The sequence below is a fragment of the Cynocephalus volans genome, chromosome 2 (assembly GCF_027409185.1).
Source record: "Cynocephalus volans isolate mCynVol1 chromosome 2, mCynVol1.pri, whole genome shotgun sequence".
Lineage (NCBI taxonomy): Eukaryota > Metazoa > Chordata > Mammalia > Dermoptera > Cynocephalidae > Cynocephalus > Cynocephalus volans.
The window spans coordinates 194,259-337,472 of record NC_084461.1 but is presented as its reverse complement, the minus strand read 5'-3'; the positions used below and the strand labels follow the sequence as shown (position 1 = coordinate 337,472).

Sequence of the window (143,214 nt, the reverse complement as noted above, 5' to 3'; positions counted from 1 at the left end):
AAAAAACATAAAATACCTAGGAACAGATCTGATAAAAGATGTGTAACACCTGTATGTTAAAAACTATGAAACACTGCTGAGAGAAGACCTGAATAAATTAAGAAATACACAGTGTTGCTGGTCAAAAGACTCTGTATAGAGTGTCCAGTCTCCCTAAATTCATCTATAAATATGAGTATAATGCAATCCCAATCATAACAACATTTTTTTTTCTTTTTGTAGAATAAGACAAGCTAATTGTAAAAATTTATATGGAGGGCTGGCCAGTCAGCTCAGTTGGTGAGAGAATGGTTTTATAACACCAAGGTCAATGGTTTGGATCCCCATACAGGCCAGCCACCAAAAAACATTAATTAATTAATTTAATTAATTCATTATTTTAAAAGATAACAAAAAATAAAAATTTATATGGAGATGCAAAGGACTAGCCTTGCTAAGGAAGTCTCATTAAAGAAGAACAAAATTATAGAACTTATACTAATTTCATGATTTGCTATAAAGCTATGGTAACCACGACAGTGTGGTGTTGGTGTAAGGACAGACAGACTGACCTTCAGTCAGAGACTAGGTTAATCCAATGGAGAAAGAAAAGTGTTAAGTGTGGCTGGGACAGCTGGTTACCTGTATGGAAAAACCGAACCCAGACTCCTGTCTCATTCCACACACACATTAATTCGGGATATAAAACAGACCTCAACGTAAAACCCAGAGCTGCAAAACTTCTACAAGAAAACATAGGAACATATCTTCATGAGTTTGGGGGAGGCATATTTGGATAGCATACAAAAACACTAAACCTTAAAGAAAAAACCTGATAAATTGTGTTTTATTAAAAGACACCAGTAGAAAAGGAAAAGACAAGTGACAGACTAAGAAAAAGTATTCACAGCACATTGACAAAGTACTTTATCCAGAATATATGAAGAACTTCTACAAATCAGCAATAAAGAGAGAAACAACCCAATTTGTTTAAATGGGCAAAACTCAATTGTTAAAAATAAGCAAAACATTTGAACAGACACGTTACAAAAGGAAATAGAGCAACGTCCAGTATGCACATGAAAATGCACTAAACATCATTAGTCATAGGGGACATGCACATTAAAACCACATGAAGACACCATTTCACACACACACTAGGATGGTCACAGTCAAAAGACTGGCCACACTGAACGCCAGGGAGAACGCAGCACAACTGGCAGGGACACGGAGTGCTGTGGCCATTCGGAAGCCTCAGCAGCTCCTCATACAAGTGAACACTCATTTGCCCCGTGATCCAGAAATCCCCTCTCAGTATTTACCCAAGTGAAATGGACGTGTTCACAAACACACATGCACCAGGATGTTCACAGCGACCTCATTCATAATAGTCAAAAGCTGGCTCACTTGGTGCTGACAACACCAAGTCAAGGGTTAAGATCCCCTTACCGGTCATCTTTAAAAAAAAAAAAAGCTGGAAGTAACCCAGACACACATCAGTTGGAGAACAGACGGACAAACCGCAGAGTGATCATGTCCGGAATACTAGGATCACACAGTTAAAACAACCAATACTACAAATCATGCAAAAAATGGATGGACACTATCTGTTTGTAGATCGCATCACAGTATATCAGGGAAACCCTGGAGAATCAATGATAAAATAACTCAAAACTTCAGTAAGAAATTAATGTAGTTACCAACAACCTTTATATACTAGAAAAATAAGCAAATTAGAATACATAATGGTAGGTAAACCCCCATTTACAAAAACATCAAAGAAGCTAAAGCCCTTACAAATAACCCTAAGAACCCACACGGAAACACACCCCTTTATCCTGGACAAGATGACTCAGCATCATAAAGATGCCCACTTTTCCTGAGCAAATTTATCAGAATATTGTAATACTAATAAATACAGCATCAAACTTTTTATGGAGCTACAAAGTTTACACTAAATATGGAAAATAAATATGTAATTGTAGCTACAAAAACAGCAAAAAAAAAAAACCTAGAAAAGGGGATTGTCTTATTCAATATCAGAGCATACAATCAAGCCTCTACAATTAAAAGCTTGGTACTGGTGCATAAACAAACATAAATCAATGGACTAGAATAGGAAGTCCAGAAATAGATCCACGTACAAATGGAAATTTGGTACATGAAAAGGTGTCATCCAAATCACTGGGACAAAAGAGGGCTTTTCAATAAATGGTGCTACATTCAGAGATTTTGTTATTATTGCTTTTTGCTAGTCTGTTTAACCAGAACTGGATAATGTTCCACGAGATGCTTTTTTCCTCCTTCAGGACACTGGGTTGGTAAGTTAATTGGACGGCCATTTCCTGACGCTGGAGAATCACCTTATTCCTGGGCTACCTGTGGCTACTGCGTTTCCTGTGCTCTGGAATGCCTTAAGTAGTTCCCGTGTTTTCCATTTCTTAAAGTTTCCCTAAAATTTGCTTGTAAAAACAGTGGACCTGATACCTGCTCCCCTCCTTTTTGAGACGACTCCCCACATTTCCTCACCAGCACATGACGATTTGGTTGCGAGTAACAGCATGCTTACTTAAAAACATCTCCACACACCCACCTGGGACAATCTGGCCAGAGGCCAGGGCTCAGGAACGCTCTCCTTCCCGATACGGGGGACACCCTGGCCTGCGTCCCTTCACGTTCCCACACAAAATGCAGATAAGAGGCCGCACGTGAAGCAACTGGCTGGCAGAACAGTGGGGCTGGCAGGGCCCCGCACCGGTCCTGAGCCGCCAGCCCTGCAGAACTGGCCCCCGCTGCAAAGTGCTTCTGCCAGGCAATGGCTTGTCTTTTCTGTTTTCTCCCTACTTTTTTTTTTTTTCCCACTTAATTTTGTTGCAGATTTTCTGCCTTCCTCAGTTGGACGTAGAATGCCACTTTTGTGTTCAGACATGTGTGTTTTTCTTACCGGTTGTGGGAAAGGTAGATCTGACCAGGGTTCAGCTCAAACCCGAGGTGTGAATTCTTCCTGAAGATGACACTACACCATGCCTGACTCAGGAGGGACAACCACACACACAAGGATGCAGGCTTGCAGCCTCCAACATACAACCTGCCCCGTCGCGAAGCCATATGTTTTCAGCCATTAAAATATAATTCAAAAAGGAAAAGTCACAGCACTCAGGAAAATATGAAAGAACACTTGTTTCTTTCAAAGATCTAATTCGACTCACCAGCTGATGAGGGAAGCAGTCAGATGTTAAAACCGATGTGAAGAGCCCAGGAGAAGCCAGCTGTCTGCAGGCACTGGGGTAAGATTGCAGGTCAGATGCTACACTCTACCTCCCCAGGTGACCCTTGAGTAGCCTTGCTCCCTCCCACATGACCTTTCTGCCTTGCCTTTTGGATAACTTCTATGACACAGACGTGCAAACACAGTGATGACATCGCAATGGGATTTTAATTTTGTTTGGAGTTGTCTGAGCAAGAAATCCAAGTCTCACAAAGCACCTCCAGCTCGGCTGAGGGGAGGGACCACTGTCCTAAAGCAGTGGACAACACCCATGGCTGGTCTCATGGATGACAAGTGAGGCCGCTTCTCTAAATGGTCTGGAAATGGCCCCATCTAACGGCAAAGCCCATCACCAAACACTCAGCCCTGAGCTCCAGCAAGTTTAGAGAATGGGCATTGACCCATGCAACATCCGCGCCCATCAGGACGTGTCGAGGACTGACCCAACTGTGCTATGTGCACCCCGAACTGCTGTGCGGTTCCAGGAAGAGCGCGGGTGCCACACACACATCTCTGAGCGGAGAACGGGAAGTCTAGTGTGTCTGCCAGGACCTCACCCGAGGCCGACCGCGAGTTTGTGGACTCGCCTGGATCTGCCCCGAGGGCTATTCTTGGATGTACAGTATTTCTTGTGGGAAAACAACTATGGGACATTTGGGATTTGTTTGTTTAGGTCATTGAACAAAAGACCTAATTCACTTCATATGATGATCCACAGACAGGAAATGGCTCTTTTCCTCCCAGTGGCTGGATTAATCACGAGGACCTGAGAGAGATCCGCACGGAGGGTGTGAAAACCTCACCACGGTCTTTCCCAAACGGATTCCTCTCTTCTCAGGCCCCAAAGAGGAACAGCACAGGCAGATCGGCGAGTGCGCAAAATAACCTCTCACCACCTCCTGCGCCACTTCAGGGACGCTTTACCTAAAGATATAAGAACTTCTCACCCAACCTCCACGTCCTGGAGAAATTTTTCTTGGAGGATTTTTCCAAAGTGTCCTTAGTTTCAGCACTTGTGGGACCCTCTGAGGCCCAAAGTCTGTGTCCCTCGTATTACAAAATGATAGTTTATTTTTGACTTTTAAAAGAGTTTATAAAATTGTGATACATAATATAAAATTCCCCATCTTAACCATTTTATATTGCATAATTTGGTGGTATGAAAGCTATCCATCTCCAGAACTCCATTCACAAGGCCAAACTGAAACTGTCCCCATTGAACCCGAACCCCCCACTGCCTCCCCCACCCCCGCCCCCACCCCCGGCACCCACAATTCGACTTTCTGTCTCTGTGACTGGCCTTCTCGAGGAACCGCACATGAGCTGGACCACGCAGCACTTGTCCTTTTGTGTCCAGCTTATTTCACTTGGCATAATGTCCTCAAGGTTCATCCATGTTGTGGCAGGTGGCAGGATTTCCTTCCTTCCTTGCTTTTTTGTCCCTCTCCCCCTCCTCCGTCCCCCGGTGACCACCATTCTGCCCTCCACTTCTGGCTCTTGCAGTAGATCCCACGTACAGGTGAGGGCGTGCAGCACGTCCTTCTGTGTCGGTCTTAGTTCACTCAGCAAAGTGTCTTCCAGACCCATCCATGTTGTCACAGGTGACAGGAGTCCCTTTTTTACGGCCGAGCAGCTTTCCACTATGCACGCACACCACATTTTCTTTATCTGGTCGTCTGCTGGTGCGCACAGCTTGTTTCCACACTTTGGCTGTTGTGAATAATGCTGCAGTAAGATATCTCTTTGAGATTCTTATTTCATTTCCTTTGATATATGCCCAGAAGTGAGATTGCTGGATCATATGGTAGTTCCAGTCTGAATTTTCTGAGGAACTCCGTACTGCTTTCCACGTCTGCGCTAATTTACGTTCCCAGCAGCAGTGTACAAGTCCCCCCGCACTTCTCTCACACCTTTTCGACAGCAGCCAGTCTAACAGGGGCGAGGTGTTATCTCAGTGTGGTTTCGGCTTGCACTTCCCTGATGATTACTGATGTGGAGCACTTCTTCATGTACGTGTTGGCCATTTGTATGTCTCCTTTTGAGAAATGTCTGTTCAGGTCCTTTGCCCATTTTTCTGTCAGGTTGTTTGTTTCCTTGCTATTGAGTTGAGTTGCTCATAGATTTTGAATATTCACCCATTATCAGATGGGTGGTTTGCAGAGACTTTCTCCCATTCTGCAGGTTGTCTCTTCACTGCTGTGCCCTCTGCTGTGCAGAAGCTTTCTAGTCTGATGTAGACCCCTTTGTCTATTTTGCTTTTGTTATTCCTTCCTTTGTAAGGCTGAATGGTGTCCCATGGTGCATGGACCCCACACTTCACCTATCCGTTCATGTGATAGCACACATTTGGGATGCTCTCTTGCATTGGCTTGGTGAATGATGCTGCTATGGACTGGGTGTGCAGGTAAGACAGGCCATCTCCAAGAAGGAGGGTCTCTAAGATAAAGATAAAAATTCATTTTAAGGACACTTTGCTCTTGCCTGAAATCCCTGCCCTGGATGGAAGAAGATTCAGAGCTTACTATGTGCACTCTGCTGCCTCGCAGACCCGGCAGTCTTTTGAGAAGGAAAGACGGTACACAGCTCTCAACCAGCATTTCCTAGCCACTGCCACGTGTGCTGGCTTCAAGTGCTTCACCTCGGAAATCCCTGAGTTCTTGCCCTGCCTGGTTTGATCCAGGTGTGGAATATCCGGGAGTTTGAAAGTATGCTTGTATCCCTGTGTGCCCTGTGCCCATCAGGGTCTGGGCGTGGCGGGGGCAGGTGAGGCCCTAGGCCGGCAACAATGGAAGGTCAGGGGCTTGGGGGCCAAGGCAGGGAGAACAGGCTAATTCCACCCACTTCCCATGTCGTGGCAGCACAGCCGGGAAATCCAGCCCAGCACCTGGCACCCACAGCACACGATGGGCAGGACCACAACCCCCATGGCAGCTCACACCTCAGTCAGGAGCTGGCGGCCCTGTCCCAGAACAGGGAGACCCAAACCCCAGTGCCCTACAGGCTGGCACAAGTTAGCAATTCCTTCAGGCCTCAGCAGCCTCTCTCCCCTGGGATTTAGGCAGATGGAGGGTGATGCTGGGGTACACACCAACAGGCTCTTAGAAAATGAGGCGTCAACCCTGCAGAGACTGCTGCTCCATGCAGCCACAGCAAATTATCATATGAGAACTCAAGGCAATCGGGCCGTGTGGTGCAGGTAAAGCTCCAAGGAGCTGCAGTCAGGCTCCAATCGCCCACGTGTGCGGGGCAGCGGTGGCAGTGAGGGGTCTCGCTTCCATCCCGAGGGCGCGCTGAAGGGCTACAGCCGCTGGTCCTCGCCACCGTGCCCTTCCCGGCGGCTGTGCCTGCAGCTTCCAGCCACAGCTTTTCCCAGTTCCACGGATGCTGCATGCTGATCGTGTCCTACTAAGAATAGCTCAGAGACGAAAGAAATTTTCAAGTCTTGACTGTATAAAAAGTCTTCTTAGAAAAGATTTTATGAGATTAGTCACAACCCAAAACAACCTTAATTTTAACTCATAAGGCAGAAATTAAAAAAAAAAAAACACATGCCATAAAATGCTGTTTGCCGAGTCATATGGATTCAATATCAGACTGACTTTCTGGTCCAGAATCGTCACGCCAAATACTTTTACACACGTGGGACCATCTTTCAAATATGCATCACAAATGTTTGTTTGTTTTCTCCTACTCTCTTTTTAATCCTACAAGAGTTTGGGGTTTTTTTAAACATGGTACATGGAAAATGAGATCACTTTTCCAAGTGGAAAAAATAATTTGGCTCTAAAGTTAAGGCTACATTTTAGGGGAGAAAAAAATCACATCTATGTTCAATTACTGCGAGTCACGAAATGCTGCACCTGCCACTTGAGGGAGAACAACGGCGCCCACGCGGGCAGGGTCCCCGCCGGGCACTACCCACCCGCGGCCCTCTGGCAAACTACTTAAATGTCTTGATCTCCTCCAGTCCCATGGCAGAAAAAAACAGCCGGCAAGTACTTCAAAGATTATTTTTGTCAAGGTCAGGCCAGAAGGGAAAAAAAAAGAGGGAGAGAGGAACAGCCCTAAGCAGCCCTCTCAGGGCTGCTCCCTGGAATAAAGGGAAGTCGGAGCGTTCCGCTCCCCTGAGAGCCGTTGCCGCGGTGACAGGGCAACAGCACGGAGCCAGTCACGCGAGCGAGCGGGCACCGGGCAGGCGTGGGGCCGCTGGCGGGGCCTGCTGGAGCCGGATCAGTGGGCCGGGCCGCGCCATGGGGTTTGCGTGCGTGCAGGCGCGTTCCTGCCTGGGGAGCTGTTTATAGATCCCACAAACAGCACACTCGGCCTTCAGCTGCTTCCACGAAGCAGCCACAGCACTTGAAGCAGTTCTTGAAAGAGGCAGGCGGTTGACTGTGGATGGCCACAGGGGCGGGGGCAGAGGCGGCCTGGCCCCGGGAGAGCCGGCGCCGCCCCGCGCTGCTGTCAGGCCGGTGCCCCCCGCTTCCCTGGCTCACGGAGCACAGCCCAGGAAGGAGCCCACCTCGGGTCTTTCTTTTCCAGGTGGGCGAACCGCACAGCAGCCCCCGAAGCCCTCCCAGCCTCCGCGTGGCTGGCAGGAGTGAGCCCAGAACTGGACAGGGAACGTGAGCACAGGGGCCCGTCAGACACGTGCTGTCCTCCCCTCTGGAACGCCACCCTTTCCCAAACACTGGTGGCATTCAACACCCTCATCACACAGCACTTAAACTTTAGCCAGAAAGCTTCAACTGAGTGCTCACTTTACAGCTGTGTGACCTTGGGCAAGTTCATTACCCTCTCTGGGCCTCGGTTTCCTCATCTGAAAAATGGGCAGGCAGCAGTGACCGCCTTAAGGATTATCCGAGCTGAGGCACCAAGCACCGTCCCACAGAGCAAGTGCAGGATCAACACCCGTCATTAGTATCATTAGAACACAAGCTTCCATGCTCAACACACGATTTAGTATCAGAAGTGCCAAAATTACTTTTTTAGAGAACAAAGCTTAATTTTCAAAAACCGAGATCTACTTTCTGAACGCAAACTCCTCTTTGTGTGAAGCTTATCCATGAAAAGTCCAGTCACAGACAATCAATAAGCAAATGCTGATGTTGCAGGACACACTGGATCTCTGTTTGGAAGAACCAGGCCACCCTGCCGGGGGTCATGGTAGCTGGGGGGCTGCACCCCACGAATCCCTGAAATGCTGGGCTCTGCTATCCTGGACTGGCTGACCCAGCAGCCTCAGCGTCGACAGTCTTCCAGGTCAGGAGGTACTTGGACAAGCTTCTGGGCCTTTCCTCTGCACGTGGCGGCTCTGCACCCAGGACAGCCCAGGGAGGATCCACTTTTTTCCAGCTGCCTCAGAATGGGAGCCCCTGACAGAACATCATGACCACCTGAGAGGAAGCGACAGAGAGGCCGAGCATGGAAGCCTAGTGGCTGCTGGGGTGGCCAACCCAAGCACCGACTAGCGCTGGCGTCCCCACGTGTGAGGGGAGTCTGCGATAGAACAACTGAGGGTCCCACCTCCACTGAGGCTCCCTGAGGGTTGTCTACCTGCTCTCCGGGAATCCAGCACCACCCACGGTGGCCACAGAAGGTCCTCACAGGCGCGAGCTCTTCCCTAACTCACTGAATCATGCTGTGTTTCCCAATGTTCTGCAGGTTTAAAAAGTAAATGAGTGAACGAGATTTGACTTCCCACACGTGGGGCTGAGGCATGGCCCACATGCACGGGCTCCCTCCACGGGGTCCTCCCTCCAGGTGCAGGGCTGGGCCCCTCGCCCCTGCAGAACTTGCCTACCGGGGCCCCCGAGTGATCTCAAGCTCTTTAAGGGCAGGGCCTGGGACACACAAGTCCAAGCTGGCAGAGACCAGAGCAGACCAGGGGCCAAGTGACCACCACTGAGCACCGAGGGTGGAAGATCAGGGGCTAAAGGTGGACAGTCAGTTGGGGCTAGCAGTGGACAGTCAGGGGCCAAGGGTGGACGGCCAAGGGCTAGTGGTGGATGGTCAGGGGCCAAGGATGGATGGCCAAGGGCTAGCGGTGGACAGTCAGGGGCCAAGGGTGGACGGCCAAGCGCTAGCGGTGGACAGTCAGGGGCCAAGGGTGGACGGCCAAGGGCTAGCGGTGGACAGTCAGGGGCCAAGGGTGGACGGCCAAGGGCTAGCGGTGGATGGCCAGGGGGTTAATGGAGGACAGTCCTGGGGGTCTAAAAGCCAGAGAGGGCTGGCCTGGCCCTAAACACCTGAACCGCCCTCTCGGGGGGGTGGGCAGGGGCTGCGAAGCCATGCGCTCTGACTCAGCACGCAGGCTGCTGGACAGCAAAACGGTACAACCTCCCTGGTATGGCGGGATGATGGCCAGGCTGGCCCAGGCTGGGGGACCCTGCTGTAGGTGGGCCTGGGAAGCCCTATGTATTGTCGGGGATCACCCGCCTTTCTGAGCTTGCAGGGTGTGTGGGCCGGTCGAGAGGTGGGGTGGGGGTACATGGGGGAGAGTGAGGCAGGCCTGGGGGGCTGGGGAGCCAGGCCATGTTCACTCACAGGCCAGCCCAGTGCCAGCAATGCCCCTCCCTGGTGAAATCTTTACTTACACATTTATTTATATCTGTTGAACCCCTGAAAGAAAAGCCACTTCAAAGGAGTTTTGGAACAATAGACCCAGCAGTCACAACCAGTGGTGATCGAATGTGGATTTCTCTGAGCAGAAAGGCTGAGAAGCAGCAGGAAACACCGGGCCGGGTGGAGAAGCCTAGTGGATTTCACAGCCTGCTCCTCGGAGAGCCCTGGGTATGGCCAGGCACAGGCTCGGGACGTCAGCGAGCCCTCCAGGACAGCCGGGTGGGTGCCGGGGAGGGTCCCCCCAAAACACAGACCCCAGCCATGCCCGGGAGCCTGCCCTGGGATTCCAGCCTGCAGGGCTTCATCATCCACCCCCATCACCTCAAAAGTCAGACAGAAGAGCCTGTGGGATGTTCCCCCAGCCTGCCATCCCCTACTCTGCCAACCCCGCCAGCCCCCGTGCTGTCACTGAGCCCAAGGGAGCCAAGTCCAGAGTGGATGGCATGAGGGGCCTGGCCAAAAGGACAAGCCCTCGTCCCAGCGCCCAGGGCTCTGTGTCCAGGTCCGCTCCCGCCCTGATGGCTCTGCTCTGCCCTCCCGGGCCACTTGTGCTGTTGCCTTTTCTGCACCTGGACAACCCCGAGTTTTGGTCCCGAGTTCTCTGGGGTCTTATGTCTACTCCTCCTGGCCTCAGTTTCCAGGGGATCCGTGGCCTCCTAATCCATGCACCAAGGACCATTTAGGGACTTTTGGCCCCATCCCAAACTGCTCAGTCCTCTTCCAAAGGTCACACGACATCCCTCAACAGACCTTGGCCACAACGGCCAACCCGTGGGCTTGAGAGGCTGCCGGTGACTTTTTGTCATGTGAAGCCCCAACTGGGAAGGTGCATTTCTGGGTCTTTCTGTAGAAGAGCAACAGCCTAAAGGTGGAGAAAGTCTCCCCACCTGTTCCATTTCAAGTGCTGGACACTTTGGGTCCAGGAACGTCTCGGGAATTTGTGGTGGCTTTTCCAGAAGCCACTCCAGAACTGTCTGCTGAGTAGCTCGGGGCTCCCAGGCGTGCGAGGCTGTCCCACAGCTGTTTCTGTGAGGCCCTGTGGGTGCCACGCAGCACGGGGCAGAGTGGGACCAGGCAGCCCCACGGCTGGTGCCAGCTGGAGTCAGGACCGCCGCCCGGTCCAGCCCCCGAGTTGGGGCACATCCGTTTCAGAGAACTGGTGAAATTCCCCTCATCTGGGCCAGTGAGTCAGCAAATCTTCCTGTTTGTGACCTGCCACCCCCATCCCTCCGCCCCCAGAGGATTTTTATGACCTTAATCTGAGGACCCTGCTGCAGCCTGTGCTCCACAGACTGAATCCCACCAGCAGAGCCTGCACCTCCCCGGGCTGCTTTTATCTTCATTCAGCACCAGCTTCGTTTTTTCAATTAAGTATGGACACAGGGGATCTGATGCAAGGTCCCAAGAAAGGCCGTGGGGACCCTGAGGCCGTCTGGGGTTGGGGCATGGAGGAGTTTGGAGGCTGCAGCCCCAGCAGCAATCAGAGGACGCAGAAGGAATCATTTCAGTGTGCTGCTCCTGCCCCTTCCCTGGTAGTCAAGGGATCCTGAGGGACGTCCCTGCCTGGTGGGAGACAGCAGGATCCTGGGGCTGGGGTCCAGGGGGCAAGACCGGAGGTGCGGGAAGCTGTTGATGGCCGAGCCACCACCTCAGGCACTCACCCCCTCCTCCTCTTCTCATGCCAAACCCCAGGCTGGGGGATGACCCCCCAGCGCCTTCCCCTGCGGAATCCCTCACCACGGAGGCAAAACTGCCCCAGCTGTCCCCTTCCTTCCGAGCCTCCAGGCAGACCAGGGCCAACCCAGGACACAGGCCAGTCACAGCAGCTGATCTGACACCTGCAGGGACACGCACGGGAGCCGCAACAGAACAGACCAGCAAACTAGGGCAAGCACAATTTTAAATAAATATATTTAAGGGGATAAGGAAAGATATTAGCAAAGCGAAATAAGAATGACAAATGATACAAACAAATCAATGGCAATATCACGCATGAAAGTGTTACTGTTAAAGCAAGACAAGGGGGTCTGGAGTGTGGGATAAGGCTGGAGACTAAGCAGCAAGCTGGGACCTCTCGCTCCTGCTGGACAGGGCGACCAGACAGACCTAAGAGAAAAGCCACGAGGCAGGAGGAGAGACGTGGCAGTGCCAGAAGATAAAAAGGATATGCAGAGGAGATGACCTGCAGCAACAGAAATGAAACTTCCAGGACTGAGGCTGAAAGACCTCAGAGGGAAAGAGCTCACAGAAAACCACGCGGGAGAAATAAGACAAAAGACGCATCATAGTGAAATGAGAACATCAAGGCCAAAGGAAAAAACTCCCAAATGCTCTGAGAGAGCAAGTGCACAGGGGACAGCAGGGACTCAGGCCACCTCGGACTTCTCGGCAGCAACAGGGGTGCAGCAGACAGTGGGGGGAGGTTTACACCTTAAGTCCATGATCAGCCAAATTATCCAAACGTAAAGGCATAGCATACTCCAGCTTGCAGTGAGACCCAGGAGGTTTCATGCCAAGACGCAGTGAACCGCTCGGAGGACACACTCAGGAAGAGAAACCAGGCCGTCAGTGCGAGACGTGCCGAGCAAGCGTCCCGACCCGCTCGAGAGGGGTCCTTACAAAAATCTGCGACATCCAGGACTAAACTTCTAGGCAAAACCAGTGTGCCGACGTGGGCGACAGACACGTCTTGTTGGGGGATGTCAACAATGACAAGCCTAAGAAGCCAAAGCACAAATCGACCTGAAAAGGTCTCACTTCAGGCGGTCCCTGTGATAGCCAGAGCGGGATGGGCACCTTCTCAGCTCACACGAGACAGCTTGGCGCACCGGACGGAGCGTTAGAGGAAAGCAGCAGCGGCCAGGACAGCACAGCAGACGGAGACAGCAGACGGCAGGACGCAGTCCTGAGAACCGTGACGAGGAGTGTGAGTAGGTCGGTGGCCCGTGGAAGGGGATGCTTGGCATGGGGAGAACGGACCCTTGATGTACTGCCTGCAAGAGTCACACTGACAGAGATAGAAGCAGAAAACGAAAGGACGAGGGGCGAGCAGCAGGCATCAGGGCACCAAGAACATGTGTGACAGCAGTTGCAGTGTCTGACAAAATGAACTTAATGGGACAAGAAGAGTAAGTTAAATGTGCAAGATTTAAAGAGCCATGGGGTGCCCCAAAGCCTCCAACAAAAATAGCGGCTGTCTCCTGACCACCCTCCCCGCCACGCCATTCCCCGCTGCCGAGCGTGACCGCCGTGAGCTCTTCTCCAGGCCACACGCTTACATAGCAGGGGGTGCTGGGTTTCCCCCGTTCAGACGTCGCCTTTGGGCCGAGTGCACGTCTGCCCCGTGCGCACGACACACACAGTCCCGCCCGCCACCTGGGCTGGCTGTGTCCCCATGTGCTTAGATCCACATCAGAGCTTGTCATGCTCGGTGTGCGCAGACCCTTCCCACCCCCACCACCCACAACAGCTGTGCGTTCGCCTGCACGTAACAAACGCCATGTTGACTTCGTTTTCGGTGCATTTAGCCACTACGCTGTCACTGGCTGACCCCGCCAGTCTCCAAGCTGACTAAGCCCTGTCTCCACAGGCACCCTGTGCACTCCAGCCTGTCCCGCAGCCCAGCCGGCGGCTCCCATCGCTCCCACCTCCTCCGGGCAGGGCCTCCGGCTCCAGGCCCCACACCTGCCTCTTCTGTGCCCAGTTCTGGTGGAGGAACCCTGCAGGGGCTTCCTGAGAAACAATGCACAGGAAGTAAAGCTTAGACCCCAAATGTCTGAAACGCCCTTACTCCACCCCTGACGGAGGGTCTGGGGGTGTGGACTCAGGGTGGGAAGTGGCCTCCCTTCAGCACCGAATGGGCCTTCATCTGCTCATGGACAGTCTTCCGATTCCTGATCCTTCTCATGAAACCTGCTCTTTCTGTCTGGCAGCACTGAGGATCTGCTCCTTGTCCCTGAGGTGTGGGATTTCACGGTGATCCCAGTGGGAACTTCCCCTCCGGAAACTCAAGCCCTCGGTTCTGGGAAGCCTCGGCGCCACTTCCCAACCACTTCCTCCCCTGTGAGCTCTCCGGACTCCAAGGCACAGCCTCTTGGGGTCTGGGGTTTCCTCTATGACTTTCCACCGCCTTGCCCTTTACTCCTGGAGAGACTCTTCCACTCTAACGCCCAGCCCTGCCACTGGATTTCCAGGCCTTGCTCAAGGTGCTTTTAATTTTCAAGCTCTTCTTTGTCTCTGAGTTTCAACCTGTTTCCCTCTGACCCCGCTGTACTTTCCCCTGTCCCGAGGGTCCCGGTGCTGTCTGTTTTGTCTTTCCTTTTGGCTCTCCATTCCGCATATCTTTGCCCCGCAGGCACCTGTCCTCCAGGACTGTGGGTTTCGCTCCTGCCATCCACGTGAGCCTCTTCCCTGGAGGGCCCAGTGGCGCTTGGCCTACACTCGACTTTCGGAGTGTTTGCGGTGTATTCTGGTGACCAAGGCTCCGTGTCCGTCCCTTCAGGCCTTTTTCTAGGCTGTGAGCCTCCCCAAGGGGCCTTGCAGTGGAGGCGGTCAGTGCCGTGAGCCGAAGCAGGGCCAGCCGCTGGGTCAGGACCCCCCAGCCATCCAGGGAGCCCTTTTGCCTCTTCTGCAGAGTGGCAGGGCCTGGGCAGCTGAGGAGCTCCTGGTTGTTTTCTTAACCGTGTTTAACTAGGCTCCAAGACTGTCCACACACCGAGACTGTCGGCATTGTGCCAGCCCATGGGTCCCCTGGTGCCGACTGTCGTTGGACGCGAACCTCTTCGACTCATTTTGAGAATGTGATCGAGCCCAGGGTCCAGGGCCTGGCTGCCCCGGGCCTGACGACTTCCACGGCTCTCTCTCTCTCTCTCTCTCTCTCTCTCTCTCTCTCTCTCTCTCTGGTTTCCAAGGACCTTGTGTAAAATTATGAAGCTATTAGCACTGTCTGAACTCACAGCTTCTTCCTTTAAACTTCACCCCTTTGGCCTGACCTGCTGGCGGCTCCCCTGGTTCTCTGGGCGGCTGACCCCTGCCCCAGACCCAACGTGCTGCCCATGGGCACCTGTGACCCGCAGGAGCGTCCAGCCCCAGCAGTGCCCCCAGAGCGGCCCTCAGTCCACGGTCAGCACAGCCAAGCTTCCCTTTTACACAACCGTCACTAGAGCTCCTTTGCCCTTGGGTTTCTAGCTGGGTTCCATTTCCTCTTCTGTGTGGAAGGCTTGAAGGAAATCCTCTGTGGCCACAGGTTTCGCTGAGAGAACCAGCATCCTTGGGTATCCAGCACCCGCCTGCCAGCTTCCTGTTTCAGTCTGCACAGTGGGAACTGAGGCCTCTGTGACTACGGCCCCAAAGCTGACAGGACTGCCACCAGCCCAGCCTTCCCGGCGGCTTTGAGGTTTGAAACCAAAGGCCCCAAACACTCCGCAGGGCCCAGAGGACTCACAGCACCCATCGCTGCCCTGGGGTGTCACTGATGGTGGGAGTGCTTCTTACACTGCCAGGTCCCACACCAGGCCTGAGTCTGCCCAACGTCAGCTCCCGCCTACCACGGAGCCTCTGGCTGAAGAAGACCAGGCAGTGTAACCCCCACTTTCTCCAGGGTCCCACCGGGAGAGGCCATGGCGAGGGCCAGTTCTGGCTCTGCCCTCCCTAGGGTATGACGGATGCAACCACCCTGTGCCTCAGTTTCCCAATCTGTAAACAAAGTGACTCTGTCCTCCTTGCAGGGTTGTTGAGGGATGAATGAGTCCATGAACTCCATGGTCTTGGGACAGCACCTGGCAGAGTCAGTGCTCAGTTTTGGCTATGGCAGCATTCAAGGCATAGGTTTGGAGGTCGGGGAGGCTGGAGTTTCTGCACCAGCCCTTAGCTGTTCTAAATGAGCTTTTTCTCTCTCCTGTAAAATGCAGTTATGGGGCAGGAAGATCATGCTGGGTTGATAGTGTTCTCCAAAGTTCATGACTGTCCCGAACTTGTGAATGTGACTTATTTGGAAACAGGGTCTTTGCAGATGTGATAAAGTTAAGATGAGGTCACGCTGGAGCAGATGGGCCCTGAATCTAACATGACTAGAGTCTGAGAATGAAATTGGGGCACAGAGGCACAGAGAGACACAAAGACTCACAGGGAAAAATGCTCCCGAAACAGGAGGGGCTGTGGGATACACTTTCCTCTGGAGCCTCCAGACCCCTTACTTTTGGACAACTGACGCTGACTTCAGACTTCTGGCCTCCAGAACCATATGAGTAAATTCCTGTTGTTTAACCACCCAGTTTGCATCAATTTGTTAATACAGCCGAGGACACCCAAGTTCTGGCAGGCACTCCCCGCAGGCCACAGCATCAGAAAGCATGGGCTTCCTCTGCCACCACCACCGCTTGTCCTTCTGCCACGGTGGCTCTTAGAAGCCACAGGAGAGGCTCGGAGAGGTCGGCCTGGCCCTGGGCCCTCTCTGTGGCTAGGGCTGACCTCTGCATGGTTTCATCTACCACCAGATGTGAGTGAGAGGTGGGTTGAGGGACAAGCACATCTGTATCACTGCAGCAGTGATAGTGTGACCCAGCCCTCTGCATGGAGGACCCCGGGGAAGGGTCCCTGCTGCACAAAGCAAGGGCGATCCCTCTTTTCTCTCACCATAGAACCATGGTGGCCATGACGCGAGAGGCAGAGAGTGTAGGGAAAATCCCACAGAGGACACAGCAGGAGACGGGGACCCCATCTTCTGTGTGTGAGCTTCTGTGTTTTGAGGCTCATCCCCAAACTGTGTGTGTGGAACAAACCAGAGGAGCAGAGCAAAGGGCCGAGAGGTGGGCCCTGACAAGACCCCAAGGGCTGCATGTGAGGGACAGACCCACATGGCACGACAAAGGCTTTGACAATTGAACTGGAACTGGAACCTGTGCTCACAGAAGGAGACAGGACCTGCCAGCTGAGCCTCACTGGGCGAGCCATTGCTGAAACAAACAAGAAACAATATGCACTCACGAGATGGTGTTACAGTTGAAATTAGCTTCCTATTGCTGCTACGACAAATCACTACAAACCTAGTGGCTCAGAACAACACAAATATATTTTCTTACAGTTCGTGGGTGAGAAGTCTGAAGTGAGTCTCAGTGGGCTACAATCAAGGCATCAGCAGGGCTGGTTCCTTCTGGAGGCTCCATGCTTTTGCGTGCCTGGCTTCAGAGGCTCCCACGTTCCAGGCTCATGCCTCCTTCCCCCATTTAAAGTCGGCATCGTGGTGTCTCTCTGCCTCTTCTTCTCTTGTCACATCTCCTTCTCTGATCACAGGCAGGAAAGGTTCTCCACTTTGAAGGACTCTCGTAATTACACTGAGCCCACTTGGGTAATCCAGGATCATCTCCCCATCTCGAGATCAGTACCCTTAATCTCATCTGCACAGTCCCTTCTACCAAGCAAAGTAACATGTTCACAGGCTCCGGGAATTAAGATGTGGATGGACAAGTTTGGGGCCTTTATCCTTCCCACCACAAGATCCAGAATCACTGTATATACCAAGGACTAAGGACCAGAATATGGAGTTCATGCTCAAGGAAAAAGACAATAAACAGATGCTAACTCTGAAATGACACAAATCGTGGGATTATCAGATACAAATTTTAAGACAGCAAAGATAACCACACTCTACAAGGTGAACATAAACAATCTTGAAATGAAAATAAGAAAAAAGATAAAAAGCCTCAGCAGAGAGATAAGCAATGTAAAAAAAATAATAATCAAATGGGAATTTTTGAACTGAGAAATGACATATATGAAATAAACATTTCACTGGATGAGCTCAATAGCAGAATGAAGGTGACAAGGAGAAAAATCAGTGAAGTTAAAGATAGCTCAACAGAAATTATTAAATCTGAGAGAAAAAATATTAGGAAAAAATGAACAGAGCCCCAGGGACCTGTGAGTCTATATAAAAAGGTCTAACATTTCTGTCAATTGAGTCCCCGAAATGGAGAAAAAAGAGATGTGCTGTAAAAAATATTTAAAGAGAAATTGCTGAAAAATTCCCAAATTTAGGGCCGACCCGTGGCGCACTTGGGAGAGTGCAGCGCTGGGAGCACAGCGACGCTCCCGCCGTGGGTTCGGATCCTATATAGGGATGGCCGGTGCGCTCACTGGCTGAGTACTGGTCACGAAAAAGACAAAAAAAAAAAAAAAAAAATTCCCAAATTTAGTGAAAGAAATAAATTTATAAGTTCAAGAGGATGAGCAAATCCTAAACAGGAAAATCTCTAATATCCAAGCCCAGACACATCATAATTAAACATCAAAATTAAAATCAAGGATAAGGAAATAGTCCTAAATGTAACCAGAGAAAAATGATACGTTACATACAAGTGAACAATAATTTGAATGACAGTGGATTTCTCATCAGAAACCATGAAAGCCAGAAAAGAGTGGACAAAAGAAAGTGCTGAAAGAAAAAGTGTCTGGCCAGAATCCTATACCCAGCAAAACTATCAATCAAAATGGAGGCAAAAATAGATGTTTTCTGGTAAAAGGATAACTGAAAGAGCTCATCTCCAGCAGACCTGCGGTGTAAGAAGTGCTGAGAAGAGTTCCTCAGGTTGAATAGAAATGATGCCAGGTGAAAATGCAAAACCTTAGGAACCGAGGGAAAGCAATAGACTTGGTAAATATCTGGGAAATTATAATAGACTATTTTTATCTCTTAAGTTTTAAAATTATTCATGACTATTAAAAGCAAAATTATATCATCTGGAGGGCTTAATCTTAACTCTGACTGTTTAAGTGGTATTTGTATATTATAATCCTTAGAGCAACTATTAAAAAAACAATACAATAAAATATACACCCAAAAGGCTATAGATAAACTAAAATCCAAAATGGAATGCTAATAAATAGTCCCATAATCAAAAAGAGAACAGAAAAGATGAAAGAGGGGAACCAAAAAAAAAGAGAAAAATTTATAAAATGGTAGATTTAAATCCAATAATATCAGTAATCACCCTAATATAAATGGCCTGAACACACAAATTAGAAGATGGAAATAATCAGACTGAATTTAAAAAAAAAAAAAAAAAAAAAACAAGGCCCAACTATGTACTGCAAAGAAGAGATTCATTTTAAATGGACTAAAAGTAAAAAGATGGGGCAAGAGGGCCGAGCCCGTGGCGCACTCGGGAGAGTGCGGCACTGGGAGCGCAGCAACGCTCCCGCCGCGGGTTCGGATCCTATATAGGAATGGCTGGTGCACTCACTGGCTGAGTGCCAGTCACGAAAAAGACCAAAAAAAAAAAAAAAAAAAAAAAAAAAAAGGATGGGGAGGATGGGGCAAGAAATGCCAAGCAAACATTAGTCAAAAGCAAGCTGGAGTGGTTATATTAGTACCAAAGTAGACTTCAGAACTAGGAAAATTACCAGGAATAAAAAGGCAGTTAAAATAAAGAGTTAATGCATGAAGAAAATATAATAATATCATAAATGAGTATGCACCCTACAACAGAATTCCAAATTTTTATTCCAGAATAAACAAACAACCAAAGAACTGAAAGTAGAAATATAAAAACCCAAAACTATATTTGAAGATGTCAACACTCATCTCTAAGGTTGAGACTAGATAGGAAATAGACAAGGATAAAAAAGACTTTAACTCTATCAACCAACTTGATGTAGCTGACGTCTACAGAACACCTCGTCCAATGACAGTGTAAATCTTCTTTTTTTCCACTGCATATGAAGCTTCCACCAATACAGACTATATTCTGGGCCATAAAATCATCTTTAACAAATTTAAAAGAATAGAAATCATAAAAAAGTATATTCTCCAACAACAACAAAACTAAATTTGAATCCAATAACATAAAGATACGTGGAAAATCCCCCAATATTTATAAATCAAACAACATGCTTCTAAATAACCCATGAGTTAAAGACAAGGAAAATTAGAAAATATTGAACTAAATGACATAAAAATACATACAATATGGGCCGGCCCGTGGCTCACTCGGGAGAGTGTGGTGCTGATAACACCAAGGCCCCGGGTTTGGATCCCTATACAGGGATGGCTGGTTTGCTCACTTGGGAGAGTGTGGTGCTGACAACACCAAGTCAAGGGTTAAGATCCCCTTACTGGTCAACTTAAAAAAAAAAAAAACACACACAATATATCAAAATTTGTGTAATGCCGTTAAAGTCATGCTTAGAGAAAAACTTACATTAAATGTTTATGTTAAAGAGTAAAAATGGTTTAAAAACAATGATTTAAGCTTCCAACTTAAGAAGCTAGAGAAAAATCAAATAATTAAATCAAAGGACATGGAAAGAAATAAATTACAAATGTAAGAGTGAAAATAAATTAAATAAAAAATGAATAGATGAATTCAATAATCTAAGCTTCCAGCTTAAAAAACTAAAAAAGGGAGAGGAAATTAAATTCAAATCCAGCAAAAGGGAAAAAATAATATAGGTAAGAACAGATGTCAATGAGATTGGAAACAAAGAAAACAATAAAGACATTCAATGAAACCAATAGCTGCTTCTTTGAAAAACAAAAGTAAAATTGATAAACTTCCAAACCAACTGACCAAGAAAGGGTGTGAGAAGACACAAATTACCAACAAAATGAAAGAGGAGACATCACTACAGAACCTACGGACTTTAAAAGATCACCGTGGGAATATCATGAGCAACTGTGCATCTACAAATCCAACAAAATAGATGAAATGGACCAATTCCTTAAAAGACACAAAGCAGTAAAATTCACACAAGATTAAGTAAGTTAAATAGTCCTATATCTATTAAAGAAATTGAATTCACAGTTTAAAAATCTTCTAACAAAGAAAACTCCCAGACCAGAGTGCTTTCACTAGTGAATTCTACCAAACATTTTAGAAGGAAATCATACCAACTCTACACAATCTCTTCCAGAAAACAAAAGAGAAGGAAACAACTTCAACTAATTTTATGAAGCCAGCATTACCATAATACCAAAATCAGAAAAAGACATCACAAGAAAACTACAATAATGTCCTCATGAACATAGACAAAAATTTCCCCCAAATATTAGCAAATTGAATCCAGAAATATATAAATGAGATCTATTCTGGGAACACAAGGTTGGTTCAACATTTGAAAATGAATGTAATTCACAATATTAATAGAAGAAAAACCATGATCCTCTCAATTGATGCAGAAAAAGCGTTGTTGGAGTGAGCAGGACTGAAGCCATGTTGGGACCTAAAATTGTGTGGGTCACAGTCAAATTTTTAAGACAGTTTTTTTTTTTTCCTTAGCACACATTTCTCTGATTTCCCTCTTTTCCCATGGTTATTTGATATTTTGAACCTTTGTTGTGGGGCAAGATGACATTATTTACGTGAACGTAAAGTTGTTTTCCAGTCAGCCTGGAGTTGCAAATTTGCCATGAGACACGTGCTCTCCAGACTCTGAGAAACCAAGGAGACATCAATACATCTATGCTGATTCTGCCCCTGAGATCACAGCAAGGGCCTGCGCCTGGCTCCTTGCACGGAGCCCCCACAGCTCCCATGCCCCTCCTCCTGCTTTTCATTTCCCACGTTCCATTCCCTCAACCCCCTGTTTAAAAACCCCTCAGTAAACCTGGGCTGGGAGATGGCTTTAGTCTGGCCATTCGCTTACAGGTTTACTGGAGAGATGTTAGCCTGACATCTCTCCTCAGGTCACCGGTATTCCTGAGTGAAAGCTGACTTCCATTTTCACCAACATTTCACTTCTGAGTTGTTGGTTTTTGGTTAGGGCAGCCAGCCAGACTTGGGTTCAGTAACAAGGTTTTGGGGAGCCTCAGCCAATAGCTGAGGTAGCAACATTTTACAAAATTTAACATCGGTTCATAAAAAGAACTCTCATAAAACAAGGACTAAAAGGAAAACTTCTTAATATGATATGAGATATCTATAAAAAACCAAACCAAACCAAAAAGCAAAGCTAAGCTGATATATTTAATGTCGACGGACTGAAGTTTTCCCCCTAAGATCAGGAGCGTGGCAAAGACATCCTCCCCCACCACTCCCATCCTACGCCGCGCTGGAAGTTCCAGAAGCGTGACAAGGAAAGAAAAATAAGGGACACAGATTGAAAAAGCAGACATAAAACTGTCTCTATTCTCAGACAACACAATAATCTATGCTTAAAAATATCCCATGGGATTATAAAAAAGCTCCAAGAACTACTGATGATTTAGTAAGGTCACAGGATCCAAAGTCAACCTAGAAAAAAGTTGTATTTCTATATCAGCAACGAACAACTGAAAATTAAAATTAAAAACAATCTCATTTACAATAACAATGAACATAAGACATGTAGGTGTAAATCTAACATAAACATGCAGGATCTGTATGCTGAAAACCGCAAAACGGTGATGAAAACAAAGACCAAAGTAAACAGAAAGACACACTGCATGACTGTGTTTTCTGTTGCTTATAACAGAATACCTGAAACTAGGTAATTTATAAAGACATGAAATTTATTTCTTATAGTTTTGGAGGCTGTGAAGTCCATGGTCCAGGGGGCACATCTGATGAGGGCCTTCTTCTAGGGGGGAGCTCTCTACAGGGCTCCGTGGTGACCAGGGCGTCACGTGGTGAGAATGGCCTGAGCAAGAAGCAGCTGAACTTCTCACTTCCCTCCTTATGCAGCCATCAGACCCACACCCATTACTCCATAATGCATCAGTCCATCCAGAAAGGCACGGCCCTCACAATCTAATCACCTTTTACAGACCCCACCTCTCAAATACCATAACCAGATTTCCAACCCTCTTAACGCTGTTGCAGTGGGAGTCAAGCTTCAATAGGTTTGGGGGGACATTCAATCCGCAGCACGTGCCATGTTCAGGGATGGGGAAAGTCAGTACTGTGAGGACGTCAATTCTACCCAAATTGACTTAATGATGTAACACAATCTTAATCAAAATCCCAGCAGGAATTTTTGTAGATTCCAGTAAGCTAATTCTAAAACTCATATGCAAAAACAAAGGAACTAGAATAGCCAAAACAATTTCAAGAAAGAACAAAATTAGAAGATTCACACTATCTTTTGTCCAAACTTATTTTAAAGCTACAGTAGTTAAGACAGTGTGGTGAAAGGTCAGACATACGGATCAACAAAACAGAATACAGAGTCCAGAAAGAGACCCACAAAGATACAGCCAATTGACTTTTCATAAAAGTGTAAAGGGCATTCATGGGGAAGTACAGTTTTTCTAACAAACGGTGCTGCAGCAGTGGGACGGCCACATGCCGAGACCATAAGTCTTGACCTATGCCTCACACCTACGCTAAACAGATCACAGAACTGAGTATAAAATGAACTACAGAACTCTGGAAGAAAACACAGAAGAAAAATCTTTGTAACCTTAGGTTAGGTAAAGAGTTCTTAGATATGGCATCAAAATCATAATATATAAAAAGAGAAATAAACTAAACGCTTCCACTCTCTGTGGCATCTGTCAAGAGAATGAAAAGATGAGCCACAGACTGGGAGAAAATATTTACAGATTAACAAAGGACATGTATCCGGAATATGTAAGGAACCCTCTAAACGGAACAGTATAAAAGCAGACAACTTCACATCTTTAAATGGACAAAAGATTTGAAAGACACGTGGATGACACAAAAATGACACATGGATGGCAAAGACACACATGACAGAATGCTCGGTATCACTAGTTGCAGGGAAATGCAAATTAAAACTGTCATGAGATTCCAGGACACACCTATTAAAATGGCTTTGAAAAAGAAAACACCAAGTGCAATACCAAGGGTGCTGGGCAGCTGGAGTGGTCCCCGTGGACAACAGACTGGTACTATCTTATATAAAGTTTAAAAACACACTTACTATGTAACACAGCAATCACAATCTCAGGCAATTACACACATGACACAAACACTTATGTCCACAGGAAAACCTGCACATAAATGTTTATTGCAGCTCTAACCATAAACCCCAAACCTGGAAACAAACCTAACCCCCCAGTGGTTGAACACACATGGTGGTATGTCCACACCACGGACGCTGCTCAGCAATAATAGGAAACAATCCAGAGATGCACGCAGCCACATGCATGAACCTCACATGCGTGCTACTGAGTGGAAGAAGCCCGCCCCTGCAGCCACACACATGCGATTCTGTCTATACAGCATTCTGAGAGAGGCATGGGCAAAGGCTGTGGGGACGGAGGACATGACATGGCAAGCGAGGGGAATGGGATTATCTGTACGGACATTTGAAAATACGTGTCAGAGAATGTGCCCTGCAGTTACTGTGCACCTGAACTCCAGCTAGATGTGAGCAGTCAGCCAAGGCATCCTGCCCTCGACAGGCCAGGTGTGTGGTTCTGGGAGCTCACCACATGCCCACACTACACACGACGGCCTGTAGCCCACCCGAAACTAGAAATAAGGACCTCGTAGCTCTGATGTGCAGGGAGCTCACAGCCTGCTCTGCATGCACACCTGATGTATGTATTTCCAGAAATTTTTTGTACCCCCCTTGTTTCCCTTTCCAATCTCCCTCCTCTCCCCTCCTCCAGCAACTGCCCCACCCAGCACCTGTGCCAAGGTGCCAAGAGCCTGATAAACTCAGGACAAAGAAACACTGGGTCTGGCCCCAGCCCCAACAGTGACCCAGAACGAGGCCCTAATGGCTCCAATTTTTGGTTTCTCGATCTTAAAATAACAGACATTAGACCACAGGCACTCTAAAGTCTGTGCCAGCTCTAAGATTTTTATGAATTTAAAATGCCCTGCTACAAACCTCTCCTTTTTCCAGTTTATCTTGAAGAGATGGAAGATTAAAAATAAAAGCTGAGATTTTGTTGTGATTGTTGTTTGATTTGCTTATCTTGCTCTGTTTGAGAATATGTTTAAACTTCAAAAAGAGTCTCTAGCCCCAAAGTTTGAGCATCCTTGCACTGGAAATGCTGCAAACCCTTACCATATAACCTACCCGATTCTAACCAAAGTTAACTTCCAGAAACTTCCATGGGCCACACAGGATGTGACCCAGATGCGGTGGAATGAGACTTCAGGAACTGCTTGATCTCATTCTCTGATACAGCGTGGGGGGGGGGCACTATTCCAGCCTGGCAGTGGGGCTCGCTGCGGGCGGGGTGGGCACCAGGAGAGCACACAGTGCCTGGAGCCGACGGGCAGCTGACCCTGAGCCCAGCCTCGGAAAGTCACACCCAGAGGGTAGCTCCAAAAACATCCACACGTTGTGGGGCACAGGACTTGGACACTCAACAGCAGGTAACGGGGAGGCCCACCCAGCACTGTCCGCTTCCAGGGTGCGGGGGCCCAGGGCTCAGGGGAGCTGCTCGGGAGCAGACTGTCAGGCCAGGGCTACCTCAGGGGAGTCAGAGAACAGGCCTGTTGGGCAGAGACGTCAGGACAGCCCACGTGGCCACAGCAGCCACCTCTGGGGACAGGGACGGTCTGCCAGGTGCTACAGTGTCACATGACGCCGGTCTGTGGGGGAGAAGCCCCCACCTCCAGGCAGGGGCGGCAGGAGGGTTCACAGGCCGGGCATGGGTGAAACAGCCCGCGGAGGCCTGGGCACCGTGCACATGCTTCTGCGTTTTATAGCTCAGCAGGAAAGTGTAAAAAGGATTTTACGGTTCTAATTTTGAACAGGTCTAAGGAAAAGAGCAATGCCAATTATCTTCTTCTGCCAAGAATAAACACTGGCACAGGTTCTTCAGCTCTGATTTTACTGGCGCTGAGAGAAAGAACGATTTTAAAGGGAAAATATAGAATTAGCTTTCTCCGATATCGTGGTAAGTAATGAAGTATGGAAGCATTTTCTCCACTATAAGTACATGTCCAAAAGGACACCGTGTGACAGCCACTCTGTTCCAGGCTGAACTGGAAAGACACCTGAAGCTGCTTGAAGAACAGGAAGCATTAGGGATAAACACAACTGTGTTTCTGAGTGGGAGCCCTGGACACCCCCGATCCTGAGAGTTTTTGTGGGAATTAAACACGACCCCAGTAAGCTGCAAGAACACCATTCCTCACAGTTTTACTTTTTTAAGAAGGACATGATTTATAAGTTTACTGATCCTCACCAGAGCCCAAATCCCTCGACAAAGGCAGAGGCCTCAGAGAATCTGCCCTCCTGTCCCCCACCTGAGTCCCAGCCCCTCGCCCGTACTGGGCCCCTCTGTGCTCTGGGCACCCACCCAGGTGCTGCAGGGAAACTGAGGAGCAGAAGCGATGCCAGGAGCTCACAGCGAGGCTGATGCAGAGCAGAGCAGAACAGCACTCACGGGGGCAGAGGGCTCCCACCCCACCATGCACAGAATGACGGGAAGATGCACAGCAAGCAAGGGGGACATTGGAGGGCCAAGAGAGGCACAGCACGGGCTGGGGAGGGGGCCCGGGCTGGGAGAGCAGTGGGAAAAAGGCTGAATTGTAATTAGGTTTTCTCTCATTGACAAGTGAGCCAGAGAACACAGGACGAGGAGGATTGTTGGACTGTAGCACATGGAGCCGTGCAGCTGGCGGTTCTCTCTGTTCCAACCTGGGACCTCACACCGAGGCGCTGACACGGACTCCTGGGATGCTACCTAACGCCGTCTCCTGGGACGGTCTTGGACCACGCTCTTGAACACAGTTTGACCCTTATGGCATCTTGTTCATTATCAACGGTCAACCTAAGGGCCTCCCAGGTGAGAGCCTGGACACGCATGACGCTGTGTGATCCAGGCATGCGACACTCACCTCCAGCAGCAGCCTTCCCTCCAGCACGGCGGACCCGCCGAGTGCACGAGCGTCTCCAGGTGAGGGGGCCCCGGCCGCCGGCTGCCGCGAGCACTTCTCCTGCACGACTGCCAAGAAGAACAGACAGGTCAGCCCTTCCGAGAGCCCTGGCCCAGCCACGGCTTTCCTTACGTTTTCTGTTTCCCCAACTCTCACCCACGGTTCTAGCCGGACGTCCAGCCTGGACTGTGCTGTCTTGGTGCAGACCTGTGGTCCAACGGTGGGGACAGGAGGAGGACAGGACGAGCTGGGACCCAGGCCGCCCAGGTCAGCCGGGGGTGGGGGCACCAGAACATCGGGCTGAGCCTACCCCACCCCAGCTCTGCTCCCGAGAAACCTCTCATCTCCCTCCTGCCCAAACCCCTCAGGGCTTCTGCCCAGTGTTGGGACAAAGCCCAGCTTCCCACCAGGTCCCTCCACAACCAAGTCCCCAGGGTCCCCGCAGTTCCTCTCTGCGCTGTTGATCTGCACAACACTGACTTGTGCTTTGAGGAAAGACCCCCCCCCCCATTGTCCTCTAAAGGGCTGGGTCGAGGGCCCCTGCATCCACCCAAGTCAACCCGGCCGTGCACACCTGGCCACTCCACCCTCCTGGAGCACACCCACGGCCCCTGGTGTGGAGCAGACTGAACTCCACGGGTGCTCACCAGAATCACCCACTCTACCCTGCAACTGTGGGCAGCCCCTGAGACACTTGCCCTTCCCCCAAACCCCAGACAGCCCCCAAAATGCCCACCCTTCTCCAAGGTCCCTGAGGTCAGTCACCTCCTCCCTCAAGGACAGCACAGTTTCCTTGTGCCTCCCCCATCCTCACCCCCCACCCCAGTCTATCCTGGTCTTCATTTGGGGGTGAAGAGCTCAGAGGTACAGACAGACATCGTTCATATCCCAGCTGGCAGGTGCTGATGTTGGGACCCCACTGGGGTGTCTAACTCTACACTCATTGTCCTCATCAGCACACAAGAATTATGAGAGGGGCTCCTCCCCAGCTTCTGAGAGGACAGATGGGGTGGGGGATCCGGGCCAGGAGCTGGCCCCGGTGTCTCCGGGGAAGGACGGCAGGGAAGCGCCTGAGGTTTCTTTCCCTCTTTTCTTGGATTTGCAAACCAGAGCTAAGGTGAAGTGATTAGCAACTCCCCTTCAAAGGGCCCTGTCCACTCGGCAAGATGTGGCCTTACCACTTGTTCTGACCTTGAGTAAATATAAACTAGTATGTTACGTGCGGCACCTAAAGCACCAGCATTTTCTTCTTTCCAAACGGGCAAGTCACACAGAACTTCTCATCCAAGGCAGGCTGGTCCTTGAGAGGGTTACCGCATCCAGGTGGCTTCACTTCTGTGGACTTGGCCTGCTTACATTTGTCTGGGAGACCACAGAGCTCTGCCTCCAAAGCAGCACCCCCAACACCCCCACTTCCCCACTGATAGTGGGACCACGGGAGTGCTCCACGCTGACTCCACCCCAGTCTCGGGGGGCCAGACCCAGACAATGAGTGGGTGAGGGCCACGACGCTGCTGAAAGGTGCTCAGCATTGTCCAGTTATAGCCCAATATGCTCCCCAAATCAGGTGAGGCTGCTGGGCACTTCATTCAGAAATGTAATTACTGCACGAATAAGAGTCTACCATCACATCTCACTCAAGCTGGGCTGGACCTTCTCCCAATTTCCAGAACAAGTGGAGTTTGGTCACTTGGGGGAGCGTTCTGAAATGCTGCAGTCTTGAGTCTGCAGCCCACCCCCCACTCCTGAGACGCCCCCTGGCCTTCTGCAAACTCGTCCACATGAAATTTAAAATTATTTGCGCCCTTCCTGGAGCTGTCATCACCCTGCCGTCCACAGGCCAGCAGCACCGGAATTGCCAGGAGCTCTCTAGAAACAAGAATCCCAGGCCCCCAGGACCCGCGTCTGCATTTTATGGAGGCTCTGGTGGGCACGGGTGGGGGGGGGCCCACAACTCTGCCTAACCCCCTCCTCATCAGACCTGGGCCTGCCCCTCCAGGGTGGGCAAGGGACCACTGTGGACAGAGACACCCGACCCTCACCCTGAAACTGGCCACTCCCTGGGGAGGCCACCTGGGGCCGGATGTTTAACCCTCTGGTGCCAGGTGCAGGGTGTTGACACGCTGAGTACCATGGGCCGAGGGCTCGGGGCAGGAAGGTGGCCCCCCCACAGGAGAGCCCCATGACGGTGAGCCCCTGTGGCCTTTAGTGTCCGGCCTCTCTGAACTCCCACAGCTAACGAGCCCTGGATTTATGCTCCTGCACTAAGCACAACAAGAAACGGCCCATTTCCTCTGCCATAAACCAGGTCTATTCCAGGAAGCACCGACGGTCCACCTGGGGGTCCCCAACCCGGCTGGCGCTGCAGACTCCCGCCCCTTCCCCGCCGGAAGCCGCGCCGGCCACCAGGCCTCCCCCGCGGAGGGCAGTGCCAGGCCGCGCCCTGAGGGGTGTCGGGGTCAGGGGACTCCAGAGCCGCTCACTTCCGTGCCGAACCCTTTGTGCGTCCCTTCGCCACTCAACGTTCGCGCTCAGACTCTGGGGCACTTGGAGCACCACGTGGCGGGGTCGCGAGCTCCGTCCTCCCCCAGGGCACGCTCTGGTCTCCAGGCGCCAGGGACAGACCCGAGGGCGGCCCCGTGCACGGAGCCCTTCAGTCTGACAAGGCCCCTGACGGGGTCCCCGGCCCCGCGCTGCACTGCCGTCCCACAGGGTGCCGCGGAGGCCGGGGAGGGTTTCCCGGCACGCCCAGAGGGTCCGGGCTCCCCTCCCAAGCCCGCTCCAGGGGTGCTGCGCCCCTGCCCGGCCCGGGCCTCCCTGCGGCGGGGCCCGCGTCACAGCCCGCGCCTGGGTCACCGTCCCCCGGGCCACCACGGCCGCGGGCACAGCCCAGCCCAGCCCGGGGTCGCCCCCGCCCGCCTCGATACGTTCTGTTGGGTGAGGTGGGGGGAGGGGAGGCTTGGGGTCGGGATCGCGCAGCCCCGGGGTGCGGGGGATGCTGACATCAGGGCCCCAGGCTGGGACGTCACCCCCTGGGCGGGACCGCACGCCCCGCCCCCGCCTCGCGTGCCCCCCGCGGACGCCCGCCCACTTCCCTCCTGCGCTCGCTGTGGCTGTCACGCGATGGGGCCCGGCCAGACCTCGCGTGCGAGCGCAGCCGCCGCCCGCCCGCCGCCCCCGCGGCGCAGGGACCCGCGCGCCCCACACGCGTCCGGCGCTGGCCCCAGAGCGCGGCGCGGAGACGGTCCAGCTGCGGCAGGAGCCCCGGGGGACACAGCGCGGGACCCCGGCCCGGACCCCCGCTCTGGCCCGAGGCCTCTGCAGCAGACCAGTCCCTGCCCCGGGCTCCCCCTGGCGAGTTCCACCTCTCCCTGCCTCAGTCTCCCTATCTGAGATGTGGGAAAACCCCAGCACCGAGGTTCCTGGTGCCAGCCCCTCCCTCCAGCCTGCCCTAAGTCGCCCCTGTTGAGGGGTCAGGGAGAAAGGCCAGTGGGAGCCTGTGCCTGCTGGGAGCCCCGTGGCCTTCCTGGGAGTCCGTAAAAGATATGGAGGAAAAAGAGTCACTGGAGGCCACAACGAGGCACAGCTTGGAGAGGGGCGGTGAGGGAGTACATTCCAGGGGGAAGAGGTGCCCCAAAGACCCCCAGCGTGAGGAGTTCCCTGCAGCAGCAGAGGCCAGCCCATGGCCACGCACCCTGGGGACCCTCTGCCCCCACCCACCCTCCTGCACTGTCTGCAGAAATGAGCCAGCGCCACGTCCCAGCTTGGAACACGGGGCAGGAGGAGGGCACAGGCCAGGACTGCACACTCAGAAACGAGCAGGCTCCTGCTCGCAGCCAAGCACAGCTCAGCCTGCATCCCAGGTCTGGAAGCCTGGGTGTCAGTGCTCTCTGCCAGCGCTGCCCCGGCGCCGCCTCCCCACACTGACATGCACTGGAGGGAGATCTGCCAACAACCCCAGGACTTCAGCCACACTTGAGAGTCTGTGGCCGTTCCGAGCTATCCCCCAGCTGCTGCAGAACTAACTGGAGCCAACGCTCCTCAGCTCATTCACCCTTCGTGTCCCTGAAGAGGTCCACTGGGACAGAGAAGTCCAAGGGTTGTCATGGCGATCCTGTGAGATGCTATGCACAGCAACATAGGACTGGGCTGGGTGTTGTGAGTGGAAGAGTCGCTTCCCTTTGAGGCTAAGACTGGGGCTGAGGGCACCCTGTTGGCTTCCAACCCAGCACCCCCACCTCAGAGGAGACTCAGAGCAAGGTGTCACCCCAGGCAGGACCACGTGCCACAGTCCCCCCTCCAGCGGATGTTTAGGGGGCATGTGCCTCAGTCTGCCCAAGTGTTCCTGGTGAAGAAGCCAGAAGACTGCTCCATCTCTGCCCCTGGTTGGTGCTGTGACGCCTGGAGAGTGGCAGCCACTTTGCTCCAATTCCTCGGTAGGAGGTGGGGGTGGCATCGCTGAGCACAGGGTCAGCCAGCCCTGAGGCTGCCTTCCCAGGGACTTGCTGTCGTCAGAGATAACGCTGTGCAAGCCAGCTGGAGCAGAGTTGTTCTGTGACTGTTTACAGGGCTAAGGAAAGTTTATTCTAGATCTTCAATGCTAGAGAGAGGTGGGCTCTAGGTGAAGCTGGGGCAACTGAAAAGAGGGACAGGAAAGACAGAAGCAAAGGGAGGGAAACAGACTTAGAACCAGGAGGAGTGGGGGAGGGGGAGAGAAGAGATGCCTCTTTGCCCAAGCCACAGCCTGGACTCTCTCTCCAGGCAGCCACCTTCTCTGGACTGTCCCTGGAGCAGAGAGCATGGCCTGGCTCCAATTTTGGCAGGTGACAGCCTGCAAGGAGTCCCAGCGCCTCAGCCAGAAAGGAGAGGCCTCTACCCAGGCTCCAGCCCAAAGCCACACAGTCCCCTCTATGCAGAAAGCCCAGAGGAGCAGTGTCCACAGCAGAGGGGTGGCCCAGCAGGGGGTGACCCCACCACTGTGGTCCTGGGGAACAAGGGAAGCCGCCCAGGGGACAGGGCTGTGCACCCAAGATGACCCACTGCTTCTAATCTGGGCCAGCCCAAAACTGCTGCACCTCGTGTGTGGGAGGGTGGAGAAGGCAGTGAGGAACAGCACGACAGGCACATCACAAGGGCCACATGGGCACAGCTGCCCAGGCCTCTGCAGGACCCACAGCAGTGCCCGAAGGAGAAAGCAGCCAAATGCGAGGAAAAGCCTGAGATCCCCATTTCTTCATTATTTCCACCCTGTCCTCAGCAGGCACATCAATGCTGCAGACACGGGACGTGAGGAATGAAGACGCAGATGCGTCCAGCAGGCAGACACCACTTCTTCCAAGAAAGCTCCCCAAATAAAGGTGCCCAGCGATCTGCAGGCTCCCTGGAACAGTTCCGAGCAGACAGGACCTCCACAGTGACAGTGGGGGCTGGTTCCGCAGTCTTGGAAGGACAGTCAGAGCACCTTGTGGGTCCAGGCAGGTGAGCCCCAGAGAAGTGGGTCCAAGACAGGTGAGTTTAGGACTTGACAGGTGGGTCCAGGACAGGACACTCAGTCCCACTGAATGGGGGATGGGACACAGGATTCCTGTACCTGGGGTCTTATAACTTCAGAGAGAAGTCAGAGGCCCCAAGGGGTGGCTGGACTGATAGCCCGATCCTGACTGACTGCAGTTGTTGGAGTCAACAAGTCCATGTCCACAGACTGCCCCTACTTTGATGAGGACGTGGGTCCAGAGTGGTGGTTGATTTTATGTCACTTTGATACCATGTGGTTCCCAGATTACTACTTCTGGGTACATCCTCGAGGGCGCTTCCAGATGAGATTAGCATTGCTCACTTGAAGTGGTGGACTCAGTAAAGCAGATTGTACTCCCCAGTGTGGGTGGGCCTCATCTGAGCCGTTGAGGGCCTGAAGAGAGCAAAATGTAGAGAAAGGACGAATTCGTCCCTTTTTTCCTGACTCACTGCTCGAGCTGGGACAGCTCATCTCATCTGGTCCAGCCCTTGGGCTGGGACCTACACCATCCACTCCCCTGGGTCTCAGGCCTTCAGACGTGGACTGAGTAACACCACTGGCTTTCCTGGGTCTCCAGCCTGCAGACAGCAGACCATGAGACTTCGCAGCCTCCATAACTGCATGAACCAATTCCTCATAAATCTCCCTTTATCTGTCTGCCATCCATCTATCTGTCTCTTCTTGGTTCTGTTTCTCTAGAGAACCCTAATAAACCCAGCAAAGCCTGGCCCAAGGTGAAACTCCAGCATTTCAGCATCGAAATACTGCAGGGACCCAGGCCCCCCCACTGTGTCCCGACACCCCCTCAACCCCCGCTCCGGGTGGCAGCACAGCAGGTATCCTCTGGGTCATTTCCCTCCAGCCATCAGGGAGGCTGGATGAGCATCAGGGGATGTGCCACACCCACTGTGAGACTCTGAGGGTCCGGGAGGTGCGGCAACCATGGTGAAAGTTCCTCTGATTTAACCTGATTCCACCACCCCTGCTCCACCATGGGCTCCTTTCCGGGTGATCCTTGGTGCTCCTCCTGTGCAGGTGCTCCTCCAAGTTGGATGGGACACCCTGGGGAGCCTGGGCTCACCTCTCCTGGACACCCGCTCTCCCCAGTAGCTGCCAGGCATGATTGTGGATCTCATGAAATGTGTGGCAACCACACCAGGGGCAGGCGGGGTGGAGCAATGTTCGTCCGCCGTGAGTGCTCCACTCGGACCCCTGCACCCCATCCCGACCTTTTCTACAAACAAACCCCTCTGCGTTTTTAACATCAAATTAAAGGACACAACCTCACAGTTTTCAAATGTTCAAACTCTCCCTTTGCTTTTCAAGAACTAAAAGATAAAGTCCAGGTTCTGCCTTCCAAAGATAAACTGTGAAACATACATTCTGGAAGGAAGTGCCACTTAGTGATTCTTGACGGCTTCAAACCGTTTGCAGCTACCTTCTGACAGGTGCTTCTGCGTCTGGCGCACAGCACTGATTCATGGCTGTGCTCTCCACGCACAGCCAGCAGACACCGGGTGAAACACCTGCGGCTGTCACCCAAAGGCCATCCGTGCAGGAGACCGCAGACAAGCTCAGCCATTCCCCAGCCACCCAGAAGGCGGTTCCAGAGAGATAAGTCAGGAACGCCCAGATGGGTGACAGAAAACCTGCAGACAGGGCCATCGAACAGAGGCTGAGAGTGAAGAGAAAAGAGCACCCACGGTTCTGGGGAGGTCCAGGCAGCTTGGAGACGGCGGGATCTGAGGCCTGGTGGTGTGCGGCATGCTCAGCCATGTAGAGCTGGCACATCCAGCACGTGAGGGGCACGGGGAAGGGACCCCTGGCCCTCCCAGAAAACACCAGGCGCCAGCTGAGCAGGAGCAAAAGTTCAGACCCGGCCCTGCGCGAGCCAGGGGCTCGGGATGGGGCCCCCTCTTCTCCGTCCACAGGACTGCTGTCCTCATCCTGGGAGGGTGGGCCTCTCTGCGCCGGGAAGTAGGGGACATGTGTGTCTGCATACTCCAAGAAGGGCTGAGTTATTCCTTTTCCACCTCCCTCCGATGCTCCATGGGGACCTCGACCACCCCCCACACAGAGTGCATCCACCCAGGCTGCCCTTTGCAGCTCGGACCACCTGCTCCAAGTTTGCCGGCAGAAGGCGTGCAGGGAGTTTCTGGAGGAGGCTCAGCGCTGCTCTCTTAAGGCCCATTTCACCGGCCAGTGCCCCCTGGCTGCCTCAGCTCCTGCTGCCCAGCCTGCCGAGACCCCCAGAGAGGTGTGGGGGGCGAGGCCAGGATGCACCACCCTCCCCGCTCCCCACGCCCAGCCATCCCCGCCCTCCCCAGGCAGTGCCCCCAGTCCTGTGAGCCGCAGGGACAATCGGTATCAATGACACACGGGGCGTGTGTGACAGCATGAGGTGGCGTCCAGCACATGGACACTGCGCAAGTACGTGTCCTTCCAAATCCCAGGTACAGCAGGGGGGACAGAGGCGGTTAAAAATGCTGCCTGAGGCCCCAAACCCCTTTAGGCGAGAAAAACCACCAGGAGCACAAACATGATATTTAGAAAATCGGAGCTCATTTCACACAAACACAATATTTACAACATCGGAGCATACTCCAAGTCGCATGAAGGTGCTGCGTTTTCTGTAGAAAGGATTTCCAGAGCTTTCGCACGTCCTCACACCTCAAAAAGCACCAAAGAGGAACACGAGTCGTCAGAGCCGGCGAGCCCGGGCTTGGCCCACGCGTGTCTCTCATCCCGATGAGCCACTTCCAACCACTTGCCGATGCAGCAGGTGCAGGCTCCAGGCTCATCCAGGGCACCCTGCACAGACGCACCTGCCGTTAAACCCATGTCATCGTGGGAGACGCCACCAAAATATGCTCCCTGGGGAAAACGTGTTATTTGTACACGTGCGCAGCCCTGTTCTCTTCACGATGTGACGCATCTGGTCTGAGTGGCGTATCAGAGGAAGGCAACAACCTTGCCAAACCAGGGTTCAAGAAATGTTTTGTAAAACAGAACCAAAAAAAAAAAAGTGCTGGTGCTTTTAAAAATCAAATATTTATTCATCGATGCGTGGTACACAGGCGTAGAGATAACCAGCATGAGACACTGTGCAGGACCTACCAGACTGACACAGCTGCACTGTCGGAGAACCATCCCAGTCTTCGTGTTCAAACCGAAACACTGCAGGCCACGTGCCCAGATGCGTCCTCACTAGTCACCAGCCGGTCCAACTGTTGCTTACTCTTTGCAGGAGAGGGTGCTCAGCCGTCCACCTACAGATGCAGACGCTGCTCTGCTTGTGAACTTTCATGTCAGAGTAAGCAGCTGAGCCGTCAGAGTATCCTATTTGTTTACAAATAATGAATTTATAAGAAAATCTATAAACTCATGGCTACAAAACTGTGAATTCGCAAATGACACCAACTTGGAATTGGCTTGTCAATTACCACCTTCAATTTCTTCACACAAATCGATCACAGACACTACAGGCAATTGGCTCCTGCCAGAGTCTTGCAATATTCACCATCAGCAGATACAGACTGAACGAGTAAAAAGTCTTAGTGTCCTAATGTCCAGGTGCCTGGGTCCTCAGCACCCCTGCTAATCCCTGTCCTGGGATACAACAGAGAACAAGATGGTCAAAGCCCAGTAGCACATGAGCAGAGCGCTAAGAATAGGCCAGGAGCGGGAGGGGGTCCTCTCAGGGCTGGGGTGGGGAAGGCCTCCTGGGGGTGACAAGTGAAGACACGTGGTGGGACCCCGGCTTTAAGAGAATGACAGGTGTGCTGTGTTATCAGAGTAGCACCGGATCGAGGCCCAGGGAGATCTCCCTACAGCACCCATCCGAGTCCACGGGTCCACACTTCCACCTCTGACCACCTGCTGCTGCTGACTCTGTGAGATGGGTCATCTTCATGAGGCCTGTGAGGAAAGTGTCAGCTACTCTGATATTTCTCTTCACAAAAGCACTGGGTGCGGGAAAATGCCAAGCGCTCCTACAAGAGTTAACATCGACTTGCCTCCCAAACACGCGTGTGCTCACCATGACCCCTGGAGCACAACCCCCGGCCCCAGCCCCTGCACTCTGGCTCTTCCCCCAGCTCTTCCCGGCTGGGAGCCCACCACAGACCCCCTCCTCAGAGCTCATGTACCCCCTCTTTGCAACTTTTCAGTTCTAGTTTTCGTTGTTCCTTCTGTTTGTTTTATTTTGAGACAATGTCAAACACAAAAGTTATAAGAATAGTACAAAGCACCCCAATACCCTTTGTCCAGAGACACCACTGGAGTTTCACCAGCTATCCCAGTAACATCCTTCTAGCCAAGGGTCTGCTCCCCGCGGCCCCTCCATCCCTCCTTCCAGCCTGTCCTTTAAGACCCCGGGCAAGTCACTTCGTGGACTGCCCCTCAGTTTGTGTTTGTCTCGTGTTTCCTCAATGTCCATTCATCCTCAGCCGGAATAGCACCAAAGGGACGCATGTTCTGCTCCCACATCCTGGGCTGTGGCGCACATGCTAATTTGCTCCACTATTGCAGGGCTGAATTTGATCACTTAGGACAGTGAATTCTGGGTCTCTCTACTCTAAGAGCTTTCCCTTTTGTTATTAATAGGTAGTTTGTTTGAGACTACAAAAACCTCATTTCTCACCCCACTTTCACCACTAATTTTAGCATTCATTGATGTTTCTTGCTTGAGCTAATTATTACTGTGACGGTTACTGAATGATTTTATTATCCACCTCTGCTACCTATAGTCATCTCTATCTTATTAGTTAGCGGTCTCTTGCAAGGAATAACTTTCTCTTATTTATTTATTCATTAAATTTATTTATATCAGTGTAGACTTGTGGAATCCTATTTTATTCACTGTGTTATAATCCATTACTCAGTCATCAGTATTCATTTTAATGATGAAATTATCCCAGCCTTGGCCAGCAGGAGCCCCTTCAGGATGGCTTCTGCACTATGACAAGTCTCCAGCCCTCTGAGCACTGCCTTGTTTTCTGGCATGGGATGTTCCAAGCTCACCTCGGACTTTCCCTGCTTCAGCTCTGGAAGGAGCCCAAAAGCCCTTATTCCTTTTAATAGTGAACAGTGTTTAGAAACTAAGATCTGATTGTTAGGTGTGCTTGTTGCTACCAGGGTATATTAGTCTGTTTCCGTTGCTTATAACAAAATACCTGGAAGTGGGTGATTTGTAAGAAAACAAATTCATTGCTTACAGTTTCTGAGGCTTGAAAGTCCAAAGTCCAGGAAACACATCTGGTGAGGGCCTTCTTTGGTGGGGGCTTTACAGCAACGCAGGGGTCTCACATGGCAGAAAATGGTGGAGCTGAGAGAGACTCTCACATGCTCTCCTTTTAAAGCCCTCAGAACCATGCCCATGACCACCATTAAACCATAAACGTAATCACCTCTCCAAGGCCCCACCTTTCAATTACCATACAGGATTTCCCATCCTCTCAGCACTGTCCTAGTAGGGGCCAAGTTTCCAATACCTGGAACTCTGGGGGATACAATTTAAGCTTCAGTGAGTTTGGGAGGACATTCAATCCATAGCATGGGGTGTCATTGCTCTACCTCAGTGGGTAGAGCTTGTGTGTGTTATATGTATACATATTTTACATATATATTCATGTTTCTGTCTTCATAGATTGAAAACCATGAGTTCACACGAGTACCTCCAATTTCAATTCAACATCACAGGATTCAGTACAGAGTGGAATTATTTTTTCTTTAATATTTGGCAGAAATTGCTTTAAAACTATCTGGGCCTAGATTTTCTCTGTGAGAAGATTTTAAACTACTGACTGCATTTCTTTAATGGTCATATGACTACAGGTATTCCATTTCTTCTAGACTCAGTTTTAATAAACTTTATTTTCTGGGAATTTATGTTTTCAAACTTCTAATTTATTGGCATTAATTTGTTCATATCGGCCTCAAATTATCTTTTAAATATCTGCAACATCTATAATTGTGTTGCCTTTATAGTCCTTAGACTGTTTAATCTTTTTACCTTGATCATTCACCAGATCTTGGCAAAGTTCATTATTTAAAAAAAAAAAATCTATTGTATGTTTCCTCTTTGTTTTGTCAATATCTTCTTTTATTTCCTTTCTTTGATTTTTTGTTTGTTTTACTATTTTTTATCAAAACTACTTAATTGAATGCTTAGCTCATTAATTTTCATACTTTCTCTTTTTATACATAAGTATTACTTATTTATTTATAAGTATTACTTTGTCTATATCCCACACATTTTGATTTGTAAATATTTCTAAATTCCATCATGTTTTCTTCTTTGACCTATGAGTTATGTACAAGTGTTTTTATTCCAAATATAAGATTTTTAAGTTATCTTTTTATTATTGATTTCCAGCTAATTTACATTTAGGTCCCACAATTAGTTCTTCATAATTTTGTCTTTTGAAATTTATTGAGACTTGCTTTATTGAATATATTCACAAGTTCCACATGGGCTTCAAAAGATGTGTATTCTGTAGTTTGGGGGTATAGTGCTTTATGTGTGTCCATTAGATTAACTTTTTTTTTTTTTTGCATTGTTCAAATCTTCTGTAATCTTTACTGACTTTTATTTATTCATTCTATTAAATACTGAGTTATTTAAAATCCTTCTCTCTGATGATGAATTTATATATTTCTCCTTAAGGTTCTTTCAATATTTGTTTTACAGATTTTGATGTTAACTTACTAGAAGCATACAAACCTAAGGTTATTTTATCTGTTTGATGAAAGAAATTGTTCAATCATTATGTAAGAACTCTATCTCCAGTCAGTAATGCTTTTTACCCCAAAATTAATTTTTCACATTAATACAGATTCACTAGATTTCTTTAGGTTAGTATTTCCCCAGTATATCTTTTCCCATCCTTTTACTTTCACCTTTTCTGTACCCTTAGAGTTTAGATATGTTCTTTGAAAACAGCATATAGTAGAACGCCTTTATCTGTAGGAGATAAGTTCCAAGACTCCCAGTGGATGCCTGAAACTATGGACAGTACCAAACCCTATATATATTATGTTTTTCCCTATAATATCACATTGCACAGGATGGGTAACATATACGGCATAAATATACTGGACAAAGGGGGATTCACATCTCAGGTGGGAAGGAGCAGGATGGCATGAGATTTCATCACAGTACCTAGGCAAAAATTAAAAACTTATGAATTGTTTATTTCTGGAACTTTCCATTTAATACTTTTGGATCACAGTTGACCATAGGAAACCACAGAAAGTGAAACCACAGATAAGGGGGGACTAATGTACAATAATCCATTCTAATAATCATTATCTTTTAATTGGTATGTTTAGTCCATTTACATTTATTGTAATTACTGATATATTTGAACTTCTGGGCTATTTTTTCCATCCTTTTTGTGTTTTTTCCCCTCCTTTCTTGTCCTTTTCTTTTGATTGATTACATTTTCTCATTCTACTGTTTTCTTTCCTTTAGTCTGAAAGTTAAACCCCATTTCTATTGTCTTGGTGATTATCTTGGACATTTTATTATAAATTAGTTAATCAACCTCCAAAGTCAATACAAGAAACTTAGTACTCTTTAACGCAAATAACCCTCCTTCAAATGTATATGCTTTTATGACTATGCATTTATTTCCCTTTTTTGTTCTTACAACATATTATCATTATTGCTTTATATGATCAATGTTTGATTTGATTTACCCATATAGTCACCACCTTTCTGTTCTTCATTCTTTCTTGCATCTCAAATCTTTCATCTGGAATTCCCTTCCTTTGGCATGAAGAACATCCTTTAATAATTTCCTTTAATAAGGTTATCTCTGGGTTCTCAGCTTCACTTAGTTTTTGGTCTCTGAGTATTTCTTAATTTCCTGCCAGCTCATCAATGTATTTTTGAAGGTTTAAAATATTTTCTCTTGTAGTTTTTGCTGTTAGTTTTTGTTGAAAAGGAACAGTTGGTTATCTACTGTGCATGGAAGACACTGTGTATTTCCTGGCAGATATTCCCCACTAAACTCTAAGTGCCATGACAACAGGGACCGTCTCTTTTTTATCTGCATTCTAACAGGATGTTAACATGGAACGCTTTCAGTCTGAATTTTTAGTCTGAATATTAGACTGAGTCCCCAAGACAATATTTGCCAACTGTAGTCATGTCCCAAAGTGAAATTCTGGGTAAACTAGGCAGAGGAGGTGTTAGAGATGAAAAAAGGTCAGGGTTGATAGGAGGATTTCCTTGGAGGGGGCTGTGCTCTGTGTCCCTCCTCCACCCCACCTGCACCATGAAAAAGATGGGGGGCTTTCTCCTTACCTTATCCCAGTGAAAGGGGCTTCACGAGGACCTCTGTGAGGGCCTGCTGTGTGCCTTCGGGGATGGTGGGGGGCACCGAAGGCTGGTGTCCCTCTTACACTTGAGAAAGCTAAAGGGCACAAGTAGGCAACTAGGCTGTGTGTGGATATAACTGCCAACCCAGTAGGTCAAAGGTACACATTTCCTATGGGCCAGGTGAGGCCACACTGCCTGAACACCACCTGGGGATATCTTAAATCCTGCCCAGAAGGGTGCCTGGAGATGTGAGAACAGACAGCGGCAAAGGAGACTAGAGGTACCATCTGCCAACTATAACTAAAGAAGAAAGTGTAAGGGTCAGATGTAGAGCGTGAAGCTCCTGTGTTGGCCACTGTGACAGAGATACCCCCAGGTTATGGTGGTTTCTCAAGAAAACATGAGAATACCCCAAGAGCCCCCTTGGGTCCACTGCCAGCTTCATGTGCCACCTCATGACCATGCCAGCCACGTCCCTCACCTCTTCTCCCTTCTGTTGCTGCAACCAGGACCAAGAAGGTCAGAAGCACAGCTACCAGTGGTGGGGGACACAAGGGAGACGCATCCAACCTGACTCCCTGAACCTCCCACCTGCCACAGCCCCAGATGAGGTAGGAAGTTCACATTTGAAAGACATTCAGAGCTTTAACTGTTTCACTAGACTTGTACTAAATAACAAGCCCAACTTGCGTGGGGGCCACGTGAATGGAAGGCTTTGCAGAGAAAAGTCCTGAAGCTGTTCCAGTTTCTTCCAGGGGCAGAGGGAGCCCAGCCCACAGAGAGGTTTGCTTGGGCAGACGTGGAAAAAAAACCCAAGTTTTCTGTCGACCCTCGGTCTGGCTCCTGCCTGTGTCCTGGAAGGACCCAAGCACCCGCAGGGAGTTAGGGAGGGAATGAACAAGTCCCTGCTCTTCTTGGCCAGATGTATCTTTTGGAAGCAATTTTGAAAGGTAGGAAAAGTAGAATTAGCTCATAAAATAATCAAGAGTGATCTTTTCATGCAACCACAACAGCGCTTGGAGAAACCTTTCTTCACGGGCCCAGGATTGGGGACGAAGTGGCTGCACAGCACAGGTCAGGGCCACTCTGTCCTCTCCTGGCCCTCAAGCACATGGGAATACCCTGAAATGATTTGAAACAAGTGTATCTTTGCTGGAAATGTCCCCCAAGAGGAGGCCACTTTCCAGAAAGTATCAGTGATGCGAGGGACAGGTTTGGGAAGGACTCTGAGCAGCAGCCTGAAGAGAAAGCTGCAAGGCAAATGCTGCAGTGCCCACATCCATGGCAGGAGTGCGCCCACCGGATGTGCCACAAGCAGGAGAGGCAATGATCTTAAACCTCCTGCCATGCCAAAGAGACCTGTCTTAGTCTGCAGGGCTGCTATTCCAAAATGACTTAAACAGCAGAAACCTATTTTCTCACAATTCTGAGGCTAGACTAAGTTCATGATTGAGGTGCCACCAGGTGCAGTTCCTGATGAGGGCTCTTCCTGGCTTGTAGACAGCTGCCTTCTCGCTGTGTACACACATGGCCTTTCTTCTGTGCTCACAGACAGAGTAAGCTCTCTGATGTCTCTTCTTAGAAGTACGCCACCCCTATCAGATCAGAGCCCCACCCTATGACCTCATTTAACTTAATAACCTGCTTAGAGGCCCCATTCTCCAAAAGACCCAAACAGGGTTAGGGCTTCAACATATGAATTTGAGGGGGACAGAAACATTCAATCCATAGCATTCTACCCTTGGCTCCCCAAAATGCAAGTCCTCACATGCAACATGCATTCATTCCATCCCAACAGTCCAAAAGTCTTAACTTGTTCCAGCATCAACCCTAAAGTCTACCAAAAGTCTCATCTAAATATCATTCAAATCAGGTATGGGTGAGACTCCAGGTATGATACATCCTGAGGCAAAATTCCCCTCCAGCTGCAAACTCATAAATCCAGGCAAGTTCTGAGCTTCTAAAATACAATAGTGGGCAGGCATAGGATGGACTTTCCCATCCCTAAAAGGAAAGCTCAGAAGGAAGAAAGGTGTGATAGGTCCACACAAGTCTAAAACCTTGCAAGGCAAATCCCACGAGATCTTGAGGTTTGTGAATAACTCTCTTTGGCTCAATGCTCTGCCCTCAGGCCCACTGGGGGCAGCATCACCCCCAAAGCTCTTTGTGGTGCTGCCTGGCTCCACCCTCTGAAACAAAGGAGGAAGCAGCCTTGTCCCTGGGCCTGTGGTGCAAGTGGCAGCCCTGAGGGTCTCCTGAAGGATGAGTCCTGTGGAAGACTGAGAAGCACCATCGTCCCCACCAGCCCCCTTTAGTACAAGCCAGCAGGGTCTCTGCTGCTGCAGTCCCATAGCTATTCCTCACTTCCGTATAGGCAGCTAATTAAATTTGTGTTTCAGTGGTTCACACCCACACAGTCTCTTTAACAAATGGTTGTTCAGCCACATCCTTAGTGTTCTGTCCAGAAAACAATTTCTCATATTTTGCAACAGGGGTAGGCTGAGAATTTTCCAAATCTTCAAGAATAGTTCCTTTTCTCTTAAGAATTCCTTCCATTTATCTCTCTCCTCTAGCATTTTACTATAAGCAGAAAGGAGAAGCAAGGGTACACTTTGACATTTTGCTTAGGAATCTATTCAGCTAAATAGCCAAGTTGATCCCTCACAGGTTTTACCTTCCACAAAACACTAGAACATAGTTAAGCAAGTTCTTTGCCGCTTTTTAAGAAGGATCACCTTTCCTCCAGTTTCCAATAACATGCTCCTCATTTCCACCTGAGTCCTCACCCTGACACCTTTAATGTTCATATTTCACCAACATTCTGTCCATGACAATACAGTCATGTGCTACATAATGACACTTCAGTCAATGACGGACCACATGTATAATAGCAGTAGGAACAGTAGGCTCTGTCATAGAGCCCAGATGTGTAGTAGGCTGTACAATCTAGGTTTGTGTAAGTACATGCTATGATGTTTGCACAATGACAAAATCACCTAACGACTCATTTCTCAGTATGTATCCCCACTGTTGAGAGACACACAACTGTATACATATTCTCTAAGACAATAGAAGCTTTCTCTGTAACTCTCCTTTTTTCTTTTTGAGACCTTAACAGATTGCCTTTAACATCCATATTTCTACCAATGGTCCCTCACAACGAAATAGGCATTTTCTAACAGGCACTTTAAAACGTCTCCAGCTTCTATCCATTACTTGGTTTCAAAGTTGCTTCCACATTTTTAGGTATTTGTTATCCAGCATCCCACTTCTTAGTACTAAGGTCTTAGTCTGCTCAGGCTGCTTCTAACAAAATACCACAGACCAGGTGGTTTTAACAACAGGAATTTTTTTTTTTTTTGTCTTTTTCGTGACCAGCACTCAGCCAGTGAGTGCACCGGCCAGTCCTATATAGGATCCAAACCCGCGGTGGGAGCTTCGCCGCGCTCCCAGCGCTGCACTCTCCCGAGTGCGCCACGGGCTCGGCCCTTAACAACAGGAATTTATTTTCTCACAGTTCTGGAGACTAGAAGTCCATGATCAAGGTGCTGGCTGATTTGGGTTCTGGTGAGAGCTCTCTTTCTAATTCGTAGACATCTGCCTTCTTGCTGTGTCCTCATATGGCCCCTTTGGTGCATGCTCAGAGAGAGCGAGCTTCTCTGTCTCCTCCTACGAGGCACTAATCCTATCAGATCAGGGCCCCACCCATATGAGTTTACTTCACGTTCTTCCTTACAGGCTCCATCTCCAAATACAACCACACTTTAAGGTTTCAACATATGGATTTTGAGGGACACAAGCATTCAGCCCATAACAAGGATCCCCACGAGAGGGATAAATCTCTAGTAAAAGCTGAAAATCGGTACAATTTAGCTTAATAATTTTATAGACTTCAGTCCTGGGTTTACAAAATCATTCACAGACTCGAAGAGCACTTAATTTTGGATATGCTAATGAACACGGTATTCCCAAGTTCGAGATCCCAGGATACACTCTGTAATGTTGTGGGACTTCTGTACTTGTCCCACAGTGGGGGAGAAGCAGACATACCCACTGAGCCCAGATGGGCATGAGACAGACATGCCCCACCCAGCCCAGTGGGCATGGGAACCAGTACAGACCCTGGTTGGGGGCCCAAGATGGTCACAGGAGTGTGTGGAATCAGGTCCCATGGGCTGTACCCAGAGAACATAAAAGAGCAGAAGGGCCCAGATACCACGCTGGGGCAAGAACAGAACAGAGCAGCATCACCTCCTTATGAATGGCCTCCATGTCTTCACAGCAAGTCGAGGCTGTGCATTTCCTTCTCTCCCTTCTTACTCTGCTTGTTTCTTAGGCAGCCCCCAACTCCCTCGCACTTCTCAGCAAAAATGCACATCTGCTTGCCCCATCAATGCTTCCCACATTGCTGGGTGGACAGAGTGCTCATGCCAGGTCTGGGTGGCCATGGCCCTTCCTCAGTCCTGTCCTGCTGACCGCAAGGAGTCCACAGAGAGGCAGGCGCCTCCAGCGAGCCAAAGCTGCAAGTGCTTTTGTCCTGAGAGGGTGACCTGACCCACAGCTGGAGTCCAGTAAGGGGGACTGTGGCTTCTCTGACCCTCCTTGGTCTGACCTGGGCTGAGCCTGGAGGGAGCCCCCACTCCACTCCCCGTCCCTCAGCAGGGCCACAGTGCAGCCCAGGCCTGGCCCTGCCACATCCTTGGTGCTTCTTGGGACCCAGTGACCACCTCCTACATGCCACCTCCCCTCTGTTCTCTTTTAACCCCGAATTCCCCTTTTGTGAATAGCACAACTGACAAGAGTTGAAAATCCCGACCTTAACCCTCACCCACAGAAGAGGGTACAAACAGAGGGTTTTATAACTTAAAACACTGCTCTAGACAAAAACCAAATAAAAATAAAATAAACCCCACTGCCTTTTAAAAATCCATGAAAGTCAACACTGAAGTAAACGTTGCAAGCAAATCTTCAGGCCATTATCACCCTCTGAGGTTAGAACTTTCCAGTCCATGTCCTTCCCAAAGGTGACTTTTTATGGAAGTTTTAATGAAATTAGCTCATCCATTTCTGAGTTAAGAAGCATCGATTAAGATCCAAGTTTTATAGCTTGACTTTTTTCTAACTATACAATGGAAATGAAATTCTGGAGAGTCATTAGGATTCTCTCTAAGTTGTACGGCTTGAGGGGACACAACATTTGGAACCCTTGGTAGAAGACGTGTGATAGTAAAATCAAGCAGTTCATTATTTTACATAACTGCAGAAGTTACAACACTCTCATGACGTCTGTGGATTACTGAGCTGCACTTTATCTGCAGCTCACGCGTGGCCTTTACACGGCACAGCGAGTGGGACGGACAGGAAGGGTGCCCTGCCTGCACCAGCAGGTGGTCCAGCAATTCACACCGCCAAGGGCTGCAGTCAGAGGGAAGATGGGAAAAGCACCCTGCTTGCAGGTAGGAAGTGCTAGGCATCAGGTGGAACTCCCTAGAAACAGCAGAATTGGAGCATTTCTGAGGCCATCAAGCCCAGCTGGTTGGGTCCAGATAGACCCATCCAGAGAGATAAAGACCCTAGCCTCCTTCCCAAGCTCCAGGCCAGGAGGTCAGGGCTATGTGCTGTCAGTGGGAGGAAGGTGGGCTGACCACATCTCCAGCGCAGGACAGCACCTCTCCACTAGGGACAGCCCTGAACCCAGCCCTGGCTGTCCTCACATGAAACCCACTCCTCCACCCTCAGGTTTAAACAGTTACTGTGGAGCTGGGGTGATCTTTGCCCACACCACCTCATCTGTAAAAGGGGACTTCCCAGAAGGTGGGTCTGGAAGGCCGTGCCCACGATTCTGTCCTGGCAGCCCATGCAGGGGTGAGTTCAGGAAGAGACTCAGCCATGTCTTGTACCTCCGTCTCTTCCTCTCCATCACATCTCAGCCCTCCTGGAAGCACAAACTGTCCTGCAGGTGTGGCAGCAGCTGGGTCTCGGAGACAAACTGTGCTAACACCATTGGAGATGGGAACGACCACCCTAACCCTAACCCCAACCCGGCAGGGGATAGAGGTAAATGTATACAATTAATGCGTTTTCAGTATGAAATTGGAAAGCCTGGAAGGTAAAACTAAGATTTGCTGTGACCTCGCCAATCAGAGATAAGCACTGCCAACATTTTATGGTATTAGATTCCAGTGGAGAGCTTGACTGGCCAGATCCTGGGGAGAGGTCCAGGGAAGGCCCTGTGCAGGGTCGCGGCACCGCAGGACTATGTGTGTGATGCTGAGTGCTAGCCTGCCTTTTCTCCACACAGCATGGGGAGGGGTTTCTGAGGACACATGGAGACTGGCAGAGGTCCCACGCCCCATCCGCTAAAGGGCCACAAGGAGAGGCTTGGGAGCCCTGTGCAGCCTCCAACCTGAGTCAGAACACCGGCCACACCGAGCCCACCGCCAACCTGGAAGAGCCACTGGACCCACACCTGGGGGTCCCACAGGGGTGGGGGCTAGATTTTTAATTTAAAAAGTGATGTAATTGGAACTGCTTTAGGCATGAGAACACAGAAGCTAGCGTGGCTCCTCTCCCAGCCCCCAGCCCCTTCACAGGCCTGTAGTCTGCAAGTCTGCATGTCTCCTCAAGCCCCCCAGAGATCTCAGGTCCCAGGGCATCCAATAACCAGGAATCCAAGGAAGCATGCGCTTCTGAGGACACCAGCCAGACACCACGGACTGGCAAGAAGAATTCAGGTAAAATTCTGACTATGGGCTAGTGAGAGAACGCAGACCCTTGGTGGACAGAGAGATGGGACCCACCTCTCCAGGGACCTCTCTGGGGTCACAGAAAAAATGGGGGCAGGGCCAGAGCCTGGTATAGGCCTGAGGGTGGGCACCTGGCCCCACTCAAACTTTCTCCCCAGCAAGCTGGCAGAAGGCAGCAAACCCTGTCACCTCGAGGGTACCAGTGCCAAAAAATCCCTCCACCCCTGGTGAGGGGCCGACTCACAGCCAGGATGCAGGAGCTCCCCAGGGTGCCTGGTCCCACCAATGGGCAGCAGTAGCCAGCAACAGTGGTTACTGGTGGGGTGGCCTGGCCTCAGGTGCGGGCAGCAGGTGGCACCAAAGGCAGAGGGTAGGTGCTCTGGCACCCAGGGCACCCAGGGCACCCAAGGGCAGCAAGGTGAACTGCAGACACTCAGCCTCCAGGCCGACCCATCCCGGTCATCCACAAAGCAGACTCCCATCTTCCCCTGGAATCTGGGCTATGGGGGGGCCCTGAGAAGCCGAGCAGGGGGAGGGCTGGCCCTAGCTCCCCAACCAGAGCTGTGCTGGTTCCTCAGCCTCCAGCAAACCCAGGACCAGAGGCACAAACTGGCTCATCTCGGCAAAGTGGGGTCGAGGACTCCTGACCCGAGGGTGTTGGAAAACAGCCAGGCTGCTGCCAGAACTTGAGCCAGAGAAAGTCCAGAGCCCCATCAATCCACAGCCAGGCTGGGTCATCCAGGTGAGTCCAGCTTGGGAGGGGTGGGGGGAGAAGGGGCTGTGCATCACACAGCCCACCAGGTGCATGTCACCTGACCACAGCTGGACTCAGGTGAGACCCACCAGGTGAGACTCAGCTGGACCCAGCTGGACCCAGGTGAGACCCAGCTGGACACAGGTGAGACCCAGCTGGACACAGGTGAGACCCAGCTGGACACAGATCAGACCCAGGTGAGACCCAGCTGGACACAGGTGAGACTCAGCTGGACACAGGTGAGACCCAGCTGGACACAGATGAGACCCAGTTGAGACCCAGCTGAACACAGGTGAGACCCAGCTGGACACAAATGAGACCCAGCTGGACACAGGTGAGACCCAGCTGGACACAGATGAGACCCAGGTGAGACCCAGCTGAACACAGGTGAGACCCAGCTGGACACAAGTGAGACCCAGCTGGACACAGGTGAGACCCAGGTGAGACCCAGCCGAACCATAGTGAGACCCAGCTGGACCCAGGTGAGACTCAGCTGGACTCAGGTGAAAGTCCTACCTTGGAAGAAGCTCTTCACCCTGAGGTAGCTGACGCTGAGGCGCAGGACGGACAGCTTGTCGAGCTTCGATGTGACATCGGGTGGAAGTGGCAGGAGGCTGGCCAGGTGGTCCAGCTCTGCGTTGAGGCGGTCCCGGTGCCGCTTGGAGGGGTTTGACTTCTCAGCCCCAACGGTGGGCCTCCTGTGGGAAATGACCATGGTCAGACGGCCTTCACCAGGAACCACTGCCCCACAGCAGAAACCTGCTCTCTGTAATAACCACACTGGGAGCATTCGAGCTGCCACCAAGACAAAAAGTGCTGAAAAGGACTAAAACCCACCCATTCCTGGAAATGCACATTTTAAGACACTGAAAATGCACATCAGTTAAGTATGGCTCAGTATTTGGAGGGAACGCACAGAGAAATAAACAGCAAACTAGCAGGAGAACAGAGCCTCAGGGCAGGAGGGCGTGGTGCCTGGCTGTGTGACGCCTGCTCCTTTCCTGACCTCTCTGTTCCCTGAGGTGGGAGGACACCACCCCAGGCTGTCTGGGCAAGAGTGTGCGTGGAAAATGCGCATTCACTCAGCCTCCTTCAGGGTCTCCACAGTGCCTAAACAAAACCGAACATTCCAGGAAAAATAAATGCTCAGAGCTTGTGACCCATGGCCTGGACTCTGCATCTGAGCAGTCCAGGCAAGTGTGCAGGGCCCGTGGCTTCAGCCTACGCCGCGAGGAGCGAGTGGCCCCTCTGAGCCTCAGTTCATCCTCTGCAGTGTGGCTGGGAAGGGCTGAGGGGGTTAAGAGAGGGCCTTGGGGCCCTCAGACCTGGGCTGTGTCCAACATGGGGCGGCAGGACCCTCCTTCAATTCTCCCCCTACCCCTGCAGACCTGCTCCACCCACAGAGGTGCACCTCCCCCACTTCCTGTCTACCTTCACTGACCAGCTGGACCCAGACCTCAACTTCCCACTTTCTGCTATTTCTTTTTAACGTGGCACCCACACCCAATCACTCACGCTGCAAGCCAAAACTTAATGGGTGGGAGAACCTAGGGGCAAACTGGACCAGCTCCATGCACAGCCTTCCGTGCCACAGGAGAGGCACCCACGGTCTCCCCAGAGAGGGGGAGATGCTAGGGAGGGGGTGAGATGGAGGGAGGGCAGATAGACGCAGAACGGCCTGCACCAGCAGTGCTGTCAGGGACCAGCTGTGGCCCAGGCAGCGCCTCCACTGGGGGAGGGTCCACTGGGGCTTGGCCTCAGAGGTCACATCTGTCCTCCTTGCTTCACCTGCCCCCACACAGACCCCCCCCTTCCCTCACCCTCTCCTCCTGTGCTGTCCGCACACGGGCGGGGCCTCTCTGCGAGTCATGAGCCCTGGCTGGGCCCAAATCTCACCTGTCCAGAGCTAGGGGGGAAGCACTCACTTGCTCCCCACATGGGTGGTGCCTGCAGATAAGCTAAGCTGTGGCCGTTCTTGGCTCCTCCCACCCCAGGCTTCCCGCATGGGCACCAGGGTAGAGACCATCGCCTGGTAGAGAGGTGGGTGTCCAAAGAGCTCAGCAGACACGGCAGGGTGGGTGGAGACCAGGGGTCAGTCAGGGCCACATGGACAGCAGCACGTGGAAGACGCTCAGGTTCACTCCAGGGAGAGAAGACCTGCCAGAGGTGATGGACACGGGGCTCCAACCCGACACCCCACAAGCTCAGCACAGGGACAGCAGCAGCAGCCTCCAGCTCAGGCAGCACCAAAAACAAGACACCCATTAATAAATCCAACAAAAGACACCCAAGGCACCTAAACAGAACTATAAAGTATTGCTGAGTCAAATTTTAAAACCCTAAATAAACAGAAAGATATTTACGTTCTTGGAATGGAAGACTCGGTATTGTTAAGATGGCGATCCTCTCTCAAACGGAGCAGGCAAGAGCTTTCTAATCACAAGGTAAAATGAATTAGCCACCAGGGAAAAGACTGATAAATTCAACTCAATAAAAGTTAAATTTCTCTTCATGGCAAAGAACACCATAAGTAAAATCAAAGCTTGGGTCAAGTATATGAAACCCATTCAAGAGTTAATTTGCCTCAAAGACAACAAGCTCTAGCACATCAAGAAGCACAAAATCATAGATAACCCAACAGAGAAAGCAGAAGACGTCCGCATGGTTCACGGAAAAGGAAATACAAGTAACTTTTCAACCCCACTGATGATGAGAGACTGTGAATCAAAATCCCCAAAGTCAGAAGCACACTATGCCAGGGCATGGGCAGGGGGCACCAGCGAAGGGACGTTAAACTGGCACAGCCTTGGACACTGGGCGGTCTGGGGTCTGATTTCACCCTTCCTGCAAGCTGGTCACCTGTCACTGCTTCACAGAGGTGGGTGAAGATGCAAAGCCCCCAAGTCAGAGATGAAAGACTCATGTCACAGCATAGCAGGCAGCATGAGTGGCAGCATGTTGGTGTCACCCTGTGAACCCAAGTCCTGTGGGGTGTAGGTCCAGACTGAGGCTGTGACAGGGGATGCATGCTCAGCCAAGGAACACTGAGTGCAGAGTGCAGGGAATGACCACTCGACAGTAGACAGTAAACAAGACTCTGTCCCCAAGGGAGACATTCCCTTATCCGTCAAAGTTCCACTGCAAATGCGTCCCGGGAGATGGCCCAGGTACAGAGCAGCCAGAGCCCGCACTTGTGGTGTGCTCTGTGCTTGGCATCCGGCGGGCTGCCTCTCCCAGCAGCAGGCACGTGTGCAGAACGATGCGCAGCTTATCCACGCACGACAGACTGAAGCCATCAAAAAAGGCGCGACAGAGGGTGGCAGAAACACGGCAGGCACATCCCTATACAGGCAGCCAGGAACAGACCCGCCAGTGTGCGGCAGTCTCTGAGGGGCACGACAGTGTGTGCAAACACTGTGACTCGTACCCACGGGGAGGAAACACACACCGCACGTCCACACTTGATTCATAAAGCATGTCAAGCAGCATTCACGAGAAACTGTTGATCAGATGCCGCCAGGCAGGGCAGCGGATAAGCAGCCATCTGCCCAAAGCATCCACAAACAAAACGCAAATGCCCGATGCTGCAAAACTCACCCCCTCAGGCCTCTGCGTGGGAATAAAAACATAAGGAACTTAGCTCTGGTTCTTCCCTGGACGGGCCACCAGAGACCACTGCATTTGCAGCCATGTGGCAGAGCTATTTTCTTTCCTTATTTAATGTGACAAATGTCACCAAAACAGATCTCTGTCAAATGCACACACTCAGGAGACATTTCCACCACGCTCCCCTCCACGGACCCACTGTGGGAACGCCTCAGCCCTTCTCGGGCCACTGCCACGTGCACCCAGCCCAGAGTGCAGCCCCCAACCTGCCACCACAGCCGCGCCCGTGTCCCACCGGCTTTGTCTCTAGCCTGCGGTGCCCAGGCTGCCCCCACATGACCGACTCAGGCAGACAGACCCTTCCCAGTGCCCAGCCTCGCAGGTCAGCCTCAGCTTCACGCAACTGTCGGCCAGTGGCGCTGGCATTGTGATGACCTGCTCAGGACCCTGCACCATGAGAGGCTGGAAGGGCAGCCTCAGCCCCACACACAGACCCATGCATGGACACTGCACATGCACACCCCACACGGCCTCACATACACACCCCACACGGCCTCACACACACACCCCACACAGTCTCACACATGGCCTCACACACACACCCCACAAGGCCTCGCACACACACCCCACACGGCCTCACACACACACCCCACACAGTCTCACACATGGCCTCACACACACACCCCACAAGGCCTCGCACACACACCCCACACGGCCTCACACACACACCCCACACGGCCTCACACACACACCCCACACAGTCTCACACATGGCCTCACACACACACCCCACACGGCCTCGCACACACACCCCACACAGCCTCACACATGGCCTCACACACACACCCCACACAGCCTCACACACACACCCCACACAGTCTCACACATGGCCTCACACACACCCCCCACACGGCCTCACACACACACCCCACACGGCCTCACACACACACCCCACATGGCCTCACACACACACCCCACACAGTCTCACACATGGCGTCACACACACACCCCACACGGCCTCGCACACACACCCCACACGGCCTCACACACACACCCCACACAGTCTCACACACACACCCCACACAGCCTCACACATGGCCTCACACACACACCCCACACGGCCTTGCACACACACCCCACACAGCCTCACACACACACCCCACACAGTCTCACACATGGCCTCACACACACACCCCACATGGCCTCGCACACACACCCCCCACAGCCTCACACATGGCCTCACACACACACCCCACACAGCCTCACACACACACCCCACACGGCCTCACACACACTCCCCACACAGTCTCACACATGGCCTCACACACACACCCCACACGGCCTCACACACACACCCCACACAGCCTCACACATGGCCTCACACACACACCCCACACAGCCTCACACACACACCCCACACAGTCTCACACATGGCCTCACACACACCCCCCACACAGCCTCACACATGGCCTCACACACACACCCCACACGGCCTCACACACACTCCCCACACAGTCTCACACATGGCCTCACACACACACCCCGCACGGCCTCACACACACACCCCACACGGCCTCACACACACACCCCACACAGTCTCACACATGGCCTCACACACACACCCCACACGGCCTCGCACACACACCCCACACAGCCTCACACATGGCCTCACACACACACCCCACACAGTCTCACACATGGCCTCACACACACCCCCCACACAGCCTCACACATGGCCTCACACACACACCCCACACGGCCTCACACACACTCCCCACACAGTCTCACACATGGCCTCACACACACACCCCACACGGCCTCACACACACACCCCACACGGCCTCACACACACACCCCACACAGTCTCACACATGGCCTCACACACACACCCCACACGGCCTCGCACACACACCCCACACAGCCTCACACATGGCCTCACACACACACCCCACACAGCCTCACACATGGCCTCACACACACACCCCACACAGCCTCACACATGGCTTCATACACACCCCCCACACAGCCTCACACATGGCCTCACACACACACCCCACACGGCCTCACACACACACCACACACAGTCTCACACATGGCCTCACACACACACCCCACACAGCCTCACACACACACCCCACACAGTCTCACACACACACCCCACACGGCCTCACACACACACCCCACACGGCCGCACACACACACCACACACAGTCTCACACATGGCCTCACACACACACCCCACACAGCCTCACACACACACCCCACACAGTCTCACACACACACCCCACACGGCCTCACACACACACCCCACACAGCCTCACACACGGCCTCACACACACACCCCACACAGTCTCACACATGGCCTCACACACACACCCCACACAGCCTCACACATGGCCTCACACACACACCACACACAGTCTCACACACACACACCCCACACAGTCTCACACATGGCCTCACACACACACCCCACACAGCCTCACACACACACCCCACACAGTCTCACACACACACCCCACACGGCCTCACACATGGCCTCACACACACACCCCACACGGCCTCACACACACACCCCACACAGCCTCACACATGGCCTCACACACACACCCCACACAGCCTCACACACATACCCCACACAGTCTCATACACACACCCCACACAGCCTCACACATGGCCTCACACACACACCCCACACGGCCTCACATACACACCCCACACGGCCTCACACATGGCCTCACACGCACACCCACACGGCCTCACATACACATCACACACAGCCTCACACACACACCCCACACAGTCTCACACATGGCCTCACACACACACCCCACACGGCCTCACACACACCCCCCACACGGCCTCACACATGGCCTCACACGCATACCCCACACAGCCTCACACATGGCCTCACACACACACCCCACACGGCCTCGCACACACACCCCACACAGCCTCACACATGGCCTCACACACACACCCCAGACAGTCTCACACATGGCCTCACACACACCCCCCACACAGCCTCACACATGGCCTCACACACACACCCCACACGGCCTCACACACACACCCCACACAGTCTCACACATGGCCTCACACACACACCCCACACGGCCTCACATACACACCACACACAGCCTCACACACACACCCCACACGGCCTTACACACACACCCCACACAGTCTCACACATGGCCTCACACACACACCCCACACAGCCTCACACATGGCTTCACACGCACACCCCACACAGCCTCACACATGGCCTCATACACACACCCCACACACACACCTCACACAGCCTCACACATGGCCCTCACACACACACCCCACACAGCCTCACACACGGCCTCACACACACACCCCACACGGCCTCACACACACACCCCACACAGTCTCACACATGGCCTCACATACACACCACACACAGCCTCACACACACACCCCACACATCCTCACACACGGCCTCGCACACACAACCCACACAGCCTCACACACAACACATGGCCTCACACACACGGCATCACACACACGTGGCCTTGCACACACAGCCACACACACAGCCTCCCACATGCAGGCCCTCACAGCCTTGCACACAGACAGCTTCTCACACACAGCCTCACACATGCAGGCCCTCACAGCCTTGTACACACACAGCTTCTCACACACAGCCTCACACATGGCCACACACAGCCTCATACACAACACACAGCCTCGCACACAGGTGTATAACACTCACATACATGGACCACACACACAGCTTTATTGCACCTGCAATGGTGTATCTCACACACACGTAGCATGCCCAGCTGATGGTGGATGCATCCCCAGGGCTCCAGGAGGAGCAGTGGCAGCCCGTGGCCCCCTGCAGATGCCCCTCCTCTGCTGACCTCCTGGCAGGTGGGTCTATAACCCTGTGGTTGCTGCCACCACCCACACCTCCAGCCTTGGGGTCCCCGGGTTCCACATGGTCTGACCATGGGCACCAGAGGGGCCATGTGCCGCGGGCATGGCGGGGTCCTGGGCTCCAGGTTCCCCCCCATTCTCCAGCTACACTGACCAGAGGCCCCGCAACAGGGAGGACCAGCCTGGACGGAGTCTCTGCTCGTCTGTGGTGAGGCTCACAACGCAGCTCGGGGAGGTGTCCCTGAAAGGGGGTCTTGGGGCAAAGGGTGGTTGGGGTGTTGAAGGACAGCGAAGCTTCCAAAGATCCATGTCAGCTTCTGGCCAAACTAAGCCTGGCTCAACCCTGACCTCTCCTTTCACCACCAGCCGTGTAAAGTGGCCCAGGGCAAGTCCCCCCTGCAGTTTGTGTCCCTCTAAAGAAAGCCAGCGGCAGGTTGTAACTTAACGCCGGAAAGAGGCGGCGCCTATCCAGCCCCTCAGCCTGTACGGTCGGCAGCCCGCGCCCCCCTCCGGCCCTCGACACCCCCCAGCCCTCGACGACACCCCCCCAGGCACTCGACCCCCCCTCCACCCTCGACACCCCGCGGCCCTCGACGACGCCCCCCTCCACCCTCGACACCCCCCGGCCCTCGACGACGCCCCCCCAGGCCCTCGACCCCCCCCTCCACCCTCGACTCCCCCCAGCCCTCGATGACACCCCCCAGGCCCTCGGCCCCCTCCTCCACCCTCGACGCCCCCCAGCCCTCGACGACACCCCCCAGGCCCTCGACCCCCCTCCACCCTCGACGCCCCCCAGCCCTCGACGACGCCCCCCAGGCCCTCGACCCCCCCCTCCACACTCGACACCCCCCGGCCCTCGACCCCCCCCTCCACCCTCGACACCCCCTGGCCCTCGACACCCCCCAGGCCCTCGACCCCCCTCCACCCTCGACGCCCCCCAGCCCTCGACGACACCCCCCAGACCCTCGACCCCCCCCACCCTCAACACCCCCCGGCCCTCGGCCCCCCCTCCACCCTCGACACCCCCCGGCCCTCGACGACGCCCCCCCGGCCCTCGACCCCCCCCCTCCACACTCGACACCCCCCGGCCCTCGACACCCCCCTCCACCCTCGACACCCCCCGGCCCTCGACACCCCCCGGCCCTCGACACCCCCCTCCACCCTCGACACCCCCCGGCCCTCGACACCCCCCTCCACCCTCGACACCCCCCTCCACCCTCGACACCCTCCGGCCCTCGACCCCCCCCTCCACCCTCGACACCCCCTGGCCCTCGACACCCCCCTCCACCCTCGACACCCCCCGGCCCTCGACCCCCCCCACACCCTCGACACTCCCCGGCCCTCGACCCCCCCCTCCACCCTCGACACCCCCCGGCCCTTGACCCCCCCCTCCACCCTCGACACCCCCCAGCCCTCGACGACGCCCCCCCAGCCCTCGATCCCCCGGCCGTCACTCCGCCATATCCACGTCCCTCTCAGCAGCCCCAGGAAGGCTCGCTGAAATCGTGCTTTCTGTGCCAATGTTCACTTTTTTCAAAGAAAACACAAACACCTCCCTTCCCCATCAAAACAATCAGCACGCTCAGAAGACATGATACTTTACTGTTTCTGAATGGGTTTCCTTCTTTTCCTTCCCGCGTACATGCAGTCCCCTGGCGGAATCATCCTCCTTGGCCCTAAAAAAGAAAGGGAGCATCAAGTTGGGCCCATCCCCAGGGCCATCAAAGGCAGGAACATCAGCCAAGACCACCTGCCCTGGTGGTGGGGGGCGGGCAACCCTGCCCCGACTGCCCCAACACAGGCTGGCTGATGGGGGGGGGGAGCAGGTGGCCATCTGAGCAAGGCCACCTGCCTGTGGGAACCACTCGCACTGGTCTGCCCGAGCAGGAAGATGCTGGAAGGACCCAGTGAGGCTGCTTGACCTCCAGCAGTGACTCCTGCACTCAAAGCCACAGGGCCAAGTGGTGAGTACAGAACAGGCCATGCTCACATCCTCTGCAGCTTGGCCTCTCCAGTGACACTGCCCTTTGGCAGGTAGTGTTAGGTCCCAGCCTGGGCCATAGGGCCCAGTGTCCACCCACTCCTGCAGAGAAACAGCCCTCTGCTCCAGAGCCCGGCTCAGTCACTGAGGTGATGAGGATTGGATGGAGTCATAAGGGTGGAGCCCTGGTCCCATGGAACTGGGGCCCTTATAAGAAGAGGAAGAGACACCAGAGCTCGCTCTCTCTCCACTATGTGAGGTCACAGCAAGAAGGCAGCCACCTGCAAGCCAGGAGGAGCCTCACCAGAAACCAAAGCAGCACCTTGATCTTGGACTTCCCAGCCTCCAGAACTGAGAGAAATACATTCCCTTTGCTTATCCACCCAGTCTATGGTATTTCATTAGAGTAGCCCAAGCAAAATAAGACAAATATTATCCCTATAAATTCAGCAACTTAGATAAAATGAAAGAGTTCCTTGAAATACACAAAGTACCAAATTTCACACAGGAAAAAATAGATAATCTGGATAGTCCTATATCTATTCCAACAAAGAAAACTCCAGGCCCAGATGATTTCACTGGTATATTCTACCAATTTATTTTTTATTTTTATTTTGTGGCTTGCCAGTATAGGGATATTCTACCAATTTAAAGAAGAAACAATACCAATTTATGGAATCTCAGGCAGAAAACTGAAGAAAAAAATTTAAATTGGCAACTCATTTATGAGCTCAGCATTACTCTGACACCAAACCAAAGACCTTACAAGAAAAGAAAACTATAGACCAACATTCCTCATGAGCATAGACACAAAAATCCTCAATTAAAGATTAGCAAATGGAATCCAGTAATATATAAAGAGGATAACACATCACAACCAAGCAGGATTTACCCAAGGAATTCAGGGCTGCTTCAATATCCATCAATCACTGTCATTCTCTATATTAATTAGCTAAAGAAGAAAATATATATGATCATCACAATACATGCAAAAAAAGGACTGGACAAAATCCAAATCCATTTATGATAATTTTTAAAAAAAACCTCTTGTCAAACTTAATTAACTTGATAAAGAGAATCTACAAAAAGCCTACAGCCAACATCACACCCCACACTGAAAGATGGAAAGCTTCCCCTGAGACCACAATCAAGGCATCAGCACTCCCATTAAACATTTCATTTGTGTACTAGCCAAGGCAATAAGTTAAGAAAAATAAATAAAGGTCATAAAACTGGGAAAGGAAGAAATAATACTCTACCTGTTCACAGACAACATAATTGTACATGTGGAAAATTCCAAAATTTTTACTGAAACTAATCTCCTATGACTAATTACCCAGTTCATAAGGTCACAGGGTAAAAGGACAATATACGAAAGACACTTGCATTTCTATATACTAGCAATAAACAATTGGGATTCAGGTTTTTAAAAACCAGTACCATTTATAATAGCACCCAATTAAAAATGAAATACTTAAGTATTTCAAGAGGCATAACATGTGTGTAACTGAGCCCTAAAGAATAGGATGGGAAAGTGGATGACAGAAAAAAATTTAAGAAACAATAGCAAAATTTTTTTCCAAACATAATGAAAAGTGTAAACCTACAGATCCAAGAAGTCCCATGAACCCCAAGCACAAGAAACATGGGGAAAATTATGCCAAGGCATATCATAATCCAATTGCTCATAACCAGTGATAATACAATAATTGTAAAAGCCAGAGAAAATAGACACTGGGTACAGAGAAACAAAAATAAGGATGACAGTAGATTCCTCATCAGAAACGGTGCAAGTGAGAAGACAGTGGAACATCTTTAAGGCATTGAAAAAAACGAAACCTAGAATTCTACATACTGTGAAAACACCTTTCAAAAATGAAGGCAAGATAAAGAGTTTCCTGATACACAAAAGCTGAAGGAATTCATTGCCAGCTGACCCACACTCTAAAAAACGCTAGTATCCAGGCCAAAGGAATGTGATGCCAGAGCTACAAGTGGGACAGAAAGCACAGCAAATGGCAACTACATCAGTAAATATGCAAGATTTTTTTCTTATTACTTAAATATCTTTAAGAGATAACAACAACAATGTACTGTGGGGTTTACAGCCCGTGTGGACACTGAGTGTGTGGCACCCACAGCACAAAGGAAGTAGTAGAACAGCACTGGAAGCTGTGCCAGTCGTCCACCTACCACCTCGAGGCTCCACGTTCACCATCTTGCCTGCTCTGTGCCAGTCGGTTGGACCCTTAAGCATTTCTTCTCTTAAGCACAATCTCACACTTGCCAGTGAAGGGCACTACAGGGCCCTCGTGGGAGGAAGGGCCTCTCCTCCTGGTTCCAGCACTTCTGATGTTTTGTCAGTGCTGTTCCTGCCCACCACTGCCAGAGGCTGGGGAGCTCAGCAAACTGCTCCACCATCCAGGGGATGAACTGCACCTTCTCCAATGAGGCCTGAACCCCAGCTCTGAGGACGGAGCCCCTTTCCAGGTGTGTTCCTTAGGAACTCTCCCTCAGCCCTAGGGTGCCCTCCAGAGTTGTCTCACCACCTTTTTGGTTACTCCACTGTTGTGGTTAACACTTGTTCATGTTAAAGTTTCCCAATTCAAGTAAAAAATTAAGTTAAAAATATAAAAAGCTGATTTTTTAAAGTCTACATGTTTTAGAGATACACAGTGAAACACATATGAAAGAAATGGCATGTTAGGGATTTGCATCTACATAACCCACGGAGGACAGATGAGTCTAAATGGTCTGGGGTTGGCTGAGTGGGGTTTAAATGAAACTAGATCTGCCCATACTGACAGCCGACAATCTATTCTGGCTGATGAATAAACTGGGCTCATTATAAATTCTCTACTTTTGTAAAAGATTTAAAAATTTCCATAATAAAAAGTTGTTTTGGGTTTTTTTTTTTTTAGATGACCGGTAAGGGGATCTTAACCCTTGGCCTTGGTGTTGTCAGCACCACGCTCTCCCAAGTGAGCCATGGGCTGGCCCCTTGGGCGTTTTTTTTAATTGATTTTTTTTTTTTAAGCATTAAAGAGAGATAAAAGACAGCATACGAAGAGATGTACTATGGTCAGTTGATTTTCAATAAGGGTGCCAAGGTCCTCAATGGGGAAAGAACATTCTCTCCAACAAATGTGCTAAAACAGCTGGACCTTTACTTCACACCATACAAAATTTAACCCAAAACTGATTAAAGACCTAAATATAAGAGCTAAACTATAACACACCCAAAGAAAACATAGGGATAAATCCCCATGACTTCAGATTTGCCAGTGACCTTAAATTTGGCAATGGATTCTTAGATATGTCACAATAAGCACAAGTAACAAAGGAAAAAATAAACAAATAAATAGATAAGTTGAACTTCATCAAAATTAAAAACTTCTGCTTCAAAGGACACTATCAAGAAATTGAAAAGACAACCCACAGAATGGGAGAAAACATTTGCAAATCATATGTGAATATCTGATAAGGGTCGAGTATATTGAGAATATGCAAAGAACTCTTACAATTCGACAGGACAACCCAATTAAAAAATGGGCAAGGAATTGAATAGACATCTCTCCAGAAAGATGCGCAAATGGCCAACATGTGAAAAGAGACTCAGCACCATAGACCATTAGGGAAATGCAAATCAAATCCACAATGAGATACTGCATCACACCATTTTAAAAATGGGACACAATAATTGTGGAGATGTGGAGAAACTGGAACCCTTGTGCCTTGCTGGTGGGAACCTAAGAGGTGCAATCGCTATGGAAAGCAGTGTGATGTTTCCTCAAAACGTTGTACACAGAACTGGTACATGACTGGCAATGCCACTGCTAGGTGTATACCCAAGAGAACTGAAAGCACACGTTGAAACAGAATCTTGCACACAGATGTTCATCATTATTCACAATAGCCAAAAAACGTAAGCAACCCAATCAATGTCCATCAACTGATGAACAGATAAACAAGATGTGGTCCATCCATACAATGAAATGTTACTCAACCATGAAAAGGAACGAAGCACTGACACATGCTGCAACGTGGATGAATCCTGAAAACATTATGCTTGGTGACAGAAGCCACACACAAAAGGACATGAATTGATTCCATTTACATGATATACCCAGAATGGGCAAATTCATATACAGAAAGATTAGTGGTTGCCAGGGTCTGGAAAAGGGGTAAGCACTGTTTGGGGTGAGGAAATGTTTTGGAACTAGGTAGAGGTGATGGGTCGCACAACTTTGTCAATATACTAAATGCCACTGAACTGTTCACTTTTAAAGGGTAATTTTGTTATGTGAATTTTACCTCTATAAAAAAGTACAGAACACAAATTTACATATAAGTACAAATAAAATTTCTGGAGTGTTAAGAAAGACAGTGAATGGCAGGAGAGAAATTGGTGCAATGAGCACAGACATGTCTGCAGGCAGGTCTGCGGAGAGGGCAGCAGGGAATGGTCGTAGCTGCAGGAGCCTGTGGTCGAAAGAGGGTCTTTAAGCTGGTGGGGATGGTCCAGCGGAGCAGGGGGGAGAGCAGGAGCACTCTGGATGAGGGCTGGGCAGGGGAACGCTGATGGGGTCGTGGTGGCTGCAGGCTGGAGCAGGGACAGATGCCAGTGGGTAGAGGAGGTGGAACAGGGGCTTCAAGAGGGCCCAGCCCTGTGGTGGTGTTCGAAGCCCCCCACCCCACCATGTCATGGCCATGTGCCTGCTGGGTGCACTTCATCAAGAAATCAGGTTGGGCACTCGGTGGCTAGAGGCTAGCGTGCAAGGCCATCCCATCTGAGCTGCAAGGCCTTTCGACTCAAACAGGAAACTCCCGAGCCGCACCCAGGCCTGGTCCCAGCCAGGGGGGAGGACAGGCCAGGGACGTTTCCCAGCACCCCGAGAGAGGGGCCAGGCACACAGCAGACCCACTCAAACCCCCTCAAGGTCAAAGAAGGTCAAAGAGATGGGGTCATCCTACACCAGCCCCAGAAGACCACTGTCCCCGGCACCAGTGGCCTGACCAACCCTCATCCCCCAAAGAGCCCAAGGTGCAGAACAGGAACGGCCTGGGGCCAGGAGGGTGAAGGAGGGAGCAGGGGACTCTGGGGGAGGCCAGTGTGGATCCCCCTCCTTCTGCTACATCTGAAACTCCCTTCCGAGCAGCAGGAACTGAGGCCTGAGATCTCTGTGGTGTGACCCACTCCCAGCCTTACACACCAGCCACTCACAGGGACCATCCGCTGCCTGGGACGTTCTCCTGGGTGTCTCCAGCTCAGTGCCAAGAGAAGGTGAATACTCTGGAGATATTCCCCTCCTTGCGGGGAGGGTGTGTGTGGACTAAGTCAAAGGAGCCGCCGGCTGTTCCCCTCCCCACAGCCACGGTCTACCCCGAATGACCAGCCTCAGGGTTCAAGGTGTGCCTTGTTTCCTGCCCAATGTACCCCAGAAATAGGAGGTGGGTATTACTGAGATAGGTTGTTCCATTTCACTAAGTACTTATGTATGCTCCTCAGAAAGAAAGAACCTCCATCAAATTGGACCGAACCCCCCAGAAATGCTGTCCAGTGGCAGGACGTAGTGTCCCTGGCACACTGACCGCAGTTTTCCATCTCTGCCTCAGATGCGGGTCAAAGACGCCTTGTACACGGGGCTGTCCCCACTGGACTCTTTATGGCCTGAGCCAGGGTCCCTCCTGCGGCCAGAGGCTGAGCCCGGGCCATGGGTGGGGCCTCGCCGGACACCTGGTGCCGCTCATAGGTAAGCCCCACACCGCATGACAGAGTCTGCCCAGATGGTCTGTGGGCTTCCCACCGGCTAGGCTGTGAGCTGACTGCATTTCTCCAAGAAATCTGATTTCTTGTAAAAAACTTTCTCCTGTGAAGTAATATCTGTTCAGTTCAGAAAATGCAGAAAGGGCCGGCCTGTGGCTCACTTGGGAGAGTATGGTGCTGACAACACCAAGTCAAGAGTTAAGATCCCCTTACTGGTCATCTTTAAAAAAAAAAAAGCAGATAAGCAAAGAACAAGAATAAAAACCACTCCCCAGGCAGCAGCATCTACCTGCTGTCCACATCAGGGGACATCCTTCTAGCCTTGTTCCTACTCCTGCGTTTTTCAATGACTCTGGGACCACATGGAGTCACTGCTGCGTGCAGGATGGAAATGATGCACTCGGCTGGAGTCCAAACTCCACTGGCCACTTGCTATAAGATGATGATGTCTTCATCTGCAAAATGGGTGGTAACTGCCAACCCAGGGCTGCTGCGAGGCCTGGGCTAGGTGGCACAGCCCTGCAGGCTCAGAGGCTGGACCTGGCCACCCACCTGCCCACGGGGGGTGTCACAGGCAAGGGGCAGAAAGTCTCTGTGCATCGCTGCAGGATCTCTGGCCAATGGCAGGCCATGGTCCTTAGACCCCCATGTGACACAGAAGCAAGGCTCGAGACCTCACTGCATACATCAGCAGAAAGGCAGACCAGGCTCAGGAGCTGGCCTCTGACAGAGGCTGCCTGGAGAGTCCCCGAATGCGGGTCAGGCCTCTGAAGAGACCAGGGGAAGAAAGCCGGTTACACTGTCAAGTACCCAGAGCTCTGGGGGACAGATACGCAGGGGCACTCACACACACACCCTTCTGCAAGCCCCTCACGGACCAGAGCCTGTGGCTGGTCACAGAGAGGTGCTGGAGGTGAGCCCCTCGGTCCTCATGACAGCACCTGGGGCGGCCACAGCTGGACAGGCCGCTGGATGCCTGCAGAGTCGAGATGTCTCCAGGTCCCTCCAGTTCCAGCCTCGAACCAGCCGGGAAACAGAGGCCTTCGAGAAGGAACCGTAGGCAGGAGCTGCCCAAGGCCTCTGACCGCCCAGATACAGGGGTCAGGGGTGGGGGCTGGGGTGGCACCGGCCACTCACCTGTCCCGGGGCAACACCCTCCCCAATACGGATCACAGCAGCAACACCCAGGCGGCCAGGGGTCTGCGCCACTCAGACTTCCAACAGCACTGGGTTCCGCGTGCCCCTCTCAAGTGTCCACGGTCTGGAATTTGGGGGAGGTGTCACTAAGTGAAACGGAGCGCCTTCCCGGAACTAGGGCCCTCCGCGGCGCCGGGAGGGCTCGGGGCGTCGGAAGCTCCTGCCGGCATCTGCCCAGACGCTTCTGGAGGAAACCGGGCCTAGGGCAAAGGGCAGTCAGCCCAGGTCCCCAGCGCGGCACGGGGTGCCACCCACACGGCGGGAACGGGGCACACGGGACGCGGAGACTGGGGACCGGGGACCGACGACCTCGCGGTCGCAAGGACGAAGCAGGCGGACCAGCCTCCCCGGGTCCTGTTTCTAAGTGAAAAGCCTCCAGTCGGACCCCGGGGCCCGGCCACGAGAGCACGGGTGGAAGAAGGGTCCCGCCCCGGGGGCGCCCACCGCGCGCGGCACGAGGCGCGGGAGCCGGCGGAGCCCGCCAAGGGCACTTACCCAGGGCCGGCGGGGCGCGGAGGCTCTGCCCGCCCGAGCCAGCAGCTGCGCGGCGCGGCCGCCGGCGCCCGCATCTCGGGGACCCGCGGCGGGGCGGGCGCGGAAAGACGGCCCCACCCCGGCACGAGCCCGCCGCGCCCGCCCCGCCCCGCCCCGCCCGGCCCGGCCAGACCCGACCCGACAGGGAGGCTGCAGGGGGCGCCCGCGCGCATCCTCGACCCGCGGCCCTCGGGCCTCCCCGGGGTCGTGCGCGCCGGGCTGGGGTCGCCCCTCGGGCCTCCCGGGGTCGTGCGCGCCGGGCTGGGGTCGCCCCTCGGGCCTCCCGGGGTCTGTGCGCGCCGGGCTGGGGTCGCCCCGCGCTCCTCTAGGCCCCAGTGCCCCGGATCGGAGCCTCAGACTCTGCTCTCTCCCCTACACCTGCACTGCGGACGGCGACCGACGCGACCCTATGGGGACTGTGGGATACGTGTCCCCTCCTGCTCCACAGGGTCGTTCCGAGATTCAAAAGGACTAAAAGCTGTTACAAACTGAAACATTAATGTTACTTTTTGACCCTGACCTTCTCAGGAACTAGAAGTGCGCAGGCACCGCAGGGTCGCTGGGGAGACGTCCCCGGTCAGGGACATCGCAGGGGCACCCGGACCCCGCGTGGCCCTCCCCTCGCCCTCGTCCCCGGGCCCCGAGCGCTCGCGCCGGTCCCCTCCGACCCCTCGGGCTGCACTTTCTCCTCTCCCCCTCCCCCGTGGGCCTCGGCCCCTCCTCTCTGTCCGATCCTGACTTTGCAGGATCACCCTCGGGGACCTCCGCCCCCCACTCTCCTGACAGCCCCGATCCTGGCCTCACATCCTGAGTCTCAGACCAATGTCCAGGGCCCCCCAGACCCTGGCCCGTAGGGCCGCGGGTCCCCACACCCCGTTCCCGGTGGGTGGTCCCCGGGGATGCTCTGTCGGGCTCCAGCGCCAGCTCCCACCCTCACAGCCAAGGCCTCACTCCCGTCCCCTCTCCCCGACGACCCTCTCACACCCTCCTCCCCGGGTCCTTGGAGTCGGGCCTTGGCACTGGCTTCCCCAGAGACTCACGGGGCCCGCGCCCCGTCCCTGGGTCCCTGGATCAAAGGCATGTCCTTACTGCTTGTGGGTCCAGCAGGTGAAGTCGTGGGGTCCACCCTGTTCCCTTCGCGGTCCTCCGCAGAGGCTCAGAACTGTTGGTTGAGCAAATGGTTTTCTACTATTTTTTTTACTACATTGCTGTATTAAAAAAAATCATTAGTTATATCTTGATCCAATTTTTGAAAAGTGAATTGTACACAGAAAATGTTTGGTTGGATAACTGAGTTACGGGTGAGCTTTTATTCTTTTTACTTTTTAGAATGTTCATAATTCCTGCACATTTTTGCAAGAAGCATACAGCACTTTTGTGATCTGTTAAAGAAAATAAGTAATCATGGGTGTAATGTGGCAGTGGCGGTGGGTACTTGGAGTGGCAGAGGTGAGGTGGGTCTCTGCATCAAGGCCAGGCCTATTGAGGGAACCTCAGACCCGGCGATGTGGACAGGCAGGCATACCTGGGTGGTGCCCTGAGCATGTGGGCTCTGCAGACCCTCCTTGAACACTTAGAGCGTTCTAGGAAGAACCAGCAGTCCCCCTGCATGGGAAGACAGCACCACAAATATCTCCGGGCAGGCACGAGTCCCACCCTGCCCACCCCATCCCACCAGAACCAACTGGAAAGAGAAGCCTCCTCACTGCTATTTCCCAGGATGCCACAAGGGCAGGTGAAGCTGCCCTACCCAAGGTACAGAAGGAAACTGAAGTGTCACCTGCCCCTCCTTCCCTCCAACTGCCCTTGATGGCCGCAGGCCAACCCACGGTCCCCCCCGCCCAGCTGTCTCCTGTGCTTGTCCCTGAGGTCTCAGGTCTCTGCTGACCTTTGGGCAGCCAGTTGGACTGAACAGAAACAGGACGACCTGTCCTAAGGAGGCACCACCCGTAAAGTCCCAGGGACTCAGCCAGCAGAGCCCTGGTGTGGGGAGTCGTAGAGTCCCCAAATCCCACCAGAAGGAAGGTTACCCCTGCCTCCCAGGCAGTGTCCCATGAGCTCGCAGTTCATCTGCCCCTGCTGCATCCTGTTCAGACAGGGTGTCCGGGTGACCCTGTGTCTCCCCCACCACCACGACCACAAAGGTGCAAGCGCAGCTGCTCAGGAGGCCTCGTCCCCAGCACCCTCTCACCTGCTCTCTCCCTCCATGTCAGGACCCTGGAAACAGAGGTGCCATGCCACTCCCACCCAAGCTTCCCTTTTCTCCTGGGGTCACTTGTCCTCCCAGGACCCTGCATGTGAGGAGGCCAGCACCTGGCAAGGATGACAGTTTGGGAAGGACAGAAAACCCCCCGAGGCGCCACACCCAGCCCTGGACACACCCACACCTGTGTCCCGGATGTGGTCCTGGCCACTCCACAGCCACAGGAGCTGTGACTCAGCTCACAAAGGACAGACACGCAGGAGGTGCTCAAGGCTGTTGCAATGACGGCCACTCCCAAAGTGCGGAGGGCAAAGCTGCTCTTCACAGCCAGAGGGGCAGTGACCCCCACTGCTCCCGGCTCTGCCTCCCATGCCGCCCCCTCCATGCCCTTCCCTTCACCAGGCAGGCTGGGCGCTGCCTGGTCCCCATCCTCAGAGGCAGACGGGTGGCACGCTGACCCCTCTGGGGCAGGCCATGACCAACAGCAGGGCCTGATGCTCTCTGAAGCTCACAGGCAGTTATCCGTTCAATGACTGTTTTCTTTCTCCCACCACCACAACCCCTGACAGCACCCCCACCCCACCCACAACCTGACACCATCCCCACCCCACGACCTCTGACTCCTCCCCACCCACCTTACAACTCCCCTAACCCACTCATGACCTTTGACACCACCCCCTCTCCATGCTTGACCTCTGATACCATTCCCACCCCAGTCATTTCCTGACACCCAGAGAAAGAGGGTTCAGGAGATGAAGGACCAGGGGAGAGGGGACCAGTGGATGAGGAGAGAGCCGGGGCAGACACAGCATTCCAGGGCTGCTTCTCTGGGAGCCTCCTCCTTCCTGCACTGGCCCATCCCACCCAGTGCGGCTCGATTGCAGAGCAAGCCACGTCTAAGGCCACCGCTGCTGCCCTGGCGTCCCTCTGGGGCGTGACCACACTGCCTCCATGTGGCCAGAGCCCGGGGTCGCCGGTTTGTCTGGGCATTTCCCTGCAGGACCTCCTTACCCCCCTCTGCCATCCTGGGGAAGCATCGGCTGCCCCCCTACACAGCCTGAGCACAGGGGTCTGCGCTGGGCAGCGTGGGTGGCTGGGGACAGGGAGCCCCACTTCCCTTTGTGTTGGAACTGGCCTCCCCAGCAAACCCCCCCCCCCACCTTGTAAGCCCACCTGCCATCCCAGCCCCTCCAGAGAGCTGAAGTCCCCACTTCATGCCCGTGGCCCTGGAGCCCACTTCCCCATCTGTCTCCACTGGGACAAGACCCTTGACTCCCGAATTCCTGAGAGAATCGTCTGTCCTCAAAGTCAGTCCATACCTTGTTCCAGCCCAACTCACATCATGAGTCCAAGCACAGTCCTTCCTCAGTGACCAACTTCTTTCATCAGTAGTTACAGCTCTGAATGTTAAGCCTTACAGTCTCACTGCTACTCCACACTCAGGTGTGTACTCTCAGGTGTGAGGTACAGGTACACTCAGGTGTGAGGTATAGACACTGGTATGTGGTACAGACACACTGATGTGTGGCGTACATATTCTCAAGCATGTCCTAGACATACTCTCAGGTATAAGGTGCAGATACACTCAGGTGTGAGGTATAGGCACACTCTGGTGTGTGGTACAGACACAATGATGTGTGGTATAGATACTCTCAAGCATGTCCTAGACATACTCTCAGGTACAAGGTGCAGATACACTCAGGAGTTGAAGCATGAGTCTGAGGTGAGGAAGCCAACCTTGCTGGAGTAGGAACATGGGGTCATCTGCTGGTTGAGCGGCGAGTGTGTCGCTATCCAGAAGGCACCCAGCACAGATAAGAGTGGAAATCCTCAGCAACTCCTGGGTACCCTCATGAGCGAGGTCATAACACAGTCCAAGCTCCACATACCCCTTGGCTAGTGACATCTGGGACCCAACTCCACCACCTCGGCCCCTTGATGAGGACCCCACAGCCCTCCACCAGTGACATCCTGAGCTCTCTGGCCACGGACTCCAGAGATAAGAGCCCACAGCCCCAGGCCCATCTGCCAGCACAGCCTCAGATGACCCCACGTACACTCAAATTTCTGATCACTGACACGCACCAGAACCCAAATGTCCTCACGTCCCCCACCCCCTACAAATCTGAATACACCACCCACCTATTTCACACACAATCTGGTTTCAGCTGGTTCTGGTGGGGGGTGCGCGTGTGGGGTCGTAACAGCACAGTGACGAGGGAGGGGCCATGATGGACACAGGCCAGCGGGGACCAGCGGACAGAGCACGTGATGGTGCGTAAGGCTGCCCAGGCCCTGACAGACAGGACGTGGACACCATGGAGGAAAGCACATGGTGGGCCCAGCTCCCGAGGAGGGGTCGGCACTGGCTGACATCATGAGTGAATGGCTGGAACCCCCAGTCCCATCTCCCTCCTTCTGCCCCCAGGGAACCTGGAGTCCATTTTCTGGAGGATCCACATCAAGAGGGCACCAATCAGAGAGCAGGTGCACAGGGGTTCAGTCCAGGATGCAAGTGCAGCCAGACCCCACCAGCACACCTATGCCCTTGCACACAGACTGGGGGCTTTCCCCAGAAAAATGGCCCTCTCCCAGCCCCATCACTCCATGGCAGACTCCCCCACACAGAGCAGGGGTCTCAATAGGCCCGACCTCCCCAGGAGAGACCATAGCTAGCAGAGACAGGAATGTGGGGAACAGCCTGGAGGGGCCAGCACTAGAAAGGCACCCTGAGACAAGATGCTGCAACCTCGGAACCAGAACACTCACCTGGGAAAGGAAGAGCGCAGAGCAGAGAGCTCAGGAGAATAAAGCTAGGAAGGCTAAGCAGAAACTGTTCCGACCACGTGGGCGAGCTGAATGCAGCCACAGAGAGGGGCCGGCAGACGGACGGGCAGCACCTGCAGGATGAGGGGCCGCAGCACCCGTCCTCTGGCCGGCGTGTCCAGTGTGTCTGGTGCTGGTGTATGGGGCCTGCAGACTTCCCTGAACAGCAGACTCCCTCTCCCAGGGGGATGATGAGATTTAACTACTATAACAGAGGACGGGATGCGCTCTCTGCATTTTCATAAGCAAAAGTTATGCAGACCAGGCTGCAGGAGAACATTCCAGAAGGGGGAGCTCAAGGGTGAGTGCACCTGAGATGACTGAAAGCCACCTAGGGCAGCGGGGAGAGGGGCACATTTCTCCAGCACGTTGGATTTGAAAAGCTGAAAGGAGACGAGTCGGTACCATTTCCTTTATTGCTCCTGTTGCATATTCCAACGAATACAATAAACTCCTTTTAAAAAAGTAAGGCACATAGAAAGCCTTCTGTGCAAGTGCCATATTATTTTAAAATTCCTTTTGGATAAGAAAAGCATTTCCACTATATAGAATTGGAGATATCTAGGAAAGCACGTGATGCATTTTCTGCAAGCATAACACCAGAAACATCATCACATTTTACCTCATGGCACAATTAAACAGTCACCAAATCCAATGGTTGTGTTATCATGATATAGCTACTGTTACAATTGCAAAACATTGATCAGCATATCCACATATGTACAGCCAGGTCCCCAAACAGTAATTACATAAAATCAAAGAAGAACAGCACTGTTAACTGCATCCACATTCTGTTTCATCAAAGTGAAAGATTTGGCATTTTCTGTCTTTTTTCTGTGTGTTGCCACTCACAAAAGGCCAGAGTCATACGATACTGAAGACCATGGAAAGATACTGTTCATAAGACACCTGAATCCAGCCGTCCTGATCCGTATCATAGCGTCTGAATATATCCGTCAACCTCTGGGAAAAAAAAGGCATTTAGCTCGTGACATTTATTAAACAGAAGAACAAAACGTATTAGGTAAAGAGACATTTAGGAAACCAATTCCAGAAGCATGTGAATTTCCTCATCTCCTCATGGGACTCCAGCACAGGGAGGTGCAGTGGGACATCCCTGGCCACCCCCATAAGTCAGGGCTGTCCCCCATGAAGACACTGGAGCCTGTGGATGTGGGATGTGGAGGGTGGGGAGAGAAGATGGGCTGCAGGCCCAGCTCAGCTACAGACCTCAGCCCTCCTTCCCACTCCAGAACTGTCCTTGTGGAAGGCTCCTGTCCTAATGTCTCACCTCTGCTGTGGTGAGGCTCTGGGCCACAGGAGCTCAGGACACAGGAAACCTGCCCCCACTCAGTCTCCTCCCCTGGAACCTACTGGAGCCGCAGAGGCAGCACAGAGTGGTGGATAAACATCCACAGGCTGGGGCCGGGTCTACAGGCCAGGGGGACCCCCTCCTGCTCGGTCTACCTTCCCCTCTATCAGCCTGAGGATCCAGGCCAGGTTAGAAGCAGAAAGGGGAGACCACCCACACCTCTACAACAGGGATGGTTAAGTAGGTGCCACTTTGAGATGATGGAGTCAGGGCAACCATAAAATGCTTTGAAGACTTTTAATGACAAGGAAAGGCAGGCACAATGCGATTCTATGTGACAACAGAAGAAAACAACAGCTGACACACATGGAGACCTGCAGAGCTGCCAGCTCCGCCCCCGACTCCTGGACCCAGCAGGCACCCAGCAGGGACCGTGCAGATGCTGCACCATTGAAATGCTCTGAAATGCGCTAGCGCAAAACAAGATACGAAAACAAAAAACAGCACAGCAGCTGAAGTTAACTCTGTAGTTAACTCTGGCTTAAAGAACAATAACTAATTTTTCTCTCTTTATACTTTATTTGTATTTTTCCAAGATTTTTATGGTGTTCTATAAAAATAATTTTCGAAAAGCCTTTTTCTTTTTGGAGAAAAGGGGATGAAAGAAGACATCTTTGAGGAAATTTTTACTTGTGGCCTGCAGCTTTTCCTTCAGACTCTCCACCTTTGTCTGGCGTTTAGGGTCATTCTGCAAGAGTGGGGGAGGACCAGGAACCGGTTTTTCCTGGGGTGAGGCTCCCTCCATTTTAGAGGTTTGAGGCTTCAATGTTAATAAATCTGGTTCTCCAACAAATCACCTTGGAACAGGAAATGATGTTTCCAGATTCATTCTTAAAGGAATCATGAAGTGTTGCACTTAGCAGACCAAGTCAGTAAAAATACACTTTTTTTTTGTGACTGGTAAGGGGATCGCAACCCTTGGCTTGGTGTCATCCGCACCGCACTCAGCCAGTGAGCGCACCGGCCATTCCTATATAGGATCCGAACCCGCAGCGGGAGCGCCACTGCGCTCCCAGCGCCTCACTCTCCCGAGTGAGTCACAGGGTCGGCTCAGTAAAAATACACTTTTAATGACTGATCTATTGCCTTAACTGAAAAAAAAGTCTAAGAATGTTTTCCAAACTTCCACATTACACACAAAAACCTCTTGCTATTCACATCTCTCAACAACTGCCAAAGCTGACAAGATGTGCCCTCAACTTGAATTCAAATTTTAAGGACTTACTTTTCAGAGTCAGGTTCTACCGAAGTATTTATGGAAAAAACATGTGCTTTCCATAAAATTGAGTTTGCTGCAGAATAATGGGGGCAGGGGGCATGGAGGTATATGGAGGGATTACAGGTAACTGGCCATGAGTTAATAATTCCCAGTTCATTTTGTTGTCTCTATTGTTTTTGTTTGAAATTTGTCATAATAAAAATTTTGAAAGATACATAAAGGCTTGTCAACCCACTGCATTTCTGAAGCTTAAATCTATGGAGCCTGGATCTCCACCTAGAAACAGCAGCAGGGGCCTGCAGGAACCACTGGGCAGGACCCCTCAGTCCTGCTCCCATCTTAAGTGTGTCCCTTAAGCTCTCTGCAAGCAGGATGGACATCACAGAACCACTGTAGGGAACCAAGACACTCTGGGCACAGCCTGCTGCAGGGCTAGCATGAATTACGAGCTCTGCCAGACACTGGCATGCACAGGAATGGCTCTCAGGCCTCAGCAAGGGAGGTCCCGTGTACCTGGGCTCCATAGCTAACCTCATACCTGAAGGCAAGACACAGTGACAATCACAATAGAAAACTTGCCATTTTCTCAGAGTAAAAGTTTTTTGTAAAAATACAATACACCACACTATATGGGTAAACAACCCACTAGAGACTGAAAAGAACAATCTAATCTATTCCAGACAGACTGCTCTGTATTTCTGAGGCAAGAAAAAACAGCACTACTACACTTCTATTACCAGAACTGGTTAATTCTCCAAAGACTAACTTTTATAAGCCCTCAAACTACTTCAACAGATGCCTGATTCTTTAGATTGAAGGTCAGGCACATGGACGTGATGGCTGCCCCCCTCCTGCCCCACCTTGGCCTCCGTGGCCCACAGTGAACCCACACGAGGCCATTTGGTCACCTGCAGAACGATGCAGCCCTGGATGAAGTCGTCAAATGCGATCTGCCCCCGTCCTTGTCTGTCAAACTTGCGAATGAGGATGTCATGGAACTGGTCAGAGAGCCGGTAGCCTTGAAGAAGAAAAACTGGAGTTAGTAGAGGGTGGCCAGGAGAGGTGGAAGGTCTTTGTCAACGCTCAAATCCTCCCTCCCAAGACCCCACAGCCTCATGACACCATATGATGGTGGGAATAAAAATGCAAATTCATTCAAATGCACACTGAGAACTAAGAAATGCCCCCTAGATAAATTTATTCTATGATAAATTTTTATCTCCAGATGAAGTGACCTACTTCAAGACCAGTGCCACCTCCTGGAAGGCTGAGGAGTGACCTGGGAGCTTCAGCTGTCCCGGAGGCTGAAGGTCATCTTCATGGGTGTGTTCACTTGTGCTAATTAACTACTCACTCCAGCACTGCACCCACAAAAACCACCCCACTAGGCAGCCAAGCTCAGCGTCTGAACCCAGTAGAGTGATCATTTTAAAAACGCTCTTCGTTGACTCTCAGTTATTAATCTGTCCTAGGTTACTCACTACCAGAGAATGCTTTGAAAGCTACAGTATCACAGGAGGCTGCAGTTAAACAAAATGTCAGTGAAGGACACAGGAGGTTACTGACAGACACTTGCCCACATAAAGCAGTTCATCTGACATTAGGGAACGCAAGCGCACGGGAGGAAGCTGGTCTCCCAAGTCAGAATCACTAACAGGCCACCAAGTGTAAGGGATCCATTTCCAATTCACGGCGTGTTTTGAAAAGGTCTCTGGCTGTGCCTCAGATATCCCTGGCAGCCACTCTGAGTGAGGACACACCCCGCCTGCTTCCATCCCTTCCCTCGCAGCCCCACTGCTTGTGATCGTGGTATCCTCACTGATTCAGGAGGCAAGATCCAGGTGCCAAAATATTCTTACTGGTTTTCAGTCTTGGAATCTTTGCAATAGTACATAACTTATTGTCCAAGTGAATTTCACAGTTATTAACCTGTATGAACACTCAATCCTTTGACTGATAAAGATTCAAACACACAAACATGTACATAGTACCTTCCAGAGTGGTCATGGCATTCTGCAACTTAAGTTCAGGGCCTATACATGTGACAGCAGAGTCGCTGACACCCCCTTCCCTGCAAGCTGAGCTGAAGATAGGACCCCCAATTTGAGTCAGAAAAAGAAAGCAGGGCCATGAAGGCTCCTCACGCCCAACACCTGTGCCCAGCACCTACGGCAGGTTAGGCAGCAGCTTAGGTTGAGTCCTTGAGCTGCTGAGGACAGAACTTGGGACACAGCCACAGGGGCACCGCCCATCCAGAGCATGGGTGGGGGACGACAGCCATCACTGGTCTGCCGAGACCGGGCAAGGACAGGTGAGAGGGAAAGAAAGACAGAGGATTTCCACAGTCTGTACAGGCAATGGAAGTAACTCCATTGCTCCTGATTGCCTTGAACTTCCTTGGTCATCAGTACTATTGTAGGAAAAACAAAAATACATTAAGACTAGTAAAATGAATGATGAATACGCTAAGTATAAAAAGATGTTTATCTGAGAGGCCAAAACCTGCAGTAAACTGTTCTCTAAGTAATTCCTTTAATGAAAATTCACATAAGAGAAATGCCACCATCAGAACTAAGAGGCGCTCTCTGTGCACGGCCCCGTGGTTCCAGTCGGGACTGGCCAGCGAGCCACAGCAGTGGAGACTGCCCATCAGATCCAACGTACCTGGCGAGCACCTTTCTATGGTCACTGCCCTCTTTTGGACAAAAGCCCTGACTGGAAATATCATTAGTGAGCCAAGCAGAGCCTCTATGTAAGCCATCTAGCCCACCTCCAAGGAAAAACAAGCTGAGGCCCCCAAACAGGATGTGGCCACTTTGGGGGCCCTTCCCAGCCCTGGGGGACCTGGAGCAATAGCAGGACCACAGCTCCAGACCGCACAGGGCTGCACTGCCCCCTCTGGGTAGTCTCGACCCTCTCTTGGCCTGCTCCTCTTTGAAACAGAGACCAAAGGACAGAGCAGGGCTATGCAGGGTCAGAGTGAGGCGGAGTTGGGACGCTCTCAACCCTGCATCTGTCAAGCACGATCTTCTCAAGACCCCACCCCACCCTGTGACAGTGGCATCCTTAAGTGAGAACAGGAGTAGCCTCTGCCATGTCTGTACTTCCAGGAACCAAACAGCTCTTGCTGATGGAGCAGTCCCTCTCTGCCTGGGAACCAGCATGCAGGAGGTGCCACCCCCAGATAATCACCCTGCCGACAGCACCACGTCAGGCTGCGTGGCCACTGGGGACAGTCAGTTCCAGGCTGTGCACCCCAACCTCCACCACACCCAGCACATCCCACCTGTGTGTCCATGTGTCGCACAACACGCAGCAGCAGCACGGCCTGGGAACAGGCTGAATGTCACATGCGGGTGAGCACACCAGGCAGGGCACCAACCCTGAGGTCTCCAAACAGCCAATGGCATGAAAAAGGGGTGGGGGCTGCTCATGGACTTGCTTGGACCCCACTTTAGGCAAAACAGTCACAAAAAGGGGCTAGCCGTGTAGCTCAGTCAGTTGGAGTGTGGTGCTGACAACACCCAGGTCTGGGGTTCAATCCTTGTACACAGTTAAGCCCAAAATAAACAAAGTATATTTCTGAAGAAAAAAAAGACACTCTGTCATCACTGCAAAGTGAGTCAACGGCACTGATTTCACACGCAAACGTCTACATGCTCCACAGGCGCTGAACAAAAGGCGCTGGGGTGACATGGTGTGAGCCTTGCACCTGTTTAAAATGCTTCAGCCACAAAAAAAGGGCCAGCAAATGCAGCACAAAGACGGAAAACGGCTGAAACTGTGAGATGGGTAAATGGAGGCCCACTGCATGTTCACGAACTTCTCCCTTTAAAAAGCTACACTGGCAGGGGCTGCAGAGACCAGGTGGAGGGTGTGGCAGTTTCAGGGAGGTGGAGGTGTTCTCTGCCCGACCGCCTCTGAGCTGCGTGTGTGTGACCCAAGCTCCAGGCATCTCCCACGCTGTGCCTACTGTGTCTTTGCCCTTCTCCTCATTCCAGGTCTCTGTTAATAAAGGTTTTAAAAACGTGGCTGGCTGGTGAGCTCATGTGGAAGCAGGTGGTGCTGGTGACACCTAGGTCAAGGGTCAAGGGTTCGGATCCCCTTCCCTGCTAGCTGCCAACCCCCCCTCCAAAAAAATAATGGATGGATCATATAACCTACCATGTGGCCCTATCCAAGCCACACTGTGTCACCAGGATGGCCTGGAACACCCAAGGTGAAATCTTGCAGGCTCACGCCAGCTGCTGAGGGGAAGGCACGGCCTCCCTGTTGAGCAGAACACCTACTCTTAGAAGTCAAAACACAACAGGCATTTTTGCTTCTAAGGCCGATGTCCTAACAGTTACTACCGAAAATCTTTCAAGATAATTAATATGCAAAAAGGATGGCAATGCTCCTCTCTCAGAAGATAAGGGGAGATGACCCTGGGAAACCAAGAACTAAACACAGGGAGAAACTCCAGGAGAATCACAGAAACGCTGCAACAGAACATTTACTTTCTCCAGAAAAAGCTCCGGAAGTCAGGAAGGGTTTCGTCCCACCCTGGGCTCCTGCGAGGAAGCACCACCTGCCCAGTGCGCTGCCACCAGGTTCCTGGTCTGACCAGGACGCAGAGGGCTTGGGAGGCCGGGAAGCATCATCCATGTCAATGTTTTCACTGTGAGTTCCAAGGACTGAGGGCCATTGGTACTGAGCAAAAAGCGTTCCAGGGCCTGACAAGTTCAGAACATGATGATGTCCTGTGGCAATCGAGGACACTTGTCTGGAAAGAACTCTCAGGGCTCCGATTCATCCCGGCAGCACCGGGCTCCTAGGCCACTCTCTGTGGAGGGCTGCACCCTCCCCCAGCCCTCCTTGGACCTGACCCAGGGAAGAGAAACCAGCCAGGGTCACCCCAGTCCTCCCACCTAAGGGCTCAGTGGGTCAGCAGCATTCCAAGTTCCTGTTCAGAGGCAGCTTGCCCAAATCCTAGCCCACAGCTGGTGAGCTCAGAACACAACTTCCTGTGGAGACCCAGGGCCTCTAACTGGCCCTAGGATGAGTTTATAAGGTAAGAAGGTAAAGAAAGAAAGAGAAGACAGCCATAAAGAATGTGCTGGAAAGAAAAACTGAAAGAAGGACAGACGCCATGTTAACAGTCACAAGAAATAACGCACCTTAGATCAGGAAGACTCAAGATGTTTAGAGTATATTAGGTTATAATCTAATTTTCCTTATTTTTTCTAGAAGGTACTGATAAGCAGCCTGTAAGTAAAGCACAGAAGGGGTTTTGTGATCCAGGCTAGATGAACAGAGGACTGAGTGAGACCGTCCCAGACAGACCAGAACCTTGGTGTAAGCAGTGCAAGTCTAAGACTGGTCCCAAACATTTTGGTTCTTCTCTTGTAAATAAAAAGCCCAGCTTCCTGTTAGACCCAAGCAGCATCAGGAAGCCCTGGGATATACTCTGGAAAGGTACTATGAACACTGCAGAAAAGCACTGCACGCCATCACACGTCCAAGCCTGGCACGGGTGTCCGTGTCAGTGCACGTGCTAAGCACACACATGCTGAGCACACTTGAGAATGGGCACACACTCGCACTCGCTGACTCTCCACCTGAGGCACACGATGTGGACAGACTGAGAGTTAGACCTAACAACTGCAGAGTCATTTTTTAGGGTTATTTATCATCTTTTTCATGTATTTCGATGTATCATGAAATGGAAGCTGTCCCTCACTGTTTCATTTTCACTTATCCACTTTAAACTGTTAAAAGCCACATTCTCAGTTTTGCTCATGAAACCATCCCATTTCACAAGGGACGAGCAACTCGCACAGCCCTTATCTCATTGTGGGTGAAAAACTGCATCATCAAAGTCTCCATGTCACATACAAGCTTTCATGACATAAATAACATCAAAATATGAACCTGTAAGATGCAAACAAAAATTTTACATGTAATGGGTTAAAAAATCAGTAAGGCTCCAAAATTAAACACGCCACACCACCGAGACAAGTGAATTACCGAAACCTGAGAGTGCTTGCTTGAGCTCGTTCTTGTCGATCATCCCAGAGTTGTCTCTGTCGTAGGTGCGGAAGACGTTCTGCCAGTCCGTGATGTACTTCCACACACCCGTGAACTCGGTGAAGTTCACGCCGGCCTTGTTCTCTCGGTCAAACATAGCTGAGACAAAAAGCAACACAGTAATGCACCTCAAGTGTAACCGCCATGTTAAACAGCAGGAAACTCAACTGCAGCAAAACCATTCCAAAGCTCCCACCAGACCGCAGTCCCTTGGGGTCCTAGCATGGTGCTGACCACCAAGTGTTGGTCAAAAAATGCTTGTTTGCTGAACAGCAGCTAAATCCCCAAACGTCTTGTGACCTCTATCCAGGGTGGGGGTGTGGGGGACTGTTGCCCAGTCCCTACATCACATTAGGCAAAATGCACACCCACAGCTGTGAGGCAGGCTGGGTAAAGGAGAGTACAGGCACAACACTCTGGGGTAGAGCCACAGTGAAAAGAGACCACCACCTGACCCTGAGACAGGTTACAGCAAGCATGAGCACTGGAGGGCACTCTCACTTTACCAGGAAGAAGCCAAGGTGCAGAGAAGTTACGTGGCCTGCCTAACTCTCCTAGAGCCTAGTTCTGGGCCTAGAACATGGATCCAATCCCTAGAGCCAACCCTCCCACATCTACTGGTGGAGACTCAGAATAGTCCTCCTATGTCAAGGGAAGCCTATTTTAATTAGGAAAAAAGAGCTCAGCCTACTGTCCTATCAGCTTTAGATTTTCTTTTAAAAAGACCTGACTTTCATTTTTTTTTTTTTAAGATGACCAGTAAGGGGATCTTAACCCTTGACTTGGTGTTGTCAGCACCATGCTCTCCCAAGTGAGCAAACCGGCCATCCCTATATAGGGATCCGAACCCTCAGCCTTGGTCTTATCAGCACCACACTCTCCCAAGTGAGCCACGGGCCAGCCCCAACTTTCATTTTTAAAAAGTCAGTCAAATTCCAGTTCCCGGTACAAAAGAACTTATAACTACATTTACTGCAAAAGGGCTGAAATATATATAAAAACTCAGTCTGAATCACCGCTGCAGAGAAAATAAATCATTCAGTCTCTTCTCAGGTATAGAGGTTAATGTAAAACTGTAATATGAGAGCTCTTGGTTTGGTCAGAAGAACACTGAAGTTCATCAAAATTTCACATTAATGAAAAATCATGTGAGAACCGAGCATCGACATTTCCTCCAGTCAACAACCAACAACCATGTTTGTAATCGTGGGCTGCGCCTCACATACTATTCCAAGATATGGACTGCACGTGGAACATGCGGTGTACAGAACATGCTGGTGGGGGCAGCCCAGGGAGGTGAAAGATCTTTTCTGGCGCTCAAGACCAAGCCCCCAGAGACAATTCTTCTCCATCTGCATGATGCAGTGACATGTACACCAGCAAAGGAACTCCACCAAACACAGTTTGCATACACAGCTGAGTTCACAGGAAAGGGGAATCCTCAAAAGACTAAAAAATATTCTGGGATGGGAGGTGAGGGAATGAATGGCATTCTGCTCTGGGAAACACAAATTGGTGGGGGGGACATAATCAATCTTTCTTGAGAATGTACAGCTGCCAGCACTGAAGCCCCTGCTACCTGCAGCCAGGGAGACCCCAACCTGAGAAACCCACACCCTGGCCCCGCAGAAATAATGCAAATCCTTCCTGAAGGAGGAAGCCTGAACTCAGGCCCTGGTTTACACACTAAGTTCGACCAATCTCACAAAACAAAAATGCAAATACATTAAGGAAATGAGCCACCCTGGATAAGCTGCAGCAGGAACGATCATCAGATACAGACCATCTTCCTGAGGACCACATAGTTATCAGCAACACACTGTAAAGTAGCTGTATTTATATATTCTTCTTCAATAAAAAGTTATATAAAATTTAAGAGTATCATATAAAATATTTGAAAAAATAAAAGATGGAAACACCAAAAATGAACAAGCAATGAAACACTACCAAAAATAATCACATAAGACTTGAAAATAACTACATAATAGTTTTGAAATTTTATATAGTTGGCTCTTCTTATTCATGGAGATTCAACCATCTGCGAATCGAAAATATTTAGGTGGGAAAAAAACAACATTAAAAAAAATACAAATTAAAGGGCCAAGCCCATGGCGCACTCCGGAGAGTGCGGTGCCGGGAGCGCTGTGATGCTCCCGCCGCGGGTTCGGATCCTATATAGGAATGGCCGGTGCACTCACTAGCTGAGTGCCGGTCATGATAAAGACAAAAAAAAAAAAAAAAAAAAAATACAAATTAAAAAAAGCAGTACAGTGTAACAATGACTTACACTGTATCAGGTATTATAAGTAATCTAGAGATGACTTAAGTACACGGAAGGATATACGTAGCTTAGAAGCAAATACTACAGCATTTTTTTTTATAAAGGACTGAGTATCTGTGGATTTTGGTATCCTTGGGGGTCCTGGTGCATACTGAAGGACGACTGAATATATATACATATGTAAAATCTTCAGAATTAGAAACTGAAAGGATGGTTCAAACAGTGAATTAAAAATAAAGAATTAGTGAAAGCAAACATACACAGAGAGATGAGAAGAGATGCAGAGGAGAAAGGGTAGAATGAAAGGGTCCAACACCCTCCGACTGATATGACCAAAAGGAAAGAAAAAGAAGCCACAGACAAAAGGAGGGCAGGCAGCACAAAGAGCAGCTCCCCTGTGTCTGCAGACACTTACATATAATCGACCGGACAGTCACTGGATTGAAGGGAGTCCACGTGCCTGAAAACAAACAAGCAACAGGAATTAATCTAAAAGAAAATCGTTTTCCTAGGACACAAAAGTTCCTCACCTATAACCAGAGGCACAATGGAAGCCACCTGCTCTAGCACAGTGGTTCTCATGAGGCACTGCTCCCAGGGACAAGCCAAGACTCCGGGGGGTCAGGGTCCGGTCCTGCAACATGCAGGAGCGCTTCATGTCCCGCCAGACATTCAAGCTGTTTATGAGGATCTGAGGCTACAAGCTCACTCCTGTTCAGTGCACAACCAGGAAATAGCTTTCTATTAATTATTGTAATACACACTGAATTTCCTAGGAGTGCAGCCAGCAGGTAAGTTGAGAAGGTCGCACTTAGTTATATTAGGATCACTGCTAATTACCATTTCAGAAAATCCCATCACCAAGACCAGCACTGCACAGAGCACGGCACTGCCCAGAGCGCAGCACTGCATGCTGCACTCACACAATTCCAGATGGGTGTGAGCACCTGATTGCTTCCTTATGCCTTCCTTCAGCAATCAGTCCACCAAAGCACACTGAAAAACCTACTATGAAGCCATACTTCAAAAACTTTGGCTGGTTAGCTCAGTTGGTTAGAGCATGAAGTTGATAACACCAAAGTCCAAGGTTTGATCCCTGTACTGGCCAGGAAAAAAAGATAAAATTCTGAAATCACATTCTGGGCATTATATTAATTTCCTTGAAACTGAGAACAGGTAAGCTACGCTCTTCTCTAATTTACTGTTGAATCTGATAAGCTGGTCAACTGTGGTGATGGAAAGCTCACCAAAACCTTTATGATCAAGAACCTGTTTCCAGAGTGATTTGTACCTTCTATTAATTTTTTACACTAAAAACAAAATTTTTTAAAAAAATTTTAAGCGTGGGGAGAAATCAGTGGCTCTCCCCATCCCCCAGGTGTATACAAACACCATTTTCTTCTGTTACTGTTTTAGCTCTGGTGGCACAGAGACAGCCCCCCCCCCCATCTCACCTAGAGCAACACTGTTATGCTCACAGCCCACGGTCAGCAATGTCACAGCTGCGTCCCTTATGCCTCACACCCCCTCCCTCTCTCCCCTCTGGGCTCATGAGGCTCCTCCCAACTGCTGTGCCTGCTTGACTATGGGCTTTTTCTCAGCCAAAAGTGTGCTCCCTCTTCAGGGAGCTTTCCCTGATGGTCCCACGTTCCCCCAGCCAAGATGCTACCCCCATTTGCTCTACCCATGCACATTACTCACCCTGCCCACCTGCATTTACTCAGCAAGGGCTCAGTCTTCCCACCATGGCAGGGCACACTCGTCCCCCTGTCCAGCACACACCAGTGATAAGCAAGCATTTGCTAAACTGAATAGACTTACAGTGTGCATTAGTATCTCTATGCAGACTTTACAAATATTTGGGGAAAGAATGGACAGGAGTATGTACATAAAAGTATTAGGGAAAATCAGTATTAGTGACCACTAGTATTACAAAAAGAAAGATGCTACAGAGAAGCCATAAGGCACTGCAAGAGGACAATTCTAAACACAGAGGACTCATTTCCTTGTCCAGTTCTCTCTGATCCTCCCTCTCTTATTCTCAGCTGTTGCACATTTACACGCAAAGATAAATAAGAGGCCCTTGGAGCCAAGTCCTGGTTCGCCGCTCTTGTTTTCCTGACCACCTTCTTTTCCTTTGTCTCCCGCAGAGAAGAGTCTGAACCTGCTTGCTGACCTAGTCTGAAGGCTGCACCTTCAGTTTGTCCCGACTGTAAGAAGACGCGTATTTGGGCCATCTCAGTAAATAACATGGCTGAACAAGTTTTAAACCAAAGTGATACAGGTAAGATGATAAATAATGCTGCCCTGCAGGCAGAGAGGGTGGTCAGGTACCACCTGCACAGGCACAAGTGGAGTGCACACAGATGGTGCATTCCTCAGCTGTGGCCAGGAAGGAACCAGACACTGCACAGGAATTTTCTGAAATATTCTGAGGGTTGCAGGGAGGGTGGGAGGCTCAGGAGAGGAAAGACATGTGCTGGGCTGAGTCCAGGATTAGGAAGTAGCCACCCCTCTGCAGGAAGGCGGAAGCAAGGCACAAACATGGTCCTGGAAGGTATCTCGTGACATCTCCATGGAAACCAGTGAAAACAGCAGCAGCCAACACTTAATTGGCTCTTCACTGTATGAGGGTTCCCAGACTAACATCAATGCTTAATGCTTAATGACCGGGGGCTGGCCAGACAGCTTGTGGTGCTGGTAACACCAAGGTCCAGGTTTCGATCCCATACAGGCCAACCTATGAAAAAAAACAAAAACAGGGCATACAACTCCTAAAATTCTTGGAATCTGAAGTGGTGGTGTCTTTGTATGCTAATGAATTGACTAAGGGCTGGCAGCCCCCAGGTAGCTTCAGCCTGGGGGCAGTCACCTAAGACCAGGCACCTCCAGGGAGGGCAGAGGGGCTGACGTTAAGTTAGGTTGATCACCAGTGGCCAGTGATTTGATCAATCATGCCTGTGTAATGAAGACTGTTCAGAAACACAGAAAGAGGGTCTGGAGAGCTTGTGGACAGCTGAACACACGGGTGCTTCCAGGAAGGCAAGAACGCACCCATGTGCCAGAAGGGTGGTATAGCCCAGCGCCACAGGGACAGGAGCTCCTGCTCCAGGGACCTTTCCACTCTCTGTATCTCTTCATCTGGCTGTTTATTTGTAGGAGGGTACTTCAAAAAGTTCCTGGAAAGATTCCCATTGCCTTTTAATTCTATTTTTCCACAAGCTTTTTGAAGTATCCTCGTATTCTTTAAAATGCCCTTTGTAATAAAATGGTAAATGTGTTTCCCTGAGTTCTGTGATTCACTCTAGCAAATCAATTGACCCCAAGGAAGGGGCTGTGGGAACCCCAAATTATAGCCGTCAGAGCACTGGGGCTTGCAAGTGGCATCAGAAGTGGAGCGCAGTCTAGTGGGATCTGGTGCCATCTCCAGATAGATGTCAGAACTGAAATGAATTAGAGGACACCCAGGCGGCATCTGCTGCAGGACTACTGGTGTGTGGGGAAAAACCCCACACACACCTGGTCTCAGCAGTGTCCTGTGTTGTGAGTACAGAAGGACAAACTAAGTGTGTTTTTCCTATATCCTCTCAGGGCACAACACTGGTATTTAATGCATGAGATTTGCCAGGTCTTTGGTGCCTCTTCAGGTTCAGCCAAATGCCGTATTTCACCAGTACGTACCTGCAATGATGAGTTCAAACAGCCACAGCTGGAACTATGGCCTTTCTGAAAAGCAATCTGAACAGTATTGACCCACAGCATTATAATGCCTATGCCCTCTGCTCTGATCAATCCCACTTCTGGAAACATGTTCTATGAAATGATGGAACAGTCACCACAATGCTTACATTAATGACAATTAGAAACCATCTTAGTGTCCAACAGCAGAACACTGTGAACCAAAATTTGGTAGACATGGACTCTGTCTTCCCAGTTCTGCACCAGGCCCAAGTCCGAGGGAAAGAATAGTAGGATCTGGGGGAGACAGGCTTGGCCCAAGGACAGAAAAGGGATCTAAACTTCCAGTCATCCTTTTACACTGGAAGAAACTGAGGCCAGAGATGCTATGATCTGCCCAAGGTCAGCAAAGCCAGGTCCACCAAATCCCAACGCTTCCTGCTTCTCTCTGAGGTTCTGGCCAGGTGAGTTTCTGGGGAGGGCAGACATGACAGGCTGTATTGGAGTCCCTGAGACCACCCTAAGGCTTGATGACTCACTAGAACTCACAGCATGCATGGTTAAGGTTTATCACAGCGAAAGGATGCCAAGTAAAATCAGCAAAGAGAGAAGACAGTGGGGCACCAGGCATGCACTTCCTGCATCTTCTCCCCGTGGAGTCACACAGGCCTCCCTTCCTTCCTCAGCAACAGTGACCTGTGTGAAGTGCTGCCAACTGGGGAGTCTCCCCTGAACCTGTAGTCCAGGGTTTTCCTTGGGGGTCAGTCACTGAAGGGAAGGCAGTATTTGGTGTAAGTCACACTGCCGGTATCCAGGCAAAGCTGTCCAACGTGTCTTCAGGCCCTCATTGGGCAAAACACTCTTATTAGTCAGGAAGTTCCAAGAACTCAGCTACCAGGAGCCAGCCAAGGCCAGTCAGGCAAACACCTGCAATAAACTGAGCCTGCATGAGGGAAGGATAGTCATGGGACTGGATAAATACTCTATACAATTGTCCTGCATATACAGTCTGATTTCTCTCAGCTCTTTTAAATATGGGATCCCCTAGAGAATTAAAACTCTATTTTATAAAAATACCTTCAAAAATATATATAATTATTTTTTTAAAGCACAGCTAAAAAATGCTCCCTCAAAATACATTGGTATGTTATGTTAAGGAAAACCTACTTCAGAAGCACAAAAAAAGAGGCTTCAGCAAAATTAACTTCTCGTAATTCCAAAAAATGATGTGAAAATTTAAAAAAAGGTTACCAAACTCAAGATAGTTGGTGACATGTTATTCCAAAAAGAAGGCAAGAGAACAGTCCTCCTCTGTTTGACTTCATAAATGAGAGCAGCCAGCCTTAGGAGCTCTCCTGAGGAAACAAGCCTCATAGAGCACCCCCTGTGCAGCCCCACAAATGCCTCCTCAGAACTGTGCCACCTAGACTTCAACAGAGAGCACTCAGAAGCACAGACCTAACTGAAGTGAGAAACTACACTACTCTGTAACTCCAGTACTCCTGCCAGTAATACATTAATTAATTTTCCAAAAGAGCCTAATTATCTAGGTCTAATATCAAAACAGAAGCCCAATCTTGGGAGAACAATTAGAAGTTAAAATAACTTCAATTCTATTAGTATAGAGATCCAAAGAGGAGAGCAAAGAGAACTGCTGTGCATCCACTGGGTGACAGCGGCTGGTGCCTTCTGCACAATGCACTGTGAACCTTCCTCTGTGAAGCTTACCGTACAGCAGCAAGAGAGTGCCACAAAAATGATGAAACCACCAAATGACCAGAAAGGGAGCATCAGAGAAAGAAGAATGCTGTGGGGTGCAGAGGCAGGAGCCGCGCACATCCACCTCGAGGAGGAAAGGATCTCAGTGCATCCTGAAGGACAGGCAGTCTTTGGTTGGTGACTCAAAGCAGAAGGAAGCATGCCCCCTGCAGAGCACCAAGGCTCGGCTGAGGCACTCATGAGGCTCTCATGCCCACACCTGAGGAGCAAAACTCACGAGGAGCCCAAGAGGCACTGTGGTGTATCACAGACATACACCTGGGTTCAAATCCTGGCTCCGCAACTTGACAGGTAACTCAGCCGGCAAAGCATCAATAATACTATCACCTATGCATGAGGTGGTGAGAGGACCAGAAAGTTGTACTTACTAATAACCTGCCTTATTCCAGAAAGAACTTAAGAAATATTTAGACATTTGTGGTGAAACAGTCAATTTTAATTATGTTGGCTGAGAGGAAAAAAGTAAGGAGTCTAAGACTAGGTCAGAAAATTTACCTCTTTAAAATTCTACACTCTTATTACAGGCAAGCCAAAAATTTCACTTCAAATTTTTTAGCAGCTAATTTTAAGAGGGAAATGTAATCAGTTAACAGACTCAGGGTTTATAAAACACACAAAAAAAAACAAAACAGCCAGCAAAGCTGCTGGAACACAAGCAGTACCACACCTCCATGAAAAGTGGGACAGCCATTTCTCTGGGCTCTGAGTGATCATGGGCTTCCTTGGGCCAGTTCTCGCATGCTCCCAATACCTGCACAGGCTGAAGGAATCCCACAGGGCAATCCAAGCAAAGTGACTCCACAGCGGCCACTGTGAGATGGCCAGCCTCAAACACACTTACTGCTTGGATCAAGCCAGTCATTGATTTCAAAGTATCTCAGGGATGGGGGACTCAGCGTCCTTTGGGCAATTTTGTTAAAATTATCTCTCTCAAGCAGGCTCCTGGTGGATATTTAGCAGCAGCTGAGATCAAGACTGCTTCTGACAGACACTTGCTGATGATTAAGTAAAGAGCCAAATGCTCTAACAACCAGCGGAACGAAGAGGCAGCACTGAGCTCTGGTGAAAACAGGCCCTGAACACACAGGTCAAGACAGGAGGCCTCCACCCACCCCACCCACAACCACACCCACACCCCCGGGGCTCAAACAGCACCGCTGACTGTGACTGTGGGATAAGGTTGGTTGTCGAGAGCCTGCAAAGCACCACCACTACCATCAGGAAGTGGAAAACCATAATGACAGCTCACAACTGCTGACCACCTGCTGGGTGCCAGGCAGCTCACGAAGCTCTCTGTGTTTCCTTAACTTTCCCTCCCAGTAGCGATGAGGACACTGAGACCCAGAAAGGCCAAGTCCTTGACCAAGCTCACACTACTAAAACTGGTGGAGCCAAGGACTGAAGTCCAGGCAGGCTAGCCCCAAAGTCCCCATGAGGGCCCTCCACAGAGGACAGGCTGTCATGTTAACCATCTGAAGGATTTGACCATGACTCCCAGCTGAGAAAGAAAACCTAAACCTCAAAAATTCAAGCAAATGAACAGAAAGGAGACTGTTCAAATGTATCACAAATCTTTCATCACTCACTGGAAATCCACTCGAAATGGATGTCTCTAAAGCATGACCTTTAGAGGGCACTCCACATGGCCCCTATTGCTATGGTGACTGACCATGTCAACCGGGTGGACACCTGACCATGCTTACATATGATGTGACAAAAGTATCCATTTTGGTCGATATTTGGACTTGCCAAATTGCAGCCTGCTGGACTGCAGGTTCTCTAGACCTCTTTCTAGGAACCCTGTTTTGCACTCCCGAGTATAACTCAAGCACTGGAGAAGCAGATAAAAAATAAAAAGCGTTTAATGATGATCAGACGAAAGAAAAATGAAGACAACACAACTGTCAGGGCAGAGATGATGGAATTCCTTAATTTCCTAAAACAATGTATATAAATGCACGTGAAATATACACAGTATCTGTAGCCCACATGCTACATACTGGGAAACGAAGTCAATGGTAGCTTCCAGACTCTAAGGTAAGTGTGTTACTCTGAAAATCCAAATCCTCGGCTTAACACAAATCACTACAAATTAACGCTGAGTGCCAAGTATGCCGCGCCTGTGGCGAGGCATCCTCCTGTGACCCTCACCACAGCACTGTGAGGCAGCGTCCAGCAGCTTCAGTGTGGCCCACTCCCTAGTCCAGTCTCCTACATCAAACTGCTTCCCATTAAAAGATGAGCCTTTCAACATTTTCATAACATCTTAAAATTGACCCCTTTTCTAGCTTAAATGGCACACCTCTGGAGAGGCAAGCTACAGGTGTAACAGTAAGAAAAGATGACTGCAGCTGAGGGATTACATAAAGGGCAACACAGTCAGGTGTACCATGAGGTGAAATGTCTCCAGCAGTGCTACTGTGGATGAACCACACTGAAACCGGCAAGGTCCATCCACGATCCTGCAATCCCCTGCCTGGACGCCTAGTATTCTTTACACTGATAACAACACCTCCCCCCATATCCCACTGCCAATGCCTCCAATATCCCTAATCATTTCTCCAGGAATTTAGCCTTAGAGTTTCAGGAGTTCGTATAGCAACTATATTCCCACAAAAGTGCTACATGGACCTTCTCTAAACCCTTCCACAATTCTCAGTGTCACCTGACAAGTCCTCAATGATTCTCTCCAGAGGAGTAACAAAATACTCAGTTACCTAAGAAATTTAAGGACCTTCCATATACCTGAAGGATTTCTGCCGTACATAGCTAAACTTTCTATCCTTCTAAAACCTACCCCCTAGCTTCTATTTCCTAAGAGCATTTTCCTATGTTCACACATGCAGCTATTCGGCAGGCAGCAATAACCATGATAACTAGGAAGCCACTCGACAAAATAAGTCAGAAGCACCTCTGCCATGTACCACAAATAACAATTTGATCATAATTACTCCTCTGTACTCGGAAAATAAACTCCAGAAAGGAAGTAATTTACTGCAAGTGGATCAGGCTTGCAATCTGTTAGTTCTGATAGCCAGATCCAACTGGCCCACTCACCATTGGATAGTGCCTGCTGAAGCTCGTTGTCCGATATCACTCCACTCCTGTCTTTGTCAACCCTACAAAATCAGAAAGTCTAGTTAAGCTAATGATTAAAAGTGTACGAAAAGCAAAACATGCCAAAAACAAACGTTGAACTTGTCTGTCGATCCTACACTAACACTGAAATGTTCCCACCAGTAGATCGTTCATTTTGTTCTACTAGAATGTCATGCTCCCCCACTCCACTGGGGAATAAGGAAATGCCCAGTGCAGAAATCCAGGTCTGATCTTTCCCTGAGAGACCGAATCATTGTCTCATTTCCGGTCTCGAGCTGTCCTCTCCTTTCTCCCCGGCCTGTCCTGGCCTGTCCTGGCCTGTCTGAGTTCCACCTGCACCATTTTCTCTTTTTCACAAACAGGAAAAGACACTCTCAGACAATTAAGTCATTCCCTAGCCATGAGTCACTCAAGTTTCCGCCATCCATTCACTGGAAGGACGACCAGGGATAGAAGGCGCTGAGGTAACGGTCACCTGCCCTGAGCAAACCCCAGGTCTCTCCTTCCTTCTTGGCTACTGTCACTTTAACGCTGGAGCAGACTGTTTTCCTAAAGCAAGCATCCCAGGAGATGCTCCAGGAGCGGCAGGAACCACCCCTCAACCCTCAGCACTGGGCGGTTCTGGGCACGGGGAGGAGGCGGGGAGGGAGGACGAGCCTCGGGGCTTCTCGGAGGGGGAGTAAGGGGCCGAAGGCCTGAGGCAGAAGACGGGGTGGACAGGCTGGGGCAGGAAGCACGCGGGAGGGGTCCGGGGACAGGAGACGGGGTGAGGGGACCGGTGGCAGGAGACTGCGGGGGGGGGACACAGGAGACGGGGTGAGGGGACCGGTAGCAGGAGACCTGGGGGGCGGGCAGGAGACTGGGTGTGAGGAGACCGGTGGCAGGAGACCGCGGGGGGTGGCAGGAGACTGGGGTTGAGGGGACCGGTGGCAGGAGACCTGGGCGGGGGGGGCAGGAGACTGGGGATGACGGGACAGGTGGCAGGAGGCTCGTGGTGGGGGGCCGGGGGCAGGACACGGGGGGTGAGGGGACCGGTGGCAGGAGACCGCGGGGTCTCGGCCGTGGAGCCCGGGGCGGCGCCGGCCTCACCTCTGGAAGACGTTCCACAGGAAGCTCTGGTCCGGCAGCGCGGCGCCCGCGGCGGGGCCGGGGCCCGGGCGGTAGGGGTAGGCAGCCATGGGCCGAGGGCGGCGGTCCGATGCGGCGACGCGAGGGCCTGCGCGAGGCGACGCGAGGCGCTGTGTGCGGCTCCGCTTCCGCCTCCGCGGGGCGGGTCCGGTCCCGTCACTTCCGGGGGCGCATGGGCCCGGCCGCATCACTTCCGGGGGCGCAGGAAGTGGTGCGGCCGGTGGGCGCAGCTGTTGCCTAGCGACGCCGAGGGCTCTGGGGTCCGGCTCCGGCTCCGGCTGTGGGGCGCTCGGGTGAGGGCTGCGCCCGGTACCCCGGAGCCCGCCTTGGACACGCTCCGGCGGCAGGCGGCCCGCCCGCATCGAGGACGACGTTCTGTGCGCCTCATCTTGCACGAGTTGCACGTTTCTAGCCCCGTCCCCCCGCCGCCCCGCGGGCTGCCCCGGCTCCCGGTCCCCGCCACGCCGTCCCCGCCCGCGGTCCTCCTCCCTTGTCCGGGAGGCATGTGCTTGAGAGTCTTTCCAGGTCTTCGAAGAAATTAAGACACTGTGTGGCTTCGGTTGTCACCTGAGTGCTCATCTGCAAACCTTCCACAGCACAGACTCTCTCTTCATGACGCGGTGAATTAAGTGGCTTCTAGTTTCGTCCTCATAAAGAGTGCGTGTCACTTGCTGAGTAATCCCTTCTAGAAGCCTCCACAGCTGTTTGTGGTTTCTGGAGCCCACCTTTATTCTCCCTCCCGTCTCTGGCTCCTTTATACTCCAGAACTCTGCCGGCATAATCGATGACGATTTTGAGACCCAATTTGGAAGTTTTCCAGTACAGGGAAACCTCAGCAAGAAACGTCTGAGCAACTGCGGCCGGCCCCAGCCTCCCTCTCCCGACAGTGACACCACACCGCTGGCCCCGTCTCCAACCTGGAACGCCACAGGCGACATCATCCAACACTTTGATCCAAGGGAGGAAGCACTTATTGGAAGCTTACAAAGAGCTGGAATCCACCCTCGGGTTTAAGTATGTTATTTTGTTTAATCGTCATCATGCCAAGGCACCGTGGTCCATATCTTACTGATGAGAAGACCGTGGCTCAGAGAAGTTAAGTAACGTGCCGAAGGTCAAACAGGCAATAAGAGGAGATTCAAGCCCAGATCTTCCTGTGCTTTTCCTACATCCTCTCAGCGGCAGCGAGGTTGATCTTAAAAGGGAGATTAGTTTAGGACATTAAGGTCAAAGAAAAAAACACTCCCCACATACACCCATATGAATGTACAAAGGGATGAGTATAGAAGGACAGAGATACTGTCCTGACACGCTCACAAACTACGCTTCAGTCCCTTCCTTTACCTCAACCCTGATGTATAGGGAACCTCACTCAGGCTCTGAATCATGTCAGCTCCTGGGCTGTGCTCCTGGGGTTGGCCTTGCCTTCCACAAATCCTCTCCACTGTCCTGTGCCTGAACCACCCAGAGGTGGGGGTGTTGCTGCCCGAGTCCTATGGCCAGCAGTGGTGAAGACCACTGTCTGCCAACAGAGAGGCAGGGCATCTCCTGCCCCAGTGCTGCTGATTCAATCATTTAAAGTATCAAGGTGCCACTATCTGCTCACCTATCTTGGATTCACTTTCCTCCCAACCAGGTCTGTTCTAAGCTTCCCAGGAGTCAAGAAATTAACTGAGATAACACCCTTTCCTCTCCATGTTAACAGTAATCGCATCACTTATCCAAATATTGGGCCAGTCTTTCCTTTGGTCTCATTTCCCTGAGCTAATCAGAAAATGCCCTTTATTTTCCTATAATTTATCTCAACGCTAGCTCTCTGTGGGTGCTAGGGTTCCTAACACTCTTGTGTCTTGGGCACATAATAGGCTCTCAACAAAATTTGTTAGATGAAAGGATGACCAAACGAGTTAAGTGCCATTTGTCAATATGTGCATATCACATACACATATTCTCATATGAATCTAACTCAGCAGCGTCCCTCTTAGGCCACTTTGGCTCATTATTCCTTTAGTTTCTCATGATCTCTGAGAGCTGCATTGTGACATTTGCACACCAAGGACATTTCCTTTCTCCGTCACTTTCCGCTGGACATCCCCTTGCTATAGAATTCCAGGGACAGAGCTATGCCAGAGTCCCCCTTCCTGTTTCAGGATGACCAGGATACTTTCTGTAGCTCCTGTCTTTCTTCCAAGCAGTATTCTTGTCAGAATTCAGTGTTAAAGAGAATGACACCACTTTTTATTTAACTTAGGCTGCTACTGAGTAGCAATCAAATTATCAACTATATGCTATTTATTCTAAGAGATTTAGAAAATATCTACATCAGCACTGGCTGGCAGAACTTTCTGCAGTGACGGGATTGCTTGTTCTGAACAGCTGTTCTTTGCAGTAGCTACTGACCACACGTGGCTGCTGAGCACCTGAAATGCACCAAGGTGGCTGGGAATCGGCCTTTACATTTTATGTGATTTTAATTAACTACAAGTAGCCATATGTGGCTATTGTATTTGGCAGTGCAGGTCTGAATATTTTACTATTACATCTAACCTTTTTGCTTCATTTGGTCCACATTAGAACTTGTCCTCTCTCCGGGCAGTACTCAACTTTCTTTTTATATTGACCCGTTTTTGTTTTTCTTAAAACTTCTCTGATTTGTCAGTTTCCTTAACACGTTTGGGTTCATTTTGAAACTCTGAAACCCACATTTACAAAAACATTTCAATATGAAATATTCTGTCCCATGGCTCACTCATTAGTGGAGAACCACAGAAATTTACGCTTCCAGACTACCCACTCCCTGATGGTTTTCTTGGTCTCAGAATATTCATGAAAATAGTTTGAAGGTTTGTTTTGGTTCTCAAGTAATAGATATAGTAAGAAAATCGCCCCATCAGTTATTTCTCTGAAACCACACTGGCCCTCCTATTGTCACCCTGTCATGCTACAGGGGCACCTGTGTTTTTTGTCTTAACACTTCAATGTTCCACTTGATTTACAAAATGCTCTGGCATATGCGTTCTCATTAAGTCTCCTGGCTGGGAAGAAGCTGCCTGAGGTTGTCAGTACTCTTTCTGTTATTTTTCCTTCATGTATGTTGGACCATGTCATTCTACCAAGGTTTTCAAAGTGTGGTCCCTGGACATGTTAGGAGTGCAAATTCTCGGGCCCAACTAGGACCTACTAAATCAGAAGTTCTGGGGGTAAGTCCCTCTAGGTGATTCCGGTGCAACCCATAATGGATTGCAAAATGGTGGTTTTTAAGTGCTGGCATTCCTTACTCGTTTATTTGCAGGAAGTCTTCTGTAATAACTTTCCCTAATCAACCAGGTGACTCTGCATAGCAATTTATAGAGAAAAGACAGGCTGATCGCTTATTTTCCTTTAATTGTCCATTTTTAGTGTTAAGAGTTAGTGTCCTGGTTATCTCCAAGCGATCGTTTTTGTTGGTTTTGGCTTTTTAAAAGCTATCGTTATGAATTCATGGTTTCGATATATACAATCTGTTTCAATTAGATTTGGTCATTAATTTGGTACTTTAACTGCTCCATCTCTGGCCAACGGGAGCCCCTTTCTGTGGGCTCCTATGTATCTTACCGCGGTCCCATCACTTTGGTGAGCTTCCCTGCTCAGAAAACTGTTTAGGCTCATCCTGCTCATTTCCTCCCCCACTCAGGAATCAGCAATTTCTTCAAGGAGCCCTGGTTTCTTCCTGTGGGGAATGGTACCTAGAGACCACAGTCTAGGTGCATGGTGTGCCCATTGTTACTGAGGCAGAGCTAGGAAATGTGTATTTTTGAAAAGAACAAAGAATGAATTCACACTTACATTTCTATTTCAAGTTTAGTATTACAGGGCTTTTCTCTTTGATTTTATTCTTTTCCTCTTAGAAAAATCTTAGTTTTAACCTTGACAGAATTAGTTATTAGCTATACCCTGCACTACACACAATTTCAAAGCATCAATACCAATATAACTAGTAACAATGGGATTACTGATTGAAATTTAGGATTTTAGTGGTTCTGTTTGTCTTTCAACGATAGTTTACTTATGCCACTTGAAATAACTTCCTGCGTGACTGTCACCAGCTTGATTTGCAGTTGGGTTGCAGCGATACTGCTGATGCCGTGTGCCCAGCCACAGTCCCACAGCATGCACAGACTCTGCCTAAAGGCTTTCTCTGGTGGCAGCAGTGCAGCCTGGAGGAGGCTGGGGTGCCAACTGAGGACCCCTGTCCTCAGCAACCACCTTACTTAGTTTTTATCTTTCTAGTGAGAGTATTAAAAGAAAGCAAATATATATTTGCACTATATTATATATATTGTTCTGCATCTCATAAATAGAGCTTTCTCATTCCTCTGACAGCTGCATAGTATCCCACTAAGAGAATGAATGTACCTGATCCATAGTGATGAACATTTGTAGTTTCCAATATTACAAATGCCACAAAGAATAACTTGCATAAAGTCTTTCATATCTTTGCCAGCATTTCTTTGAGGTAGATTCCTAGAAGTAAAGAGTCAATGCATCGCTAGTTTTGTTAGATGTTGCCAAATTCTTTCATAGTAACATTCTGCATTCTCACCAGCAATGTTTGAGAGTCCCCGTATCACACAGCTTCACAAATCAAGTATGATGGCAAATTTTTGGATATTTACCAATCACACAGGTGAGGAACTTTATCTTAGTATAGCCTTTTTTTCACTTGGCTTTCTGACTCAGCATAATGACTTTGAGATTTACCCACACCGCTGGGTGTACCAGTAGTTCATTCCTTTTTATTGCAGAGGAGCGTTCCATTGCATGGGCATACCGCAGTCATGTTTCCTGTATGTGATGTGTTTCTGCCTATGGCCAAAGACACTGGATTACTTAAAAACAACAAAACAAAGTGCTGACTTTTTATGTAACTGACTGGAAATTCCTCCGTCATTTTATATGGCTGGGTAGAATTCCATCAGCCTTCTGCTTCTCGCTCAGGAATGGACACTGCTCTGTATTTATCACATCCAAACTCTTCTACCTGATTGTCAATGCCCCTCCCCATCACTCAATTTTAATTCCCCTGTATCCCAACGTTCTCCGAGTCTACCCCAGTGCCTGGCACAAAGAATAAATAAGGAACTTAACACAACTAATGCTGGGCAGTGAACACAGGAAGACAACATACTGTCTGTCCCTAAAACCTGGCCTCTATGAGGGCACAGAAGACATGGTCCCTCCCCATGCCCAGTGCCCTGCAGGGTCTTTGAATGCAGAACTGATGCAGCGCTGCCTTGCTCGACTATGAAAAGCTTTTCTTACCAAAAGTCACTTTAAGAGAACAACTTTATAATATTATTTTGAAATGACAAATTTTGGAAATAGATTCATGGTTTAAAGTAAGCTGGACCTATAAAAAAATAAAAAGGCAATCCATTTAGTCCACACTTATTATGTGTTTAAATACTTTACAACACATGTTCACCCACTGAACCATTTGCTGAGAAAGAGGAGGAAATGTTAGTTTTCTTCTATCAGGAACCAAAATACATTTTTACTTAAGATAAACTATAATAAAGTTTCTGGATTTTGATGTGCAAAAATAAAAAGATAACTACATTTGATATTTTAGATCAACAAACATGCCTAAAGCCAAATGGTACAGCATTTTAAATGGATTTGGAAGTAAAAGTTTGTTCGTGTATGTTTTATTTAAGAATTTGTTCAGTCTCATCATTTCATAAGAATGAAGCAAGGGACCAGGGTGAGCGCAGCATGCCCCAGCTGTCAGGTCACTGGAGAGCTGCTGGGCACTGCGTGGGCAATCTCTGTCCGAGTGTACTCCTCATGCTCTGGAGTAGACTTTTATGAAGACAGTTGTAACATGAACACGTGCACAAGCTATTATACATAATTACACAGGCGGACTCCACAATCACCGGTCTCATCAGTAGGAGCGAATGGCGGGCGGGACTGTGGAGCAGTCGGCTTCATTTAAAGTTCTGTCAATCACAGGTCTGTACTCCAGAGTGACCTTCAAAACCAAGAGTCGGTGGCAAGTTAGAACACGAAAATGTACTAACAGCCATGTCTTGTGTTATTTTCTGAAAAAAGTTAACTATAAAAGTAGATTTACAGGCATTGACACCTAATGACAAAGGCATTACTCACTGGAATATTCTTCAATAACAGACTTGAAAACAATCTACACGCACAGCAGGGACTGGCCACGTCAATTGTGGTAAATCCGTATGGTGGAGCAGTACAATGAAAACAGCACTGCACAAGATTTCATGCTCACATCATGAAAAGTAAGCGAAACCCCATATACACCACCACACTTCATGTTTAACCTACGTACTTCTAGATTTTTCTCCATGAAATTGGTTATTTACATACAGAAATCTGTACACACAGAGGGAAAAATAGGTACACATACAAATAAAACTTGAAGGAAATATTTCAAAATTATAATGGGTTATCCCTGATGGGCCTATAAATGTTTATTTTATTCTTTGTGTACTTTCTAAAATGAGTATGTATTTCTTTTTATGAATTTCTTTTTTTATAATTAAAAAAACCCCCCAAAATTATTAAAAAATAGGCTTGTGCTAAGACAAGGAAGTCTGACTTCTGTATACTATCAGAAAGTGGTTCGTGGTAAGTTCTGAAAATGACCCACTGCCTGAATTAGACACACCAAGACAGAGTTCAACCTAATTTCTGTGACCCAGATAAATGATTACTCAAGCTATGAGAAGTTTAAGGGTAAAAACTGTACATCCTAACTGTTTCTGAACCTTAATGCTCAGCACAAAAACTAAATGGGTGAACTATGCTTCAGGGAACGAGACCTCAGGCATCTCGCTGGCTGTCCCCTCTGCTGCCCTTCTCTGCCTGCTCCATGTCCCGGGGGTACTGAGAACAGCACCACCTCCCCCAGGCTCCCCTGAAGATGCTTCCAGGTGGTGTCAATGGAGGTTCGAGGGAAGGAGAGGGGTCTCTTCCTGGCTCCCTGGGCTCTAAGCAGTTTCTGGTGGTGGCTGTGTGCCCCACTCCATCCCAAAGCCTCTGGCTCCCCCTAGGGCTCCAGAATCACCATGTCCTCCCCTGCCACCAGGCCTCGGGCCCTCGCTCCCTGCCCAGGGCTTCTTCGGGCTCAGGCCACGGGAGCCGGCCTTTCGCTGAGGCTCCTCTGAACCACTCACAGGCACTGGACTCTGTTCCTGCACAGAAGCCTGACTGACAAGTGTCTTTTCCAGTGGTGCCTCAGATCTGTCAACAGTTGAATTAATCTGGCCTGCTTCTCCCAGGCCATCCCCACTAAAACCCAGAGTGCAGAACAGGCAGGACGGCACAGGCGTTGGCACATTCATGAGCAGAGCAAGCGCACCACGTACCTTCCCAGTCTTGATGTCGACGTAGGACAGGGTGTGCTTCCTCCAGTGTTCCTCAAACGGCTTCTTCTGCTGCCCCTGGATGGGCTTGGAGTAGTCGTACTCATCAATCCGCACCTGAGGCCAGAAATGCCACCACGTTTACTGATAAACTGACACACAAGAGACCAGCCTCTCGCTCCCACACTCGTTCTGTTTCCACCCAGCCCACAAGGTGGGCCCATCGACAGGTTCAGGATCCGCCAAGGCCACACAGCTGGTCAGTGGTTTTGCGGCCAGCAGTGCACCCTGACTGACCACTTCTGTGTTTTCTCTTTCTACAACTTCTAGTGGACGGATGTTGGAATGAGACTTCCTTTAGGCACCTGCAAGTTTATCGAATACCTTGTCTTTCTGCACCACTCTGGGACGGTGCCTCAACTTTTTCTTTTAGGCTTTTTATTTAAATGTTTTAATTTTAGCAATTATAATTTTAGCCATTATATTACAATTTTCAAAAACTCTTAAAGAGAAGCTGAACGCTATTAAGAAATTCTGTGCTTGGTAATGAATAAAACATGTAACAGCCTCTTCAAATAAAAACCAAAAGATCCAAATACTTGGCTGTTTCTGCTGAGGTGAGGGAGGGGGTGGGCAGAGGGAAGACCCCTTACCTGGGGCCAGTGGGGCTGCAACACAGTCCTTAATTTCTAAGCACATAACTATGGGATGAGTGTTTCTGGGTGTGCAGGTTCTACCTGCACATCTGTTGCAACTGAACGACATGCAGACTTGTTCATCTCAGCCCGCAAACGGCTGACCCTGAGAAGCTTCCCATCCATAGTACACATCACAGACAAGTTCACCCATCTCTTCCTTTAAAATGAGTACAAGGCAAACCCAATCCAGCCCCGATCATAGAGAATAAGTCAATACAACTTCACCCTAAGTAGAAATACTGTTTCTCCTGCTTGAACATTTTTCCCATTCAGCCTCGCCTGTGCAGCTGACAGACAAGGCTGCCATGGCGACCCACACAGTTCTCTCCCTCAGTCTCTCTCTGAACATGCATCTGCACCCCAGCTCCCCTCTCCCTGTCTGATATCACATGCTACTCTTTTCTGGCAGAACCTGACACATGTGCTCTGCACAAAAAGCAGCTCATCTGAAAAATAAGTGATCCAAGCCACCAGGCAGGTCTGAGATAACTTCCCTGTCATCTTAACTTGATAAACTAGCATTTTCTAGCCATGGAACCCCGGATGCACTATTTTATCCTCAGACCTAGTAAGAACAAGACATGTTTTGCTTAGAGATGCCACCATTGGCAGCAGTAGATTCTGATCCAAAGCAAGAAAATGGCCACACGGTGCTGAAGACAGTGACAACAAAGGGAAGAGCTAATGGAGTGAAATGTAGAGGAAAGGCAGGGGTAGGGGTGAGCCCCACCTTGTAATCTTCCCGGGCGTGAGCACCCCGCGACTCCTTTCGGGCCTCTGCCCCGTAGATGGTCTGGAGTGCACACAGCATTAGGTTCTGCAGCTCCAGAGTCTCCACCAGGTCGGTGTTCCAGACCATTCCTGGGGACACATGCAGGACCCATGAGAGGTGGACAGGATCTGAGCTGTCATCATGGACTCACTAGAACAGGGAGCTGCTGGCTGTGGCCATACAGCTGTGGGCAAGGTCCCCTCTAGACAGCAAGGACCGAGCTGATTTGGTTCAAAACGGGACAGACACAGCCCATCCTGCAGAAGGCAGGACCCCAACCCTGTGCAAGGAGCTGCAGCCTGCTCACCCCGATCAAACGTCTTCAGTTGCTTCAGGTCTCCATGGAGCTGGCTGATTTTCTCACAGCCTTCCTGCAACACACTTCCCACACGGAACACTGCGGCGTGACTTTGCATTGCCTGCAACACAAAATATCAGTTTTAAACTTCCAATCCATACAGGCAGTCATACCAAGAACTCCTACAAATTTACATTTAATAGTATTTTCTGCATTTCATCTCACCTAAGATATTTATGTAAGTTAAACAGAAAAATCAGGAAATTCAGACAGTAAGTTTTATTACTCTGAATTTTGAAATGAAGTTTTGATTACAAGTTTTATGTGTTTATTTACATCACGTATATGTCTTCAAACAAATCCACATACATCATGGGGAACGTTTTGCTTTTCTGGCAGCAGAGTTTGTGGAACTAGGCCAGGATTGGAGGCGTGATCTTCCGAATACACTTCGGCCAACCCAGAGGTGCTGACTCCCCACCCCCCTGCTGTGAACAGCCCTGTGTGGAACAATGTGATGGGAACCAACAGAACCCCCTTGGAGATAAAAACCAGCAAGTGCCAAGATGACGTGGTGGTCAGCAGGGGTGCGGAGGTGGAAGGTCATCCGCAGGGGGAGGAGGTGCATCAGTCCTGGGACCCTCCCTGCCCAGCTTTTTGTCATCTGCCACTGGTCTTCTGGTAATTCTGTAAAAGGTCCTCACACATTAAGTACCTTTATAGTTTTATTGTTTAAGCTCACAAAAAGGTGCTACGAAACAAACCTAAAGCTTATTTCAGGTATGCTGAGAAGCAAGGATCCACCTTTGTTTCCTATCAAACAGGCAGCATTCACTGAGTGATCTTTCCCTTAAATCAATACTCTGGAAAACCCCTTCATCATACGCTAAATCACAACATGCACACAGGCCTACTTCTAGACTCTACTTTGTTCCACTGATCTATCAATATAAGACTAACGGAGCTTTATAATTTAATTTGGAGATGTTTCACCTAATTTTCCTTAGACTGATACATACCTATAAAATTGTAATGCACACCATCAATTTAACAGTTTTTCAGAAAGAATAAATGGAAAAAAAAAGTCTTAGAATCTAGTAAATATTAAACATTCTTTCATGTTCTTCAGTAATCATACATTTTTTTCCATATCCTTTTGACATATTTCTGGTTAGGTTTATTCAAGGCTTTTAATATTTTTTTGGCTATACTGTGAATGAGATGTTTATTGACTTCTGAGCTGGCATATTGAAAAGCTACTTATTTTTATGTAAGAATCTTTTATCCAGATACCTTAATACATTCTTGTATTGTTTCTATTAGTTTTCAGTTTTTCTTAGAATTTTTAAGAAATCATATCTACAAATAATGATAACTTTATCTATTCCTTTTCAATATATTCCTCATTTCTCTTTTGATTCCTATTCTATTGGCTGGAGTCAGCAGAAAAATTACTTCCCCACTGAAATGCACACTCCACAAGCCCAGGGACTTCTCTGCGTTCAGGGCTGCCTCTAGCATCTCACGGTGCCTGGCACACAGCAGGTACCAAGATACACCTTGTTTGGTGGGAATGCCCCTAGTATTTCCACTTCAGCATCTCTCATGGACTTACCATTTCCATATTCTACATGGGTTCCTCCTACCTAATGCAGTGCCTACCTCTGCCCCAGCTGCCCCTGCCCTCCCACCCAACATCAGCAGGAGTCCTGCAGAGACGACTCGACGTTTGCATGTGCTGTTTTCTCACCACTCCACAGGCCTCCCTGCAGCCCAGTCTCATGTGAAGATGGAAGCACGCACACCTCTGAGGGTGACGGCAGGTGCTCTCCTACTTCCTCGCAGGTGTCTCTGTGCCTGAGCCACTGGACCCATTCCACAATATGGCTAGAGCCAGGGGCTACTTTTCAGAAAATACCCATATGCGGCAATGCTTGTGAATAACCTCAAGTAGACAGAGATATTCATGGACCAAAAATCCCTGTATTACAAGAATTTGATTGTTTCCTGTTGTACATATTATTTCTATTGACCTAAACTTGTGTTATCCAATGCAGTAGCCATAAACCACATATAGCTATTTATATGAAAACTGAAATGAAAGAAAATTAAAACTCAGTTTCTCAGATCAACCACATTTCAAGGGCTCCACAGCCACAGTGCCATACTGGACACAGCAGATGCTACGTAGATTGGTCTCCACCCACTGACCACTTTTCCCTCTTCCTGATTTTATTCAGGGGCAGCAACAGGCCCAGTTTAAAGACATTTCCAGAGTTGCTGGAGCTGACGTGACAATGTGGCCATAAGCACAAGTGCTATGCTGGACCTCCAGGAAGCCCACTACAAGGAAGCTGCCCAGCGGGGGACTGAGCTGCTGGAGGACCTACCAATCCTCCTCCTTCAAGTGTGACACACACACAATAGCCAGCGGTGGTCTGCAGAGGGACGCCATACCCAAGCACATGAGAGAACCAGACAAGGCCGAGTCCCTGATGCCAGGCTGTCAATATTTCTGCCCTGCAGTGCTGACCTCCGGCCTTCATGTGAAAAGATGCACTTTCATCTATCTTAGGATTCCTGATCTCTTTTACATTTTTACTTGATACAGTGAGGAACATGTCCTACTGCTGTTGACCCCACACTCCAGTGCAGGGCCAGCCATGCAGCCAGGGTCTGTTCACTCCACAGCAAGTCCAGGTTCCTACCTTCTGCATGCTGAGTCTCAGTTCCGATGTTCTGATGCTTCCATCAGCAAATCTCAATTTGTCAAGATTCATGACAGATTCTTCCCCAGCATTTGGTTTAATTGGGGGAACTTTATCTCCTAAAAAAAAAAAAAGCTAGAATTTAACTTTTGAAAAACCAGATGGATTCTGATGACACACAAATGTGTATCATAGCCATTCAAGGAGTCTAGAAAATGCAGAAGTAACCTGAGCTAATACCCTGCCTGCCCAGCCCACCCTATACCTGAGGACTTAGGCCAATTTTAAAGAACATACAAAAAGACAAAATTTCTGGCACACAGTAGGTGTATAATAAATAATCTCTGAATGAACTAAATAGAAACCAGCTCAAAAATTAAAAAGTTAGATTTATGCAAATAAACTCTGCACTGTTACTCTGTTAAGGAAAAATGGCAGCCTCTGGACAAGGCTCTCAACACCTCTGCCAACACAGCATAGGCCTGTCGTTCACAGGCAGGTGGGCAAGGGAGGTGGGTGCCAGCATGTTTCTCAATGTGGCATACTGCTCGTGACTCTTGTATGCTCTCGCCTTTCTAAATAGATGTTTTGAGGATTTTTTTTCAAGTTGTTTTTTTTTTTCGGTGACATATTTTAAAAAGCATTTTCTTCAGTAGGTAACACACACACAAGGTATGGTGTGCAGAAGACAGCATGGTCTCCAGCCATCTCTGCTCTGGGGCAAGGGCGCCAGACTCCTGTGTCTGCCCACTGCTTCCAAGCAGCCTGTTGTTTCTTTTCCTCTTGTTTTTAACATTATAAAAACTGGTCATTCAGCAAAATTACCTTTTTTTCTCTTGATGCACTTACTGTTCTACAAATTTTAACAATGTATAGATTCATGTAACTACTACCATAATCAGGATATAGAACAGGTTGTAAACCTTTTTAATGTTTAAGAAACTCATACTTGGGGAGTAATGGTGCAAAAATTTTTTCCTTTCTCTTCATTTAAAAAAATGAAAGCATAATTAAGATATGATAAAATTCACCATTTTCTTTTAAAGAAAAAAAAAAAGATGACCGATAAGGGCATCTTAACCCTTGACCTGGTGTTGTCAGCACCACGCTCTCCGAAGTGAGCAACCGGCCATATAGGGATCCAAACCTGTGGCCTTGGTGTTATCAGCACCACACTCTCCCAACTGAGCTATGGGCTGGCCCTGAAATTCACCATTTTTAGTGTAGGGTTTTTGAAGTTTTAACAAACACAGAGTTGTGTTTAAGTACCATTATGATCAGGATATAGTTCCTGGCAACCACCGATAGGTTTTCTCCCCATAGTTTGCCTTTCCTGGAGTGTCCCATTAATGGATCCACACACGTGTGGCCTTTTCAGTCTGGCTCCATGGCAGGCTGCACAATATTGCTGTGCGTGAGGCAGTTTGTTCCTTTTTATTGCTGATCTTAAAATGTCTCAAAAGGTTCCTGGATCACTCAGATGTAAAAGTATTTAAGGTATTCTTATAACTCGTTTTTTTTCTCATTTTCTGCCTTGCTCTGAAAGAAGTGACATCAGTCCTCACTGTACAAAGTGCAGGGCTCCTGAGTGAGAGGAGCACCCCCGTGGTTTTGGGAAAGACACGGCTAAGCCCCACCTCTGCAGCCTGCCAGCCAGGAAGGGACAAGGCACCATCTCCGCGTGGCTGGCCTCCTGGGCTGTGGTCAGAGCCAGAGAGAGTGTCTGAGTTCCACATCATCACTTCAATGCACACAAAAGGCACTTGTCCTATAAAAACAGCAGAGCTGACGCTAGACAGTTAACACCAGCGGAATGTGAGGGGAAGAACGTGGCCTGCGGCCCCTACATCCTTGCCACAGGACGGCCATCTCACCTTGTTGTTCTGAGACCCTCTGGAGGGCCGGAGTGACGCTAACTGCGCTCTTCCTAGTGTGTGTAAGTGGACTCACACTTCCTGAGCAAGGTGCTTTTTCTCCTGCACATTTTAAGCTACCACAAGAAGGCAAACACCAACTGAAATCCATTCTGTCACTGAAGGGTGGGAGCCATGACCCAACCTTTTGTTTGCTTTAAGTCATCCCTTCTTTTTTTTTTTTTTTTTTTTAAAAGATGACCGGTAAGGGGATCCCAACCCTTAACTTGGTGTTGTCAACACCACGCTCAGCCAGTGAGCGAACCGGCCATCCGTATATGGGATCCGAACCCGGGGCCTTGGTGTTATCAGCACCGCACTCTCCCGAGTGAGCCACGGGCCGGCCCAATCCCTTCTTTTTAAATAAAGATTACAGTTTGTTTTTAGAATGGCCTAATTATTTTTCTATAACTACATATATAAAAACTGTATATATATATACACATATATATACACACACACACGACCAAGAAGTTACATATTCACTTATGTCTACTTAAAATATTTCATTACAAATAGGTAATTCATATCAGGCAAGTAATAGATAATAAACTTCCCCTCCTAATAACAATTTCCTACCAGTGAGCTTCCTAAGCAGAACAAAAATTGACCCCTTCCCCCACCCCCCAATTTACCATCGTCTTAATTGTTAAAACCCCATCTGGCCTAAGTCTAGTCTCAACATTATCATCATGTAATCTCTGGATTTCTCTCATTTTCCTCGCTTCTAGGGAAAACAAACAGACTACCTCTATATGACTACTAAGCAAATTTCCAATAACAAATCAAGACTTTGTAACCTCCTGCCTTCTTAAACAGCCTGGATAATTCAAGAACACACATACCAGGCCTGCAAGACTCTGCGATGCTCAGGGCGCATGCCCGGCCAAAGACAACCAGGTCCAAGAGAGAGTTTGCCCCAAGCCGGTTGGCTCCATGCACTGAGGCGCAGGCGGCCTCACCACAGGCATACAGGCCAGGTACAATCTGATCCTGGCCGTTCACGTGCTTCAGAACCTGCAGGAAAGATTTCAGATGAAAAGTCAAAGTGTCCATGTCACCAAGGCCCCTTCCTCAGAACAGGGTGTCTGTGCCGTATCCACTGTCTTAGAGGGAACCCTCTGAAGGTATCCCCCCAGGCTTCCCCCTCCCCTAAACATTTGCCATTATGAGTTGGTTAAAGGACCCCCAACGGCAGCCTCAGCAACTTCACGAACCTCACCCACTACCTCTGACTTGACCCCTCTGTCCCCAACTCTGTGACCATGGCTTAGACCAGAGAGCATGGCAGGAGCCTGAGTGGTACTTCAGACCCTTCCACTCACTGCTTCCACGAAGGGAGAGCAAAAATTCCCACCCACCTCCCCTGACGAGGTGACCACAACAGAGTGGCTGACCAGCTCCACGGGAACTTGTCCAACCATCCAAAGATCTCGAATGTAAAGACCACCCAATTTACAAGGTCACTACAGAAATAACAGGAGACCACAGAGAAAAGTAAGTATAAAATGGAAAAAACTGGAAATGATATTATACCTATGACTATCTACTAAGGAGGGAATGAGAATATAACCAAGGCCTCCCTCTGCCCCAGAGAAACAACAATTTAAAGTGTAATCTATCAAACAACAAAGTACTTCTTTGAAGAAATCTTCTGTTTTTTCCTCTAAGATCTACAGGGACAACTGCGAGCTGTGCCCCACCGTCCCTGTCCCCTTTCCCACTGTGGGAGAAGACCTGGAGGCATTACCTGTCCCTTGTAGTTAGTGGGAATGCCACCCATGTTATAATGCACAGTTGGGAGGACTGGGATCGGCTCCTTGGTGACGTCCACGCCAGCGAAGATCATGGCCGTCTCTGAGATGCCAGGCAGACGCGTGGCAAGCTGCTCAGGGGGCAGGTGGTGCAACTGCAGGTAGACATGATCTTTCTCAGGGCCACAGCCTCTGGTGAAAGAGAACACTACTACGTAAGGCAAAGAACAGTCATTGTATTGAACTTGAGATCACAACATCACTGAAGCATGAGTTCCAACATTTTTTCACAATGAAGAAAACTTCCCCTTCATTTATGGTCACTTGTTCATCAAAGCTTTTCTAAGCAGCTACTGTGTGCAGGGATGACGCTAGGAGCTAGGTCACAGCTGAGAACAGAAACAAAAGTCCTGCGCTCACTGCACTCACACTCCAGTCCTGGGGATCACAATTTGCCATGCTTTCCTTGGTTAAATGCATTAGAAAATTCTCTACGCCAAATACTCCGTAAAACCACTGACTTCTCACTTTTTATATAAAAATATAAAACCTCCAAAGGCCATGCCAGCAGACATTTAAGGTGTCACCGCATTAAAGAACAAGGTCAGGTAGTGGAAGAGCCTAAAGTTGTTCCACTGAAGGACAATAACCCACACAAATCTTGAAGGTTGCCAAAACATCTGTGGGTGCTGAAAACAACATCTAAGGCTCATGTGCTGATGTGTGCTGGATGTGTGTGTCTCCCTCCCATTGTGAGTATCTATCACACATTCACACCTACACACACTAAGACAAATACATTCCACAGATTTGAGAAAGATTTACATTAAACTGGCTAAAATTGTCAAAGTGTAGGTCTTTAGAACAATATCACAAACTAACAGTGGGTAACAGAGGCACTTGCTCGTGCACACAGCATGTGCCCATGCACACAGGTGAGGGTGGGGAGTGCTAAAACCCACACAGAAGCAACACCCACTTGGATGTTTAGATGTGGACGTGAGCAACGGCCACCAGAGAGGAAGCACAGAGGGTGTGTGCACGTGTGCCTGTGGGTACCCACTCAGACACCTCTAGAGTAAACCACATACCTTCCTTCACGGATTTCCAGAGTCATGGAGCGAGACACAACGTCTCTGGATGCCAGGTCTTTCGCAACAGGGGCATATCTCTCCATAAACCTCTCACCCTGACTGTTAATGAGGATGCCTCCCTCTCCACGGCATCCTTCTGTAATGAGACAACCGGCACCATATATGCCTGCAAAAAACCCAATTAATAAACATTTATAACCTAATGATTGCAAGGTGTATATCTCAAACGGAAAATATTTTTTTCAAGACTTTTTGGGGGAGAGAGAAAGGGTGGGCAAAGGGCATGACACTCAACACGGAGTAAAGGAAGACAGAGGATAAGTTAAAAACAGTAGGAGTGTGGATAACAGAAAGCACTGACAAAGTTGACTGTGCACAGGAGAGGCCTGGGAAGAGTGGCGTCACCCAGTAAGGAGATAGGACCGCCACAGACAGTGCTCTGCCCAATGCTCTTATCACAAGCAGGTACATGTTAAATGTCCCCAACATTTAAAAAAGTTCTGAATATTCTTTTGCACCATGAAATTGTGTTGACTACGTTAGGTAAGAATAACCAGCTTGGAGAATTTGTGTCTAAAGCACCCAAACAGCAGCACGGACAGTGATTATAGGTGTGCTAGTTGACACTTGTATTGCACTCACTATTGACAGGTTCAGCTGCTTTAGGTGCACTGACTCAGGTCCCAGGCAACATCACCCCATTCTCAGAGACAAGCAGGTGACAGCTTAGGAACTCATCCATGGTCACAAAGCCGGGAAGGGCAGAGCCCAAATGCCAACCGGGGCAGTATGGAGAACTGTGTTCCTGACCATGATTGTGTGTCCATCAAAGTAATGAAAAATAAGGAATGCCAAGCTCTTGAACTTCAACAAAGGAGACCAAAAAATAAAAAAATAAAATGCAATTTGAAAGCTAAAATGTTCGTCAGTATTCCAAAGTGGTATCTTGCTCTTAAACCAAGAATGCAATTCTGGCATTTCATCTGCCTTTCAGCCTTCCTATTTTCAGTGGCATTTTTTTGGTGGTTTCTCTCTTATACACTGAAAAGGAAGCATAAGAAATGGAGCTTTAAATAAATTACAGAGGGAATTTGGAAGCTCAGTGACATTTTACTGGATAAAAATACTAATAAAAAACCCAACAAATTCATTTTTTATTTTTTACCTCAGCCAGAGATCAGAAAGAGTATACTGACAGAATGAAGAGAAAAGACACAGGCCTGGTTTTCAGCACGGTGGCTACTGCCACCACATAGTCTCCTCTGTCCACTGGTCAGAAACTCAACCTCGAATGTGCCCAGAACGAGGGGCCCCTCAACGCAAAAGGCAGGTCTGTGTGTGTGCGTCTCTCTCTCTCTCTCTTACTCATTTCTGGGTAACATCTCCCAAACTCTAGACTTCAACTGTCACTCTGTGTTAATGTCTCTGAATCTCACATTTGGGTCCTCAACCATCTGACGACTCCCCTGCCCATTACGGGCTGAGCCCAATGCCCAGACGCCCCCTGGAGTCCTATCTGTAACTGTGGGAGCCTCATGTTCTCACTAGGAGACTGACATCTGCCTATGCCACCCCTCTGGTCAAATGTATTCCCCGTAGCTCTCAAGATATTCACGCAGTAAATACTGACTGAGGCCCTACTACGTGCAGGGTCCTGGAACATAGCAGACCTGCTCCTGCTCCTGCCTCTGCCCCAAGGAGCTGACAACCTAGTGGGCCAGAGGGACCCTGAACAATCACTGCTTCTCTGCTGGGGTAAGTACCACCAAAGCAAGGTTCGGGGCTCCTAGGGACTACATGAGATGATGACAACACCGCCTGGGGATCAGAACTCTCCTTGAGGAAATGACATTTAAGTTAGGTCCTGAGAGATGAGAAATCTGGTAATTATAGCATGTTAGTACATGAAACTGAAGAGGAGCACTGAGTAGGTACTGTGTGTTTACAAGACACAAATGAGCTGGAGGCCAGGCAAGGTGTCCCCTCCTACCTGTGGGGTGGAACTGAACAAACTCCAAGTCCTGGCAGGGCAGGCCAGCCCTGGTGATCATGGCTGTGCCGTCGCCAGTGCTGGTGTGGGCAGACGTGCAGCTGAAGTAGGTGCGCCCGTAGCCTCTGGAAACAATGGAGGGCAGTGACTGTACACAGCGCCCACGTCAGGGGCTCCTGTCTAATGGGGACACAAAACAGACAGAGCAGCCCCTGGGCACCAACCTCTGGGCATCATTTGCCTGTGCACACATGTACACATACCGCCCAAACACGTGCACCCTCCCACACACACACATCATGCATACCTGTGTGTGCACCCCCCCTCCCAACGCAATGCCGGGGGCCATGCCTGTGGTGCTGCCCCAGTGGATGGAAGCCTTGGGGACAGAGAAGGGGCCCCCATTTGTATTTTAGTACTTTGTGCTATTTGAACAATTTTCCTGATAAGCATATATTACTTTTATAATGAAATTTTAAAAATGTTTATGGATGGTTTTTATTTCTTGATTTTTTTATTTTCCAGCTTTACTGAGCTATAACTGTCAAAAATTTTGCATACTAAAGGTGTACAATATGACAACTTGATATACGTAGACACAGTGGACTTATTACCACAATCAAGTTAACACATCTATCACCTTACATAATTATTTTTGTGGTGCAGACACTTAAGATCTATTCTCTTGGCAAATTTCAAGTATACCTACATTATTACTAACTACAAACCGTGCTATATATATTAGATCTCCAGAACTGATTCATCTTACAACTGAAAGTTGTGCCTTTGACCAACATCTCTGCAGTCTGCACCCCCAGCCCCTGGCAGCCACCACTCCGTTTCTGTGCATCTGACTTGTAGGTAGGTTCCACACAGAAGTGAGGTCACGCTGCATTTGCTTTTCTGTGCCTGGCTTATTTCAATAAGCATAATGTCTTCCAGAAAATCCGTGTTGTCACAAATGATAGGACTTCCCTTTTTTTTATAGCTGAATAATATTCCATTGTCTATAAATGCCACATTTTCTTTACACATTGACAGACATTTAGGTTGCTTCCACTTGCTACTGTGAATAATGTTGCAACGAACAAGGGGTACCAACATCTCTTTTACCTACTGATTTCCCTTCCTTCGGATTTATACCCAAAAGTGGGATTGCTGGATCATACGGTAGTTTATTTTTCATTTTCTGAGAAAATTCCAAATTGCTTTCCATGATTATACCAGTTTACATTCCCCCTGACAGTACACAATGTTCCCTTTCCTCCATACCCTCACTTATTACTTATAATAAAGTTATAAGTAATAATATCATAATTATAATAATAAGTAATCCTTATTACTCTTGTCTTTTTTGTAATAGCCATTTAAGAGGTGTGAGGTGATACCTCATGGTGGTCTTGATTTGTATTTCCCTGATGATTACTGATGGTGAGCACCTTTTCACATACCTGTTGACATATGTCTTTTTTGGAAAAATGTCTATTCAAGTCCTTTGCCTATTTTTTAATCTGGTTGTTTTCTGCTATTATATTGTATGAGTTCCTGATATATTTTGGCTATTAATCCCTTATCAGATATATAATTTGCAAATATTTTCTTCCAATCTGTAGGCTGCTCTTTCATTTTACTGATTATTTCCTCTGCTGTGCAGAAACTTCTAAATTTTTTAAATGGTTAAAATAACAGTGCATAAAACGAAATCTACTTATTTTCATCATGTGAACAAACAGCACTTATCTATTCCAGAAATCAAGAGGTTGTATCAGAAAACACCATGTGACTCCTCAGGCCCCCGTTTCCCCATCTAAACTCGGGAGGGCTAATCTGCATGGTCCTTAAGGGACTCTAGCTGCCACTCCTGTCCAAGGTGCCGTGCTGGGTTCACAACGCACCCAAGGCAGGTGCTACCATTGTCCCCCCTCACAGATGAGGAATCAAGGCCAGGAAAGGTTGTCACACTCACAAAGTTATGTCAAGTCCTGTGTCTGAACCATTATTCTATAATGCCTTAGTCTTGATTAGAATAAAAAAATCCCGAATGAAATTTCCTCATTTTTATGAAGAAATGAAATACAATAAAAAGTGGACTCTCACCCAGTAGCGACAACAGTGTTCTTTGCTCTTATGCGATGTATGGACCCGTCTTCTATGCACAGAGCGATAACACCACAGCACGCCCCATTCTCCATCAGGAGGTCTAAGGCAAAATACTCTACAAAATAGCTGGTGTCATATCGCAGAGACTAAAAATAAAAAAAGAGCCCACATTTTAAACTGCATTGAGAGTTAGTGTTACGCCAACATTTAAAGTAATACTGTTCATGAACTTAACCCAGTTCTGTTAACAAATGAACTTATATCCATTTATTAACAAATGGACTACGTAAATCCAAGGATAACACTGGAGTCTGAAATGGAGTTATGTCTGCGGCAGTGCTGACGACACTGTGGATGAGAGTGAAAGGCATCAGGCATGCTGCACTAGCAGCATCAACAAAATGCAAAAGAAAGAGTCACCCCAGGCTCTCTGGTGGCTGCACACAGCACTGACCTCCCCTCAGTTTAGCACCAGAGTGAGGTCCACAGACCATGGCGCCACTCATGGCCACTTAATCAAATAAACAGAACCCCAGTCCTCAGACACACTAGCTATATTTGCAATGGCCACACATGACTGGTGGCTGCCAAACTGGACATTGCAGATAAGCACATTTCCACCACTGCAGAAAGGTCAACACTGGACAGCATGGCCTGGGACTGGATCTGACAGTCCCCTTGGCTCACACAAGTGGCTCTAGTAAGCCTGGCCAGCTACCCCCACGCCAACTCCTCCGTGGACAGGCAGGGGCTGCCAAACATTTGTTAATGCACTGGGCCACAGGGAAGCCACTGGTGTCCTAACACTAACAAACTAATTATCTGTCCCCATTTATCTGAAAACAACAGATTTCAGAATATTGATTATCTGGCCACACCAAAGTTGGCCCTGATTATCCAGGGACTACTGTCCCTCAAGTCTTCATCCAGTTTTAACAGTTAAGTATTAAAACCAATCACTCGGTTCAGGAACTCAGATGTGGCTGAAGACCTAAAATACTTGCTGCTTTCTTATACTTTGAGTGTTACAGACCACAAGTTCAAACCTGGGATGTAATGACTATCTAATTCAATTTTCTAAAAGATATGAGAAACAGCACACTGCCTCAAAGACAGCCTTTCACAGCATCTGTTTAGCACCTGCACATTCACGATTATTGTGTACTTCTCACAGCTGATCTCTGTTGCTGCTGACGCAGCCCCAGGCTGATCTGCTGCTGCACCAACCCACCCCTCTGTTGCCACGGGCCTTGCCGACCAGATGTGTCCCGTCTCACGTGCACCCGAAGTGGCCTTACCCTTCCATACAAGGTGTGCAGCAACGAATGGCCGGTCCGGTCAGCCACACAGCAGCACCGGTGAGCCTGACCACCTTTCCCAAACTTGAGGCTCTGTCCACCAAATGCACGCTGATAAATCCTCCCATCTTCGGTTCTGCTAAATGGCATGCCATAATTTTCTAGCTGTGGAACATAAAAACAAACAAAAACCTATTACCTTAAAGGAGTCAAGCTGCTACTCATGGCTAATTTACACTAAACTACTTTAACACAAATCTGTAAACACAAAAGTACCATATTCTATGACAATTGTTGACATTCAGAAAAAAGATTCCTTGTTAAATGCACTGAATATCAGTTACTGATAGAAAAAGGCTTCCCTTTGTAGCTGAGCTCACTACCATCCTTTCTGCTGACCACTCAGAGCTTCCTGTGCTTTACCTCAACCACGGAGGCAGGGGCTTGCTCTGTCATGTAGTGGATGGCATCCTGGTCCCCCAGCCAGTCAGAGCCCTTCACGGTGTCGTAGAAATGCCACCTCCAGTTGTCCTCTTCCATGTTTCCCAGAGCAGCATTGATTCCTCCCTGGAAACACCAAGTACTGTTTACAAGCTAAAAACAGGAGCCCCAGTTGTGTCTTCTAGGTAGGACCCCCCCACTGCCAGGACCTGGTTTGGAGGAGAGTGCCAGCTACTCCTATGGGGAGACTCTCTGTGAGGGCTGACTCTGCAGACCTGGTAACAGGAAATTCCTTAGTAGAGGAGATGTGAGATGTGACAGATTCCAAATCACAACTCCTCCTCCGACTAGCTGAGTGATTTAATCCCTTAGCTTTAGTCTCCTTATCTGTGCAATGGACATGAAGGTGTACTCCTTGAGTGTTGTCTGGAGGACTGCTTAATCCTTAGCATTGTTACAACGTGCTTATTACTTAAAATACCTGGCACATAAAAGGTACTCAACAAATCTACTCAGATAATTTTATGACAAAACATTCCCAGTGGTATTTGTGGGCATGTGTTAAAGACTAAAAAGTGTCTCCTACCAAGTAATAGACTCCAAACTCAGTCACACTCCCCAGAACGCCCTCTTCCTCTGGCTGTGTGTGGCTACCACTCCGTCTCACCCTTCAGAGTCACAGAATATGGCAGTACAGGGACAAATGAAACACCCTTTACTTCTCCAACTTAAATTTCGATTCCTCCTCTTTAGCTAATCTTTTTTATAAGGCACAATTTCAAACTCCTCTCTTTTTTCCAACTGTTAGTCAATTATAACTTTAGAGTCAAGCAAACATGATTTGGAATTCCTTCCTTACTTGGTGCTACTGTGCCTCAGTTTCCTCACTAACAACATGTTTTAGCTGGGATGAAATAAAGCGATTAGCACAGAGCTAAGAACCTTGAAGCACACACATGACAAAAGTTAACTAGGTACTTTCTTTCCTTCCTTCTCCTACCCCTCCAACTATAAATCCCAGCACAGTCCTGATAAAAAAATGTTAAGTACCAAAGCAGTAGCAGAACACAGAACATTCTCTATCACAGAATAAGTATTTGTGTAAAATAACAGAAGAACTCAGCATGGTGTGTGCATAAATGCTAGCCATTATTTTATTGCAACTGTCAGTAAAAACTAGGACTGCAGATGCTCGTCTCCTGAGAGTTCCTAGAGGTTCTCTTGAGACTCTGAGGCCTCCACTTACTCTTATTCTTCCCCTAATTAAACCTTCTTTTCTCAAGAACCAGAATTCAAGTTAAGTCAGCCCTCTCTTTTTTTAAAATTAGTATTGCACTATCTTAACACTATATTATCTGCAATATTACAGTCATGTTTTGAGGATGGGCACAGGTTCTGAGAAATGCTATGCTAAGCAATGTTGTCACTGTGTGAACATGATAAAGTGCACTTACCTGGCTATATGGCATGACCTACTCCCCTACTGCTCGCACATTGTTGTACATGTCATCCATTGTTGACCGAAACTCATTATACGGTGCACTGCTATATTTAGAATTACCTGTCTATATCTATTTTTCCTTCTGGACCATGATTTCTTCAAAGGTATATATTATTTATTGTTTAGCTTACAAAACATAGCTTTAAAACAAAGTTATCTGTGCAGCTAAGTGCCTGAAGAATGTGTTGGACACTCTGAATCTAGGCTGTTCTAGCTACAGCAGTGATGAGGGTGGCTCTTCCTGGTTCCTCGAAAACCTCCAGCCATGCTATTGCCTCTATGAGGAAATGCACTCCAAATGCTAGAGAAGACAGTCAAACATCATTTTGGAACACTACCTGTACACAAGCCTGGTACTACCTACAGTGTGCCTAGAATGAAACAAAAAAATCATAAAATCACTGCACATTTTCTCACCTTACTTTTATCTTCTCCCTAAATTTAGAGCATCAAAGGCCACTGTTTTTCTACCCTGTCTGTTCACGCCTTCATCAAAGTTCATTGCCATCCACACTTAACAAGGCCCGTCCTGTCCAAGGCACCATCCTGGGTGCTGGGGGTGCTGCAGTAAAGCACGTTTCAAACCAGGTAAGGGCTGTAAAGAAAACTGAACAATTGTTGGTGGGGGGCGGGCAGACTAGGTAGGATGGCCAGAGAAGACCCATGTAACTAGAGCCCACAGGAGAACGACAAGGCTCCTGTCTTGCAAGGTTTCCAAGGAAAAGATTCCATGAAGAGACCCCAAAGTGAGAGTAAGGCAAAGTGGGTGTAAGGCAAGGAGAGCTGGGCTGTGTGGGAGCTCACAAGCACTGAGAACATCAGGAAAGTGCCTTTCTCTCACCTGCGCTGCGACAGTGTGTGACCTGGTAGGAAAGAGCTTTGTAACACAGGCTGTATTAAATCCTGCCTCAGAAAGGCCAAACGCAGCTCGCAAGCCTGCCCCTCCAGCACCGACCACCACTGCATCAAATTCATGATCCACAACTGGATATTGAGTAGAAATCTGGAAAAGAAAAGGTCACCTGTCAATCACTCGTTCAACTATGCCGAACATTAAGACTGTGGTTACACTGGGCTGGCCTGTGGCTCACTCGGGAGAGTGCGGTGTTGATAACACCAAGGCCATGGGTTCAGATCCCTATATAAGGATGGCCGGTTAACTCACTGGCTGAGCGTGGTCAAGGGTTGAGATCCCCTTACTGGTCATCTTTTTAGGAAAAAAAAAAAAAAAAAGACTGTGGTTACAGGGAGGCAGCTTGAGAAACACAAAAGAGCACTGTGATGTGGAGGGTACTAACATTAATAAAGCGCGTGTACTTCACAGGGCCTTAACCTTTAGCCTAGTAGGGCTACAGTCCTTAGATTAGTAGGACCACAGTCCTTAGCTGTTAGAAGGGCCAAAGCCAATTAGTGGCTGGTTCCACATTTTGCCTTCAACTGCTTCTCTAAGTTTCCTAGGGAACTAAGTGTTGCCATAACGATTATCTCATTGGTTCTTTTGTATGTCACAAAGCTTAGTTTTATGACTCCTTTGATAGTAAATTACTTAGACTATTTTTAAGTTGCACCTGCTTTAATGAAAATTGTTATGTAGCCAGTTTGTTTATGTTTTCGCTATGACTGATTAACCACCTGTGTTCTTTTCTGTAACTTTTTTCCTGGACAATAAAAAACCAAGAAAAGCCCTGATTTGGGGTCATTCCCCAGGAGTTCCTTCTCTCTTGAATAAGAAGTTCCTTGGATTTAACCCCTTCTGGGCCTCTCACTGCTCAAGAGAAATGGGCTTTGAGTAATCCTTTGTGTCTCCATCTCTGTCACCTTGGGGAAGAGGTGACACTGCTACGCACACAGAGCCTCCACCCTGTCCTGGGGCTGAGCACCAAGAACAAAACCATGTTGAGAGGCATGGTGGGGACATCCTCATGTGGAAAAGGGACCAAGAATCAGATTTATGAATGGTAAGAGAGGGTCCATTGCACAGGACCATGAAACCCACCATTAACTGAAATGCTGAGGTATTTCAGAGGTATATTTAGAGGTATACCTTCAAAAAATCCATTTTTTGAGAAAGCTTAATGGTAAACCCCAAACTGTTGTCAGTTCTGTTTACCAAAAAAGGAACTGCAGAAGCAAAGGAAAGCCAACGACAGGAATTGACATATCAGTTCTAAATACAGTTTTCTTTTCAACTGCCACTTTTACTTATTTTCTCTTTTTATGTTTATACCCATATACATGTGCTTAAGCAAATCTAAAGTTACAATACTGTTCATAATGTTTCTCTACCTGTGATCTGCAAGTTTCTCATGAAAATCTTGCTTTCACTAGACAAGCATATTACAGTTCACTGGGTTGACCACCTTAGAAGTGAAGAACACAACCCTATTTCAGGCCCACACTTACATGTATGACTGAGAAGGTGCCAAGTAGTATTCCATAGCTATTGTGAATTATGAGAAAAGAAATTGTAAGCAAATTCCAGTTTTTTCAACAAATAGAAGAACAGGCACACTAAACACAAAAGAACCTACACTCCAGGGGCTACAGTTCTATTTATGTTGAAATTTTATCATCCACCACACCAAATACTGTTCATTTGCCTTTTATTAACTTGCTACTTTGATTTAAATTTAAATCTAGTTTATAGATACATAAGAGCTACAAGCAAAAAATGTTAATCTATGTTTATACTATTATTACACTCAAATTACAATTAGATTATAAAACTATAATTACAATTAAGTATTGTCGCACTAAAAATAATTTGTGCATACACTGAATGCCTATGAGAATTTTCTCCCTTTAAATATGTGTATCATTCAAATATATTAAAACGAAGTTGTATAGGTCATTACCACTCTAAGCCAACAAATTCATTTATAATGCAACAAAAAGTCATGAACTTACTGAATTGGAGACTTTAGCAGATGCCCTTTTATTCCCATCAACAGTGAAGTGAAAACCACGGGTTCTTGTGTGGAATGCTGCCGGCCACTGCTGAGACACAGACTGAGAACATGAGGGTCTTAAAGGAGCAACAAAAGCTGTGTGGAAACTGTAATTAATGTTTCCCTTCTAAATTGTTAATCTCTTTATGTACCCAGGCACTCCCACTTACCTAGGACCCTCTACTTAACCTTGAAGGGCAGGCCCAAAAGGCAAGGAAGGACTCTACCCACAGGTCCTCCTTTCCACCCAGAGTTGGCACTTAGGAAAAGCCCTTCTGGATGAAGCTTGTTTCCAAACAGGATACTCACTGACACAGATATGAAATGAAAAAGGTATGCCTTCTCAATAATGTCCAATTTATGCTACTTAGTAGAGAATTGGAAAGATGTCTATATCATTGGAAAGATGTCTATACGTGGTAGTTTTGCAAATAATGACACATTTTTACTGGGTCCATCATAGCCCTTTCCACATTGGAGCTCCAAATGTCCATGAGGCTTTGTGGTCAGTGGAAAAGGCACTGGACGGTGTATTCTGTAATCGTGAAATCTATTTGGCTCGGAGGGATGAGTAGAGCACTATCCCTCCATCCTACCCTGAGGAGTCAGGCCCACACCAGGCTTCGGCCACACCCTCTCTCATCCATAATGCCCCCCAACCCTGAGCGTTCCTTCTGTTTGGCTGCCCCGGCCTCTCTCTACAGCAACTTGCCCAGTCTCAGCTTAAATGTCCCATCCTGTAGACGTTTACCCCAGAAAACTGCTTTTAGTGAAATCACAGCCCAATGTGAGAGAGGCAACACTATCCATAGGTGAAAACTGGCCAGCCACTTAGGGGATGTTTTTCCATTCTGCTGCCTGCACTTTAGAAGACCACCAATAAAATGAAGAATCTTAGAAATATCAAGAAATAAGAATACTCCGCAATAAGTACAGGAAATAAGTACACTCAGCAATCAGAAGAGGAAGCATGAGCAATGTCTTCGAGTATTCTACAATTTGGAAGAGACATTATTCTGTGGGGTAAAAAAAATTTATTCTGTTGTACAAACAAGTAGGAATTGCAGGGAGGAGAATCTGGCAAAATACAAAATTAACTTTAACTGGGTTGTCTGAAAATGAACAACTTCCCTGTAAAGTGAAGTCATCAAGCCAGAGCTGGATGACTTCATCACCTCCAGCCAAGTCACAGACGGGCTTCTATATCTAAGGTTTCCTCTAACTGTGAGACCAAATGATGGCTGGCACAAACATTTGAGTTTAATAGTTCCAACTACAAAGTAGTTTCTTGGATTTTTAAGTAGATCTCAACTGATAAAAGCAATATTCTTCAATTCTCCAGTTTCAAGTCCACTTATTTGTTTTTATATGACATAAGCCAACTTAAGTTTCTTTCTCTTTCAGAAAATGAATTAAAGGAACTAAAAAGAGCAAATATTCTTCTGCCTTAGCATAATTTTTTAAAAGGCAAAATCATATTTTAACAGAGAACTAAGTCCTTGAAAGAATTTTAATGAAAATGTTCCTGAAATTTTTATGAAGTACAATATTAACACAGATAATAGTACCAATAAGAACAGCATATTCTGTAATACCAAATTAAAATAGAAATAGTGAGGTCCCTAAACATTAATTTCTTCTTTCTAGGATGTTCATGTTGAACACACACACACGCAGCTACCTTAAAAAGTGGCAGCTACTATAATGAAATCTTTTAACAAATTATCACACCAACTCCCTGGAGAAAATGACACCAACCTTTGCACCTACATCTGATTTGGGGGGATATTTTAGAACTTGGAGAGCCAAACTTGAACCCAATTTCTGTCCTTGGATAAAACTCAGTTTGTGTCACTTATTAGTCTAATGTTTTTTTGAAGAGAAACTATCAAACATTTCCTAACAGGGCAACATGAAGAAGAATGAGGAAATCTACCTAAGGCATAACGAAAAGGAATACTCGATTAATAGCATAAAAGTTCAGATGATTAAATAAGGAGGTAGAAGGAGAAAAAAGTGAGAAGGGTAAAGGTACTAAATATTCTCAATCTCGCAAAGTGCAGAGTCCTCATCTCATAAAACACACCTATAAATCATGAACAAGAAACTAATTTGTAAGTACAATCCATACAGTTACATAGTAGCCAGTAAAGGACCTAAAACGGTTGCATAACTCCGCTGGAAGGACAGAGGAAGGAAAGTCGGTGGTTTAAGTGAACTAAATCCCCTGCCAGGCACGAATTGATTAGAATGCGCCTGCGCCTCAGCTGGAGAAAGGGAGGTAGATCCCAGGGGCCAGTATCAGAAGCCATGAGTGGCTCCACGGGGAAGGAAGAGCCTGTCCTGTCACTCACGAGGCCTTCTGCACCCAGTGACTTCTTGCAGCTGTGCGTAATTATTTTCACTGGTATTTTTAACGTCTACTCGTTTTTAAAGAGGGCTACTGCAAATACAGCCACAGGTGACTGAGCGCAGGCCTCGGGGCCGGCTGGGGTACGCAGCTCGAGGCTTCGAACGCGACTCAGAGCTCTCCTCGCCCCGCGGGACCCCGCCGTCTGCAGACCCTCGGGAAGTCTCTCAGCCCCAAACGAAAATTCACGTCCGAGTAACGTGTCAAAAGGGGCTCGGCTTCCCCCACAGCGCCCGCCCGGTGACCTTGGGCAGAAGCGTCTCCTCCCGCGTCCTAGGCCCGCGGCGCCTCCAGACCCCGGGCGTAGACCCGTGCGGGGAGGGTGCCCCGGGCGGCACGCAGTCGCGACCTTCACCGGGTCGCCGCCCGTGGCTCCGGGCCAAGCGCCCCAGGCCCTCGAGTCGTCTCACGGTCACACCCCCAGAAGCGCCGGGCCCGAAGGACCTGCCGGGCCCCGTCCGATCCGGGCGGGGGCGCGGGGGACTAGGGACCTGACTCACCGGCCCGGCCAGCGCCAGGCGACGCGCTCGAAGCAGCCGCGACACCGCCCGAACGCCAGACATGTCCGCGATCCAGCGCCGTCCCTCCAACCTCCCGCTCCAGACTGCGCCTGCGCACTTCCGCCCCCTGGGGGAGAGGGCTGGGCGGGAACACTGCGCCTGCGCAGCACTCTGCGCCCGGGGCGGGGGTTGTGGGGGCGCCGCGCCTGCGCATAGCGGACCCGCGGACGGCAGAGCTGAGGGACGCAGTGGCCTCCGCGCTCCCGCTCGAGGTAGGCGCCGTGGTGGTTCCTCGGCCTTTCCGGGACTGAGGGGGTGGGAAGGTCCAGGAGGCAGGGAGTGGGGTTCGAGAGCCGGCGGCCGCGCTCCTCGTCAGAGCCAACCTTCTGAAGACCTCGCTCTGCCGGAAGTGGACGGCGGGAAGGACCCCCAAGCCGCGTCCCGGTCCTAGGGCCGGGGCCGGCGGGAGCGGCTGAGGGAGTCGCGTTCCCCGCGTTGGGGCCGGCTGCAGGGAGCGGGCGTCGGGACCGCGCGGCTCCCCTGTTGCTTGGGCCGCCGGGGAGCTCAGAGCCTTTTGGGGTCAGCTTTAAAAGGTGTTAGGTTCCTTTGGTTTACGTGCCTTTCTGCTTACCCGGATTTTACCTCTGGTTGGGATAGTATTTTTATTTTTCTATTGTGTGTATTTTTGTAAGTATTTGAAATCTTTTGCGGAGTGACGTGGCATGGAAAATAAACCAATAATCTTAAGTAATTAATCATATTTTCTGCTTTTTCACATAAGATTAAATTCTCGTGTACAATCTTTATGAACATAGTTTTGAATTATTAAGTTTACAATGAACCGTTCTCATTTTACTGGTATTTAGGTTGTTTCCAGTTTTTACTATTAGTAAATAAGGCCGTTAAAAAATACATTTGTGCACAAAGCTTTACCTTTATTTAAGATTATTTCCTTAGGCTATATCCCCAGAAGTGGATTTTAGTGGCTTGGAAGGAATAATCATAATACAGTACTTCCTAGACGTTTTTTGAAAGTTACACAGTCTTAGCGCTTTCTAAATTAGGTATCTACCTAGTTTTTTAATTCTTTGGTTACCACAAACTTCTATTATGTTCTGAGCCATATTTTCTTGGCACATCTTTATTACACATCACTTTATTTCTTTAGGTGTTAAATATTTATTGAAAAACCCATTAAAATTTCTCAAAAATAGGATTCCTTGTTTCTTACGTATCCCTTGATTAACAGTATATTTTGTAATCTGTGTATTTGTGGTGGTCACCTGTAAACAAGCTGAAAGCTCTGGTGACTGTAGTTTGTGGAAACGCCCAGCTAGTGCAGGTGCATAGTGGATTTAGTAAATTCATATTAACAGCAGCCCCTATCCCGCCCCCGTTCCATAGACTCCCTACTCTCTAACCTAGTGCAGGTGCTTAGTCGATTAGTTAGTTGATGTTAACAGTGGCTCCCCGCCTGCCCCCTCGCCACACACGCCCATCCTGAAGCAGTTTTCACCCTCCTTGCCTGTCTCAACCTCTTCTTGCTGCTCACCTGACCTTTGCCTTCTATCTCTGCCTGTTAAGATGCTGCTCATTCTTCAAAACCTAGCTTGTAGGAAACAATGTGTCCAGTGTGTGCCCACTTTTGAGTTGATTATATATCTTCATATACAACCCTCAAGGTTCTCCCGGAGAAACAACTGTAGGAATTCAGATAGGGAGATTGGTTTATTATAAGGAATTGACTTAAAGATTCAAATGCTAATCTCATCCAGGAACATCCTCACAGACACAACCAGAAGTATTGTTTAACCAAGTATCTGGGCACCTCATGGTGAAGTGAAATTGACATGAAATTAACCATCACAACAAACATAATGTTTAAACACATTCACACTAGAGAACTTAACCTCATTCTACCTGTATTTCAGTCATTTGAGACTTGTCTCCCACTCTAGATTGTGAGTTGCTTTCAGCTAAGGTCTTGTTTTTTTCCTTTGTGGAATCTCATGGGGCTCAGTGCTGTGCAGCACATAGCTGGAGCTGAAAAAATTCTCTTGAATTAAAAAAAAAAATGATTTATATAATCCATGTAGATGATGTAATTTTGACAGATGTGTCTTATTTCTTTTATATGGCTAATGTTTTTATCCTTTACTTCAAGGTATATCTTCATGAATAACTTAAATGATCCCCCAAATTGGAATATCCGGCCTAATTCCAGGGCTGATGGGGGTGATGGAAGCAGGTGGAATTATGCCCTGTTGGTTCCAATGCTGGGATTGGCAGCTTTTCGTAAGTCATGGTTTTCCTAACATTTGTGTTCTCTAGGCTGAGAGTGTGGCATCCTGCTGAGGGAGGAGCAAGTGTGGGAACCTGAAGACCGTGGCTAGGGACCTGACAGAACAGCCTGATTTTATCTCACACAGTAAATCTTGGGCAAATTAGTCAACCTTTCTAAGCCTTAGATTACCTGTCTGTGGCAGATGGCTGATCATACTTGCACATTGTGGTGATTAAATAAGTATTTAGAAGCCTTTTGTGTGGAGTGGGTTTTAATAACTGTTAGCTCCCTTTCAAGGTTTCACTGCTGTGAAGGGGACTGCCTTGCTTCCGTTGCCCTCGTGAGGACTGATAGGGAAAAACAGGCATAAAGGATAAACAATTTGGGATGTATGTTTAATGTTTAGGAAATCAGTCTTGGGGAGACTTCATCCACGAAACCACTGCTCAGCCTGGCCGGAAATCCTGTCTAGTTTGATCTGACTTGGCACCACTATGGGCACTTACCAGTCACATGCAGACTTACAACCTTCCAGCCCTTGGCTTAGGTCCTCTCCACATGATCAGTGCACTAATGTTAAGGAGTTATTTTGTTTTTCTTCACATCCTGTGATTCTGGGTTGTCACTTAAGAATATGAGAAACTGAATAGTGAAATGAAGAAAAGCAAAAGCTGCCCTCTATTTGTAGCGATACTTTTTATGTGGTAGTTTTTTATGTGTCTAAAGTCAACACGGGTTTACTGTAGATTCAATGGAGGCTGAGAGGAGTAGGTGATATTTATAATTTAGGGATTGGCACTGGGCCTGCTTTTTGGTGAAAGACTGGCTAATCCAACTCCTGCCCGAGGGGTTGTCATTTAAAAGCTCACTCACCTGCAGTCTGGCAAAGCACCACTTAACACTTGGAAAGGCTGCTGTGGCCTGTGGCTAGGAAGATGAATTTCCACATCAGCAAGTGGATGAAAAGGCTTAATATTACTCTTACTAATATAATAGTTAATTGGCTTTGAGGCTCAGAGAGGCCCTGAAATGACTTTCATTTTCCATTTTTCTGTCTCTTCTTTAGCTTTGATAGCCTTCCGTAATCACTTTCACTTTGGAAATTCTTGCCTTCCCTTGGTTTTCTTGCTTAGGTAATGTGACCAGAGATAACTTTTAATTTTGCATTCTTATGAGGATTCTCCAAAAACATGTTAGTAAGTTTTTGAGAAGTTATATTGCTACATGTGGGTATTAACCAGCCCCCAAGTATAGTCTAGAAGTAAAGTAGAAGATAAATGAATACTGATAAACACAATTGATTGATTAATTTGTGGATGAGAAGCTAGTTTATCCTGATTATTTAAATTGCTAGATCTTATAACTTTTAACGTAACATAGAGATTAGTATAATTGTACCTGCCTGAAAGAACAATCTCTGAGGGAAATTCTTACTCTGAGTAGCTCCCCTGGGAGAATGTTCAGTACTGCAGCCCTTCTGGAAGCTTCTGCCTCTTCTCTATGCCTCTTCTGTCGTCCTATTTCTCCCACTTTTCTCTCAATCTTTCTGTTTCTTCCTCCCCTCTCTCTCCATGCTTTCTCCACTTTGCATTCTCTTACCTCCTCTTTTCTCCCCAGTCCTAGAAAACACACAGTCTTAGAGCTGGAAGGGATTGGTAAGAGTTTATTTAGTCCAACTCAATTTCTTTTAATTAAGCTTTTTTATTTTGAAATCGTTGTAGATCACCTGCACTTGTAGTAAATAATAGAGAGAGCCCGTATTCCCTTTACTTGCTTTCCCCCTTTAGTAACATCTTGCAAAACTATAATACAACGTCACAACCGAGATACTGACATTGACAGTCAGGATGAACATTTCCATCATGAGGAAGATCCCGCATGCTACCCTTTTCTAGCCATACCTCCCTCCTGACTCCCCTCCAACACTAATCTGTTCTCTGTCTCTATCGTTTTATCATTCCAAGAAATGTAAGAGAAATGGAATCATACAATATTATAACCTTTGGGGTTGGCTTTTTTCACTCAGCATGATCCCCTGCGAGCCATGCACGTTGTTGCTGTGTCAGTAACTCAGATCATTTGTACTGCCAAGTGGTGCTTCATAGTGTGAATGTATCAGTGTGTTTCAGCATTCTCCCATTGAAGGAAATCTGGGTCGTTTCCAGTTTTTGACCACAACAAATAAAGCTGTTATAAACATTCTTGTACAGGTTTTTGTGTAAACATGTTTCATTTTTCTGGGTTAAATGCCCAGAAGTGCGGTTGCTGTCTGTCATGGTCGTTCCACATTTAGTCTCGTGAGAATGTGCCAAAATGTTTTCTCAAGTGGCTATACCACTCTGCATTCTCAGCAGTAAGGTGTGAGTGTTCTGATTCTTCAGCTTCCTTGCCAGCATTTGGGGTTGTCACTGCCGCTTCTGTTTTACCTATTCTTATGAGATGTATCGTGATAGCTCATTGTGGTTTTAATTTGCTTTTCCTTGATGGCTAATGATGTTCAGCATCTTTTCACGTGCTTATTTGCCATTGGTATGTCCTCTTCCAACAAATGTCTGTTTGTGTCTTTTGGCCATTTTCTAATTGGATTGTTTTTTTTTTTAAGTGTTGAGTTTTGAGAGTTTATAATATATTCAAGATTCTAGTCTTCATTGGACATGTGGTTTGCAAATATCTTCTTGCACTCTATAGCTTGCCTTATTATTCTCTTAACAGGGTCTTTTGCAGAGTAAATTTTAATTTGGTGAAGTGCAGTTTATCATTTTTTCCTTTTATGGATCCTGCTTTTCATCCCAAGTCTAAGAACTTTTTGCCTAGCCCTAGATCCTGAGGAGACTCTCCTATGTTTTTTCCTAAAGTTTTAGTTTTATATTTAGGTCCATGATCCATTTTGAGTTAATTTTGCACAATGTCTGTGACTTTGGTTTTGTTCCTTCCTTCCAGTTTGTTTGCCTTTTATTCCTTTCCTTGCCTATTGCGCTGGCTAGAACTTCCAGGAACTCTGTGGAATCGTTTTTGATCTTAAGGCGAAAGCATCCAGTCTTTCACCAGTAAATACAATGTGAACTATAAGTTTTTTGTAGATGCTTTTTATCAAGTGAAGGAAGTTCCCCTTTATTCCTATTTTTCATGAATAGTATTGAATTTTGTCAAATTTTTTTTGTATCAATTAATATGATCATGTGATTTTTCTTCTTTAGTCTAATGATATGTTGGATTATATTGATTGAATTTCAAATACTGAACCAGTCTTACATCACTGGAATAATTCTTACTTGGTCATGCTGTATAATTCTTTTTATATATTGTACAATTATATCTGCTAATATTTTGTTAAGGATTTTTGTGGCTGTGTTCATAAGGGATATATTGAGTATTTCATCTCTTTGGCAGGGTTCTTCTCCATACTTGTCCCATCATCCATTTTTTTAATTTCAGTTACTGTATTTTTCAGTTCTAAAATTTCCATTTGGTTCTTCTTTATATTTTCTTTGCTTAGACTATCACGGTAGCTGCTTTAAAATCATTGTCAGATAATGTTAACATTTCTCGTCTCGGTATTGGCATTTATTGATTATCATTTTTCGTTCAGCTTGAGTTCTTTTTGATCCTTGGTGTGACGAGTAATTTTTGATTGAAATCTGGACATTTGGGGTATTTTTTTTTAAATGAGACTCTGGTTTTTTTACCTGCTGTCTCAGCTGGCTTTCTTGGACTGCACTCTGGCAGAGGAGCAGTGGTGTTGCCTCCTACTGGCAGGTGGGGTGGAAGCTCAGGCTTCCCACAGCTGCTGGCCCCTGTTGACACCTGAGGGGGAGGGTAGGAAATCCAGCTCCCCCTGGGCCTGCAGATACTCCCTGGCTGGGAGAAGAGGAAGTACCTTGTTACTGCTCTCCACTGGCCGCTTCTGACACCACCCTTGGGGGGGTGGGGGACGGGGTCAATTGTAGCCACGTTCCCCCGGCTCAGCCTTGCCCATATGGGTGGAGGTGGGGCCGCAGTTTTTTTTAGTTTTATTTGGCTGGAGTAGTGTGGTTGTGTAAAAGTTTTCTGTCTGGCCCCGTCCAGGCTCTTTAGCCTGAGAGAACAGACTTTTTGTTGGGGCTTTTTAAATAAAAATCTGTGCCCGTTAACATTTCTTGTTGCCTGCTTCTTCAGCTCCAAATCTGGGATCTTTGAGGCAAGGGACCTGCCACCATGCTGTTCCTGGTGTCCCAAGGACCCCAGCCAGTCTGTCGTCTTCTCTCTACCTTCAGAGACGTCTCGTTTTTGTTTTATGAATGCTGTCCAGGGTTTTTAGGTGTAGTTAGCAGTGAGCATAGGGAAGACTACATCTCAGCAGCAGGTGTCTCCGCTCTTATTTTCTATGCCTTCTGAAACTAAGGCTCGGAAAAGCTGTGTCTGCCCAAAGTCATGAGACGAGCTTCTGTCACACCAGAATTAAGGTTTTTCTGATTTCCAGTCTACTGGACTGCACTGTACTCCACAAAGCTCCCTGGTAATCTCACCTGGCATGGCTACCTATCCCTGTCTCTGTCCCACCTCTTTCGGAGCCCAACCAAAAACTTCTCGATAATTACAGCCTATATGATGTGGTCTCAGGTTTAATTATAGGTGTCATCAGTCTCCAGTTTTTTCATGTGTCATTTTTGTTACTTTAGTGAGACTGCACCCAGATTATAGCAGGGAGCTATGATTTAGTCCTGTCATCTAGTCCTAGCTGTAATCTGAAAACCTGTTTCTGTTCTCCCTCCTTTACCATCTGCCCCACTCCTCCCAGCCCCACCTCTAATCCTCCATACCACCAGAGCATGATGTCAAATCAGATTACTCCATTTCTTTTCTTCGGGAAAAATTCTTTAGGAACTCCTGTGGCTGCAAAATAAATTCCTTGTCAGAGTCTTTCAGGGCTTCTGTTGTTTAGCATCTGCTGCCTTCTCCAGAGTCTGCTCTAGCTTCTCCTTCAGTGTCAGCCCTGCTCTCAGGCATGTCTGGCCCCAGGGAGCACTCTGCTCCCAGGACACATGATGCTCTCCCCTGCGCTGTCCATTGTACCTAGAGTGGCCTTTCCTACCTGCTCCTACTCAGCCTCCCGGACTTTGTCCACATTTGCCCCTTTCATGAAGCCTTCCTTCACTCCCCCCTTTCCTTCCTTCCTCTCCTCTCCAACCTCTCAGTGCTGATTAAGTCATTTGGTAACTTGCTTCTTTCCTGGTTAGCTCCCCTGTCTGAACTTTGTGGCAAAGGGAGGAGGTAAAGATGTTGTGCTTTCGAGTTTGAGTTGTCACCTGAAGTGGGACTAGAAGCCATTTTAGTTGGGGAAGGATGAGTTTGGTTTTATGCTGATAGAATTCAGGTGCAACAGCACCTCCAAGTAAAAATGGCTCTCAGGCATATGGAGATGTGCTGTAGTGGTGTTGTTCCCACAGAGGCAATTGTTGCTGTCATGGACCTGGGAATAAAGAATCGAGTGGCAAGGCCACCACCTTGGGGGTGAGGGGGCAGCAAAGTAGGAAGAGAACTGTTCCAGTTGGTGGGACTCCAGTGCTTCCAGAAGGATATGTACACTGCAGGGAGTCGAAGAGAGCGGGCAGCACAGGCAGAAGGGCCCGACTGCACGAGGGAACCCGCAACTGCTGCTCTTGGTTGCTTCTGGGCCTTGGGCTTTAAAAATTTGCTGAATAGTTCTTCTGTTTTCCGGGGGACTCAAGTCCATGCTGCTTTGAGTATGTACAGGCTCAATATATCATTTTGAAAAACTAGGACTTAGCATAGAGTTATCCCAGCACTTATTAAATTATTGAGCAATAGCCTCAGCTCAGAACATGGTGGATGCCCTATACCAGTGAAAGTATCCCTACGTTGCCTTTTGTTTTATTTTTGAAACATGCCAAACGCTTACTGTTAGTGGGATGGGGAGAGAGCTGGAAACTCCATCCAGAATCAGATTCCTGCTGGCCGGCAGGCTTGGTGGTGCATCAGGTCCTTGGGGCCTAGATTTCTCCGTGCAGCAGAGGACTGAGGCCCAGCTGCTCCTCAGTATGGGGGACAGAGCGGGCAGTGCCCACCCCAGTCTCCCACTCTACCCCTCCATGTTTGTGAGATTCCAGTGTTCTCCAGTTTGGGGAAAGAAACCAAACCATGTCTTGAGGGTAACTTTTTAACCTACCTTATTTTTATGTGCCCCTGTCAGAACATAAGCAAACACCTGGAACTTAAGCTGTTTACTCGAAAAAAACAGGCAAAGCTAAACACAACTTCTGTAAGAACCTGGCCAACAATGTTTGAAGCCTACCCATATTAAGTTTTTAAATCTTGCCATTAGTACATGGGAGCACTGGGACCAGAGTAGGCAAATGGTGGCAGGCCTGAGAATAAAAGAAAGCAGTGGTAGATTTTGTCAACCATAAAAAATTGGAAGATTGAAAAGGGAACTCCATTGTAGTCTGGCCATGCTTGTCTTTTGGGCACCCAGTCCCTGTCTGATTTTAAGATAAGAACTTTGACTATTATATATTTTCATATAAAATGTTATCTTCTTGGTGCTTCTGAGGTCTTTAGCTTTTATTGAAATGCTATCCTTAGTTGCTTTGTTTTCTTAAGATTATGGAACTTCAGGGCTGAGCCCGTGGCGCACTGGTAGCGTGCTGCGCTAGCAGCGCGGCGACGCTCCCGCCGCCGCGGGTTCGGATCCTATATAAGGATGACCGGTGCACTCCCTGGCTGAGCGCTGGTCACGGGAAAAAAAAAAAAAAAAAAAAAAAAAAGATTATGGAACTTCAGCTCTAACTTTTAATTGTGTTTTTCTCCCCCATTTATTCATGTCAGGTTGGATTTGGTCAAGGGAGTCCCAGAAAGAAATAGAAAGAGAGAGAGAAGCGTACCGTCAGAGGACGGCTGCTTTCCAGCGGGATCTCGAAGCCAGGTACCATGCCACAATCTCGGAAAATCGGCGTGCCGTGGCTCAGTTGTCTTTAGAACTTGAAAAGGAACAAAATAGAACAAGTAGTTATCGAGAAGCTCTTATCTCACAGGGGCGCAAGTTGATAGAAGAAAAGAGGCTTCTGGAACAAGAGCGGGCTCAGGTAATGCAAGAAAAAAGACAGCTTCAGCCTTTGAGGAGTGCGTATCTGAGCTGCTTGGAAAAGGAAGAAGACTGGCAGAGGAGAGCCAGGCTTGTGCTGAAGGAGTTCGAAGACGCTCTCACAGAAAGACAAAGAATCTACTGCAGTCTGTTTCTTCCTCGCAACAAGCGGCTGGAGATAGAGAAGAACTTACTGGTGCGAGCTTCCGTTGACCCAGTTGCTGCCGACCTCGAGATGGTCGCTGGCTTAACCGACATATTTAAGCATGATACGTATTGTGGTGATGTCTGGAATACCAACAAGCGCCAAAATGGAAGACTCGTGTGGCTCTATCTCAAATATTGGGAACTAATTGTCCAACTGAAAAAGTTTGAGAGAGTAGAGAAAAGCATACTAGAAAAGTAAGACAAGGACGAAGTAAAGCTGCTTTTAATGACTCGAGGCCAGACTGACCTTGTGGCATTCTGAGTTAGCCGATGTCTTCTCCACTTCAGTGCTACCTGTGTTGTGGCCACATGTAGCCACCTTTCAGCAGCGACCTTCCACCCCACCACCCCCTGTGAGCAGAGATAGTGAGGCCGGAGACTAAGGGTTTCCTCCTGGATGCTCTGCAGCTGTTAAGGGTGCAGTTTCTCAGAAGCATTCTTTAAGATGCCAATATTTTAGTAAACCTTATATTTTAGCTTCAGGGTAGAAATTGTTTTCAAGAAAGTTAAATACAATATTGATCCTCACCATAAGTAATTTTCTGTCTGTTTCTATTACTCCCTAAATAAATTGTTTTCTCCTTGAATTATTTTTCTATCTCCCCAAAATACATTTAGCAGTTGTCAGGTAATGTGTAGAACTGCACAACAGGGGCCGACCCTGTGGCTCACTTGGGAGAGTGCGGCGCTGGGAGCGCAGCGATGCTCCCGCCGCGGGCTTGGATCCTATATAGGGATGGCCCATGCGCTCACTGGCTGAGCGCGGTGCGGGCGACACCAAGCCACACCAAGCCAAGGGTTACGATCCCCCTACCGGTCACAAAAAAAAAGAACTGCACAACAGATAATAATAGAAAGTAGTAATATTATGTTATTAGGGTTTTATATTATTTGGAAGATTTCTTGCACCCTGTATAGGAAAAAAGAAACCAAGTGTTTCATGTATCCACTTGATAGCCTGATATATGTCTAGAATTTGGCTTGTGTCTGTATTCAGTAAGCACATATTATTTATTAGCAATGATATATAATCAAATGTATATGCCATTTAAAAGTAATAATGCCACTTTGTATGAATTTCACGCTTTACAAAATGTTATTACCTGTGTTTTCTCAATATTTCTCACAACCTGAAAGGTAGACAGACACTTATTACCCCATTTACACATAGCTAATAATGAGTCAAACCTTTGTACATGTTCACTCATGTAGTCCTCACCCCAATCCTGAGGTAAGTGCTATTTTTATCCTCTGGGTGGGGGTCCCAAGGCCACTCCCAGGTTCCATGACCTGCTGGGAGATCTCACAGGAGTTTGTGTACACTGTGCTGCTTGTTGTGACTGTGACTTGTCACAGTGAAAGGACACAGAGCAAAACCAGCAAAGAGAGAAGGCACGTGGGGTGAGGTCCAGCATTCTCCCCCAGTGCAGTCATGTGGGACCCTAAACTCCCAGGAACAAGCTGTGGCAGCAAGTGTGAAATGTTGTCTACCAGAGACGCTCACTGGAGACTCAGCACTCAGGATTTTTATTGAGGGCTGGTCACCTGATACCCTTTGCCTGGCACATACCGCAATTCCAGACTCCCAGAAGGAAAGCAGAGGTTTAGTGTAGTCCATATTGTTTGCACAGTTTAGACACAGTGAGACGCTCTTAGTGGTTAATGTTGCTGGGAATCCTCCCAAAATCCAAGTTCCCAGAGGTCAGCCAAGGGCCAGCCTTGTAAGTGGGCCTTTGAAAGGACACAATCTCAGGCCTGCTGTATGAGCTCTTCCACACATCCTCATTTTACAGATGAGGGAACTGGAACTGAGCTGCAAACGCTAACTGCCCAAGGTCGCACAGGTGGGAATGCTGGCGCCAGTATGGGCCCAGGCGCTTTGCCTCCAGAACCTGTAGTAACCTGTAGCATGAGGTTATTTGACAGACAGTAGCCAAAGCGGGGATGGGAGCAAGGATGCCCATCTGCTCCCCGTGTTCTTCCACCCTCCTGTTATATAGGAAATAAAAAACTATTCAAAACTCTAAGCTTATAGAAAACTCAAGCTCAATTATAGACAATCATCATTAGAACTACTGTTTGTGGTACACACTGTCTTATATAATTCATATTTACATGTGATTCTAAATCCTCAGCACCCTTGTAGCGACAACCAAGCTGGCTCACCTGAAGCAAGTTGTCCATAACATGCTGAGCCTCAGCTCCAGCTCCAGGCTTGTGGCCCCTACGCTCTGCTCAGCACAGTTTGACACTTTTCTTCTTCAGTGGCTACATGTAATGTCTGCTTTCTGCTGTATTGCCATCACTTTATCTGAGAAAAAATCATTTCTTTATGCAAATCTGGACTAAGACATTTTCTCTAGTTATTTGTATTTCCTGGAGTATTGCACCCTTGCTTAAAGGGCGGTACAGGTTCTAGTCCTTGTCATCCCATGGACTTGCCATGTGCCTTTGCATAAACCACTATTGCTTTTCTCTTGTGTTGGTCTGTAATAGGAGGAAAATAGGATCAGCTGTTTTGTAGATGAATTTTGAGGCAAATATTTTAAGTGTGAATTGTTAATTCTTATCCTAATCGCTAATATTGTCCAACATGCTCCCAGCCTAGCTTCCTTTGACATTGAGATAAATATGTTCAGGTCACTCAATTCAATTTAGATGCTGGCCCAGTACTGCAAAGTTAGTAAGATAAGTTTTCTGCAGGAGATTGTATTAGGACATGTTTGTGTTTGCAGGGCTGTCTCCCATCAGCAAGTTTGTATAATTTGATGCTATCCATCTTTTAAAAGTTGTTATTGTTAGGTCTGAAATATTTATAAAATGCTGTGGCCATTTTACAGTCAAATGGATAAATGGAAATTATAGTGGAATATTATTCAACCAAAGTTTAAAATTGCAAAAAAGAATAGGAATCCAAGTGTTTGATGTGTGTGCAGCATTTGTTGTGTCTTTAGAGTAAAACGTTTGTCCTGCCGCTTTCCTGGAAGTTGCCTTAAGTGTAAAACCCAAAGCCAGCAAGGCGAGGGGAACCCTCCAGAGCAAAGGAGTCTGAGCTCTAGGAGGCCCTGGTGGGGCAAGTCCAGGTCACTGGGGGACACCTCGTCTTCAACAGGCGGGCAAGAGGAGGGCTCAAGGGAGGAAAAGGAGTGATTCCTTGGTAATCTTTGCTTTTAATTGATTTGGGGATACCAAATTATTGTGTATGAGGTTGCAGTGGCTTAAAAGTAAGGACTTTTGGGGGGAAGTGTTCAGATTTTGCTTTTTAATTTTGTTGTCTTCAGGCTGCTTTGCTTTGGGATGCAATTAAAAGGCACAGTGACTGACCAGAACATTCTGAGAAACAGGCAGTAACTGTATGTCCTTCTAGTTAGCCCATTTGGTGGATAAGCCTCCTTCCCCTTTGCTAAGTGCACAGGCAAAGGTATGCCGTTCTTATGTACCTTTCATATCTATGTATGTGAGCATGTGCGTGTGCGTGTATGTATGTGTACAGGCTGGCAGATACAGTGTTGACTTTATGATGACAAGAAAATAATTCTGCAAACTTGAACCAGTGAGGTGATGTTATGACAGAGAAAACTTCAGCAAAGGGCCTGTATGTTCTTTAAAAGAGAAGTTTTTTCTAATTACAGTGTGTAACTATTTTTGTGTTGGATTATTTAAAAGTCTGATTGCTTAATAGTTTACTAAGATCATCTTTTAAAGTAAGGGGAAGGGAGAAAAGGGCTTTCTGGTTGCTTTTGCTGTCTTGATATCATTACTAAAAGCAGATCTGTACAGTAAGCATGCTGCACCTGAAAAGAGGAAGCTGCAGGTTGTGTTCCAGTCACAGCACTGCTTCTTTCTCCAGCATCTTGCATGGCCCTGTGCTGTGCTGAGAGGTGCTTGGGTGCCAATATCATGGACACCTGCTGAGGCTTGATGGGGACCTCGCTGCTGCACAGATAGGCTGGGCTTGCTCCACCTGCCGTGATCTGTGTGCGTTTGTGGGTTGAGGCCAAAAGTGCTCCTCTCACCGTTCTAGATTTGACAAATTAGTCACCATGTTTCTCTATCAGTTAGGAGTCTGGCTGTAAACAGCAGAGACCAGTTCAAGCTAACTTAGTTAAAAGGAGGACTTGTTTTAGCGCTATCTCATGGAACCTCAGGGCAAGAATGGAGAATGCAGGTCAGACTTCTAGAAAAACCAGAAATGGCAAATAAAGAGCTATTGAACCTCACAGTAAGTTTCTGTCTCATGTCTCTGCATAGCTGTTCAGTCTCCTATCCCCACAGACTGGCTTCTCGGCCATGTGCCGAAGAAAGGGCCGCACCCCGCAGCACCTGAACTGCATCATGCCTGCCCCTGCTTCGTCCTGCAGCTACGTCTGGGAGCCATGGACTTATGTAGTCTGTAGCATTTGAACAGAGGGAGCAGTGAGAGTCAAGGATCGTGGAGTGTGTGGCTTTTCTTAACTTCATAGGAAATCTTGAGAAAAGAAAACAAGGTCAACCATCCACCCTGTGCATGCTGTGGAAGCCAGAGGCTCTGTGGCAGCTTGGAAGGAAGCACTCATCCCCCAGACCCTCTGACAGGTCAAGGGTTTTGCTGTCAGGTGACAGGACCTCAAAGGAGCCTGAATGCTTAGCATAGCAGGTCTCAGGTCCAAGTTGGCTTCAAGAAGAGAGCTGGGTTCAGAGGCTTGATGGGGACGTTTGGTGGGTGAGCCTGAGAGTTGGAGCCCCAGATTCCTGGGAGCCCTTCGTGCTGGCATAGGGAGCCCCCTTCCCCCATTGGTGGAGAGGCCCTGCCTTGCCTGGAGATCCTGCAGAGACCTCAAGCAATGCCCCGCTCTTTATTATCTGCTGGTGTCGTCAGGCCCCACCCATGTGGGGAGGTCAAGTCCGCCAGGAGAGGGTGCAGGGCTGGCAGAACCTGGGTGGGGGGGTCCTGGGAGAGGAAGGAGTAACAGAAGAGAGGCTGGTTGGGCAGGAAGTCCTGCATTGGTGCTCATAGACATCTCTGTATCTGTTGTTCTGGCAAGGACATGGAACCAAGCCCATCCCTGCTGGGAGGTGCCTGGAAGCTGGCAGGTGTCCGACCCTGGGAGTGGAGTGCTGGAGCCTCCTGCAGTGGAAGGCAGGGTGGGCTGGGTACCCTGCTCATGAGGGCTCTGGCACAGTGGCATGGCTCAGCGTAGCCAGGGCTGTCCCTGCACAGTGGGGCCATGGACCCAAGTCCAGGCTGATGGGGCTGTGCACAGAGGCAGGTGGTGGGGATGACTGACGGGCAACCACAGAGCCTCCACCTCAGGGCTGCCGCAATGCTGGCGGATAATGGGATCCAGGATGTAGTGGATTACAGCTGACTCTAGTGTGGCTCGATTCATACAGTGATCAGAGAGTGAGGGCTGGTGGTGGTCAGAGCAGCAGCTGATGTCCCAGGGCTCTGGCCATGTCCATCACTTAGAGGGCCCACTGGTTTATGGATATCTCCTCAGTCTGGGAGTGTGTCACTGGGGAGAACCCCCACATTTCTTCCTGACCTGCAGAACAAGAGTCATTAAGGCAGGAAGGACCAAGTGGAAGCCTGCAGGATGGCCAGCAGGAAGCAAGGCTGTGTTCCTGGAGGAGCTGCTCAGTTCATGCCACACAGAAGATGGAAGGGATGCAAAGCCAGCGGCTCACCTCATGTTGTGGGTGGTGGTCCCCTGGTCCCCATGTGTCCCTGTGCCACTCACCCGTCTGGCCCTGGAAGGACCAGGTGGGCGGGTGATAGTGGATACCCACAGCTTCACCAGGAGTAGCTCCAACAGCAGCTGCCACGTGTATTTGCTGGTTTGGATTGCACTCATCTGCTGAGTGTGTTTTCCTTAATTCCCACAATTTTACTTTCTGCATTTGAGAACTGCGATGCTCATGGGCCCTGGTAGGCACGGATGTGTGACCGCTGCCACGTGACCACAGACTTATAAAGCCACAGGGTTGGGCAGGTGTGACAAAAATCCATCAGGTACTGAAATGGCACATGCAGGATCACGACAGCAGTTCCAGAGAGCAAGTAAAGCACATGAACGGGGACAGGCATGTGAGGCACAGGCTTGGAGGGGAGCTGTCAAAACATCTGCCGTCAGCGTATTCCAGCTGTGCACCAGCAGGCTCCCATGTGCCCCTGCCCCTCTCACAGCCATGGGTCACTGCAGATTCCCCGGGCTCTGCTCAGTCATGCGCTGGGCTCAGCCAGGTGACACCAGGTGCGACTGGTTAGCTGTAACCTAGTGGCCGAGTCTGTAATCGAGAAAATTCAGACACCTAAAACAGAAGCTTGTCTGCTCTGTAGAGTTAGCAATGAATTATTTTAAAATGTTGCTCTGTGCCTTCTCTCTTCCCTAGAACAGTTGCAATGCCAAGCTCATGGACCTGAAAGATGATTCCAGCATGATGCGTCTGAGGAGACACTGCTGAGGACGTAGGGAACGATTAAGGGACACAGAGGAAGCAGGGGGTACATGTGGAGACCCAGAAGGAGGGTCATCCCCCTCCTCAGCAAGCAGACCCCTGTGACGCCTCTCATGAGGGGGACCCAGAGCTGGGGACTTGTAGCCTGGGACAGACCTGGGGGAGCCAGCCACTTGGCAGGGCTGCACGGTGCTTGCAGTTCTGGGTCTGAGGAGGATTGGACCACACCGAGTATTCATCTCTGTCTTGAGAAAACGTTTTATTTTCAGACTCTTAGGTCCTTTTAAAATTTCTGAATTGCACTGAAATAAACACTGCATCTGAGTGAGACACACTTCTGTTTTATTAGCATTTAAGCGTTGTAATAGCCCTTTGTACAAAGCCGGTCTTGGTGGAGACCAAGTCCAGATGCGTTTTGCAGATGGTTATGAGCTTCTCAAGGTGCTCGCTGAGTTCCAGGCCGCAAGTTAACCTGGAAGAGCTCCCCTCGAACCCCGCAGGGAGCCCCAGCTGTTCAGAAGGGAATAAAACACTTGGAGTGGGGGCTCTCCTCCAGGGCCCGGACGCCCTGGCCCAGGCGACCCTCCAGCCAGGGCCCTTTTGCTCCCCCTAGGATGCTCCTCATGGTCCTCCGGGCAAAGCAAAGCGAGAACAGAAGCCACTGACAACCCCCGGCTGTGGTCCACCAAACAGACCTTGTCTCGCTGGTGTCAGTGTCACAGACCAGACGTGTCCCCCTGCTGCTTCTCATTTTAATTTTACATTTTTAGCCTTTTCTTGCTTTGTTGTTTATTTATGGGCTGCTGCTCATTTTGTGCAGTTTTCAGTGACAGGGTCTCTCACTTGCTCCCCTCACTGCCTGCGTCTGTGGTGCCCGCACCCTCCGTGGCCATGACAGCTGCTGCTTCTGTGCCCTCTGCTGTGGTGGTGGAAGCTTCTGCTGCCTCTCTCCTGGTGTGTGGGGCTCTATCATCGCACTCGTGGGTACACCTACGATCCTCACTAAGTCATGCTGTGAGTTGTGACGCTGGGCACTCGGCCAGGGCCCACTGCTGGCACAACCCGAGGCCTACTCCATCTGCTTCAGCACCCTGGAAAAGTTTTCTAGAGCAGTTCTGAACGCTTGCAGCAGGAAAGCGCCAAGCTCATTGCTCGTTTCTTGAATGTCTGGGTCAAAACTTCCAAAAAGGGGCGTGGAGGCCTGGATGTCCTCACGGTTGGCCTGCAGCAGCACGGCCCGCAGCTCCTCAGCAATCGTGTCGTATTTCTGCTGGTCGAACTTGGACATGGCCAGCTCGTCCTGGGGGTAGGCAGTGCCCTCAGGGTAGCAGTCCTTGGGCACCGGGAACTCAATGCACCGCAGTGCAGGGAGCTCGCAGAGCGCAGTGAAGAGGCGCCGGAGGGCACGGCTGGACAGAGGGTTCCCCAGAAACTTGAACTCCTGGAGCTGGTGACAGGGGCTCAGGGCCAGGATCATCATGTTGACGTGGCCGTCTGCGATGCCGCACTCCTCCAGGGTCAGGACCTTCAGCGTCTGGGCAGCCTGGCTCAGCAGCCTGAAGAAGGTCGAGGGGTACAGGCTGACTAGGTTGTGTCCACTGAGGTCCAGCACCTCCAGGTGGGCAGCGTGAGCACAGTCTGCCAGGAAGGCCATGTCCACATGGTTCAGGGCACAGTTGGCCAGGTCCAGCACTCGCAGCGGGGTCCTTAGGGGGCTGCAGGGCAGGGAGAACAGCATAGGATGAGGGTCTGGGGAAGGAGTGGGAGGTAAGGTGGACGGTGGACAGTCCGTTCACGTGGCCGAATCCAGCCCATGCCTGCTGCCACACAGCCTGCAAGCTTAGTGGTTGATATTTCTGAATAGTTAGAAAAATCAAGGGAGGTATAGCAGTTTGTGACATGTGGAAGTTACATGAAATTCAAGTGTGAGTTCCCACAGAGACAGTTTCACTTGGGCGCAGCCTTGCTCATGGCTCACTGTCGCCTGTGGCTGCTTAAGCAGGCCCTGCGCATGGGGCCTGGACCTGTCCTCAGTGCCTAAAATGGTGTCTGTTTTCTCAGCAACACCTTTTGTGTGCACAGGAAAGCTCCGCACACAGCCCGTTGAGAGCGTCACTCTGAAAGCTTGCTGCAGGGCACTGGCATGATGGTGTGAGTTAGCAAGAAATAAAACATTGCCTCAGCCGACAGAGCAGAAGCCCATGTGCTCTAGAGCTGTGAAAGCCTTGGAGCCATCTGGTCCAGCTTGGAATCTCATCGTTGGTGTAGGGCGGACAGAGTCAGGAAATGGGCAGCCAGGGTCAGACCTGCTCTGGCCCGGCACTCTCTAGACACATCTTCGGAATAGCGTCGCACCTGGAGCTTGTGAGACCCCAACATTCTTGGCCCCCCTACACCCAGGGATGTGCTCACTGTCCTTGCTGAGCAAGGGGGACATCACTGGACCCTGCTCTCTGTCCCTCCCTTCCTCCTGCTGGGCTGCCTCTCCCTCTCACCCACCACACCTGGACTCACCTATGTATGCGTCTTGCCTGCCCCTGCCTGCCTGAGAACCTGTGGCCAGGCCAGCCCCCTCTGCACGAGCCACCTTGATCTCTTCACAGCAGAGCTGCTGAGAAGGAGACACTGCTGGCTCCCGTCACTGTGAGGATGCAGGAGCCGTGGAGAGACCACATGGTGGGAGCTGGAGAGGCAGCCCTGAGCCCGCTGGCCCTGACCTGAGCTAATACGTGTGTTTAAGCCACCAGGTGTTGGGGAAATTTCTTTTACAACAATAGGTAACTAACTCAAAATGATGGTCACTTGTGTTTTGTTTATTTGCTGGTTAGTACACTCTTTCACTTGTTAACTAACACAGAGTTCCCTCCGTGTCTCGGATCACACACCCCAGCTGCTTCTTTCCTAGTGGCTCTGGCTCAGGGTCACCTCAACCCTAAAGCTGTCCCTCTCCTGCTGCTCTGGCCTGGCGTGGCTGGGTGTGGCCATGCAGGTAAGTCACTGCCTCTCCAGCCCACCTGTCCAGGGACCCCTGGGATGCCCAGGCCCCACCCACTGCCCAGGCAACTGAGGGCTCACCTGAGCAGTCTCTGGATCTTCCCAGTCAGTGTGGAGAAGGCCACGCTCAGCTCCGTGAGCTGGGTCATCTGGCTGAGCTCCCAGGCAATGGAGGAGAGGAGGGTGTCCTCGCCATCAGGCATCAGGGCACAAGTGGGGGGTGCTTCAAAGGCCTTGGTGGGCAGGGTGAGCGAGGCCAGCTGGGGGAAGCCCACCTGGGCCAGCAGCTGCAGCACATGGCCGGCATGTAGCCGGACGTTGTGCACCACCTCGAGCTTGCGCAGTGTGCCTGGCCCGGCCAGACGCAGCACCTGCAGCAGCTGGCCCCAGCTCAGGCTGTCTGCACGGAAGGTGGGGCAGCGCAGCTGAAGAGGGGCTGGGCCCACCGGCTGCAGGGCCTGCACCACCACCTCAAAGTTGCCCTCGGTGACAAAGAGGTCGGCCAGGACTTCGACGGGGTGCCCAGCTGCGTGGGGCTGTGCCTGCAGCTCACAGCAGGCCCTGGCCAGCAGGTCCGTACGGCCCCACCTGCCCAGGGCCTGGCCACAAGGGCACTGCTGCTCCTGCACGTCTCGGAGGCCTGTGAGGTCGGCCACCCGCAGCCGCCGGCTCCTGCCCCGCAGTACGTAGTCTGCGAGGCCATGCACGCAGGCCTCCAGGCAGGCCCTGCAGGCCCGGTCACACAGGTCCATGGGGTGGTCTGCGCTCGGCCCCAGCAGCATGCCCAGCCGGAACTCCTCCAGTGGCCAGTGGCCCAGCACAGCACGGGTCACCTCTGTCTGCTCCAGTAGGTAGCTGGCTTTGAACAGCAGCGGGTACAGGGTGTGGGCCACACTGTCCAGGCTCTGCTGGGCGAGCTGGGGGTGGGACACTAAAGATTCAGCAGAAAGGAAGCGGAGCGACTGCATTGCACCCTCGGCCCAAGCAGGACAGCACTCTCCCCTTGCGATTCCCCTCAAGGCCTGTGCCCTTTACACCTATTCTTAGCCGCAGCTGCTGTGAGTCACTTGCCTGTGGGCAGAAAGTGGCAGCAGCCTCGTGGTCATCTGACTACTGTTTTGGTCCGGGGCGCCTGTCTGACCGTGACCGCAGCGGTGTCTGTCCAGGAGCCAGCCTGTCCTTGTGGCACCTGGCTGGTGAAGGCGGAGCTGCTTGGCTCTCTGGGTCGTCCCACAGTCAGAGGAGCAGAGAAGGAGGTCAGGCCCCTGCCCACGCTCTGGGGCTAATGGGAGTCACCTTTTCACAGCTGCCTTTGGGGGCCTGAGTCCCACCCTCTGCCTCCATCTGGGCGTCAGGATGTGGGGCCAGGAACTAGGTGACAGCACCTGGATGCCCGCCCCATGAGGCACCCACTGCTCTGTTCCTTCCCTGTGCCTTCCTCCTACCCCAGGAGCGGCCAGGCTGTGGCCTCCCCACGTTCCACAGGAGGGACAGAGGGCAAGGGGGTAGCTCCCTCCTGATCCTCAGTTTCCTCGCTGCAATCCCAGGACCACATGGCAGGTACTGCTGCAGGTAAACGGGCACACCTGGGGGCTGTGGGCCTCACCACCGTGGGGCACCCGACCCTGCACTGGGCACTGACTGTGTCGAGCGACTGTGGAGAGGCTGGACTCTGCCCTCCCCCAGCACCGCCTGGCACGCTCGGCTCCCGGGCCCTGGGGTGTGTTGGGTCTGGGGGGTCCTGGCAGAGACAGAGGGAGAGAGAGAGACAGGCAAGAGGAGCGGGGAAGGAGGCCCGCCCAGCCCTACCGTCTGACCCTCCTGGCCACTCCCTCTGAGCCTGAGCAGGGCCTCTCCCCGTGGGGTGGGGATTTCGCCCGTGGGGTGGATCCCAGCCCTGTGGGGCAGGCAGGGCTCGAGCGTGAGGAGGCGCTGGGACTTCGCCCTGACATTACTCCACAGGCACGGCCACCTTTGGCCGGCTGATGTGGACATGGACATGGACCAGGGCAGACCCAGAGCTGCCGTCCCTCAGCCACAGGCACCCGCTCCCTTCGCGAGGCACAGCCCAGGCCCAAGGCTGGTCTCCAGGACCAAAAAAGAGCATCTCGAGGATGTGGTGGAAAAACATGTCCCATTTATTTATGTCCCTAAGGTTTTGAACAAGTCGGTATTGAGAAAAAGTAAACAGTTTACAGCAGCTGGCAGACAACACAATTGTTTCCTGTTTGCCTCCGAAAGGTGGTTTCCAGAACGTGCATTTACCTCCGTGGGCTCGGCGTGGTCCCGACGACCAGAGTCACCTTTGGGAGGGCGGAGGCTGCGGCTGTCAGGATCTGGGTCTGTGAGGCCCCCTCTTCCCTTCTCTCCCACGTCATTTTTCCCTCTTTTGGTGGGGGGTGGTCCTCTTGGGGGACCACTGCCAGCAGGACCTCCTGGCACGGGCAGAGTTTCAGGCCCAGCTCTTGTGCCCCAAACCAGGGGGCCACTGCTCTGGGCTCCTCAGAGGAAACGCTGTGGATGCGGGCTGTAGGGGGACTGGGGCCTACTCAAGTCTCACTCTCGCTAACTGCACATGACTTGTTAACAACGAGACGAAACCGAGATTCCCATTATACCCAGAGGCAGCTCAGCCCGCGATGGGATGAGCCTCGGCAGGGACGCACCTGGGAAAGGTCCCGCCCAGAGGCCCTCACTGGTCTGGAAGGTTGGGGCGCAAACACGGTCTCAGGCCAACTTGCCCAGCTCTGAGACACGGGGGTGAGGAAACATCTACATGGGGCTGGGGACCTCGTGCTCCCACCACAGCCTTCGGAGTGTGGGAGAACTCAGGGCCATCTGGGCACAGGGGCTGCACACCCAGTCCTTTGAGTCCCCACTGTCCAGGGGGTGCACTGAGGCCAGACGGTGCCCAGACAGGTGGGGCCCGTTGTGGGGTGACCTGCAGGTGCCGAGAGGCAGGGCTGGCCTGTGGCGTGAGGGGTGCCCCCACCCCGGCTGAGGCTTTGTGTCCAGGCCTGGTGCTCATGTCTGGATCCAGGCTCCTCGGCTTGTGCTCACTGGAGCTCTCCCTGGAGGAGCTGTGACTCATCCAGACCAGTCACAGCTGTCAGAAGAACAGCTGTGGTCACTCATGCCCCCAAGGGCCCCGCCCCCGGCCCCCTGCCCCCCAAGGCTGCCAAAGCATGGACGCATCCTGACGCCCAATGAGGCCTAGCAGACCCCTCGACAGGCGCGATGGGACCAGGCAGCAGGGACAGGCGGCAGAGCATGAGCTGCGTCCCAGAGCCAGAGCGCTTCCCTCTGCAAGGCTGATGGTGGTCCCGCCCTGGCTGCACACAGCTGGCCTCGCAGGGTATCTGGAACTGAAGGACTTGGGCCCTAAAATATGGGAGTTTTGCGCTTGCTGCTTAGAAGCTGTGACGTGAGTGGCTGTGTGTGTCTCGGGAGCAGCCACACACGGGATGTGAATGCTCCTAGACGACTTCACGTGTAGTTTGTAGAGAAGTCTCCTGTTTCACTGGCACATGGAATCCACCTTCACACGTTGAGTTGTGATCAAATCTTGGACCTGCACACGCAGCCGAAGTCGTTCAGTCCAGGCTCTGCTGAGGAGATGACCACCTCGGGATGATGGGTGGCGTGGGCTGCCCCCGTCCCCAGTGGGCACCTCAGCCACATCTCCTACACAGACTGGTCCTCTGTGCCCCGTCCCCAGGTGTTCAGGCTCTGTGGGCTGCTGTGGAGGAGGTGGCCTTTCATCTAAGCCAAC

At 49.6% G+C, this 143,214-nt stretch overlaps 5 protein-coding genes across 8 annotated transcripts in view; 1 reads left to right on the top strand and 4 right to left on the bottom strand.

Annotated features, from left to right (window-relative positions):
- The window catches only part of AHRR (aryl hydrocarbon receptor repressor), an 84,558-nt gene extending 27,386 nt beyond the window's left edge, over positions 1–57,172 (bottom strand). The window contains exons 1-3 of the mRNA XM_063085991.1: positions 57,108–57,172; positions 48,507–48,688; positions 26,611–26,717 (exon numbers count right to left, since the gene is read on the bottom strand). Of these exons, the coding sequence (XP_062942061.1) occupies positions 26,611–26,717; positions 48,507–48,688; positions 57,108–57,169 (351 nt within the window). The 5' untranslated portion in view covers positions 57,170–57,172. The remainder of the gene's footprint in view (positions 1–26,610; positions 26,718–48,506; positions 48,689–57,107) is intronic.
- Positions 57,173–70,409: 13,237 nt separating this feature from the next.
- PDCD6 (programmed cell death 6) lies at positions 70,410–90,781 on the bottom strand. Of its 3 annotated transcripts, none has more exons than XM_063086972.1 (6): positions 90,599–90,781; positions 89,468–89,529; positions 81,369–81,413; positions 78,613–78,771; positions 73,512–73,621; positions 70,410–70,975 (listed from the first exon to the last, which is right to left on the bottom strand). In XM_063086972.1, exons 1-6 carry the CDS (start codon positions 90,685–90,687, stop codon positions 70,877–70,879), a joined length of 564 nt encoding a protein of 187 aa, XP_062943042.1. In that variant the 5' UTR covers positions 90,688–90,781; the 3' UTR covers positions 70,410–70,876. The 3 variants fall into 3 exon arrangements, with proteins under 3 accessions (XP_062943042.1, XP_062943043.1, XP_062943044.1); XM_063086973.1 differs by having other exon boundaries at positions 78,619–78,771; XM_063086974.1 differs by lacking the exon at positions 81,369–81,413.
- Positions 90,782–96,308: 5,527 nt separating this feature from the next.
- Positions 96,309–120,552, bottom strand: SDHA (succinate dehydrogenase complex flavoprotein subunit A). Of its 2 annotated transcripts, none has more exons than XM_063086580.1 (15): positions 120,439–120,552; positions 117,488–117,577; positions 115,422–115,583; positions 113,062–113,205; positions 112,639–112,803; positions 111,338–111,486; positions 109,241–109,365; positions 107,248–107,416; positions 106,153–106,348; positions 105,248–105,419; positions 102,490–102,608; positions 99,791–99,902; positions 99,442–99,572; positions 98,017–98,130; positions 96,309–96,650 (listed from the first exon to the last, which is right to left on the bottom strand). In XM_063086580.1, exons 1-15 carry the CDS (start codon positions 120,499–120,501, stop codon positions 96,564–96,566), a joined length of 1,998 nt encoding a protein of 665 aa, XP_062942650.1. In that variant the 5' UTR covers positions 120,502–120,552; the 3' UTR covers positions 96,309–96,563. The 2 variants fall into 2 exon arrangements, with proteins under 2 accessions (XP_062942650.1, XP_062942651.1); XM_063086581.1 differs by having other exon boundaries at positions 117,488–117,574.
- A 77-nt stretch (positions 120,553–120,629) lies between these two features.
- Positions 120,630–130,544, top strand: CCDC127 (coiled-coil domain containing 127). Its single transcript, XM_063085459.1, has 3 exons — positions 120,630–120,710; positions 122,603–122,733; positions 129,548–130,544. The coding sequence occupies exons 2-3, from the start codon at positions 122,613–122,615 to the stop codon at positions 130,207–130,209; spliced, it is 783 nt and encodes a 260-aa protein (XP_062941529.1). The 5' UTR covers positions 120,630–120,710; positions 122,603–122,612; the 3' UTR covers positions 130,210–130,544.
- Positions 130,545–130,655: 111 nt separating this feature from the next.
- LRRC14B (leucine rich repeat containing 14B) lies at positions 130,656–140,462 on the bottom strand. Its single transcript, XM_063085457.1, has 2 exons — positions 139,524–140,462; positions 130,656–138,163 (listed from the first exon to the last, which is right to left on the bottom strand). Exons 1-2 carry the CDS (start codon positions 140,408–140,410, stop codon positions 137,518–137,520), a joined length of 1,533 nt encoding a protein of 510 aa, XP_062941527.1. The 5' UTR covers positions 140,411–140,462; the 3' UTR covers positions 130,656–137,517.
- Between the last annotated feature and the right edge of the window lie 2,752 nt (positions 140,463–143,214).

Bases quoted from the DNA above. Each gene is read 5' to 3' on its own strand.
- CCDC127 (XM_063085459.1), top strand. From the start codon at position 122,613: ATGAATAACTTAAATGATCCCCCAAATTGGAATATCCGGCCTAATTCC. The intron at 122,734-129,547 runs GTAAGTCATGGT...TATTCATGTCAG, and splicing joins GCTGGGATTGGCAGCTTTTC to GTTGGATTTGGTCAAGGGAG.
- PDCD6 (XM_063086972.1), bottom strand. From the start codon at position 90,687: ATGGCTGCCTACCCCTACCGCCCGGGCCCCGGCCCCGCCGCGGGCGCC. The intron at 78,772-81,368 runs GTAAGTGTCTGC...TTTTTGTCTCAG, and splicing joins GACTGTCCGGTCGATTATAT to CTATGTTTGACCGAGAGAAC. The intron at 73,622-78,612 runs GTAATTCACTTG...TTCTTCTTCAAG, and splicing joins GCAAGCACTCTCAGGTTTCG to GCTACCGGCTCTCTGACCAG.
- SDHA (XM_063086580.1), bottom strand. From the start codon at position 120,501: ATGTCTGGCGTTCGGGCGGTGTCGCGGCTGCTTCGAGCGCGTCGCCTG. The intron at 115,584-117,487 runs GTAAGTTCATGA...TTTCTTTTCCAG, and splicing joins CTGCTAAAGTCTCCAATTCA to ATTTCTACTCAATATCCAGT. The intron at 102,609-105,247 runs GTATGTGTGTTC...TTTTTTTTTTAG, and splicing joins CGCAGAGTCTTGCAGGCCTG to GAGATAAAGTTCCCCCAATT.
- LRRC14B (XM_063085457.1), bottom strand. From the start codon at position 140,410: ATGCAGTCGCTCCGCTTCCTTTCTGCTGAATCTTTAGTGTCCCACCCC. The intron at 138,164-139,523 runs GTGAGCCCTCAG...CCTGCCCTGCAG, and splicing joins AAGATCCAGAGACTGCTCAG to CCCCCTAAGGACCCCGCTGC.